A 108,038-nucleotide genomic window follows, 5' to 3' on the forward strand; every position below is an offset into this window, starting at 1 on the left:
ACTTTATGTATTCTATTGATATATAACCAAGAACTTGTGCTTTTAATATTTTCTTCATAATTATTTGTTTTGTCTTTTTTTCACTATGAATGTAATAAACTATTTCTATCCCTGTAGTTAGTTGGTTTCCTTTAAACATATATACACTGTCCTGAGTGAGTGAGCGAGTGAATGCATGATAGATTTAATTTAAGTAATTTTAGTGATATCATTTGTCATATTAACATCTATAATATATGTGTCATGTTTTAATATATGTGTTAAGGTAAATAACCTAGGTCATGAAGGACCGCTACTAACGGTTTAAATCGGCTCTAGGAGTGAAACGAAAATAGCAGGATGAGCCTAAATACGACATCTTTCTTCCAGGAAGTTGAAACTCTTATTGATACGATACATAAATTTATATTGAGTTTATGAGTTTGATTTTTTTTCCTTTCTTTCTTGGCTAATTCATATGCGTGGTCGATCCTAGAGAACAGAGTTCAGATGCTGGATGGTTATCAATTACCGGTTGGAATAACATTACAAAAAAATGATTTCGATTTTCTCGTTTCCTGGTCTAGATCTGGGCAACCCCACGATCGTGGTGCCTGGAGCTAGGTCTGGATGGTATGAGGGAACATGTGTCTATTCCGAAGCATTCCAAAATTGAGTAGTCGTTAATAACATTTAGAATGATTCGTCTTTCAACGACTTTCCCGACCTTTTACTATATTTCCGGAATTATCCAGTAATCTGGTTCTTATTAAAATACCCTATTTGTTTTCTATCTTTTTTCTCTTCCTTTTTCTACCTCCTTCTTTTACCCTTCTACTTTCTTTTCTATTTCTGAATGAAAGGAAACGTAGTAATGACTGAGAGTAGTCGCTATTGGCACGGTCAATAAGTTGTTTCGATGAGTTTTCTTCGGGAGTCCGATATGGGATAATTAACAATGAGATGACTATGCATTGAGGGACGAACAATAACAAGAAAGTTTATTGAAATTTACTTTATTGGAAAATAATCAGGATTTCAATTAGTAGGTGATGTTTCGTAATCACCCTCGTTAAAGAGAATTAATTTTAGCGACTCCTCTACCTTGCTCTTCTTCGTTTACTACTTTTTTTATTTTTACCGTTTTCTTACAACTGGCTAACCGTGACAAGATCTGTTGCCCTGGAAACGGCGGTTTCTATGGCAACGGACAACGTTTTTTCTTTCAATTGGCGACCGTTGACTTTGGACAGTTACCATGGAAACAATTGTTTTCCCTGGTAACAGATCTGAAATTATTTATTAAACACTGTTTAGGATCGAGCACATATTGACTTGGCCTCAAAAGGGTGAATAATTAAAAAAAAAGTCACAGTGAGATTAAATAATTATAGCCATTGGCTGTTCTGCTATCTTTGTCTCTCTCTGTAGAAAGGGGGAAATGAAGGAATTTGTCAAAGTGAATTCTAAAATTTGGAAATGCTGGAAGTTGACCCAAGGAGGGAATTAGATAGGAGTCCTTTAATTTATGAACAGTATCTGGATAGTAAGTTTTGTTAGTCTGTAAGTATATAATTGCATGTGTGTTTATATTGTGTCCTTTTTGTATGGAAGCTATGGCAACCAATAGAGAAGTTGTATCACACGAGAACGCGGAAGTCTCATGTACACAATGTACGTTAGAAAGTAATGAGAAAAAAGCTCGCGTCTCCCGTAGGCTAGTGAGGTGTCACGAGTGTGGGCTGAAATGGATTCATTTCAGTTGTACCAATTTAGAGGATACTGCTGAAAATGCAGAAAAGGTCCGGGCTGGTGAGATAATTAAATACTGTAAAGAATGTGAGGGGAAGCTGCACCAGTCGCGTGAACCCATGAGTCTATCCTCTGAGAAAGAAAATGAACATCCCGATTCAGACGGTGAGCGAGGGTATAGTACCCCGAAGAACCGAGGCCAAATATCTCCAGTGGAGATATCTGACCTCGATGATGATGAAAGAAATGGGGATTCAATTGGTGATAAAACCAAAGAAGAGCAAGGGAAGACTGTGTCATCTAATAATGACGCTCTCTTCCTTTCATTACAACAGATGTTACAAAAAATAGATCGGGATAATCAACAGATGAGGTATGAAATAAATGAGAATAGCCGGGAAATGAGACGCGAAATAAATGAAAAAATAGACACCTCGAACCGAGAAACCGAATCTCGATTTGAGGTACTAACCCAGAAAATCGACAACATATGTTCGGACTTTGCTTCCTCAATAACCACATTGAGGGAGCAAATGTCTACTGAAATTGACTTGGTCAGATGCGAGGCTCAGCAATCTATAAAGCAACTTCAACAGGAGACTGAGGGTAAATTTGATCATGTAAATTCCGAATTTGAACAAATAGATACCAAATTACATAAGGTCAACAAAAAACTAGAAACACAGCAGGCCGAAATTGATAATTTAAAGTCAACTTTGTCAGATTTATCACTGGAAACCAAACTGGAAGTAACTGACCAAAAAATTTTGAAAATTCAGGACGAAATAGTAAATATTCAAAAAGAAATAACGAAACCTAGTCGCGAAAAATCAGAGGTAACCTATCCTTTCCCCGGTAACGATTCCTCAGGAATATTACCTGCTATAACAACTACCTGTAGCGCAGGAAAAGAAAATTTAATGTCAGTTGATGCACGGGATATTGCGACGCACTACCCCATGCATCGGTCAGAACTAAAGTCGTGGTTTAATTCCAATAGTGTGCCGAATCAGTCGAGTGTTGTGACGACTACGGTCACTAGCGTGAGTGCTCCCTCCTTACATGGAGATATACAATCACATAGCGTTTTGCCGGGAAGAGGAGATGGGTACCATTCTGAGTCGTTGTTCACGGGTGCGGTTGGTCCGGGGATGGAGCCCAACATATTCAATACGACCAACAGAATCCCTTTCAATTACATGAGTAATTATAACACCGCTACGACGTCGTCGGTGGTAAATCCGGTGACTACTCCGATTGTGCAGGATAATATGTTAATTCCCACTAACTATTCCCCTGCTTATGTTAGTATGAGTTCCAAGGTTTCGCTGAGGGACATCGAACGCTTTCCCACGTTTGATGGGAATATTACCAATGGACAGCCTCGTGTTTTCCTGCGCAGATTGCAGCAGTACTTGGAAATGAATCGGCTGACTGATAGAGAACGTTTGCAAATAGTTGAGAACTTCTAATTGCAGCATCAGGCGCATGGTTTGCTTCTATTAAATACAGAATCCATACATTTGACGATTTTCTGATCCTTTTCAAGGAAGAGTACTGTAACGAGCATATAGAGAGGCTTCAGAAACGCAACCTCCAATCTTTAAGGTATGATCGAGCCAAGTATGGGTCCCTTTTGGACTATGCTTGGAAGATCATAGAATTGAACTACCAGATCGCTGAAAATCCATCGCAAGCCGAACTAGTAGACATTATAGTGAACGCTCTTCCACCAGATGAGTCGCGGGCTATTGCTTCCCATTTGTGCCAAACGGTGCGAGAAGTTACGTCACGCCTAGCTGCCCTGTGTGGGAAAGAAACTGGAGGCCCAGCAAAGAGGTATTTCGCCCGGCAAGCAAAAATTGTGAAACCCGTGAAAAGCAAGGCAACGGCTAGTTGCCAAACGGACTTTCTGAGTTACACCCAAGCTGGATCTCGTTATCCGAGTGGGTGTGGCTCAGAAAGCAATCAATATAATGGTCGACGTCTGTACCGTAACCGACCGATGTTTAACAATCGCCGGGGTTATCGCCCCTATGACTGCACAATGGGGGAATCGAACCCGAATAGGGACGATAATAGGAGGAACTTTAATGGGGCGTACCGGAGAAGAGAAAACGGTAACTGTCAACGCAGTAATGTTAATAATAATAGTGCAAATAGATCTCAGAATTCTGCCCCTTCGCAAATACAAACTAATGGCGGAAATGGAATTCTAGCGAATCGAGGGATTGATAGTCGCGAGACCGCTGTCAAATCGACAAACTAATTCCGCAACTACCTGGTGAAATGGGGGAGGATAGTTGCGGGAAAATATACCCCATTATTTTGAAAAATCAAAATGACCACGAATATAAATCTAATTTGTGGACACAAAATTCATCATTTCGGGACTCGTTAAAATTTGTTATAAAATTTGTCATAGATGAGGAACCCTTTGCTTCAAGTGAAGAACGCTATTTTTCTACCTCTCCCAGCCTAAGAGGAAGTATCGGCGGCGTTGAACTTGTCGCTACAATAGATAGTGGCTCGGAGCTCTGCCTAATGGACTGGGAGGTGTGGAGAAAATTAAAGCAACGGTTTCCATCCGCTAAGTTGAGACCATACACGGGCCTTACACTTGGCGCTTTCGCTGGGAAAGAGAGTTTTTCGGTTCAGGGCGTTCAAAATTTTAACTTAAACATACAGAATCATATATTCGAAATAGCCATTTTCGTCATAAAGTATTTGCGAACGGACCTAATACTGGGATGTCCGTTTCTAGACAAATTTCATTGCATCATTGACCGGGAAAAGAAAGAGATTAGAATGAAAGATAGTTTAGGAAACACTGTTGTCGTTCCTACAGATCGACCGAATATAATGCTAGTGAAATTACCAGTAGAAGAGATTGCAATCGGTGAATCAGGATGGCCGGTGGTGGATCAACCTATGCTTGACCCCAGTTTAAATTGTCAAGCTGCCTGTGCAGTGACACCTCTCCACAAGGGAGGGGTTAACAGGGGAGATCAGCTGGATCCACTCCTGGGCACCTAATGCAATGTCTCGGAACAAGATATTGATTTGTATATTGCTACTCGGGATGACTTACCATCACCGATTAAATCAGGTCTTCGGAAATTATTAATAAATTACCGTTCGCTTTTCTCTGAGTACCCACGCCGCGTTAACGCGCCTCCCTATAAAATACAATTGAAGGATGAAGAACCAGTTGTTGGACCATGTTATTCCGTTCCTCAGGCTGTACAGCCTGAGTTTGAAGCAGAGTTGAATAAATGGTTACGGTTGGGAATAGCAATAGAACAAATGTCTCCATATCGAAACCCTATTCATGTCGTCCGGAAGGCCTCTGGCGGTGTACGTCCAGTTTTGGATCTGAGGGCTACTAACTCAAAAATTATCTCTCCACAGGTGCAGGTAGAACCTATCAATGAGTTACTACACCGTGTTTCGCAGGCAATGTGGTTTTCGTCGTTTGACGCGTCAAGTGCATATTACGGGATCAGTTTACACAAAGACTCTTACCAATGCACCAGTTTTGTGTACAAGGGAAGACAATATTGCCTTACTGTTCTGCCACAGGGGCTGAAAAGTAGTCCTGCTGTATTCCAATCAGTAATGACAAAATTTTTTAATGATTCAACCCGTTCTTTCGTTGTTTTGTACTTAGACGATGTTCTAGTAAAATCAACTACTGAAGAAGAGCATTTGGTTCATTTAGAGAGAACTTTCGAAATCTTTAAACAAGCAAATTTTTCATTAAATTTCAAAAAGTGTAAGTTTTTCGCACGGGAAATCAAATTCTTAGGACATATAATTAGTGGCAGAACAATAAGGGTTGACCCTCGACTCAATGAGCCAATTCGTTGTTTTCCAGCACCGAAATCCAAGAAAGCATTACAGAAGTTTTTAGGGCTCATAGGATGGAGGCGAAAATTCATCCCTAACTTTTCTGGTCTTACTGCTAATCTATATCAACTCCTGAAAAAGGATCAGAAATTTGCACTGGATAACGAAGCCTTGGAAACTTTCAATAAACTGAGAACTCTCCTCAGCAATCCACCTGCATTAAGTCAGCCAAATTTCTCCTTGCCTTTTCACATTCATAGTGATGCGTGTATGGAGAATTTGGCTGGCCTACTCGCACAATATCCTTCAGATAAAGATAATCCAAACGTCATTGGATATGCCAGTCGACGGGTGAAACCCTATGAGTTGTCTCTTTCAATATCTCAGCTGGAACTCCTGTCCGTCCTGTTCCTTTGTGAACATTTTGAGCAGTATATCATGGGTCGTACTACTTATGTCCATACGGATAACGCGGCAGTCACACATGCATTCACCCAAAAGAACCTTGAGCCACGAACCACCCGCATTCTATTGAAATTGCAGAAATTTGATTTAATTTTCCAACACTGCCCGGGCAGAGACAATTTTGTAGCCGACACAATTAGCAGATACCCACCTGAGGTATTGCTTGAGCCCGAAACACATTATGTTCATTTTTTAACTAAAACGCAGGATGCTGATATTAATCTAGATTTTATTCGAGAAAATCAAATAACAGATGAGTTATGTAAGAACCTGTTAAAGCAATATGAAAACAATCGTAATCAGGATAGAGTAACAATGTACTGTGGGTTAATTTATATTAAACCTTTGCGTATTCAGAAGTGGCTCCTAGTGATACCGCAGAGTTGTATACCCCAAATTATCAGTGTTGTCCATTCTACCGGTCACTTTGGAGTTCAGATGTGTTATCGTTTTTGTCGAGCTATATTTTATTGGAAAAATAAAAAAACTACGATTAAAAATTTTATTCGAAATTGCATAGAATGTGTTGAAACAAAGTTTACAAACCGTGCTATAGCTAAGCAGGAATATCATATCCAAGCGACCGTACCCCATGAGACTCTGGGGTGGACCTCATTGGAAAATTGCCACCTAGTCAGGGATATTATTATATTTTATCTTTAAAAGATATCTATTCTCGTTTCGTTACTTTCCTCCCACTGAAAAAGGCTCATACCAAGGAAATAATCACAGTATTAGAGAGACGATACTTTCACCTATTGCCGTATCCACAGGAATTCTTATCCGATAAAGGACCACAGTTCCAATCCAAGTTATGGCAGGACTTTTGTAACAAATATAAAATCAAACATAAAAGAACGGCTAGTTATTCCCCTCAGGCTAACGGCGTTACAGAACGTAGCCATAAAGAACTCAATAGATTAGTCAGATTATGGTGTCATGAGGATCAAACCACTTGGCACAAATACTTAGTTAAAATTCAGGACCTTCTGAATAATTCATATTGTTCCAGTATTGGCTGTACGCCTGCGGAACGCTTTCTTAGTTACTCTGCCGTTGATAACTATAGGAAAGTGTTCCCATGGCCCAAAGAGTTAGGTTCTGTAGATAACCGTTTCCGATACGCTGAAGTAGAGGTAAAATTAAAAAGTCATACTAAACAGTCGTCAAACGCTACAAATCTGCAAGAAGGGAATTAGTGATGTTGAAACTGCATAACTTATCCTCACTTATAAAGCATGAGTCAGCAAAATGGATGAAAGTCTATACCGGCCCGTTTTTAGCAGTTAAATTATTGAAAAATTGCGCTGTATTACACAATCTAAAAGGTGAAAGTATCGGAACTCACAATTTCCAGAATCTTAAGCTTTTCAACTGTACCGAGGATAAAAAACGGGAACTTCTATCTCAATACCCAAAGTGAATGTTACACTGTCTCATTTGAGTGTATGAGAGTATGAGTGAGTAGTTAGTTTATTAGTATTAAAACATGTTAATTCTGTTCAACAAAATTTTGTTACTCAAACAAAATTTTTTTAACGACGCCGGGGAACTGTAATATGCCATTACAGTCTAATGTGATGATGTTTTTAATAGGAGGGTGCCCGAAATTTTTTGCACCGACTGTACTTGACGTTAACAAAAAATTTCTGGCTGTTCATATAATTCGTAATATTGCTTGTTATTCTATTTCAATTTAACATGGAAAACTAAAAAATTTATTAGGAATTATAGTTTTGTGAATCAATATCTTTATTTATATATTAAATTAGTTATAAGTCTTGTATATGGATATGTAAATGGATTATTACAATTCTTACGGTGTCAGTGCTATCTGAAAATATAGGTCCACCATTGGACGGAACTTTTCAGATCAAATAACCAATCTAAAATTCGACAGAATTTTCAGGACCACCCTTCACCTCTCTTTTAGATACCTAGGTCCTTCTGAAATCTAGTTTAATCCAGATTTTACCAAATTTTATTCGTTTCAAAGCCCCACCGCCAAAAATGCTTTGTTTTGATTGGAGGATTCACCCACGCTATGATATTAGAGCGCGATTATTCCCATTCCATGCCTGAAAATTTTGCTGACAACAGCCAGACTCGGATCTTCCAGCTCAGAAAAACAGAAATGAGCTAGAAAAGCTCCATTAACCAGGTAAATTTAGTTTGATAATTGAAGGGGCGTAAGCAGGAAGCTATGGAGCCATAATTTGCTAGATTTTCATAGTAAAAAACCGGACTGAAGAACTAAAATAGGAAGCATAACTCGGTGACGCCATGTTGTGCAGATATAGTTACTGATGGACAGGTTCTGCGAAGTGCATCAGTTTGCGAGTTGTTCTTAGGGATCCACAAACAGTTTCGGAGGAGTAGTGTTTTCTCCTTTAAAATATTCTTATCCTAAAAACTATTTCTTTTCGAGTTACGTAAGGCCTGCCTCACTGCCGTTTGTTTTCGTGTATGTAGTGAATGTGATTTCTTTTTGTATTTATTTATTAGTAACATGGCGGTATTTAATTTCTTTGTAGTTAGGATAGTAATCATAATGCACGTGTAAAGTTTCAAGAGGGCTCCTGTCTACTCCCAAATTGGGAGTACAGCTTCCAGCGGGATGAGTTGAACATGTAGTTTGTTCCGGGTTCCTGCCCCTTCAGGGCAGGGGTCCTATTGTTAGTCAACACTTTGATATGTCCCCTCGGGGGCATTGATTAAACAGGTTGAGTTAAGAATATGATTCAGTGAATACAAGGGCCAATTGGCCCTGTTCCTTTCTTTCCCTTTCCTTTCGTAACCGATAGAGCCGATTTAAAATGGTAAAATCTGAATGTTGTCTGTGTATATTTATTAGTATAACATGTATTAATGTAGTGTGTAGTATGGATGTGGCATGTATGTGTTCGTAATGTAGTAAACATTTTCTAGTAGTAGTAGTGGTGGTAGTTAAGTGATGAAAGAGTGTGTGAGATAATTAAATATAGACAGTGTAGTATTTACTATGCGATATTTTTTTTTATTATTCCGTCATTAAATGAACTTATAAACAATATTTGAAAGTGAACGTAATATAGTACAATAATTCCGTGTACAAGGTCACATTCAGTGGTTCAAGGGTTGATCATATCGTCGCTAGCCCCCTAGTGTCAAAAGTCAGTACTAACCGTCAATCTTATGTCGATGCTCTTAGTGATTTAGTTTCCATGGAATTGACCTTTCTTTTCGAAATAAAACCTAGAAGGTATAATTCCCAGCCCATATGGATGTACAGTTAGGTTAAGTGACCCAAAATTAATATTTCCTGAAGATTACAACATTCTGCTTAGTCTAGAAATCGAAATATTTAAGTAAATAAACAATACGTAATTTCTTAACAGAAGTCGGGCGATATGATGCTAGTTCTTCGCTTTGAAATTATATTGAATGTTCATTTCCTTTTTTGTGGCTGCAGAATAATTTCATTGTTGTCAGAATTTCATAAACATTAAATATTATCGCAGATAATTCTATTTTTCAGTGAACATACGTATGATTTTTTTTCCTTTCTTAATAAAGCTACCAGGTATTACATAGTATTGTGTGTGTGGTGAAAGAGTCTTGAGTTCGAGTGAGATTATCGTGCAGTGATCGGAATGGGAAATGTTTGTAGTGACTATAGATTTTAAAGTATTATGATGAAATGTGTATATAGGCTGGGCGTAGATAGAGGAGACAGGGTGTTTGTAGAATATAGCGTCGTAGTAAATGAAAAAGATGATGATATGAATATTATATGAATATTAATATTAATATGAATATGAAGTATATGAATATTGTAGTAGATGAATATAGAAGATAGGACACCCATATAGTTAAATATATAGTAGCCCAGTGAATACTTCGCTACGTGTTGATATATATATATATATATATATATATATATATATATATATATATATATATATTGAATAGATACGTATAGCTACAACCATCTCAGGTTCTGACCCCTGCACCGGAATATCACGCGGACCGGAGGGCGATATATAGTCGGACTATGGTAATACTTTGTAGTTTGATGTGTTATAGTAATGATCAACCATAGTAATACCATCTGATAGCATGGGTAGCATCATATAATCGCTGACTGGACATATTTAATAATCAATTATGCAAAAGAAAATAGTAGCTGTAGAACTTGAGACTATAGTGAATTATATTTTCTGGTCGGTTTTAAAATAGAATATCCTGCTCCGTGAGATTTTTTTTTCTTCACGTTACCTACTCGGGCTAGCTTACAATATTCATGAAGGCGACAGCTCTGACAGGGTTACAGAATCAAAATAATTAGTTATTAAAAATTTATTATACCGTACCCGGGCATCGACCCCTCCCCCCTTGAATATTTTCGTTTTCTTTTCTTAGTTTTCAAACTAGATAGTGATGGAAATTAATCGATGCCTCAGAATTTAGCGCATTCTGCGAAGGGGAGCTATCGGTGAAGTTTGGCAATAGAAATCACCGATCCAAAATTCAGTTTATTTAATTTTTTTTTTATTTTGGCAAATCACTAATTAGGGATATCTTAGCTATTACTTTTACTCTAGTTTCTTTACTGTCCTTGAACCTTCTTAGTTCTTCTGAGGGGTCGAATGTTTTTTTCTCTTACTTAGAGATTTCAAAATTGGGGACGCAGTTACCTGGTCCCTTCCCCTCTCTTTTTATCCTGCTGGTCTGGGCCGGATACGGGGATCGGATTTCAATCTTACAAGCAAATTCTTGTGGGATTGGGATCTGATGGACACAGAACTTGCATCCTTGGCAGCAGGACCTCCCTCCTAGTTTACGTATTTAAGTAAACCACCCTCTTTCGGCATATGTGAATATTTTTGGCTATGAGTTGTTATATATTTAAATTCGATCACTCTTCTGTGTAGTGAGTAGTACTTTAATCTTTCTTCTTTCGTTGGCGCCGCTTTCTCTCTCTTGTCTCTTCCTTCTTACTTCGAGATTTTTTTTTTAATTTCAACCTTCCCCCCCCCCCCAGATTTTGAACTTGTCGTTTACAATTTATTTAACGTACAACTCTGAACTGAAATTACCAGTTGAGACGTTGCAAGACACAATTCATGGATAAAGTAGATAATGATTGGGTCCTCCATCACATTTTGACCTATTGCCAAAATGAATAACGACTTCATATTTGACGACACTTCAATTACGTTCTTTCACCGTCGTCCCTTTAAGTTTTTTTAATCCATTGGTCACTTTCCTTTCTGTTTTGGTTTTCGTTTATCTTGTAGTTAACCTGGGCCCAGAAATTGTATTCTGGTTTATCTAGTTATATCTTTAGGAATGTTCTGTGTTACGTGCCTGCCTCACAAAGTTCTTTTTTTTAATTATTTAAGCACGAATTGATTATATAAAAGTTAAAATTTATAGACGCGCGGTATCAGGTAAAAAGATTAATTCTCTTTTTTTAATGTAACGTCGGAAGTCATTTGTTTTCTTGTACTTGCAACCTTTTCAAAAATTATTGTTGGGGTGATTAATTTAAATGTGTGCGCATTTATTATAAATATATATAGAGAGAGAAATGAATACGTCGAAATGTACATGTGCTTAGTATGTGAATATGATGTTAAAGTAAAGTATGATATTAAATGTATTATATGGATATATGTGAGAGCGCTCGTGTCTGTCCCCCCAAACGTGTATTGGTTGCTATAGTTTACCAGTAAGTTTTCCGACGAATATAAGAATATAGATTTTTGCCAAGAATACCGCCGTGCACTCAAATAATTTTCCTTTCCCTCTGAATAGATGTAAATGATAACCTATGTAATTATTTAATGGCATGTATTGAGAAGTAAAGGCAGGTCTAAACGTAACCCACATCATAATGAATATTATCCCTGAACTACCAACCTAAAACCATTGTGGAAAGTGTACCTTTAATCCTTCTCACCTGCATATGTATCCTGTGACTTGACCAGTTTTTTTATCCTCAATTTAAACCATCATACTCCGTACACCTGTGGAAGATCGTTTTGAATCCGAACCATGTATACATATATACAAAAGTGACCCTGGATAAAGGAAAGGTTTCATGACGTGTCCCAGTGTTAAACAAGTAACTTGAATTTTATCCAATTAATAAGTTTGGAAATGGACTGTCTAAGAGGAGAAACATCCTCTGGCGAAAGTGATTTTTCAAAATCCCTAGATGGGTATAAACGTCGCAATGTGCGAGTGCAGATATAAACTGCTAAGAGTTACAAACTAAATATAGTTGATGAATGGTTTTTATAAACCAATAGTTATATATATATATATATATATATATATATATATATATATATATATATATATATATAAACACAAACTAAGTTAAATGGAGCGAAATATTTTGGGCGCTACGAGTAGTGCGCGATTTGTGATTTGAACGCTCAAAATTATTAATATTTTATTGCTCAATGTGAAGTAGAGACTCGTGAGTTCTATTACACCTAAAAGTTTATTCTTGTCCTTTTTTGTCAATTTTTTTTGTAAAATAAGTGTCTTCTTTGCGTATGTCGCAAATCATAATTTTGCTCTAGCATGCCTAAGATATAATATATGTACTTATTTTTTTTCTTTCCATTTGTCAATATGATTGAACATATAAAGATTTACTAAAGTATAACTTTATGTATTCTATTGATATATAACCAAGAACTTGTGCTTTTAATATTTTCTTCATAATTATTTGTTTTGTCTTTTTTTTCACTATGAATGTAATAAACTATTTGTATCCCTGTAGTTAGTTGGTTTCCTTTAAACATATATACACTGTCCTGAGTGAGTGAGCGAGTGAATGCATGATAGATTTAATTTAAGTAATTTTAGTGATATCATTTGTCATATTAACATCTATAATATATGTGTCATGTTTTAATATATGTGTTAAGGTAAATAACCTAGGTCATGAAGGACCGCTACTAACGGTTTAAATCGGCTCTAGGATTGAAACGAAAATAGCAGCATGAGCCTAAATACGACATCTTTCTTCCAGGAAGTTGAAACTCTTATTGATACGATACATAAATTTATATTGAGTTTATGAGTTTGATTTTTTTTCCTTTCTTTCTTGGCTAATTCATATGCGTGGTCGATCCTAGAGAACAGAGTTCAGATGCTGGATGGTTATCAATTACCGGTTGGAATAACATTACAAAAAAAATGATTTCGATTTTCTCGTTTCCTGGTCTAGATCTGGGCAACCCCACGATCGTGGTGCCTGGAGCTAGGTCTGGATGGTATGAGGGAACATGTGTCTATTCCGAAGCATTCCAAAATTGAGTAGTCGTTAATAACATTTAGAATGATTCGTCTTTCAACGACTTTCCCGACCTTTTACTATATTTCCGGAATTATCCAGTAATCTGGTTCTTATTAAAATACCCTATTTGTTTTCTATCTTTTTTCTCTTCCTTTTTCTACCTCCTTCTTTTACCCTTCTACTTTCTTTTCTATTTCTGAATGAAAGAAAACGTAGTAATGACTGAGAGTAGTCGCTATTGGCACGGTCAATAAGTTGTTTCGATGAGTTTTCTTCGGGAGTCCGATATGGGATAATTAACAATGAGATGACTATGCATTGAGGGACGAACAATAACAAGAAAGTTTACTGAAATTTACTTTATTGGAAAATAATCAGGATTTCAATTAGTAGGTGATGTTTCGTAATCGCCCTCGTTAAAGAGAATTAATTTTAGCGACTCCTCTACCTTGCTCTTCTTCGTTTACTACTTTTTTTATTTTTACCGTTTTCTTACAACTGGCTAACCGTGACAAGATCTGTTGCCCTGGAAACGGCGGTTTCTATGGCAACGGACAACGTGTTTTCTTTCATATTGCCATGTGGAAATAAGTCATTTTTCGATGCGTCTTATGGGTCCACGGTGTCCAACGTTGGTCTCATCCCAATATCATCTCCGGTTCTCTCGATATAAATTATCAACATTTTGCCTTAAGAGGGCTCTGCCGAGGCCCTTTTCGTTCTTTTTGCATTGAAATCGCTTATTTCTCTTTGAGTCCTATGAGTGCATACTGTCCAATATTGCTCCCATCCCTTTACCATTTACCGTTCTCTCGATATAAATTATTAATATTTTGCCTGTAAAGGACATATGGCGTTTCAATCATTACGTTTAGTGAAGAATTGAGAAAGATATTGCGTAGCCACAAACAACACCTTTTCGTAATATATATATACGAATATATATATATAGTAATATAATTATTCATATTTTACTTACCACTAATGTTGCCTGCCACTATATTTGCACCGCAATGTTACTAAAACGCAAATCAAATAAAGCTCCTCGCCATTCACGCTCTCGAACTCGAAATACATGATTTACAGTTCTCTGTATTAGGGGAAAGCATATTTATTATTTTATTCTTTCAAATAAAACGTTTCAAAAGTTACTTCACTTTCAATGTGTAACTTATATCATCACTAACAATCGTCTTGTTCAGATAGGAAAATATCCCCAACCCCACAAAAAAAACTCACTGTAGCGAAAAGGCGTGAACCTTCTTTAGGTGATTAATCGAGTCCAATATTTCAATAAAAGAGGATACGTCCTTGCACACAAATATTTCAGTAAAAGAGGAAAAGTCACTCAAACATTGTGAGTACCCATTTATGAGCGAAATTTGGTTCCTATGGAACTTTTTAAGAGTTTGAAGGGCCACCATTTTGAACATTTTCACCTGATTATTCTGGCTAACGAACTCATTCAAGATATTTCAACAATTAATATTTGTGCCAAGTTTGGTCTCAATCCGCTGAAAGTTATGGTGGATATGACATTCACATAAAACGTTATATAAATATAGATCGAGAGATAGATACTGTTTACCCATTCGGCCGAGACCTCTAGTTGGCAGAGTGCCAAGAAGAGTCTATCTTAATGAAAGGAATGGACTGTAAAAGAAAAAGAAAAGGAAGGAAGGCGTTGGTTATTCATGTCGGCGGTAAAGGTATTGTTTGCAGTGTTACCAATCCGGCGCAGTAAATCTATACCTGATAAGATTTTATAAATAATAATATGAGAATGAAATCAAAGTGGGCCTACAGCACTGAAAGCACGATTACCGATTATTATTGTCCGTAGGGCATGACTGGGGATCTACGGTGCAAAATGAACAAAAAAAAAGAGGCGGGGATAAGCACAATACTTTGCTTTCACTGGTTGACGGTATTGGCTCCACCATAATAAAATAACGAAACGACGCGCGTACACACACACGCTCACGCAAGCATAACCACGAAACAGATAAGAAAAAGAACTAGAAAAATACAGTAAACTCCACTCGCACAAGCGTATGTGTACTGTACAGAAAGACAATAACTGAAGTTCTCCCGCGGGTTGTTGGCGCGATCCACCAAATGTCGAACCCCCTAAAACACAATGCTAGGCTGCATTTAAAATGCGCGCGCTCTGTTCACTGCGTGACATCCAAGACCTAACACCTAACAAGACCCAACACCTAACACCCAACACCTAACAAGAATGTATTGCTAACCTGGGACCAATTTGCGTAGGCTGGCAACTATGTTTAAACTTCCAACCTTCTTCCTCTCGCTCCCAGAAGAGAAAACGAACACATGTCCGTACATACACATACCCATTTTTCGTAATGGACTCTTCTACTTCTGTCATGCGCAGAAGTGTCGAGGGACCTAATGTCCGAGGGTCCGAGTAGACACACACAGAGAGAGAGAAACTTTCGAACTGAAGGTAGTTTTCGTCCCAGAGGGTGATGATCGGCAAAAGTGCCTAGAAATTTTGCGGCATTTCTGATATGATGGTCTCTGCAATAGGCACATTTCTGAAGAAATTTGCCTATTGTAGAAATTCACATGTTCGAAATTCGGGAAAATTTCGTTTTTCCGATCACCGCCCTCTGATACATGCCCCTGATTAGATATCGTTTTCATGGTTTCACTTCTCTAATAAATGTCACTGAAATTTTTATCTCGTTTGCACTTAACATATTAAACGGGTAATACGATATATTTAACCATCTCTCATGAGCTGTGTGCATTATTAACAAAAATAAAAGTTCTCCTTGGAGTGGATTCGAACTGACGTCCTTTGCATTTGTAATCCAGCATCTTAACCACTACACCAAGATCATTGCTTGGTATACGTTTAGTTGTCATCGTATTTGTTTGTATTTGTATTCTATGTTCCCACTTCGACAATTTTTACTCTTTTTTTTCTCCGTTTAGCAGCTGTTTTTGGCTTTCTATTCAATGTCGTCCTTTATTTACAAAATGCACTATTCGTGTTCACAGCTTGTGCCCCTCTGCAATGTCTTATTCAGGTTAGACTTTTCTTCTTGTCCCTTACTAAACATTTGATTGATTTAATTCTCATATTATTCATAGTTAGAGCCAGAGATGGGCATTTTTGCTAACCCTCACTTACCCTCACCCTCAATTGACTCCCTCACCCTCAGCCACCCTCACCCTCAGTTGGCTCCCTCAGTCACCCTCAGCCACCCTCACCCTCACTCACCCTCACTCTCAATCGACACTTTCAACCTCACCCTCAGCCACCCTCATCCTCAGTCGACTTCTTCATCCTCACCCTCATTCACCCTCACCCTCAATCGACACCTTCACCCTCATCCTCAGCCATCCTCACCCTCAATCGACTCCCTCAGATACCCTCACCCTCAATCGACTCCCTCACAGTAGTAATGGCGGTACTTCAGGAAACTTTTTGGCCCCTGGGTCCCTGCCTCAGGACCCATGGTCCCTGGCCGGGGTCAATGACCTAGGGGTACATAGGACCACCCCCTCTAAATTTTGGCAGGGGTACCATGGCCCACCCCCTAAATTTTGGCAGGGGTACATAGGACCACCCCCCTTAAATTTTGGAAATTGCCAAATCTAAAAATTGGGTGTGGTAGCCTAGGACCACAGTATGTACTTCTATCAGTATTGGGTGTCTATGTCGTTCCCTTTCATGGGTAAAAAATTGCCAAAAAGTCAAATTTCGGGGGTTTTTGACCTAATTTATCCCCTTTGATGAGGTGTTATTACCCTATATGGTTATATGTGCATATACAGGGATTCATTCCCTTTCATAAGACATGGGTATATTAATGCACCCCTTGAAAAATTTGGGAGGTGTACCTTGGCCCACCCCTTCAATTTTGGAAATTGCCAAATCTAAAAATTTGGTATGGTAGCCTAGGACCATAGTATGTACCTCTATCAGTATTGGGGGTCTATGTCGTTCCCTTTCATGGGTAAAAAATTGCCAAAAAGTCAAATTTCGGGGGGTTTTGACCTAATTTATCCCCTTGGATGAGGTGTTATTACCCTATATGGTTATATGGACGTATACAGGGGTCCATTCCCTTTCATAAGACATGCGTATATTAATGCACCCATTGAAAAATTTGGGAGGGGTACCTTGGCCCACCCCTTAAATTTTGGAAATTGCCCAATTTAAACATTTGGTATTATAGTATAGGACCCTAATACGTATTATGATAAATTTGGATGGTCCACCTCGTTCCCTTTTAGGGGTACCAAATTGCCAAAATATAAACGTAAGCAATACGTAGTACCACGTGTTTGGTTTTGACCTAATTTATCCCCTTGGATGAGGTGTTATTACCCTATATGGTTATATGGGCGTATACAGGGGTCCATTACCTTTCATAAGACATGGGTATATTAATGCACCCCTTTAAAAATTTGGGAGGGGTACCTTGGTCCACCCCTTCATTTTTAGAAATTGCCCAATTTAAACATTTGGTATTATAGTATAGGACGCTAATATGGATCACTATAAATTTGGGTGGTCCACCTCGTTCCCTTTTAGGGGTACAAAATTGCCAAATTTTAGTACAACCACGTGTTTGGTTTTTAACCTAATTTATCTCCTTGGATGAGGTCCTATTACCTTATATGGTTATATGGTCATGTATAGGTGTTCATTCCCTATCATAAGACATAGGTACATTGGTGCACCCCTTTAAATTTTTAGGAGGGGGTACCCTGGCCCACCCCTTCAATTTCAGAAATTCTCCAATTTAAGCATTTGGTATTATAGTACAGGACCTCATTATGTATCATGATAAATTTGGATGGTTCATCTCGTTCCCTTTCATGGGTACGAAATTGCCAAATTTAGGTACAACCACGTGTTTGGTTTTTGATTTAATTTATTCCCTTGGATGAGGTCCTATTACCTTATATGGTTATATGGTCATGTATAGGGGTCCATTTCCTATCATAAGACATAGGTACATTTTTGCACCCCCGGGAGGGGTACAATGGCCCACCCCTTTAATTTTGGAAATTGTTCAATTTAAACATTTGGTATTACAGTATAGGACCCTAATATGGATCACTATAAATTTGGATGGTCCACCTCGTTCCCTTTTTAGGGGTACAAAATTGCCAAAATATAAACGTAAGCAATACGTTGTACCACGTGTTTGGTTTTGACCTAATTTATCTCCTTGGATGAGGTCCTATTACCTTATATGGTTATATTGTAATGTATAGGTGTTCATTTCCTATCATAAGACATAGGTACATTGGTGCATCCCTTTCAATTTTAGGAGAGGTACGTACCTTGGCCCGCCCCTTAAATTTTGGAATTTTTTGATTTAAGCATTCGGTATTACAGTACAGGACCTTAATATGTATTATGATAAATTTGGATGGTCCACATCGTCCACTTTCATGGGTACGAAATTGCCAAAATATAAACGTAAGCAATACGTTGTACCACGTGTTTGACATTTTGACCCAATTTATCTCTTGGATGAGGTCCTATTACCTTATATGTTTACATGGTTATGTATAGGGGTCTATTCCCTATCATAAGACATAGGTACATTTGTGCACCCCTTTAAAATTTGTTAGGGGTACCTTGGCCCATCCCTTAAATTTTAGAAATTGCTCATTTTATATATTTGGTATTATAGTACTGGACCCTAACATGTATTATGATAAATTTGGGTGGTTTACCTCGTTTCTCTTTCATGGGTACATGTTATATGGGTATGTACAGAGGTTTATTACCTTTATATGTTTATGTTCCCTTTTAAATTTGGGGAATTATCAAATAACAAAATTCGGTAAACCTTTTTCTAGGACCCATTGGTGTTCCTCTTATGGCCAAATATTCAAAATATAAAGGTTATTGACCGGCTTTATTATTGAATAAGTACAGGATTTATTACTTTTTCATAACACACAGGTGTATTTGTGTACCAATCTTAAATTTTGGGAGGGGTACATTTCTTATTGTCATATCAATAATTGGTAATTGGATAGTATCTCATTCATTGGGTAAATCATTGTGAAATATGAGTATGATCACGTAATCAGTTATTGACCTATGATGGAATTAGGAGTCCAGGACATTGGAACATTGAAACTTTGTAGGATAATTTGAGAATTGCGTTATTGGTTTTGGTTATTCCCGCCAAATATAAACGTAAGCAAGACGTTGTACCACGTGATTGTCCTTGATGAGGTAGTGTACAGGGATTCATTTCCTTTGTTGTGGTACTTCTTAAGTTTGAGTACACACACACTTCTAGAAAACAGTTGGTTCTACTCAGGTAAACAATTGACGGACATTATTGACATTATTGAACATATAATGATATGATTAACTCTAAGACTTAGGTATATCAAGAGAAGTATTCTTTAAATTTGGAAATGGTGATAAACAGAATTTTAACATAAGGTGCGAAATTTGAAACAATACATTGAACTTTAGTCACAGCTCATAGTCTAAGATCATTGGTGGTGATTGATTTGAAATCTGATAGCTAACCTTATTGAATCTTATGACTCATAGACGAAAGGCAATACATGCTACAACACTGGCAAAGTTATTGTTAATGCAATTTGATTGGTTGATCACTATCTTTCCTGCAATCTGATTGGTTGATCACTATCTTTCGTGCAATCTGATTGGTTGATGATTTTCAAATCTTTGCTGTATTCAGTTTTAAGTTTTGTTTAACATTTAAAAATCTTGGTTTCGTTCAACATTTTGCACTCACTGATAAATATGATCAAAACCGTTTATTTGTTAATCGAATAGTTAAAAACCGGATAAAGTTTGACGGTTAACCGTGAAACGTAAAATTTTTTTAGTTTGAAATTTTTTTGCTTGAAATTTTTGGTTTCAAAATTTTTTCGTTTCCAAATTTTTTTGTTTCAAAATTTTTTCGTTTGAAATTTTTTGTTTGAAAATTTTTGTTCGAAAATTTTGTTTAAAATTTTTTGTTTAAAATTTTTTGTTTAAAATTTTTCGTTTCCAAATTTTTTGTTTCAAAATTTTGTTTGAAATTTTTTTCGCTTCAAAATTTTGTTTGAATTTTTTTTTTTGGGTTTGAAATTTTTTGTTTGAATTTTTTTTCGTTTCAAAATTTTGTTTCAAAGATTTTTGTTTGAAAATTTTGTTTCAAAGTTTGGTTTTGACATTTTTAAAAGTTTGTGCACTTATTAGTAAAGAACCGGAACTGTTTAGAACAAAAACCTCTGGCAACATTGTGGTGCAATAGTACACGTCAGAACATGATAATGCAACGTCATCAGTTTTTCATCATATATAAGTATCGTTCGAGTTAGTATTCATGATAACGTCATCATGGCTACTTGTCTGCAGTTTCTAAACACGCGTGATGTGATGAAATCATTTACCAAGATTACTGATTTACAACAGAATGTACCTTATAGAATCTTAGCTAGCCAAATGATCCCTACAAAGTTTGGATTAAGAATCGTAGTGAAGCTTGAAAATGATAAGAATATAATTTTACCAGCAAGATATTTACCCATGGAAGCATCAAAACAAGAAGAACTGCTGCGTTTCTTAAATTCTGGATCTGTATCTTTATGTTACAAAGGATTCTTGGGTCGAAGTCATCAACTTGAATTTAGTACACAGCCAGATTCGTCAGCAAAATCATGAATTCAAACGACAGCACATCAGACATAGTTGTATGAATTTGGTTGGTCGGCATGACGTCAGCAACTGTGATGAAATCATGAATTCAAACGTCAGCACATTTCTTTCCAATGACGTCAGCAATAACTATAAACCAGCAAATACAGTGTCATCCCACGAAATCATTTGAGCAAGTGCTTTTCAGGAGGAAAGATGTGTACTTCTAACGATAAAGAGTTCATCTTCGCAAGCTATTATCCAATAAATATATTTCAAACAAAACATGTGATGATTGGTATCAGTGCTAGAACATTTGAACCAGTAATTCGATTGGGCAAAGCAGAACAATTTGGTGTACAACTGACCTGTGAAGAATGGCAAATATTATGTTCACGAATCGACCAAATGAACGATTATTTTCATGATGAGCTAAATGTGACCATAGTCAAATCATTAGGCTCAAATCATGAAGTGGTGCTGCGTACAGTCCTCGAAGAGAAGATGGCGCTGTTACGTAAAAAGAGTACATTCCATGTCCCTCGCAATATGGTGTATCTAACACAAACGGAATGGAACAAATTCATCGGCGTATTTCAGTGTGTGAAACATGCAGTGGAAGTGTGCAACAAAACTAGTATATTCCTGAAAAAGTACTATTTTGAAAAATGTGTTATGCATATTGTACAACATGTATCTAGATATTGTGATGGTTGTCAACATCGTTCGTGGGTGCATACCTGTATTGATAAACAGTTTATTTGTGATCAAATGGACATTGAGTTTCCACCAATTGATATTGCATTAGACCTTAAAAGACTTCAACTGGAATTAAAATTATATGCTAAAGACAAACTAGTGCAAGAAGTTCAAAATACATTGTATCGACAATATCCAGAACCACTATCTGGTATGGATGTATGTGGAGTGTAATAAAATGATCCATTTCAATGAATTGTGTTTTTTCATTTCAAGTACAACCCCAGGTTCTGACGTGTACTATTGCACCACAATGTTGCCAGAGGTTTTTGTTCTAAACAGTTCCGGTTCTTTACTAATAAGTGCACAAACTTTTAAAAATGTCAAAACCAAACTTTGAAACAAAATTTTCAAACAAAAATCTTTGAAACAAAATTTTGAAACGAAAAAAAATTCAAACAAAAAATTTCAAACCCAAAAAAAAATTCAAACAAAATTTTGAAGCGAAAAAAATTTCAAACAAAATTATGAAACAAAAAATTTGGAAACGAAAAATTTTAAACAAAAAATTTTAAACAAAAAATTTTAAACAAAATTTTCGAACAAAAATTTTCAAACAAAAAATTTCAAACGAAAAAATTTTGAAACAAAAAAATTTGGAAACGAAAAAATTTTGAAACCAAAAATTTCAAGCAAAAAAATTTCAAACTAAAAAAATTTTACGTTTCACGGTTAACCGTCAAACTTTATCCGGTTTTTCACTATTCGATTAACAAATAAACGGTTTTGATCATATTTATCAGTGAGTGCAAAATGTTGAACGAAACCAAGATTTTTAAATGTTAAACAAAACTTAAAACTGAATACAGCAAAGATTTGAAAATCATCAACCAATCAGATTGCACGAAAGATAGTGATCAACCAATCAGATTGCAGGAAAGATAGTGATCAACCAATCAAATTGCATTAACAATAACTTTGCCAGTGTTGTAGCATGTATTGCCTTTCGTCTATGAGTCATAAGATTCAATAAGGTTAGCTATCAGATTTCAAATCAATCACCACCAATGATCTTAGACTATGAGCTGTGACTAAAGTTCAATGTATTGTTTCAAATTTCGCACCTTATGTTAAAATTCTGTTTATCACCATTCCCAAATTTAAAGAATACTTCTCTTGATATACCTAAGTCTTAGAGTTAATCATATCATTATATGTTCAATAATGTCAATAATGTCCGTCAATTGTTTACCTGAGTAGAACCAACTGTTTTCTAGAAGTGTGTGTGTACTCAAACTTAAGAAGTACCACAACAAAGGAAATGAATCCCTGTACACTACCTCATCAAGGACAATCACGTGGTACAACGTCTTGCTTACGTTTATATTTGGCGGGAATAACCAAAACCAATAACGCAATTCTCAAATTATCCTACAAAGTTTCAATGTTCCAATGTCCTGGACTCCTAATTCCATCATAGGTCAATAACTGATTACGTGATCATACTCATATTTCACAATGATTTACCCAATGAATGAGATACTATCCAATTACCAATTATTGATATGACAATAAGAAATGTACCCCTCCCAAAATTTAAGATTGGTACACAAATACACCTGTGTGTTATGAAAAAGTAATAAATCCTGTACTTATTCAATAATAAAGCCGGTCAATAACCTTTATATTTTGAATATTTGGCCATAAGAGGAACACCAATGGGTCCTAGAAAAAGGTTTACCGAATTTTGTTATTTGATAATTCCCCAAATTTAAAAGGGAACATAAACATATAAAGGTAATAAACCTCTGTACATACCCATATAACATGTACCCATGAAAGAGAAACGAGGTAAACCACCCAAATTTATCATAATACATGTTAGGGTCCAGTACTATAATACCAAATATATAAAATGAGCAATTTCTAAAATTTAAGGGATGGGCCAAGGTACCCCTAACAAATTTTAAAGGGGTGCACAAATGTACCTATGTCTTATGATAGGGAATAGACCCCTATACATAACCATATAAACATATAAGGTAATAGGACCTCATCCAAGAGATAAATTGGGTCAAAATGTCAAACACGTGGTACAACGTATTGCTTACGTTTATATTTTGGCAATTTCGTACCCATGAAAGTGGACGATGTGGACCATCCAAATTTATCATAATACATATTAAGGTCCTGTACTGTAATACCGAATGCTTAAATCAAAAAAATTCCAAAATTTAAGGGGCGGGCCAAGGTACGTACCTCTCCTAAAATTGAAAGGGATGCACCAATGTACCTATGTCTTATGATAGGAAATGAACACCTATACATTACAATATAACCATATAAGGTAATAGGACCTCATCCAAGGAGATAAATTAGGTCAAAACCAAACACGTGGTACAACGTATTGCTTACGTTTATATTTTGGCAATTTTGTACCCCTAAAAAGGGAACGAGGTGGGCCATCCAAATTTATAGTGATCCATATTAGGGTCCTATACTGTAATACCAAATGTTTAAATTGAACAATTTCCAAAATTAAAGGGGTGGGCCATTGTACCCCTCCCGGGGTGCAAAAATGTACCTATGTCTTATGATAGGAAATGGACCCCTATACATGACCATATAACCATATAAGGTAATAGGACCTCATCCAAGGGAATAAATTAAATCAAAAACCAAACACGTGGTTGTACCTAAATTTGGCAATTTCGTACCCATGAAAGGGAACGAGATGAACCATCCAAATTTATCATGATACATAATGAGGTCCTGTACTATAATACCAAATGCTTAAATTGGAGAATTTCTGAAATTGAAGGGGTGGGCCAGGGTACCCCCTCCTAAAAATTTAAAGGGGTGCACCAATGTACCTATGTCTTATGATAGGGAATGAACACCTATACATGACCATATAACCATATAAGGTAATAGGACCTCATCCAAGGAGATAAATTAGGTTAAAAACCAAACACGTGGTTGTACTAAAATTTGGCAATTTTGTACCCCTAAAAGGGAACGAGGTGGACCACCCAAATTTATAGTGATCCATATTAGCGTCCTATACTATAATACCAAATGTTTAAATTGGGCAATTTCTAAAAATGAAGGGGTGGACCAAGGTACCCCTCCCAAATTTTTAAAGGGGTGCATTAATATACCCATGTCTTATGAAAGGTAATGGACCCCTGTATACGCCCATATAACCATATAGGGTAATAACACCTCATCCAAGGGGATAAATTAGGTCAAAACCAAACACGTGGTACTACGTATTGCTTACGTTTATATTTTGGCAATTTGGTACCCCTAAAAGGGAACGAGGTGGACCATCCAAATTTATCATAATACGTATTAGGGTCCTATACTATAATACCAAATGTTTAAATTGGGCAATTTCCAAAATTTAAGGGGTGGGCCAAGGTACCCCTTCCAAATTTTTCAATGGGTGCATTAATATACCCATGTCTTATGAAAGGGAATGGACCCCTGTATACGTCCATATAACCATATAGGGTAATAACACCTCATCCAAGGGGATAAATTAGGTCAAAAACCCCCGAAATTTGACTTTTTGGCAATTTTTTACCCATGAAAGGGAACGTCATAGACCCCCAATACTGATAGAGGTACATACTATGGTCCTAGGCTACCATACCAAATTTTTAGATTTGGCAATTTCCAAAATTGAAGGGGTGGGCCAAGGTACACCTCCCAAATTTTTCAAGGGGTGCATTAATATACCCATGTCTTATGAAAGGGAATGAATCCCTGTATATGCACATATAACCATATAGGGTAATAACACCTCATCAAAGGGGATAAATTAGGTCAAAAACCCCCGAAATTTGACTTTTTGGCAATTTTTTACCCATGAAAGGGAACGACATAGACACCCAATACTGATAGAGGTACATACTGTGGTCCTAGGCTACCACACCCAATTTTTAGATTTGGCAATTTCCAAAATTTAAGGGGGGTGGTCCTATGTACCCCTGCCAAAATTTAGGGGGTGGGCCATGGTACCCCTGCCAAAATTTAGAGGGGGTGGTCCTATGTACCCCTAGGTCATTGACCCCGGCCAGGGACCATGGGTCCTGAGGCAGGGACCCAGGGGCCAAAAAGTTTCCTGAAGTACCGCCATTACTACTCTCACCCTCAATCGACTCCCTTACCCTCACCCTCAGACATCCTCGCCCTCAATCTACTCCCTCACCCTCAGCCACCCTCACCCTCAATCGACTTCCTCACTCTCAGCCACCCTCACCCTCAGCCCCCTCACCCTCAATTGATTCCCTCACCCTCAGCCACCCTCACCCTCCATCGACCTCTTCACCCTCAGCCACCCTCTATCAACTCCCTCACACTCACAGTTTCTTTCATGTACTAAATAAACAATAAGTAAGGGTTAATATGATTCTCATTCAAGTGATTGAAATTTATATTACGTTGATATGCATTATATCTACGGTATAATATTATTTATATTTCATATACTTGTATATATATATGTATATAATAGATGGCCATTTTGCACTGGGATCGCTCGCACTCGGGTTCACCAAGACAAGAAAGAATATCAAAGGGTCGCAGACATAAGCTCTCTGGACATAAGCTCACCGGCAATAAGCTCTCCGGGCATAAGCTCACCTTTGTTAATGCAAAAGCGGACAAAAGCTCCCCGGACATGAGCTCGCCACTAATAATATAATTATAAGATAATTAATGCAATAAAGAATCCAATAATGATAACTAAATACATTTATAGGTTGACTAATTTAATTGCAAAGAAAAATAAACCTGAATAAAATTTTAAAAAGCAACTGAAAAATGGCAAACAGAAAATGACAAAAATGAAAACCAGATTTTGAATGTTAACATGAAGTAGATTTTGAATATTAACATATAAATTGAAAACGGATTTGGACAAACAAAAGAGCACTACTTCCTTTTACTGACGAAAGTAATCAAACCCCCTCTCCTATGCTGAAACTCTCAGTGCAGGAAATTTTGGAGCACAGAAATATTGGTAAACGAAATTTTGGTGAAAGTGTGTCTCCTTGTTATGATTTTTTTTAACTATGGCTGAAATCAACTCAGAAATATTTCATTTTCCTTTAGAAAAAAATTAGAATTTCCTTTTAAATTTTACGTCCCACGATTATGCCGGTTAGGCTAAAGAAGACGGATGAATAACGAATGAAATGGTGGAATGAAGAAAGTGGGAGAACCCCGAGGATACCCACGCACAAGGTAGTTGTCCACCACAAGGTTTACTTGGCGGGGACTGGGATGGAACCCGGGACTCAAGACCAGAGGTGAAAGCTCTACCACTGAGCTACCGCTCTCCCCCTTTAGAAAAACGTATAATGGGTATGAAGAGGTATTAAAATCTAGACTTCGACTAGTAGTAGGCCTAATTCAGTAGAAAATAGAGCTACTAATGGTATATATCAGTTGTCAGATATCAGAATAAAATAATAAGGATGTTGCAGGGTTTAATGTGTTAAACGTGGGTTGACTTTGAGGAACTTGTAAAATGCTCCAGATATTTAAATCTGGGCTTTGACTACTAGTAGGCCTGCCTTCTCAATAGAAAATAGACTATATGACTAACGTCATATAGGAGTTATCAGACATCAGAATAAAATATTAAGAATGTTGCAGAGTTCAAGTCTTAAGGCTGTTATTATACTTGCAGACCAATGCTCATCAAATGAATCTCTTTCTTATTTTATTTATTAAGAAAAAAACAACTTATTAACCAAAAGAAAAACCTTTGTGTTAGTAAATAAGAAAGAGATTTCTTTGAGTGTTGGGCTGTAAACACGACGACAGCACTAAGAAGCAAGGCCTAGTACGAATTCGTAAAAAAAAAAAAAAAAAAAAAAAAAAAAAGTCACAAACCAGAATCACGAATCCCGTTAAGTAACCAAATTCTATTATGTAAGTATGCATGCCTAATCATGAAAATATTTTAATGCTGTAATGAATTGTCCGACCTATAAGAAAAATTTGGTTCCAAAATTTCCAGGGCAAAAATTACGCCTACTGTCGCCGATGCTTAACACATTAAACTTGCAACATCCCCATTTTATTCTGATATCTGATAACTGCTATACAACATTACCGGTAGTAGCTCTGCTTTCTCTCGAATTATTAGGCCTATTTGTAATCGTAGTCAATGTCTAGATTTTAATATCCAGGGCATTTTGTTACAAGTTCCTCAAGGTCTGTCCACGTTTAAGGTTAGTGTAAAGAGACAAGTTTTGCCGATAGATGTCACTACAATGTTCGTATCTCTCCCATGTATTTTTTACCTTTCACGAAAATTTACAATTTCTTTTACAAATTTCAACCTAGAGTGTTCAAATTTTTAGAGAACTTCATAACCTATCAAAGGGAACAATCCGTGCCGATTTTTTATTTAGAATTTTCTTTATTGTTGAAACAGTTCCATTGCTAAAGATTTAGATACCCATTTCAACAATCAAGCAATTTCAACAAACAAAATTCTAAATAAAAAATCGGCACGGATTATTGCTTTCGATAGATTATGAAGTTCCTTTTCTAAATTTTGAAGTCTCTTAAGTTAAAATATGTAAGAGAAACCGTGAATTTTCGTGAAAGGTAAAAAGTATATAGGAGAAATACGAAGACTGTAGTGGAAGACCCGGCAATGCAGGTGCCGGTGCTGGCATGCTTTGCACACGAGGCCGGCAATGTCGGTGGAAGTCACGGTAAAGCCGTTTCCGGCAATGCTTTACACACGTGGCTGGCAATGACGGCGCTCAGAGGTAGTATAGGACGTTGAAGTGAGAACTGGGAGGTAGTTAAGGACATGAAAGAGAGAACAAGAGATATCTTGTTATACTTACGTCATAGGAACAAGAGACATAGGGCACGGAAGATTTGGATTAATCCATTATTGGCTATGCGTATTGCAGAAGGTACTTTTTACACACTATAAAAGAAACTGCGTGAAGACGATGCGAAATTTTTAACTTACTATCGTATGTCTACACTAACTTTTTATGTTCTAATAGAAAGAATTGGAAACCTTATTCAGCGCCGGAATACCACCAACATGAATCATGTATTCCACCAACAGAAATGTTGGCAGTTGCAACAAGTTTATTATTATTATTATTATTTAATATATTATAAAGCTCTAATAAAGTTACTGACTGATCACTTCTAAATTCTAATCCACTTCCATTAGAGATAGGTGTCTTTTTTCTTTATTCGCTTCTCGTGGTAAGGTTTAATAACAAATGTTCAAATATCGAATTCTATATTTTTAAATTAGAGGCGCATTTGTTTCTCAATCGTCGTTCGTGGTCATTTTCAATCGCTCCTGAGGGTCCAATCGAAAAGGATTTGAATGAAGAGGGATGTATTCAAGTGAAGGGATATTTATTTATTTATTTATTTATTTTGCATTCGATCAGATTCTACTCCTGCTGACATTATGATTGCACTTCGAGACATTAATAATATAAAATCCTAAAGATGTCTTTTCTCTATATCTAAATACTTTGTATCTTATCTATTTGTTACTCACGAGTCGAGACGAGAAAATGTTTTCGTATCATATCGTATTTTTTGTAGAAGTCTCGTCTCGACTCCATTTCCCAAAAATATTTATCGTCTCATCTAGTATCTTCAATAAATGTATGTACAAAATTTATGGCCTGTTTTTTCTTAATTTCAACCAGAAGTGACTCTCGAGTCTCGAGAGATCCACGAAGGATGTGATAAAACATTTAAACCATATTTATTATTGGAGTGTATTGTATAATGACTTGTGGATCTTTAATCGTTGATAAATGAATGTTCTTCATTGTGTTAGTACAATCACTTCATCAACTTTATGTAATACTTGGGTGAACTAGTGTTGCCAACGAGACTCGTGAAATTTCTTTTCTTGCCTCTAAAACAAGACGAAGACTGTCATATTTGTAGACTCGAATTTAAAAAGGTACTTCTCGCTGCGACTTGCAGATAAGTCGAGACGAGACAAGCCTTGGAGCCTGTTTTATGTTCTACAGAAATTGAAGTGTGAATGCCTAACTGAATTGAGGGAGCCATATTTGATTTGAGAATTATCTTTGTCGCCAAGTCTACAAGTAAATTCAGATTTCAGGTATCGCAAATAATATTCTTCTGTGAAATGCATAACTACTTAAAACAGTCCCATTTTTAAAGTTTATTTTATTTTTCTTTTACATGCGTAGATCCACTGTTTAACAAGAAGAGAGCCTTTGGAAAACTGTGGTGCATAATGCCTGTACCTTTTGTTTTTCTATTATGATTGTTGCACTTGCTACAGTACAAGAAGACATTTAAAACATACACATGTAGTCAACCTTACCACACTATCTTGCAATATTGTTTTCGGAGCTTAAGATTTTACGAAATCACACATGTTGTACAGCCAAGCCCACGTAAAGAATATATGATCTTCCGAGGTATTAACTTTTTCTAAATCATTAAATGACATTCGTCCAAGTAGTCGAAAACATACGACAGGAAGATTTTCTCACAAAAATCTACTTTACATAGGAAAGCAACACAAATCGAACAAAGAAGTCCAAAGTAAATAAGGGGTTGTTTGTCTTATTAGTAATTCCTCACGTGAAAAGCGGACGACAAACTCAAGCGTCTCGGTGGTGACGTCACTATGAAGATAGCGTAAAAGTAAGTTAAAAGATAGATACTGCACATAAGTTAAGAGCCGCATCTGGTTAAGTGGGACAAGTAATATCTACTGTACATATTTATGGCAGTGGATAGGGATTCAGAACGCAGTTCGTAGATATATTACTGTATATAGACAACAATTATTTTAAAGCTAGTAGTCTTTCTCTCTAAAAACTTTATCCAAGGATGGGATACACAACAACCTACATTATTGGTCTCAACTTCCAATTTCCATAACATTCATTCAAAGACTGTAGAAACGCACAATGCTGTAATATAATAAAATTTAAATGCATTAGTACGTTAGAATAAGATATAATCAAAGAGAGAGAGAGAACAAAAATAAAAAAAAGAGTAGAAAATAATCAACGAAAATTGGATATCCAAATTTCGTATATTGTATTTGATTATAGCTATTTAGGCCTAATGCGATATCTTCCAGATTTCGCAGATTTTCTTTGGCGAAAATTAATTTTAAAAAATCGGCACTCTCCAGGTTTCCCACGTGTTATATTTTATTTAAGAAAGGCAATTATCTATTCCATCTGAAGTGGTTTGTAGGTCGAGACAATAATAATAATAATATACAATTGTAATAAAAAAAAAATAGAAACAACAAAACTCCAAAACACAAGAAACGAAACAAGAATACATAGCGCTTTGTCACTCACTCACTTTATCTATATTGTAGAAATGTATCAGGTAGCCAGGCGACATTGCCGGCCGTGTGTGCAACCACCCAAAAGGAAGCATTGCCTCCGACAAAGCCGGTTTCGGTGATAACGCCGGCATTATCGTCGGCTGCTCCGGCTGCATTGAAAAACAATCCTGTGGAGGATCAGCGAGTAGAGTTGTCTTCATCTTCAACATTGGGAGGCGGGCAGATTTAAGGCTTATTCTGGGGGGACATCAATTTCATCTCACTTTCCTTTATGACAATCGACACAATTTAGTCTTATTTTAGGGGCAATTTTACAAGTTTTAATATAATTTAGCCTGAAATTGTGTTTGTGCCCTCCCCCGAGAAGCTCTGGAACCATTCCGAAATAAATTCCTGCGTGCGTCCCTGTTCATAAATATTAAAATTACATCATACAGTAGTAACATATTGCGTAGTATACATTTAAAGATCTCAAGAAGAAATCAGTAAAATTAACTTGCTAAAATTTTCGTTTATTTCAAAGAATAAATAGAATGTTTCCTCATACAAGTTAATGGGCTGAGAAACCATGATGCTGTCGACATTCAACACACTTAAGTGCTACTCTTGTTTGTTGGGATTTATAAAACCTACAATTAAATTAATACCTATTTCGCTAGATATTTTTATGAACGCACGGGTTCATTAGTTGTTAGTATATAAATTTCCTACCTTGGAAACTCAACCGGTTTCCGTACTGTATGATGTTTATGTTTTTAAAAAAAAAAAAATGCCATGGAATTTGTTTCCAAAACAACAAATACAAATGCCAGCCTCAAACACTACTCATGAAAATCTATGAAAAAGACATTTCTATTTCCAAAACCAGCCTCAAATGTCTCACACTCTTCTAGTGAATAAATTTCACACATTACAAATAGTACATCGCTCTCGCCCGACTTCCTCACCCTCAATCGAACACCCTCAGCCACTCTCACCGTCAATCGACTCCCTCATACAGTTACCTTCATGTATTTAATAAACAATAAGTAAGGTTAAATATGATTCTCATTCAAGTGATTGAAATTTATATATTAGAATATACATAGGAATACATTATATCTTCGGTATATTATTATTAATATTATATATAATATTAGATAGTCATTTTATATTGGGCTCGCTCGCACTCATTTCGGCTTGCTCTGACTTATTTTATTAGGATTCGGGCTCGCTCTTAATTATTGAGCCCGTGCTCAGTTGAGCGCGAGTGACTTGCTCGAAAGTTTGGACACCTATGTGCTAAGCCCAATTCGTATTAAAAAAAAAAAAAAAAAAAAAAAGGTAGTCTTGGATATCATATGACCCGTTGCTGTTGACAAGTTTTAAAAAAAGGAGACTAGATGCCAATAAATACCATACGTGCTGTTCTTGCCTTCATTAATTAGTATGGTAATGCAGTTGGAATTTTTATTTTCTTCTGGGAACAATTTTTTTAACAGTGTGACTTCCCTCAAGAGCAGCCTCTACTTTTAATTATGTGCTTGAGAACATATTGTCCCACTAGAATACGTTAAATATAAACAATTCATTATTCAATCCGAATATAAAAATAGAAAATTTGAAAGGGCGAGATGATTATATTTTTATTTTTTTATTTTATTTATTTAACAATCTAACTCCAACAGGAACGATTATTCCCAATTATAGGAGCTTTTACTACAGTTGATTTACAATTTTATAGCCTGTATTTTGCTAAAAGAACAAAAATTAAAGTTAATGAAAGCTCAAGTAAGATGTTTGTGAGTATGAAATTTACGTCATAACACCACATTGAGTCTAGAAGTTATGTGTAATACATTTGAGAATGATAAGCATAATCGGGTTCTACTTTTCGATTCATCTATACATTACTTTAAGTATATAAAAGTACACTATATAAATTGAGTTAATATAAAGGACTCCGTTAAAAGAGAAGCTATCGTGAAATTTAGGATGTTTCGTGTTCATTTGGAGCTAAATATTTTTTCAGCAGCGAGATTGTATGAGACATATCTCGTCCCGAAGGCGAGAACACTCACCACTTTTTGCAAGGGATCAATACGAATATAAGTTCCCGGCAACATTTAGATGTTTCGTCAGATATGTGCTAATCTTTACTGGAATAGGAACTGATATATCCTGAATGAAAATATTGTGACAAACTACACCAAAATCGAGTTGTGAGAAACGACACATCGTTGTTTCAGAGTAGCTTTCGAAAAAAGACTTTATATAAATTTCCTACTTTGTAAATTCAAGAGGTTTTCCTACTCTATGATGTTTATGTTTTTTTTAAAAAAAGATGCCATGGAATTTGTTACTTAGACAACAAATAGAAATGCCAGCCTCAAACACCACTCATGAAAATCTATGGAAAAAACATTTCTATTTCCAAAACCAGCCTCAAATGTCACACACTCTTCAAGCGGATAATTATAACACATCACAAATAGTACATCGAGTCTCTCGCCCGACTTCCGACTCACTTGACTCCCTCACTCTCAGCCACGCTCATGCACCATCCCTTACCCTCAAGAAGTATTGGTAAGCCAAGCTCCTTAAATACGAAATTAGAATGGTTAGTTTAACGTTCCACGGCTATGCCCTTTATTCTAAAGGAGACGGGCGACTAATGCAAATGAATAAAGGTAAAATTAAGTCCTTGTGTTCGCTCACCGAGAATTGAACCCGTGACCCTGTGCATCACTGGCGCACACGCTAACCACTAGACTAGCGATGAGGAAGGTTAGAAAGCAAGTAATAGTAGTTTAAATTTGTATTAGTTAAAGTTGAACTAACCACTAATCATGTTTCTATATGGGAGTGGCAAAACATGATGTGTACTGTACATTTAAGCAGGCAACCAAATCTTAAACTTATCAATTAAATTTAAAATACTTTAAGTTCAGTGGTGAAAACGATATATATATATATATACTGCTAACCAGGCATGTAGAAGCTAATATGTCATTCTATTAAATTATATATCATCCGTTACAACGAATGTTACGAGAACTTGTAACACCGACACGTCTTACAAGGAATGCTTTTCCAAGAATTACAGAATTTTCGTGACCTTTCCACTCCTCTCGAGCCTGTATAGTTTGCTTCTGACAAAAAGAATGTGTTTTCCGCATGAGTAAGTAACTATTCCAAGAAACAAAGTATGTGATTCGAACGACTGCAAAAATGTTTATAACCTGTTTAAATAAATGCTATGTTTTTGTTTGGTTATATAAAATATGTTCTCTTTTCTAGCTATATGACCACTCGAAAAAAAATACTAGGAAGAGGAAAAAATGAAAATGTTCTTCAGAGAGGGAATTAAATTTTTGTCACACGGAATATCCCTTTCACCATTCCCATTAATTCGTACACTGGACCTAATTACGTTACTCTGTGCCAACCAGGTTGCTACTCTACTTGAAAAATGAAATGAAATCTTTGAGTTTTACGTCCCACGGTTATGCCGGTTAGGCTAAAGGAGACGGTGATGATGAGTGATGAATGAAATGGTGGAATGAAGAAAGTGGGAGGAAACGGGAGAACCCGAGAAAACCCACGCACACGGTGATTGTCCACCACAAAGTTCACTTGGCGGGGGATGGGATCGAACCCGGGACGCCAAGCACCAGAGGTGAACGCTCTACCACTGAGCCACCGCGGCCCTACTCTATTTGAAGTTCGCAGGAAAGTGCTATTTCAACCATTTTCCAAACAAATAACTTTCAATCAAACATCCTTCAGGAATTCATTCTGGTGATGGGCATTTTCGCTTACCCTCCCTCACCCTCACCCTCAATTACCTCACCATTACCCTCATTCACCCTCAATCGACTTCCCCACCGTCACACTCAACCACCTTCACCCTCAGTTGACTCCCTCACTCACACCCTCAGCCACCCTCACCCTCAGTTGATTCCCTCATACTCGCCCTCAACCACCCTCACCCTCAGTCGACTCCTTCACTCTCACCCTCAATCGACACCTTCACCACACCCTCAGCCACCCTCACCCTCAACCGACTCTCTCACCCTCAGACACCCTCACCCTCAGTCGACCCCCTCATCCTCAATAGACTATCACACACCCTCACCCTCATCTACCGAAATGAGGGTGAGTGAGGGTGAGGGCGGCCCTCTTGAGGGTAAAAATGAGTGAGGGTGTCCATCTCTGGTTAGAGCGCAGGAATGCCAGACTCAAAAAACAGATGTACATCTACTTTCCTGACAGACGGTACATATTACCTATTGGTCACATTACACAATTGCTATTTTATCTTAATGCTACAAGAATCGTATTATATAACGCATTATTATTATTATTATTTACAATATTTCTACAAGAGAAATGCTTTCGCGGTCACCGTGGTGGTTTGGAGCTGAAAAAAGCTATACCGAATAGAGTCAAACTATTGGTTGGCTATCGAAAAAGCATCATGAACAAAAGAAGTGCTCGAAAATTTTTCTTCTGACCTAGGTGCCAGGTCTCAAAACTAGGTACGATAATAATACAATTTGATACATGGCCCTAAATAATTTTATTTTGTTTTTTTGTTTTTAAATTATCTAGGTGGTAGACTCGTATTTCCAATCACCATGCTATACGAGCTTAAAGAAGAGAAACATTGACAGAAATTCATTATGTATTTGGTCTAGGAATTAATTCGTGCGGTTGGTACGCACACATTGAAGCTGTAGTACAAACACAAAATACATAAATACCTTAAGAAAAATACTGTCCATCGCTAGCCACCACTTTCGCCCATCTGTCAGGCAATGTACGGATTCCGTGGCGAAAGAAGTCCTCATCCTTGGAAGCGATCCAGTCAGAGACCCATGTTTCGATATCTTCTGAAGAAGTAAACCGCTGTCCAATCAAATCGCTGTTCATGCAATCGAACAAGTAGTAGTCCGAAGGAGCAACGTCTGGTGAATACGGCGGGTGGGGTAAAACTTCCCATCCGACATTTTCTAAATAGGTTTTGACCGGTTTTGCGACATGTGGGCGAGCGTTATCATGTTGAACAATAAGGTTATCATGTCTGTTCTCCCATTCTGGTCGTGTTCTGGCCAGAGCTTGCTTCAAACGCATTAATTGTCGTCGATAACGTTCTCCATTCATAGTTTCACCCGGTTGCAGCAGCTCATAGTACACCACACCTTTCATATCCCACCATATGCACAGCATAACCTTTGCACAGTGAATATCTCGTTTTGGTTGTGATGGACCTGGTTCACCTGGTTTCACCCAGGCCTTTTTTCGTTTAGGGTTCTCGTAATGGATCCACTTCTCATCACCCGTAATAATTCGATGCAGAAACCCCTTTCTGCTCTGTCGTTGAAGCAGCAATTCGCAAATGGTTTTTCGTCTTTCAACGTCTCTGTCTTTCAATTCATGTGGAACCCAATGTGACATCTTTTGAATCATTCCCATGGCTTTCAAGCGTTTGGAGACTGTTGTTTGATCAACGCCTAATGCTGCTGCAAGTTGTTCCTGCGTTTGACACGAATCCTGCTCGAGCAATGCTGTCAATTCTTCGTCTTGAAATTTTTTTGGCTGTCCAGTTCGCTCTTGGTCTGCCAAGCCGAAATCACCACTTCTAAACCGTGCAAACCACTTCTGACACGTTCGCTCAGCTAGAGCATGGTCACCATACACTTCCACCAAAATACGATGACTTTCAGTCGCACTTTTCTGCATGTTAAAGTAATGCAGCAGGACACCCCGCAAAAACACTTTATCAGGCACAAATTGCGCCATGTTCACTTAACTACAAACTGGTGTTGTTGACGCTTTAATCCACTGCCCTATACTACGAACGATACGCGATGACAGGGGTTTGCAACACATGTGTGGATACACGGAACTGTGGGACGCTCCGTTCGTTGCGCCATCTCTTGTCCACCCGCACGAATTAATTCCTAGACCAAATATTACATGTGTTGTTACTTTCAAACTTCAACTTTTTCCTTCAATAACCTCATGCGAAATAGTGTTCTAAGCATATTTATATTCTTTCTCTCGTCAGCTCTGAGCGTGAGTAATGTTGGGTATATGGTGGCAGTATTGGGTAAATTACTTGTAAAAATGTAGCGCGTTACAAGTTACTTTGCTTTCCTTTAAAATGTAACGCGCTACTTGCCCCTAAAAAAGTAACTGTTATCCTACTTTGAGGACTACTACTACCACTATTATTATTATTAGTATTAGTATTAGTATTATTATTATTATTGTTGTTGCACGTTCTGAATCGCTTGATGTAGATGCAAGAATAAATTCTTACTTGATAGCTATATGAATATTTCAATATAACACTGACCAATATGCCATATTGCGTTACTCGTAGGGATGGGTACGAGCGAGATCGAACGAGGTTTCTTTGAAACTCGACTTGACTCGAAACAGACATCCTTGAACTCGACTTGAGAACTCTGCTCGAAAAATTTATTCCAAATCGAATCGAATTTAGGTCGTTTCGAGTTGAGTCGTGCAAAAACGAGTCAAATATTGTGTGTAGTTTCAAGTATCCTACATAGACAATATGGTTAATATTAATGATACAACTACAACTTATTACTTTATTATTATATTATTATTATTACTATAACAACACACTGTATAAACATGAAAGATAGGTGGTTTGTATCTGTATACTAAAGAACTATTTGATTGCTAACCTAGGTAGTCGTGAAGTCTAGTAGTCAAGGACATTGTTCACGAGCTTCTGAATTTGGGTTGAGTATTCGGGCTTGAGCCAAACTTATTAAAAGTTATAGGGTGCTGGCCAAATATGTACAAAACTGCTCGGCCCGGGTTTAGAATTGTCAACGACTCGAGCAGCTCGGCTCACAGCTCACCCAACCGTGCTGGCAGAGCCCTCGCTCAGTTGAGCCGAACCGAGCAGATGGCTCATCCCAACCAAGCCGGCTCGAGCCAATGATTCACCCCAAGCGAGCCGGCTCGAGCTCCTTATAAAAATCTCTTGTGGTCTCATTATCAAGAGAAGACGAGATACGAGCAGTGTTTCCTTTCGTGAGCAACACTAAAAGTATTCCATATTACTGCTTACATTTCTCTTGGCTTTCGCTTTCCAGTGTAATCGGGACATGATTTCAAAACTAGTTAAAACGAGCGAGCCATTTATCAAACTCAACTCGACGTCAAACTAATTATATAATAGTAACAAATTAAAAATACAGAATATAAAGAATCATTACACTACAACTACAAAATGGGAACACATGAACTGGGGGTGAATCAAAACTTGCCAGTAACTCTCAAATCGATACATGCTTTTTAAAGATAGTTGTTCCAAACACTATAATCAAGGGACTCTAGGATACACAAACTTATCTGAAAGAATTCCAATATTATATACTATCAACAAACTATTTTCTAGTAATAAAGTAGGACTTCTCATCAGAACACAGTTTATTCATATTAATCCCTTACTATATATATCATTAATTATAGCACCCTAGTTGCTGATAAATATTTCCCTCCGGGGCACCTCAGACACTTTACTTTTAATTCTGTCCCCATCATCATCCTCGGCTTTTAAGAAAAAGTATTCTTTCCAATTTTCGAACGGTAAAATATTTTCGTTCTCCATCTTTATAAAAACAACACCAATCAAAGTAAAATACACTTCCGGTACCATTGCACTCGTAGTTCACTCACTGAGTGTATTGATCTGGAGCTGTCAAAATCTATGACAAAATCTGCCAGGTGCTTGCAATCAGTACACGTGATATCCCTGTGGCTGTCCTCATCTTCCAAAAACAGCAAGTGGCACTATCATATTATCTGTTTCTTTCTGTGTCCGTGACTGTCGGTCACTGACATACGCAGTTCATGCTTCATTAATCCATTCTGAAAAATTCACTTACAGGAAAGGAACATTTATTTCCGAAAATATATATATATACATACGTATATTGTAGTTACTCATCCATATGTAACGCGAAAAAAGTAACGCAAACTAGGTACGTAACTTAAAAATTTGTAACGCGTTACCGTTACAGTTATTTTGGAAAAAATGTAACGCGTTACCACCAAACGTTACTTAAAAAGTAACGCGTTATTTCCGTTACGTTACTTCCCACGACTGTATGGTAGTACACTTGCAGAAGATATGTCTTAAAAGTAGTGCGTTTTGTACGCTTTCAGATGTTCACAGGAGGAAAAAATCATAAAAGAAAACGTTTGAAGAGTTCAACACTTCGTTAAGTTTCGTTAATCTGAGTCGGTTTTCCGTATATTGCTTCACTCACTCGAACAAAATAGTGTATATATTACTTGTCATGACATATCACAAATGTTCATAATCAGGGGAGACGGTGAATGAGTGGTGGAATGCTCACTTTTGGTGCAAGAGATCCCTGATTCGATCCCAGGCTATTGAGTTCGTGGTGGACAACATCGTGATTGTGTGTTTTTAGCAGTTGTGGCGTTTCTTCATACATGACCACCACCAGTTCTTTTATAATCATTCACTTTCCTTAATCCTCCGGCTCTCTCAGCCTACAGGGCATAAATGTGTGAAACCAGAAATTTCATTCAGTAATCAGCCAATTGGAAGTAATTTGTTGTCATTACTTTGCTGTCATATTTGATTATTTGTTAGTTTAAATGTTAACTAATTGTGTTCAAAATACTTCAGTCGATCTGTAAATGTTCATCTGGACTAGTATAAACAATTTATGAGTATGTTCCATGGGCTCAGGAAAACGAGGGCAAGCGTGAAGATATTACGGTGAAATAATATTGTTAATGTGTAAAATAGTTCGATAACAACACTGGAATTTTTTTAGAAAACTCATGGACATGATTATCATCTTACGTTTGTGCGTTTTAGTGTTGAATTCAGTAAAGAATTTAGATTACTTTTACTTGGAAAAATGATTTTTCATGGCTAAATTTCCTCTTACTACTCCCTGAATGCATCGAATTCAAAATGAATTGGCATATCAGAAAATCACTGTGTTTTCGCTTGTTGGCTGCCAACAATCTGTGGGATACCCACTTGTTTAACATGTATGACTTCCTTATCCCATGCATGTGCAGTCTGACTGTTTCAGGAGAAACATTGAACTTTCTGCAAGTTCAACACACGTTAGACCGCTATCCTCTTCGATGGCTGCCTTCAGGGGCTCGTCATCCAATACATGTACTCGTCCGCTGCGAGGTTCATCCGAAAGGCTCATATCCCCCGAACGGAATTACTGGAACCAATGCCCGGCGGTATGTTCATTCATGGCTATCTCTCCAAGTGCCTGGCATATGCGACAGTCGACAGGCCCAATTTAAAGTCATACAACAAACACATGCGGACGAGCTGTTTCGATACCTCCATTTTCCTTCGACGAGCTATGACTGCTGCATGTGCCCAACGTACCTGTATTACTGAAGGTCATGATCAGACTACCTCCTGAAAGGTTGGCACACACGTGCGTCATTTCGTTTCCTTTCTGTGAGCGCATCATTAATAGGACGTCAAAACCGGCAAAAAACTTTTTTGGTTACCTTTGGTTTTTTGGGTACATCAGTCTAAGACACACAAATGAAGGTAGCTGTTAAACATGAAAGAAATTGTGATTTTTGTTTAATATTAGTCTACCTTAGAAAAGCAAAAGAAACGAGAAACTCCGAGAACGCCCACGCTCGGAGTTCACCACAAAGTCCAGGGACCTCACGCACCAGAGATAGAAGTAACAAATAAATCATTAAATGTTTTGTAGAGATTCATGATTTTAAAGATTCTTATTACTTGCTGAAGGACTTTACACAAAATAAATTACAGAAGTCTTTATGTGTTTTCCGGAGAAAAAATATCGTTTTAAGAGCTCAGGTTAAAAAAGAAAAGTAACTCGTTTTACGTGCAGCAAAATATATTCAGGTTTTGGTTTATTTTCTACAGGTTGTAATAATGACATTGCAGGTAAATGTGATTTTACTAGTTTCCTGACATATACTTCCCACTCAACCTTCTATGCAAAAGACGGGTCGGATGAATCACATGTTACACCAGAAAATAACAATGTTTTTCAAATATTCTTGTTTTCAATTATTTTTTCATAAATTACTCCTTAGTTTTGGTTCCAAGAAAGGTACCTGGATAAAAATATATTTTAGGGACACCGAATTGGCAGTGAAACAAATAGCAAATCACGTGAAGCAGATGGTTAATCATTGCAGTCTGTTTGTAGTTACGATATTTTCCCTACTTTCATCACTTATTTAATCGTAGATTAAAAATATAAATAGTGTATCACATTTGCCACTTATAATTACCGTAGTTTTCTGTACTGTAATTATTTTGTTTGCTGACAATTAAATTACAAACGCATACTGCGATATTATTGTTCAATACCACCCCTAACTGTAGCAAAACTGCAGGAGAAAAAGAGCCAGACCTAAAAGGAATTCACACGGATGTAGGGTCATTTTTCCAGACTTAGTCTCTGGAAGACAGTTCCATTTTTTGTGACCAGAACTCTATTAATCTCTGTTATAAACAAACAGAATTCAACACGTTAACAAGAAATTTTTATAATTCTTGCTTATGAAAGGTACAGGAAGACATTTATATAGAAGACAAATTTATTCCTACCTTGTGTCCTAGAAGTAAGTCTCAAGACCAACTATTTCAGAGCATCACTGGCCTCTTTATCAATGCATCTATCATTACGCTACCAACTAAAACGTGAAGATAGGTACTCATTCATTATTTAAAAACTTAAGTAGAAAACACTTTTACCTAAAAGAGGTAAGTAAGTGTCAGTGCTTCCATTCATAAAAAGTCATACTTAAAAAGAAAACGCTTTTACCTAAAAGAGGTAAGTAAATATCAGTGCCAAGTTTTCATTAAAATTACAAATTAAATGGAATATATTTCATTATCAAACACTGTTAGTGAAAATATGCTCTACTTTTGTGTCATTTCACAATTAACGGCATTTCGAAAGAATACTTTCTTAACATCAACTATGAAATATCTTACTGCCTTTTAAGGCTTTCCATGTGATGCAGTTTCTAAATCTTTTAATTAACATGTATGAAATTGAACTTAATATATTTTCTCCTTGCAAAGATTTTTCTATTTAAGTTTGGGTTTTTATAGATGGACAGCACCTATTACCTTGTTCTGGCTGATAGCGTAGCGAAAGAAGATACATTGATAAAGAGGCCACCAATCCCTTAAAAACTGTTTTGCTATTTATTTCCAGGATGCAAGGTAAGAATAGTTCTTCTCTATTTCAATTATTATTATTATTATTAGCTGTTTCAAGACTATATATGCTTAAAAATGAAATTGATCATTGACATTGTACGCAATTGAAATAACACGCAGTCAAGCATTTTTTCACTATAACTACTATCTCAAATCTTAATAATTACTCTACTGTACAATGAAAGGCCGAATACACTTAGTAAATTTTAATGGCTTAACAAAACCCATACAACCTTTTATAATCTATACAAATTTCACAATTAATTACAATGTTGTCAGTAATGTAAGCTTTTCGTTCAACTGCAGTTGTGTTTTGGTTAACTGGGAGAGGCATATAACCATCAATAAATCCTGAAAAGAAACGAAAGGAAGAGAAAATAAATAAATGAAGTACTAAGGAAACCTCACACACTTCATATTAGTAAAATCACGGTAGAAATAACGATGACTGAATATCAGATTTCGGCTACAAAAGGCGAAAGAATTAATATACCTGGGTTGCTAAAGCTTGGAATTAATGGAAAAATGACAAATTCTATATATCTTAAAATTGTCGCCAATATTTTCAGGAAGAGTGCAATATCGAAATTTAAAAGCTATTTGCTATTTCTCTCTCTCTCTCTTCCCGCACTACACTTTACTAATACGCGAAAAACAGCATGCCAAACAAGACTTGGGTGGTTTTTAACTCTAGAATGATCAGTGACCACAACGTCTGATAATAAACAGTCCTTCACAGTGAATTGCGTTTGAAATGTGGCAAATTCAGAATAAAATTGGTACTTTTCAGTTCTATGAATTTTGATTAACGAAAAATGAAGATGTGGTTAGGTACTAGTCATTGCGAGTTTCTGCAGTGAATAATATGTAGTTTCTGTTTGTGGATTTGAGTATACCAAAATGTTTGAAGCTGACCGTTCTACAAAAAAGTTTGGCTGTAGTATTTTCAACGGACGTTGAAATATATAGATCTTAATTGAGGGAACATTTGATGTTCCATCCCGTTCCGTTGCTAATGTTTGTTGGATGGTATAAGTACGAACTTGACTGCATCTCGAAGTTCTCGAAAAAGCAAAAAAAGCAAATGGTACTGCAATTACACAGCATGTTACAAAATTCCTAACTGCTCCGAAGCCAGGAAGTTTCAAACTTGAAAGGTTCTTTTTTTTTCACAGATGGAGAATCATATATGAAAAGCGCAGCCCAAGGATGTAAATCTCTTTCCAAATGTACTGTGGGTCACCTGTCTTATCACATGTGCTACATAAAATTGTAGAGAAAGTGCACTCTCATATTCCCGACGCAGAAGTGAGAAAACGTATTTCTGAAAGTCTCCTCACGAACTTGTGTCTTTCGTAAATTGGCCTCTGAGCTTCCGCTCCCACCCAAGCCTGTCTTAACGAGATGGAGTACATGGATTAGAGCTGCTCGCTGCTATGTTAAGAATCTGAATCAGTAAAAAGAATCATTGATACTTTTGATGAAAACGATGCATCTTCAATGACCTAGCTTTCATTACTAACACTTTGGAAAAATTGCCAGATGTTATTACCAACCTGAGAAAAAGAACGAAACTGACGAATTATCTTAAAAACTTTAACGATGCTGTCTATGATCTGAATGTTGTACCTGGTAACAAGGGTGCGCACATTCGCCGAAAGTATGATCATGTAAGTATTAATCCAGATTTGGAAACAAAAACAGAAGAAAATGATTATGAATTAATTGATGGAATGATAATGTGGCAAGGAATGACGAAGTCCTGAAAAAAAATCCCACAGATATAAGTTATTCATACAAACTTACACATCCTGAAAACACATTACATCCCTACCGTTTGTGAAAATTCCAACATCCAGAAAGAATAGGCCGAATAACACCAAACTCGGAGGATGTACAGAACAGTATACCAGAAATAAATAATAAAGTTTGCTGAGAAATGGCTGACCCGTAAGACCACTCTTGTGTTAGCGTTGCACTCTCGCTTCTATTAGTGTTACGTCACGCGCAGCCAGTGAAGAGGAAATAAGAAAGCAAATACTAGTATAGCTCGTCGACGTTAAAGGGTACAATATCACCACCTAGGACTTCGAATCAAGCAGAATGATTGATCTCCGGAAAATGGGTATGTCAAACCGTGAGATTTCGGTTCGTAAAGGATATGCTGCTATGACGATGTGCGAGTGGAAACATGGACAGAAGAGGGTCGTTCACAGCGACGAGCGAGTACTGGATCACGCAATACGACCACAGCACGAGATAACTACCTTCGTTCACAGTGTTAAGTCTTGACGCCTGCTGTGAGGTGGACTGGTGGCACGCATGCCATTGATGAGCAACCACAACAAAAGCATTAAACTGTAATGGGCACGTGAATGCTCCCTAGCGTACTAAGTGACTAAAAGTAGTGTTTTCGGACAAGTTCCGCTTCAACCTATAGTACACTGATGGCCACATACGCATTAGATGCTACCATGATAAGTGCAATTTGCAATTTTGCATTGTTGAGCGGTATCGCGGACAAATACATGTGAAGGTTTAGGGCACCATTACGCCCATTCTGAATAGAAACCGCAACATAAGGAAGGTTTTTTGAATCCGGGGTACTGCCCCTTCTTCATGCAACTCTTCACGCCATATTTCACTAGAACATGCGTGGCTACATGTGGCGAGAAATATTCAAGCCTTCCTCGAAGAATGACTGGTACCACTGCCGTTCGCCTGACAATGTATGGGAATGGGTAGTCGGCAACTCGATCGGCACGGTCCTCCACAAATCACTAATTATCCTTGTAGACTCGTGTACCGCGCGTAGGGAAATACTTCACGAACGTATCCAGGAGCTTTTTCAGGGTGCGACAAACTTATGGGAAAGAATTCCCTGACTTCTCCCGGTTTGGGGAAACATTTGAAATTTTTCCTGATTTTGCATCACACTTTTTTTTTTAAAATACCACATTCAATAAAGTACTGTAAAGAAATGGACTGAGAGGAGCGTCAGTCTGAAATTCAGTATGGAAAGGTTCTCTTTCTGAAGCAAGTACTTTAAAAATGTAACTCTGAGTCAGGTATGTTGGAAGAAGATAAAATGCTTATTCTTAAACTGACAGCTTGAATAGTTGGGAACTTTCTATCTTTCCTAATACCTTGAATATAGAACAGAAGATAGGAATAAATGTCAATGCTCGATGACCAACACCACTATTTTCAAGCCAACATTGAACAAAACTTCAACGGAAATTTTTTGAGCCTCTATACGTGTGCTAAAGCATCCTTAAATAAGTTCTGCACATCTCTAAGGAATTCAACGATTCTTTAATTCGTTGCATCAACTGCAGCCTTGTATATGCTCCATGCAAAGTAACTAACCCACAGATTCCTATATGCAGTGTTACAGGGTGATTTGGCAACGTCTTGATATCTGACTTGACGGTATGTAGACACTGAAGTTAACACTGGGTCCATTTACTGAGATCTGAATTATATTGTTTAAGTTCAATAGTGAATGCATCTCTCTGAAATCGATTAAAAGATCAGAAAATATAGAACTCCCTAAAATCACCGCTGCTATATAACGCACGAACACTTGCCTTTCACAGTACTCTACAATCGCACATTTATGTCTCCAACAATTGAAGCAGTTCGCTTCTAAAGTATGGTGATAATATTCCATAACCGGAAGTATATCTATTTTGTCACGTTGAAGCTGCACTTTCCTGGCAATGTCGCTGCTTAAGAACACAGGTCTAAGTACTTTAACATTTTTAGGAGCAGTGAGCATTGATGTATGTCATTACACCTTGAATACACCTAGTAATTCTGCTTTTGTAATACAAATTTTTTAATTAAAAATCCCTGTTAACTACGCTCCCGAACTCGTACCTACTTGCATGGTAGAACCCACATTTGAGCACGCAGCGTTCCCAGAAACCCTTGAATTCTGTACAGATGAGATACATATAAAATGACACTCCAAGACAGAAGGTACTGGGTTGTTTTCTTGATTCACTAATGCACTGACTGTTCCTAATATTGAAATGGATGCGACCATCTGTATATACTTTTTACTTTTCATGTGACTTGCTATCGCTTGCCATCCGATATTACTAAGCGGAAAGACGTCCCGGCAAATGTTCCAGCGAGCAGAAAATTTGTCGCCTGGTACTTCCCGAATCCATGATAAAGAATTATCTAACAACCAGGAAGAACTAAACGTGGTCTTGTAATACTTGGAAACTGATATACTTGTTCCTACGTCGAAACACTGGACACAATAAATACCCAACATCACAAGTACACCACACTTTCGATCCTGCTGCTGTAATTTGAACCATCAACGCTAAACCAGTAGAAAGCTGTTACTACATCCCCCTTCCCAACTCGTTTCTATACAGCAATATGCTGTCATAAATAAAAGCCTCTTGTTGACTGTATACAATATATCTCTTTTTTCCCACGTACGCTGCCTCGATCCACTACATCAAATGAACTTGCATTTGCTGCTTCTTTCCCTTTTTGAAACACAGACAGTTTTTGTGTTTAGTCTATACATTTAAGCACTGTTAAGTTCCTAACATACGAAATTAAAATGATGAACTAAAACATGTAAGAAATGAAACACGATCGAGCTCTTAATATACGATAATAAACCGTATACAATCATACTCAGGAGCTATTTATTCATTTGGAATTTCTTTTGATAATGTACTATTTTGTATTAACAGTTAGCTTCGCACATTTGGGTATTTACCAAATTCTGCTTTCCAGTAACGAATACTATTCCGAACGTAATCTAAATTTCCACCCCAGAAAGAAAGCAAAGAAGAATTTATCCCCAGAAAAATAAAATCTTACCTCGTAATATTGTTTACACGGGTGAAAGAAGTCAATTACGGCAAATTCGTAATTTCACAATTCCAAAATGCGCCTTACGGTTACTGACGAAAACTCGTTGCTTAACTTTGGTACTTCACATTAAACATCATTTTAAAGTCGCACAAACGAGTTAGTAATTACTGAGTTGATGATGTAAGACGAAAGGAACGTGTGGACCCACGCAGCGTAGTCACTAACGCTCTCGCCTTTGGTGCGAGCGGTCCCACGTTCAATTCGCGATAGGGACACTCGGTCGAAGAAGTGTAAAATCCTTCTCAGGCCATCCATCCTGAGAAAGGTTTTTCTCATTCACACCGGGCAAATGCCTGGATGATACTTTACATACACACTGGTCCCAGACAGCTTCTTTTCTCCCTATTTCCTTCTTTCAATTCCCCGAGCAATGTGATCCCCGAGGGACGACATCATCCCTTATGCATGTTTACAGATGCCGAAAGCCCAGAAAACTAATTCCTAATTCTAATGAAAGGAATGCGAATATGGGAGGAAACGAGCGAACCCCGATAACCTCCGCCTCACTCGGTGATTACCACAAAACCAATATCGCGCACTAATGGTTTGAATGCAATGCAGGAACTTTGGCCCTAAAAGTGAACGCTCTATCGACTACGCCATTGAATTTGATACAAAACAGATCAAACTCGCATACCATCTGGAACATGCTCAATCCCTTGCATCAGTTTCCTTCACTTAATGTAACACGTGATAATGAACCGTCAGCAAGAAGAAACCTGTTTGTTTCCCTAGTTCCAAAACCGAAGGATTCTGGCGAAAAACATGATGCAAAACAGCAACATATAAACATGATTCAGATCACATTTACATTACTTTCCCTATAGTAAAGGTATGAAGATGTCAACATTAAAACAAGAATTGCAAATCACGAATTGCATGGAACTCCATTACTTCCACGTGTACTGGAAACAAATTATTACTATTCTACAATAATTTGAATAGCAAATTTTAACCGTCTCCTTTTCTTACATTTCACTGTAAATTGCTTAATGAAGAAATCCAGTTTCTGTTAGGTACTTTTGGAGTGGGATTCCAGCAGAGATGTCTCCATGGGACACACCCTCCAACATCCAAAATATCTTTGTGCTCCTTCTTAAAAGCTTCATTCCAGTTATAAAATATTTTTACAAGTCTTGTTTGAATCTTTCTTTACATTACTTCGAACATTTCTTATTGGCATTGAAAAATACCAAAATTTGGCTCAAAGGATGATTAAAGAGACAAAGTGAATTTTATTTGAATTCATGTACCATAAGTAATGTTTGCACATTGTTGCGTCATTTTTAATGTCAGGATAATTTTAAAATGAGAGTAAACAATACTTTTTTAAACTTATGAGACGCATCATCATTAATATATCATTACAAATGTATAGCTATTGATGGAAAGTGATTGAACTATAAATGTAACAATTAATAAATATTGAATTATAAGCATAAGCAGAAAGTACTCTTTGGTATCCACAGACGTATCCCATACTTAAAGATCAAGAGTCCGAGAAATTAGTCCGGCTATCCACTGACATGTGAGAATTGACTGAATGTATACGCTGATGTGCAATTGTATCAGCAGTTTTCCTAAAATCGTAAACACTTTCGAAACAAACCTCGTTATGAATTCAAATATAGTACAATCACAACACAGAAGCTAAAATACGAGATGATATATTCCAAAATCCTTCCATTTTTGTGATTAGATACCTTCACTTAATGGAACTAGTGGAACGAGAAAGAAAAAAGGCTGGAATTGTGCGTGCATTGAAAATGGGGTCTAACATTGGATCGTTGATTCAACTGCATTTTGTGGACGATTTACCAATATGATATCCAACTGCACCAACGAAAGCAAAAGATAATGCGCACCACAAATACATCATTTGTAGAAAATACAGATAACTTTATAAGATTGAAGTGGGCAAATAGAAAATAAACATCAAAACACATCTGAAATCATCACTGAATTTTAATTTTAAATATTTATGAAATCTCATTTTTCGAAATTCCTTGATTCTTAACAGAATTCAATGACTTTTACCAGTCTTCTCAAATTCCTTTACTTTTCCCAGTTTGTCGCCACCCTGTCTTCGATTCTATGTCACGACGAGTAGAGAATCTGATTGCAACACGTGGGAGCTTCACACCATACTGAATTCTCAAGGTCAGAGAGCATGTACAAAGGGCGTTCAGTGAATTTTGCAGAGATGGTTATAATATTGTTGCCATATGGTTATGAAATTTTAAGTAAACATACTTTGATTCTTTGGCTACACGATAATGTCACTCAAAGTAGCTTCCATCTGCTGTGACGCATCTCGTCTAGCCTCCGTCTACCTCATAAAATTTACGTGGCTGACTTCCACACCATTGTTTCACACAAGAAATGAGGACCTTGTCAGTGTCGAATTCTTTTCCTAGCAGGTGGGCCTTCAAAGACCAAAGAGGAGGAAACTGAGTCTTCAGAGACCAAACAGGAGAGAAATCAGTCCGAATTACAGGGAGGCTAAGAGACGCTTCCCATCCCATTTTCATGATATACTGTGTCATCATGGCTGGTGCGGTTTGGCATTGTCACGATGGAGTCTAATGGTCTTATTTTGCAGCTCCGGTATCTTGGTTCGGAGAGCACGTCGTACATTATTCAGTAATAAACATTAATACTCCTTGTTGTTTAATGGCAATAAAAATATTCTATTCTATCTTTCTAAAAAGTAAATTTCCCGACTATATGTTTGTAAAATACACTTAAGTTTATTTTATCATATCATTTCATTGGTTCGTTCATGATACTCTACATTTAATTAAATTACTGTTTATTATTTTCCTACTAAGTTAAACTTTGGTGTTGCATCCATTTTTTTATTATTATTATTATTATTATTATAACTGACGTTTCAAAGGCAACTGCCTGCTTTAATCATTCACGTTGTACTAATTTAAAGATCATAAGCAGCAGTACAATTCAGAAAGGACTTCGAAAAAAGAAAAACCAAAAGTTAGCAGTGTTATCCTTTATTCACAATACCTCTAATAAGTGTCGTTTATTGAATAAATATAGAATAACAATTCACATGCCACATTTAACGATCAGACAAATACTACGCTCCGTGAAACATCAAGAAGGATTAGATGCAACAGGTATTTATTCAATCCCATATGAATGTGGTCTAACCAACATCGGAAAACGGAACAAACAATTAAGACCAAATGGAGAATACAATATATATATATATGCATAAATACGATTAAATCAATCAGAAAAACCAGCATTAGCACAATACGCAGTACATGAAAAACAAAATTTTGTTTCAAAATTAGTAATTAGCTGTATGCAGATCCACTTATGGACATTGAAGGTCACTAAGAGAAACAATTGAAATAAAATTATGTGATGGTACCTTGAATAGAAAGTGAAGTTTGAAATTAAGTGAAATTTGGAACATTTTATTAAATACATATGTAAGGAAAAAGAAAGGGAAAAGAAGAAAAAGATTAATATTATAAATTTGAAATATAAAAATGTAATAATGCAACAGTTAAAATTAACTACAAGATTTACAACATGGGTAGATGGGTGGACTAGAGTTTAAACAAAGATGATGTGCAAGAATGTGGCAACTTCAAGGGAATAAAACTTATGAGCCATGCAGTGAAACTCTGGGAGAGAGTGATAGATCCAAGATTGAGGGAAGAGACAGAAATAACAGAGGTCCAAATTTTCTTTCATGCCAGGACGGTAGACAACAGATGCAATTTTGCACTTAGGATGCTAACAGAAAAGTACAGAGACTATCAGAAGGACCACCATATGGCATTCATCAAGCTAGGAAAAGTGTATAGCAGATTCCATAGGATCTTATTTGGTGGGCACTAAAGGCAAAATGTGTTTCGAACACATGTATGATGGATGTGGAACAAGAGTGAGAAGCGCACATGTAATAATAGAAGACTTCATAGTTAAAGTAGGCCTTCATCAGGTACCTAGCCTTAGCTCATACCTTTTTGCAGTTGTGATGAATAATGTGCGGACTTGTGTGTAATTACATATTTTTTTCATATGTAGGTTCGTCAAATCCTTAAATGTTTGTGATTCACATCTGTAGGGTGCTTCAACTCAAGTTTCATATTACATATTTTGACCAATATTACATGGCAATATTATAGCAGGTAACCTAAGCTTTCAAAGAACTTTGCTTGTTCAACTGAATGACAGGAGGACAGTACTCTAGTATTGCAGTTGCAAAACGCACGTGTTTTGTATTGACCGTCGAAGTTAGAAATGGCTCCGGTTGCTTCAACTTTACCCGCGAAATTGCGGTCGTGGGTAACTACCGATGATGCGTTTACTACGGACGGTAAAGTGATGTTGTGCCAAGTGTGTGATTAAAAAAAAAAAAAAAAAAAAAAAAAAAAATGTTCAATAAAATCTCAGGTAGAACAACATGTACGAAGTGCACTCCATGCAAGAAATAAAATTTTGCAAACTGCAAAAAAAAAAACAAGTACTCTTGACACAAATGCATCAAGATACTTCAGTGAGTGAGTTTTTCAAAGACTTGTGCCAAGCAATGATAGCAGCAAACATTCCTTGGAACAAAGTTCAAGTGCCAAAATACCGTGCTTTTCTGGAGAAGTACTGCGGGCGTCGAATTCCTGACGAATCCACTCTTCGAAAGAGTTATCTCGAAGTTTGTTATAGGGAAGCTACAGATACCATTAGGGCAGAAATAGGTAGTTCATATATTTGGATTTCTGTGGACGAAACAACAGACGTTTTGGGACGTTATGTAGCAAATTTAGTGATTGGAAAGTTAAGTGAAGATGCTCCATCTAAATCCTATCTTATTGCGAGTAAATTGCTGGAACGCACGAATCATTCCAGGATTGCTCACTTTGTAAACGATTGTCTTAAAGTGTTGTGGCCGGGAGGAGTTCAGGAAGAAAAAGTCCTTGTTCTCTATACAGACAATGCTGCGTACATGTTAAAAGCGGCTAGAGCACTTACAGTTTTTTACCCTTACTTAATTCATTTCACCTGTATGGCCCATGCTCTTCAGCGTGTTGCTGAAGAAGTGAGAGACAACTTTTGCGAAGTAAATAAACTAGTTTCTTCCACGAAGAAAGAAAGAAAAAAAATTGTTAAGGCGCCACATGTTAAGTTTACAGAAATCAACTGCCAGACTTGCTACTTCCTTCGGAGCCTGTGCTAACGCGATGGGGCACTTGGATATAGGCAGTACATTTCTACAATGAACATTTTCAAAAAATTAAGCATGTTGTTCATTCATTTCCATCGGAATCTACTGTGTCAGTAGGCATTGCTCAGAAACTGTTTAATGACTCAAAAGTAGCGTGTGATATCGCATACATAGACAGCAATTTTGGTTGGCTACCTACAAGCATTAAAAAGCTAGAGATTGTTGGGTGGCCACTTCCGGAATCCATGGAAATCATAGAGGATGCAAAGAGACTGCTGCAAGGTGTGTGTGGAGATGTAGGAGAAAAACTTCGAAAGAAACTAAATGCAGTGCTGGAAAGAACCCCGAGTTACGACAGCCTATTGGCAGTGTGAGATTCTCAGTGGTGAAACAAGAAACCCCCTGAAGATATTTCCCCCAACTACATCCCCCTGTTACTTCATGCGATGTGGAGAGATCATTCTCTGCATACAAGAATATTTTATCCGATCGCCGACAAATTTTACTTCTGATCATTTGGAAATGTACCTTGTAACCCATTGTGCAACAACACACAGTTGAACTGTAGGCACATCTTTTGTAACTACTTTATTTCAAATTAAAAATGTTCATAGTGGAAATATTCTTCAATCTTAGTTCAGCTGGTATTGTTTAAAAGATATGGGACTGCTTTTCCCCGCAAGAAATAAATATATATAAAACAATACATTTTGTCTTAAGTTGCTTTTAGTATTTAAATTTGTATATTGCGTATAATTCATTTCAAGATTGGGCCGTGGTGACGAATGCGCATTTAGTGTAAAAGGTTCTAGATTTGAAATGGGACCACACCACACCACATGAGATTTCTGACGTATAAATGCCGTATGCATTGCTTTTCTCTCTAGCCGATTCGCATCTTCCTTCATTCGCGTCTGATTTTTATTAACCTGCAATCAGTCACGTCAGTGACGTATGGCTGTCTCAGCTGTTCAAGCATTTCACTTCATTGGGGGACTTGCATTAAGCAGGATAAAGTGTAGTAGATTTTCCTATTTATTTTCATAATTCGTTTAAATATTGTATACTCATACGCGTGTTAATATTACGTTTTCATAAATATGTAACATATGTAATATTACATATTCTTATATAATATTACACATTTCTTACATTTTAATCGGTTTTTGTTACATATTTATGTACATATTTAGGGGGTTGATATTACATAAAAATCCGGACTCTAGTAATGAATGAGTTTACCAAGAATACTCAAGAATTATCACTTTGGAATATGCTATTTGTAGACGACGTCGAGCCGTTGAGCGAGACCAAGCAAGCACTGTAAGAAAAATTAGTACCTGGAGAGGAGCACTGGACAGCAAAAGCCTTAGAATTAGTAAAATTAGGACAGGATATTTCCACTGCCCATTTAGCAAAAATATAATCGAAAATACAACAATACGGCGGACGAAGAAGAGATGATAATGACGAAGAAATGCTTAGGATCCATTATACATAAATAGAAGATGTAAACAGTAGAATTAGCAGCGGTTGGATAAAATCTAGAGAAGTGGCAGTAGTATTGTATGACTGTAAGGCACCAATTCGCCTTAAACGAAAAGTTTACAAAAAGAGTATTGTCATATTATACGGAGCGGAATGTTGGACAACGAAGAGAAGGGAACAGAAGTTGCACCTTGCGGAGATGATGCAATTAGTATGTGAAGTGACATGAAAGGACAGAATTAAGAATGAAATGATCAGAGGAACAGTAAGGGTGGGACTAGTGGTAAAAAAACTGCAAGAAAGTAGACTTCGATGGTTTGGAATGTAAGAAAAAAACCTTCGAAATACGTAGTTCACCACGTGGATGCTAAACAACTGAATAGGAAACGAGTGGGGAGATTGGGAAACATAAAAAAGCGAGGACGAGTGGAGAGAAACATAAAAGAAGTGGGGAGATTGTATGAAGAACAATATGGTGCAGTGTGGTATCTCAGAGGGAAAGACACAAGATGCAAACAAGGTAGAGGACAGTGATCCGTAAAGCCAATCCAGCTAACTAGAAAAAATGTAGAAGAAAAAGGATGGATTGGGGTTTAATGTCCCTTTCAGCATCGAAGCTACATGAGACGTGCACCTACAACTTACCGTGAGATCGGAATCACATGAGCTCCCGCTGGGAATGGAAGGCACGCACGTTAGCCATATAGCCACGAGGGAGCTCAGTGATTTACAATTCTCTAAAGTAGTTCAAACTCTGATAATAAAGGCAGTTAGTTGCCACTGAAACATCAGTTTAAATATAACACGAATGGAACACAGAAAATTATCACCAGAAAAACTATGTGAAATATGTATACTCTAAATTTGTTGTGAGCAGTGTGTTTAAAAGTATGTTTTCTGTTGATACATCGTTACTGTATGGTTTCCACAACAAATGAAATACAAAGAAAAAAAAAGGTACAAATTTCACCTACCTTAATATTAGAGTTAAACATAGTTTCAAATTCTTCCGGTGTCATCTTCGGAACAGAATTCACCATATCCAATATGGCCCTACCAACTGAATTATCAGGTGCTACTCGTCCTGATAAAACATCATCTACGTATGTCAGAACCTGATCTAATAAAGTTGTAAGTTTATGAGAAGCTTCCGCAACCTGTGTTAAATCAAGCATTGGTTCCACTTGCATCTTCTTCGAATGCTGTGTTTTCTGGCACAACTGAACTGTAACGCAACGAACAAAAATATGTTATGCATACATAAAAAAGCGAGGACGAAATACCAGTTGACAAACTCTTTACAAATAGTTTTGTCATCTGAATATTACACGAACATAATTTCAACATAAATGTAATGTGCGTAAGAAACCACAGAATAACTAAAAAATAAGTAAATAATCCCTTTTATGTAAAAGGAAACTAATTAACTATATATAATGAATTTACTACAATAACTACAATGTAATAAGTGTTGCCATATCTATATAAATAATAAAAAATGTAACATGTCTGCTTGCTAATGCTTCCTTGACCACTCCACCAATTTTGATTATTTTTGTTTCATGAGTGTACTCTAGACTAACTTATGTTTTACTAGACTAGCGCATTTTCGGCAAGGGGATTGAAGGGATAAGGGAGCTGACATGTAAAAATAATTGAAAACTACCGATAATAGTGTCCAATTTATAGTTTTTGAGGTCACTGAGATGAACAGAGACACTCTCGATGTCGTTTAAATTCATTCCCCATAGGTATGGCAGGAGGGGTGAAGTGGAAGGGGATTAACAAGAAAAAATAATCAAAAACGATCTATATTAGAGTGCCCAATCAATATTTTTCGGAGTCGCTGAAATGAATAGTGATCCTCCCGATGCTGTTTAAATTAATCCACTATGCGTATCACAAGGAAGGAAGAGGGGAAGGAATTTAAATATTCCATACACCTACTCTCCCCGTGCAACTAGTAACACTCGAACTTAGATGCCAATACATATCGATCAGTAAATTGGCCACCTGCTTATGTTGATCTCATTTTCAATTCAATCAGTGAGTGGAAAAAGGAGAACATTCCCCAACACGTTAATTTTGAAAAACGAAAAGTAAAACTGCTTGCCAGAAATACCATTGTTTATATAAAAATATTTGTATGGGAGATTTGTAGCGTGTGTTAAAACCTTTCATTTCCCAAAATTCCCAAAACGTAATGGGATTGGATATTTAGTTATAGAGAAATTGTTATCGTGGAATGTTATCCTTTATTTTTGGAATGATGTTCTTTTTCCACTCACCGATTCTATTGAAAAGATTCCCATAACACATGTATTAATTGTTACTCTTGAGTTGACAACCTGTCTGCCTAGGAACGTGGCTGCATTGACGCAATGTTTGCCCGATAATATTAATGATAAATTTACCTGCGCATCTTGGATACGAGGCAGACGTGCTGTATTTGTGAAACTCTGAAACACGCACTTCCACGATTTGTTCTACGATCAGAATACCACCCTGATTGAACAACAGGTAAAGAAGGAAGAAGTCATTAAAAAACATCACGTACAGAAATTAATTAGTGGTCGTATTCTTTACCCTATCTGTTTTAGGAAAGGCAATGGACGTATCGGCTTCACTGACCGGGTGAGAGTTTCAGTAATTCCGGAAAATTCTGAAGGTTAAAGCTAAATATCTCAATTGATGGAACCTAATGGGTTATCAATAGCTTGTCAACAAATTGCGGAGCTTTTGAGCTACGGATTCTCCTCAAAGCATTTTTTGCTTCGGAATAAACACTAAAAACAAGTGGTTAAGTTCAAAATTAGAAATGAGCATATGTGGTAAAACGAATAAAAGAGATGCATACACAATGAAGCATCATGAATAAAACTGTTTTTTATAGCTTGCACACAAACTAACTTTTTTTTCCCAGAAAGATCAAGATTTAAAGTCAATATTATTCGAGGTAAAGGTTGGGTCGACCATGTTTCTGTGTTCTTGTGAGATAAAAAAAAAATGGGTAACTCTTTATAGTGGAGGCATAAACAGATACCCATTTCAGTCCGCATGTGACTAATGCCTTTCTGACAGTTTTACCACTGATAAGTTCATATAGTTTATAATCCCATTGTAACAACTGATTTGTTGCGAAACAGTGAATGTCATCCAAAATGAATGAAAAAAAAAGGGGGGGGTTGTTTTGCGATAGAAAATAACATTTACAAATAAACAAAACAATCAACTGTCAAAACTTCATATACAATGTTCTAATTATGATCTTCATGCTTTGTTTGTTTTTAATCAGAATAATTAGTCACTATACCAATTTCTATGAACTGTGTACATATGTTTCTATTTTATTGACTGTGTGCTTGTTTTCTTATGCTGGACTGGTATTCAGGAAGAAGTAAAGTATAAACATACGATAAAATATACCGATTATAATAATTTTCTTAGTACTGTATGTTGTTACAATTTACTTTATATTTAGTATTTAAAAGTAGCTGTCGCGTTATTGCTTATTAAAACTTTACTATCAGTGTGATATTACAGGTTCTGGTCTACAACAGGTCTATCACACCGTAAACTGTCCACCTGTGTAAGTTGATCTTCTTATGGCGCCGATGGTAACGAACATGGACAGGTTTCACAGCAGAATACCACAAACTAGAATATCCTGTACGGGCATGCAATGGAATCTTATTCTCAAACTCAGTTTCCTTCCTCTATATAATTATTTACTGTAGCATATCTCACACAAAAATTCTCCAGGATACCTTGTTTTATAGAAAAACTTGGATCATAATTCGCAACTAAAATATGCTCTTACATGAATTATTTTTTCAATTACGGAACTTTTCCACAAAGTTTACCTTCAAAAATAATAATGAATAAGTCTACAGTTAGAAGGAAATGGAATAAGCAGTTTTCCAAAATCAATGCTTTTATGTAAATCTCAGTCCGCAGTTTCGTAAATAACTTAAGAGACCTAATGAGAAATGAACTGGAGAAAAAGTATACGACTGGACAGAGAATCAAATTCTACGGTTTATCATGCCAGTGCAGTAACAAATATTTGCCTTTACATCTCAGAGTCAGTTCAGTTCAGTTCAGTTTACGTTTTGGAGGTAAACATTCACAGCAAATTAAGTTGATAAAGAATTGAGAATAAAATTCAACTGTTGTACGTGAACATGGGGGGAATAACTTTAAACTAAATTTAAATTACAATTAAGAGACCATAAAATCATCACAGATTTCCAAAAATTTCACACAATTCATACAAAGAAGAAGAAAACAGTATTGGTAAACTCCCCCATGATTTGTAAGGGACAATTGATGAATTCCCCTAAAATATTGTGAGTCCAAAATATATTTTTCTTCACAAAGTTTGTCTAAAAAGTATTGAGCCTTCGGAGGTCAAAATTGAGAATACTTTATTATTATTATTATTATTATTATTATTATTATTATTATTATTATTATTATTATTATTATTATTATTATTATTATTATTATTATTTTTATTATTATTAAAGTTATGAAACCACATATGCACCATTTTGTTCGATGACCTGTCATTTTTCCGTCAACACTATAATCCCGTCCTATAGAACTTATATAGTTTATAGTTTAAAAAAAAATAAGAAAATAAAAACGCACGTGGTTCTCACTGACCTCTTCAGATGATGGTTTGACGGTGGCCTAGTCCAGCTCAAACGGTGCATGTATTAAAACTTCCCAGCCAAGTTCTCTCAATTTCTGACTAGTCGTTAAAGATGTATGCGGTCTTCGCTGTTAATGTGGTATGCGACATCCTTCCTGTTGACCAGTTCCGGTCGTTTCTTTTGCCTTACTAGGTGAATTCGCGCTAATTGTGACAGCACAATTGGAGTCTATCGTTCTGACCGGCGGAGCAGCTGACACACGATGTTTTTCCAATCCCATCAAACACACGGCGTAACATTCCTTGCAACAAACTATGGAGCTTCTGCTCGCTTGGACAACGTTCTTTCTCGCACACTGTTATCGTAAGTTATCCAATTTTCATTACTCGTTATCAACCGCTTCAGAAATTGGATCTAGTTTGTTACGTTTCAGTAGAGTCGCAGATAGAAAGTCTGTCGAGTAAAATGTTTTTGTGTCAGACCGTGTAACACCCAAAGGTCGAACTTGCTTTTGTAGCCAGCCTTTTTCAAATAGCTTAACACCGTTTGGTGATGAATGTTGAAGTCATTGTAAATGTCATGACTGCTTACATGCCGGTCTTGCTTGACTTTTACTAGACTATTACACACTTTTGCTGTGATTGTTCGCCCACTGCGAGGAGCATTTTGGAGATCGAAATTCCCAGAACGAAAGCGACTGAACTATCTCTTGGTTGTTGCTTTTGATAATGTATCTTGTCTATGAACAGTAGAAATTTCTGCATGTTCTTGCGCAACATTAGCGCCTTTAGCGAAATAAAGTTGTGAAATGTAGCGCAGTTTCGCGGAAAATTCACTCATCTTCACGGCTAAATATCATAGGTCTGATTAAAAGAATTCAAGCATTTTTTGCACATCTACTAGCTTCAACTAACAAATGGTTTAGGCCTGACCCGCTGCGATTCATATACCCTGAGATTTGGGATACTAACGCCATCTTGTGTTCAATACTTTTAGACTAGTTGATATTTCAGCTATTTGAAATATTTATCAAATCAATTAATATCAGTACAAAAAATTGGTATGCGGAGAACATTTCGCGACCGAAACCTCGTTGCTTAAAATCCCGAGCCCATAATTTCGCGAGGCCAAACACTTGTTGCCCAAAACGTCACGCTTATAATTTTGTGAGGCCAAAATCTCGCCGCCCAAAATTTCACGCTCATATATTCGCAAGGCTTAAATCTTGCTGCAATATCGAAACCTCGCAGGAGAAAATCTTGCCATAACGATTTACCCAACGAGTTTCTGGGGTAATAATAATAATAATAATAATAATAATAATAATAATAATAATAATAATAATAATAATAATAATAATAATAATAATAATAATAATAATAGGTCTGATTAAATAATAGGGAGGAAAAACTTAAATAACATGGGGCCTAGAAATGCCTGCTTTACACCCTAAAAGTATATAAAAAATTGACAGGTTCAAACTGAATGGATATATAATCCTAAAATAATCCCAATGAAGAGAAATCTTATCCATCGAATCTAGTTTTCTCCTTCATATGCTCTCTCCTGAGAAATTAAGGATACTATATATTGTACAAGTTGAACCGAACTCATCCGATCAGGATCAAAGTTAATATGAGGGTAAATTTTGATCTGCTACGTAAGAGTATGAACTATTATGTTGTGGAGACTTAAGGTTTCCGAGTTGTAGGCGGTCAAATTTTGCATAATTTTTTCCCTAACAAACCGAACTCATCCGATCGGATCAAACTTAGCATGGGAGAATTTGATCTGTTTGTTAACGGGTGAAATATCACGCAGTGCAGGCTTTCAGTTCCTGAGTTATGTACAACGAATTTCTAAATCAATGGACATAACAAAAACTAAATACTGTTTAAATAGCAATCAAAGGTCTGTCTTGAGCAGGCAAAATACAAATCTATGCGTATTTCACTGGTAATATAATTACCTGTGCGTTACCTTTTAAGTTTATAAATAATATCGATATATAAAACATTCTACACTGAAGGAGTAGTTGTACCAAGGTCCTGTACTGACAAGACTTTCCTAGGTGAGACTACGTCCCGTGAGGTTCTGTCCAAGCGAGATTCTGACCGCGAGGTTTTACTCAGGCGAGATTTTGTATCTAAACATTAAAAGATTTAGGTATTCTTAAACTGAATAATAGGATATACTATATTTCTTTACAGAACAAGTCCTTCCTCCAGTAATAGCACTAGAATATTTCTTTATCCCCCATCTAATCCATGAAAGAACGTATGACCGTAATTCTACAATGTACAAGAATGTGCAGAAAAAAAATTAATGAATAAATTATATGCAAATCTCAAGATAAGAATGGTGATTTTTCAACCGAAATATTGAAGAAATCTTAGTTATTAGCATACACAGGATAGAGTAGGTAACAGTTTTCAATTGTCATATTATAATTACCTTTCCTAATCGAACACAAAGGAAAACGCATTCTTCAGTTTTTTTAATTGTTTCTCATTCAATGTTCATATATGAGGCAACATAAATTTAACCCCACATGTACACTAGTGACACCAGATATCAAAACTAGACACACAGGAGGTGCCTAAGGTTAAAAGAACAAATTATGTTGGATTTTTTCTTCTTTCGTAGTAACAATGGATAAGCAAAACATCCACACGTAGGGAGCTGAAACAAAACAGTCTTTGAGACATAGTACAGTGTGTCGTATGATGTTAATCCTGTTTCTTTATACCACTTTATTGACATTGAAAATCCTAAAATAATACATAAAATAAACCGTAAAGAAAGTCTTTCCTAATTCAAGTATTTCATTATCCTTTAAGTAGAGTCAAGTTTTTAAAGGTAGCAGAAAGATGATCTTTCCTCACGAATGCAGTTACGAGCTCCCTCGTGGCTAAGCGGTTAGCGTACGCGCCTTCGGCGTGGGAGACCCGGGTTCGATTCCCGGCAGAAGTTCATGTGGTTCGGATTCCACGTTAATCAGTAGGTCCACGTCTCAGATAGCCTCTCTGCTGAACGGGACGCTAACCTAAAATCAACTCAACTCAACGAATGCAGTTACCAGAGATAACGGGAGCATAGAGGGACCAGTTCCCGAAAGAAAAACAACATGGAAAGGAAGTTACTTACAACACCCGTTATTATTTTATTCTTCTTAGTAAAATAGCTTATTGTTAGTTAATAAAAAAATTACAGTAACCAAGTTAATCATAATGGTTACTTACGTCCAACAATTTCTGGTTCGTAACACGTAATCTCTACTGACACAGGAGTAAACATGCAACCTGCTTTTCCACCAGGAACACCAATTGGAACACTGTAAGAAAATAAATAAATAAATAAATAAAATTAAAACTCAACACATCAGAAATACAAATTGTGCTATCTAAACTTAAACAAAAATAAAATCATAGAAGCTCAAGTCGAGCACGAAAAAAAAATTGATTAAAACTGTCATGAATTTATGATCATAATGGTGATGTAATTCAACATCGATAGATTTTTACGTAAGTCATGTAATGTGTCGTGTGAATTCCTCTGCGCATCTATGACAAGAAGTTCTAATTTTGTTCTTAACTGTATACTAGTTCTTTTCCTAAGCAATTGAAAAAAAATTTTTTGTCTGATGGTTACTATGGTCAGTATAGTTACAAACCCGTGCTCTTGAGTACATAGTTTAGAACTCAAAATTCGATCTTGCACCCTAACTTTCGTTCGTGACTAAGCCATCATTCCACACAATATTTCAGTTCTCTCTGGAACCATTTTCAATCACTGATGTGACTAAAGCCGGAATCTATGTATGACTACACCTCTTCACTCAAAAACCGAGCATTCTGAAGTACATTCAATTATATTATCACTTCTGAGTTTTTATGCAAACAAACCTGCTGGCTTAACTTCCTTAACTATATCCTTATCTTCAATCGCAGTTAGTTGATTAGACCTGTTTTATGGAGTTCTGCAAAATTGTAAAATAAATATCACTAACCCTTTGTGCACTCAGAGCACTGTCAATTTACTCATTCTGTATTCTGAAAACTCCTATGTGTAACATCAGGGTTTGAAAAAACCCGGGTTTTTTTGAAAAAGCCCAACCCACCTGGGCCCATGTGGGTTTTTTTGGGTTTAATCGGGTTTTTTCGAAATATTTCAATGTCTTTGGGGTAAAAGTGTTAAAATGTGATTTATATTTCAAGATTATTATTGTCACAGCTTGTAACAATTTTCTATTCACTGCCGTTTTGAAAAAATAGCCGCCATTTCGAAATTTTACGTTAGATCGCCGCCAAAATATATACAGCTAATTTAGAGTGCCTCGTGCAAATTTCAACTTAAAAGACCAAAAATTGCACTTTGTAGCGTGGATACCCGCTATTTTTTTTTAAAGCCACCATTTTGAATTTGTACGTTGGTATGCCGCCAAAATCTATACTGGAAATCTAGTGTGTCTCGTGCTTGTAAACTGAAAATTTAAACTTAAAAGATCGAAGGTGGTACCCTGTAGTATGTGTAGTACAGGCAGACGAACGAACAAATGTAGATCGAATCATCCCAGAAGCCTCAGTGACGTTTGCCAAATATGAACGCCAAATATATTAATTTAACAGCGTAAAATAAATGGTTTTATTTGAAGATCACTTTCAATATTTTGTGCGTTCAATTAGGTGAAATTTCCGAGCATTTGTTGCAAGACGTTTCTTTCCAGAAAATTAATTTAAAACAATTAACAAAGATATAATTCATATTTTATAAAGTAAATGTTTCAAAATGTCTTAAATGAAATTAAATATCTTCCAGCGTAAAATAAGTAGTTTTATTGTTGAAGTATTCAGTTCCGATGCTTTGTGCGTTCAATTGCGGGAATTTCCCGAGCATTTCTTTCGCGACTTTTTTTTCCCTCGAAAATGCAGCTTTCTTTACTGTACATCTAAACTTCCACTAGTACGGAAGTTTGAATTCAGCACTTGAAGTAGTAAGTGTTACGTAGTTTTCGGAACTCTGAGCATTGTTGGTGTTGATTCTAGAGAATGCTTATTTGAAGAGTACCAACAAATAACTGAACTAAACTGTTATTGTTGGAAAACTAAATTTTACTGAAGAATACTTGTGCTACCATCAAAGGTAAGAAATAATACTAATAGTTTTACTAATGCACTATATTTACTGGTAGTACCTACACATATGGCTTTAAACTCGTCAAACGTAGGGGAGACCGGGGCACATTGTCACGGTAGCAATTCTGAAAAAGCGAAAACATTAACGCGCCGGTGCTGTTTTCGTGTTTACTTATTAGATGTCACTACTATCTACTCGTTTGGAGACGCGCGGGAACAACGGTGCTGCATCAGTTGAACTTTGCCTGTTTTCAGTACCGGAATGTAAATTTTCCGAGTCCTGAAATTGCTGTTTTGTGTGTTCGTGAAAACGGTACAAGCAAATATTTTTTTGTGTGTGTTATGTAGGTTACAAATAGAGCTTCATAATGTGCTACTTTGAATGCGCCTAATCTTGTCGTTTGGTATAGATATTTTGTAAAAAGAGTAATGGCGACGCGTGGTGCAAGTTGTCACAAATAAGACGGGGCATGTTGTCACTGTGACAATGTGCTCCACTGTGTGTTATGAATAATACAAACGATAGGGTTATCTCTGTTTCGCAGACAATGAGAATATGCAAAAGAAAGACAGAGAGAAAGCACCACCAATGAAAGATCTACTGGTTGCAGCAAGAACTATGAAAAGAAATAACCCCATATGAATACGTAGGCCTAAAGCTGCTAAAGAATTTCATGTCCACTACAGAACATTGGCAAGATTTTGTGCACGTGTTACAGATGGCAAACTACAGTTCGGTCAATGCTCATTTACATTAGGTTACTCTTCGTAATACTAGGAAGAATTACTAGTATCATATCAAAACAAGCTTCGCACATACTGTATTATTTGGACTCACTACAAAAGAGGTTCGCGATTTGGCTTACAACTATGCAAAAGCGCTAGGATTGAAATGGCCATAGTCGTGGAATGAAAAGGCCATTGCTGGCCCAGACAGGTATCCGGTATTTCTGAAAAGACATGGTGATCTTGCTATAAGAACTCCCCAAGGCAAATAGTTTTGCACCTATAAACAATGTCAACGAAGGTCCAAAGAAGATCACGATTCTTCTTCAGAGGACGACGATACATTGTGTTTAGTTTATGGCGATCCATACAGTGCGAGTACATGTAGCAAGAAGTGGGTTCAGTGCATTCGATGTACGGAATCGGCCTACGAAAACTGAGGGAAGCAGAACTTGTTTTACGTGTGTATTAACTGTGACTCTGACGATGACCTCCAGGTATGGTACTTTGTAGAAGCAAAAGGATAACATTTTCAAACTAGTTTGCGGTGCGTACTAATAAAACGCAACTAAACTTCGTAATAATATTTACTCCTCTTCTAGCTATACAGTCCTATCAGAGGAATTCTTTGCAATTCATAAACTACAATCAGAAACAACTTAAATGCAATTGGCTAATTTTGTGTAGGCCTATTGGAGATGTAGACTATGATTTGATAATTTCGTCATTTTGTTATGACCTTTCAGTTTGTAGTTTTGATTCCTTAGCTATGAGTTAGTTCTGTTTTCATGGTAGTTTTGGTTTTCCTACAAAGCTTGATGTAACAATAAATATTTTAGGTTGAGAAAATATAAGCTACAGGTCCTCCTACTTTCTTTCCTATTTAACAAATATAGTTTCCCCTTTCATTTAATTATGTTTTGATTCTCTTTCAGACGCTAAGTATTTAATGTTGGTAACATTTACAGTCTTTTTGCATTAATAATATCTATCAATTTCTGGAAAGTGCCACAAGAACAACATGTGACAATTTTCCCCATATATTATGACAAGTTACCCCGCATATGGGGTACATTGTCACAACTGTACTGATCATAAAACATAGTACATAAGTCCAGTTCAGAGCGAGTTACATTGGACAAAGAAATATATGTTATGCACAAGATAACAAAGTATGTGTATACTAAAAATTATAATTTTCGACCTTACACGAGCATCACAAGAAAATAAAACGTGAAAATTGTGACAATGTGCCCCGGTCTTTCCTATGAGGGATAACGTCCCTCGGCATAGCCGAGTCGGCGAGCACACTATTTACGGAAAGTATTTTCTAAAATATAAAATTGCATTTTTTTCAAATAGGCTATGAGCATAATCAATACATTAATTCTTATATAATTATCTCAAGCTAAGTTTTTTTTTTTTTTTTCATTTATTCAGTGCATTCAGAACTTTATAAAGGTCTTATGTAGAATGTTGTTGTATACCTTAACGTGAAAGCATTTAATTCGCCCGAAGAAAGTCCAAAATTTGATAAAAATCACTTTCAATGTTATCAACTTAGTTGTAGCAATAATATATTAACAAAAAGTTCAAAAACCCAGGCGGGTCTTAAGGTGGGTTTTTTCAGGTGGGTCCTACCCGAACGGGTTTTTTCGGGCTGGGCCCACTTGGGCAAACCCTGGGTAACATCCGTAATTTAGCACTTATACCTTTATTTCCTGTAATTAAACAGTCTTACCTCAGTTGATTTTAACTTTAACACGCTTGTTTTATGTTTTAATTTTGTAGTTTGTTTTATACTGGTAGCACTAATTGTAATCTTCTTTTCTTTTATTCCAGAAAATATCTTTCCAAACTATGGCTTGCATACTGGTTGTGAAGATCAATATTGCTAAATCAGTACTGTTTGGCCTGTTCAAATATTCTGTGTACAGTATTCACACTTGAAAAAAATGAAATGTATTTACTTTTAGTTAACTATTTATTACGTTATCCCACCGATGATCGAGGTTCCCACTACACAATTCAGTTCTGGTCTTTTTGTTCTGATGTAGAAAGATTAAAAAATATTTCTATGTTGGCTGAGCAGGAGTAAAAGACCAACTCTGTCTACTTCACGACCTGTCACTTGTAGATGTCTGGATAATCCTAATGTGGGAGGCTCTTCACATTTCGCATCAATTATGTATCCCCTAACCCTCGTCCTAATATTGGTTTCGGTCATCTCTATGTAGTATTTATCGTAATTGCAATCGGTTGCGAGAATTCCTGCGAAAGACAACAGATCTGTATAACAACTTTTGTAAGCGGAAGACAAATTTTCAAAACTGATTCCAGATTTGACCGAAAACTCGATATCAAAATTATTGCCTATTTTCCTCATCCTTTCAGAAATTTCTTGTCAGAGATAAGAAGACCACTTACAATACCCCATGTTCAAAAGATGCTTTTTCTCATTTACTGAGAAAGTAATTATAGAATCCGTTTGGAACATGTCGATTATTTGTGTACAAAAAATTCGGATGGTCTTTCTTATGCATAGAAGTGCAGAATTTCTTGTTAAGACGTTGAAGTGAATGTCTAGAACTATGTACTATATTACATATCACTATGACAAACAGTCGGTATTTCAATTATACGAGCATACAACTCCTTGATTCACAAGATAAAAATTGCCCACACTTCCATGACGGACAGTATGATTACGTACACAATTATAGTAACAAGTATCTCCTACGAAAACAAAAATAATTTAATGATATAGTCCTGAAATACAACGATTTTTAAGAAATCAAAAGGAAGAAAAGAAAAAGAGGAAGAAATAGACGAGAAAGAGAGAAATTAGAGCAATGTCAGAAGCAACACCCATTGCCAGGAAGACACTACGAAAGAGCAAAGACTGAGGAATATGAAAGGCTAACTTCCCAGATCAAATAGTTTCTTAATCAACCGCAAAAATACAGCTAGATAAACTCTAAAACTACCTCCACCTCAGAATCAGACCCACGTTTGCACACAGCAGGGCAGGCATATACGATCACCCAAAAATCCTAGTACTTCGCAAATGAAATAGTATGCATACACACTATAGGTTATATTATACATAACCTGCGTACAAGATCCTATACCAAGAGAGATAATGTACAGGGAATGTGAAAAGACCTTGTCAATACAGTTTGTTCCGTATGTTCACCTGATAGCTAGCTGATCAAATATGTCATCGAAGATGCAGACTGGGCCAATGTTGTCCCGTCCAATCAGGTCCCAAATGTTTAATGGTGTATAGACCTAGTGATCTTCCAGGCCAGCGAATGTGACGCAGGCCTTAGAAAGTGTGTTGGGTAGTACAAGCGTTGTGTGACTCGGCACTGTCGTGTTGAAAAAGCTTGATTCCCTGCCGATGTAGTAACAGCAGCAGAACGACTTAGATCAGTCATGTGCAACAGCCGCCTCCGGGCCAGTCTCGGTGCACTGAACCCTTTCATCTGGCACGTCTGATCCCTTATTGAAAATATACTACTTACATAATCTTCAGCTGAATTGAAAATATTTCCTGGATAACTGATGTCCATCTTGGAAAATATCATCTACGTTGGAACATCCAGTGTACCACGAAATATTGAGAGATTAATTCAGAAAGAAACAACTTCCCCATTAAAATGATAAATATTTTTGCTTTCCTTTAGTAAATAAATATTTTGGTAATTGTTGTAACAGTTTTTGTAGTCCTGTGATGTTAGTATTCGTTGAATGAGTTTCTTCATTAAATATCTGCTTTGGGTAATGATACAAATTTAGTTAATGGTAGAGAAAAGTTAAGTTTGATGATCAGAAAAAGTTTCTAAGAAATATATAGCATTATATTTTATATTATATTCAAAGAAGATTGTGCAGTAGCATTACATTTTATATTATATTCAAAGAAGATTGTACAGTATTGTACTTTTAAATCAAATATTAAGGTAACTATTACATATGTTTCACATTTACTTACCATATATAAGCCTTAATACCCATCCGAGATCCTTGTAAGGTAGTATCCACAGTAAGATGGACAGGATTGTTACATTCCCGCGCATAATACTCGTGGATAACAGAGGAATGACTTGTTACTTCGTTTCCTGTCGCCCACCATCCAACAATAATCTCCTGAGTGTTCACTCGCCTGTTTAAATCATACAAATCCATCGCAAAATTTAACTCGGCTTCCACCTACAAATAAAAAAAAAAAAAATAAAATAAAATAAATAAAATCTAATAGAACAGCAGAAATTCACTTAAAAACATCACAACATTTACTCTTCATGTCTACCGACGAGTCAAGTAATCTCTACTTCCTGTGTCAACCGAGTCACCGATTCTAAAATTTGTATTTACAGCTACAAAAAAACACGTCTTTTAAGCAACAAAAGCATTAGCCAACGCACATTTCCCATTTACTTCCATGCAAGTTTGTTTTCATATATTCTTTATAGTTGATCCATTTAAAGTTTCTTCTTCCACATGAAAATAATAATAATTTTTAAAACCCACAGAAAACAAACGATGACGGAATTATATCAGAAGTACAGCCATGCCCAAAATAAATGGCGCGAATACTGTAACTTACATTTTTCCGCAACAACTTTTTTTTTTTTTTTGTGTGTGTGTGTGTGTGTGTGTTCATGGGAGAAAGAGGTTAGTAACTAACATTTCTTTAAAACTGTATGCAAAAATAGTGAGCAATAAAGATGATATAAAGCAAAAAATAGAAATCAATAGCAACGGCTCCTACCAACATTTGGTGAACAAAGAAACGATAGCACAGATATTTGGAATCAAGGTAGACGTGAAGTATGAAACTGAGATTTCACTATATTTCTGCTATCATTTTAATGCACATAGTACTGCAAAGTCCTTAAATGCTAATTAAGTTAGGAGCTTACATCGAAATTAAGTTGCAACATAATAATTTTCGTTAGAAAACCCGAATCGGGCAATGTGAATTTAAGATTAGCCTATACTGTAGATAGCATGAAAAAAATGTAAACAGTATAATCTAAGTGTGTGGCCGAGTGAGTTGTAAGGCGAGTAAATTACGTGTCTTCTACGCGACACGTCGAGTCTACCACGTTTTCAATCTTTTTCTTAAAAAAAAAAATAAAATAAAATAAAAAATTGTATTATGAAATACATTATCTCACACTACATAAATGAAATTTATATTATGAGCTTTAATAGAAAAAGTGCCGATACTCATTTACAATATTACTAGTAAGTTATAGATTCAGTGCTTGATCGTGCCATCTCTTAATGTTATGAAACATGAAATGGTTTCCACATTATGAGTTTACAACGATCAACGCTGTACTCATGGGAAATACAAGGCGTCAGAATCCCTCCCTCGAAATTCTCAAGTTTATAAAATGTCATTTCACACCATTTTCAAGTACCTCCAACAGAAATTCTTGCGTTTTTAGACACAACCATCCACTTTTTATGGGTACTGCCTTCACGATGCTTTCGTAACATTGTAAAATAAAATTTTACACCATAGAGCGAGTTAGATGTTCGACGACACATATTAGACGCTCTATATATATGTATATGTCACTAAGTTTGCAGTCAGGGACGAAAGTTTGGGTGCAAAGTTTTAAAATTCTATAAATAGCTATACTCAGACATTATAGGTAAGAGAAGTATAGGGAACCAAAGAAAAGTTAATGGAGACTTGCTCCCCATGCCCCGTTAGCTGTGGGCCTGTATGCCAATGATCTTAATTTAGTTAACCTCAATAAGCGAAACTACCACTATTAATCACATTTATACTTGAAATACACACTTGTTAACGTTATCAAATTTCTTGTATGGGATAAATTTGACAATAAACAGTTTTTTTCTGAAAGTTGAATTACGAATTATAATACCACATATGTCAATTTAATGTATCACAATGATTAACGATATATTTCCACTGTACATTGACTGTGGCAAAGGGTGTAATGTTGGATGCAAAATCTGATGATTAACTTATATACGTCCACAGGGTGTCTACTAAATGTTCATTTTCAAATTCCAGGCTTTATCAAGGTTTTCAAGGTTTATTTTTCCTTTTTTTCCAGGTCTATTCAGTAGAGTGACATTTATTGTAACACGTATAAGTTAATGCAATTTTATATAGTTCTTAACAAAAACTGGTTATAATTAGAGAATGTATATGGCAAGTGATATTTTCTTTAAGTGACAAGATGAAAAGAAAAAAACTGACTAAAAGGTAGATTCTCAAAACATTTTACACAAGAAAATGTTTAATTAAAATATCCCCTACCAGAAGGCCGGTTGAGAAAAATGTGCAGTAGCTTTAAATATCCTAATGTAGGAATACTATACAGGAGTGAACCTTAATTAAACCGACAAACGTCGGGAAATGATTCTGGGCACCCAAACAAGAAAAAAAAATCCTCTTTAACTCTTCTCCAGGGCGCATAGTTTCAGAGCTAAAAGGTGCCGAAAGTGTGGAAAAATGAACTTCCGACGCCTATATTTCAAAAATTATCCAAAGTAGAGACTGCTGCTTAAAATCTCTCAAAGGAAATCATATGTTCAGAACAGATAAGACTTCCTTAAAGAGATATTAAGCTGCACTCTCTACGTTGGATAGGTTTGGAAATATAGGCCTCGGAACTTCATTTTTCCGCACTTTCGGCACCTTGTAGCTACAAAACTATGTACCGTGGAGAAAAGTTAGACGAATTTTTTTCTTGTTTCGAGCTCGGGAATCACTTCCCGAAGTTTATCGGTTTAGTTAAGGTTCACCATGTATAATAGTAAATTTCCATCAAAAACATTACTTCAAATAAACTAATATTATAGTAGTAGCACGTGAGTGTTGATGAACAATGACAAAAATGATAGGAAAATAGCTTACTCACCGCTAAGTTATGGGATAAAATACCACAAGAGTATTTTACTACAAGCACTCCCCTTTAAAGTACTCTTGTGGTATTTTATGCTAAGTACTGGTACGACTTAGCGGTGAGTAAGCTATTTTCCCGCCATTTTTGTCAAACTAGTATTAGTTTAGAAGTAAAAAGAAAATGATCATATATAATACAAATTCTTAATGCAAAGTAGTCCATGTTGTTAAACGTTACTGCACATTCTTCTTGGATGGGGACTGGCCATCAGTTATATTTTATTTGAAAATGTATTGTAACATGAAAGTTTAAAAAATTGAAAATGTTATGGAACCACGGACATTATATGAACAAATATAGAAAACTTTCACAGTGAACAGTTTTTGACATTCAACTTCTAGAGTTCAACATCCCTTTTAACTTTTTCGCCTGTTCTTCCAACGCATCTACTTCTGCTTCGGCGTCAGTTAGTATTCTTTTCTTCTTTATTTCCAACTCTTTTATTTCCTTCTTAATATCTTTCTTTTCTCGAGCTGCTCTGTCTTCTTTTTCACCGCGGTCTTTCAGATATTCATTTCTTCTGCTTGATGCATTCCTCACACACTGGATCATACTATTTGTGATATTCATATTACGTATGTCACCAGCAACACGCACAGCATCCAACACACTTCTCTGGGCAATCAAGCACTCCTCTTGGAGAGTTTCAACAATGCACTCTTTGTTAATGGAGAAACTCCTTTCCACTGCTGCGTTGCTATGGAAAAGTACACATATCTTATGCATGAATATTTTAAACGCATTGGAGACACCTTCTTTACCTAACAGATCATGGAGAAAAACGTCTAATCTGTCATTTTTGTAACTGAAATTTGACAATTTTCGTGCTGTGTCTTGGTCTGAACAAAATTTTAAATATTCCCGTTTCACCATATCAGCATTTACAGGTGTTATTTGCTCCTTTTCGACAAATGTCTCCAGGGCGAGTGTGATACGTGATTCACGAAGGGTATCGTTGGTCATAGTTTCTGGAGACAAGCAATTTGCGGCTCTTGTTACATTGTATTTTAAATGACATTTTAGCATAAGTTTTTTACACAGTTCTTGCAAGAATCTTTTGCATTCTTTCTTAAAAGTTCAATATATCAACATCCTTCACTCCTTTAAGTGATGTAACCGTAGAAAATCCAACATCAGCTAGATTAAGTTGTTTGAAGATGTCCTTATCAAAAACATCTATTGAGGTCAGTTTTTTTTTTTTTTTTTTTTTAAGTTTTAGCTACTTTTAAGACATCATCTTTCACGAAGCGGCTTAACAAACTACGAATCAACGTCTTTAGGTCATTCCATAGAAACGGTAGTAATGGACTGTCTGTCTGGTACTTAGTGAGGAATTCTTCTAGTTCTATAGATACGGACTGAAGGAACCCTAATCTAGCAGGCAACAGTACATCAGAGATGTGGACTTTTACTTTAGACAAGTTTGATGTTTCAGGAGGTTTTGTTTTCACTGCATCAACACAAACTTTTAAGGCAGGAATCATAGTTATGGCACGGTTGATAACTTTAGAATTCTCCACCCACCTAATAGAACAAAATTTAAGAGGAAAAACTGCTGTTCCAGAGGCTGCCATGAAATCTGCTCCTCTTTGAATAAATAGTACAACGCTCTCAAAAACTCTGTCACATTCCAACCAGCTTTGGTATGCACAGTCTTAAAAGCCCCATTAACAATATGTAAAGAGCATGTTCCTGTCTCCAAAAGCTGTGGACCTTCACCATTTTCTTCACTCAGATAGGCCTTCAAATCACTCAGAAATTTCAAATTAACGTTGGGGCCATCAAGAGAAACCTGAAGTAACTTACAAAAATCGAGACCCTTGTCCTTGAAAGTATTTATAAATGCACTTAACAAACCCTAGGCAGTTGCATGTCCGAGGAATACTGATGTTAAATAATGTGTTAAAACTTTATTTTTGTCACTGTGCCAGAAACGAACTACTAAGTCCATTTGATTTTTCTGTGAGATAGTGTAAGACACAAACATAATAGATCATGAAATTTAACTTTTTCAATTTCCATACTCTCATCATCGGGGACTAATTTAGCTCTTTTTGTAGTCACTGTTATTCACAACGACCATGACAAACAAATAAAATCTTATTCAGTCTCTTCTTGTACCCTCAAAATACTTTCCAAAAACATTCACCGCCTGCACTCTGCTCACGTCTGTCTGTTTTTCTCAACTACGTCTCCACTGAATAAGTTATTATTGGTTTTTAACTTATGTTGTAGTATATAACTTTCTTGCATTTTACAAAATATACTTATTCCATACCAATCCAAAAAACAATATTTTAAAAACAATCTTAAAACTTCCAGGTTCCTCGTCCAATTCCAGGCTATTTCCAGGTTTTCCAGGTCCAAAAGTAAATTCCAGGCTAATTCCAGGTTTTCAAGGTTTTCCAGGTCAGTAGACACCCTGGTCCATTACATCTAATTCCAATCGAAAGTTTTGTGATCGAGACTTCTTGTAAAAGCAGTAGTTTTTACACGAACAAGAAGTGCTTCTTTATAACGGTGAAAATTGCTACACTGTAATTTTCTGTTCTAAATATAACCTTCGGTTTTGTTGGATATTCATTAATTTCATTGGAAATATGTTTGATCGCTGACAAGTAATTAAACAGAGCTTTCAAAATTGGCACATACTTAAACATTTTGTTAACATACATAACATATTCTGTAAGAAATTTACAATGTAACTGTTTGCAATTTGTGTTCATGTAACCGACAGATTATAAAGAATGGCCTACCATTCAAATGTAACCCATGTCTCCATGTGCGTTTGATATGAAGTCTAATTTTAAGAGAGTGAGGAGTAAAACGATGTTTCAAAGGATTATGTTGTTTCATGCAAATAATACTAATGAAAAGTGTTATAATTATTATTAGTAGTAGTAGTAGGAGGAGGAGGAGGAAGAGGAGAAGGAGGAGGAGGGGAGGCGATGTGATTTTACCAAAATTAAGACGAATTACTCACAAAGCGCAAAGAGCGATGCACAATGCGTTCTTAAAAGTAACCCATGCCAGAATTCGAACCAACGACTTTTGGATTTACAATCCCATACATTACCAATTGCAACGCGCAATGTCACACAGGTACTGCTGTAATTTGTTAATTTCTAGTACTTACTTTAAAGTCTGGAATAAATCTACATGTTGAAAATGAATTGAAAATAGTAAGGACAAAAACATTATAATATTACCTAAATTGTACAATATTGTATTGAATAATGACAGTAAAATAAAACATAGTGCACCTTTTTATGTTTATTATTGATTTGAGGAAGAAGGTAAAAAAGTTGACAGTGCACTAAACTAAAACGGAAGTTGTTTTTCGTATTGTCCGCTTTTACATGACTGTACACTTTCGTTCAAGAATCCTACTTTCAAGCTATTCCAATGTGTTCTTCCTAGACTTAAGCAAGTAGAATATACTTCTGTCCAGTGAATCTTAATGGAGGTGCCATTGAGTAGGGGAAAGGTGCTGAGCTTCAAATCAAATTGTCCTGAGTTCTAATTTCCTCTATAGTTGAGTTTTTTTTTTTTTTTTTTTTTTTTTTTTTTTTTTTTTTTTTTTTTTAATGATTTCTTCTATATAGTGATTGAAACCTTTGCATTCAAATCAAGTTAGAAATTTTCTGGAATATATTTGTTAGCCCTGAAAAGGGCTGTTTTTATTATCCGATAAATAGGAGGTCCAATATTCCTCTGTATTAATAACCGCCTGGATCCTTCTCGATATCCCTTCAATGTCAGTCCGAAGGTAACGCTCGCTCTCAGCAACTTTTTCCCCAGGCATCATAAATTAAATTCCACAATTTTCGGTTTTCGAGGTGGGTAACGGATTAGGCCAGTGTTCCTGCTTAAGTCCTTTAACATCCGCCCACACATTCTCGATCGGGTTCATGTCGGCACCATGCGGGGCTCAATCTAGTACATCTACATCAGCCTGCTGCGCCAGCCAATTCTGAACTACTCGAGACATATGGACGGGTGATCCGTCGTGCTACAAATGGATTACTCCATCAGGATAAAGCTCTCGAACTGATGGCAGCATGAAATTCCGAAGGATGTGCACATACTGTTCACCTTGATACGTACTTTCATATTTAATGGAGCAAAATTTTCATTATTGAAGAAAAATTAAACTTTTCATTACCATAGAAATGAATCTTAAGTTGGGTCTCCGTTTTGTATTGCTATCAAACTACGAAACAAGTTAAAGCAATAAATAAATAAAAAAAAAAATCCGGCTATTTCTTATATCAGGTCTCTATCCATCACAGCCAATACCTAAATTTTGAGATCTAAAATGAAATTAATTTGACATAGCCTTAAAATTTACCGATAATGAATTGGCACTCAGAAATATCCAAGTTCTTACTGAAGCAATATCCCAGTATTGATATCTACGCAATACAATCACTGTTCAATATTTCATGAATTCAAAAAAAAATCTATTACCTATTTGATGGATTATATACTTCAATGACAATAAGCCAAACCCAATTGGATTTTTCAAAATATAATCTGTAAAGGTCCGAGATAAGTTTTTGGGAAACTGCTTTCAACTCAAAACTTCCTCAGGTTAGTTACTGTTACTTTATATTTTATAGACAGTTGTTTAAAAATTAGCGTCAGTACCTATTGTGTTAAAATCTTATTTGTTGAAGGTATGTTTGCTCCAAATACGGCTATTAGTGGAAAACAAGTGTCAGAATTTTTCTTTTTTTAACAGTGAACCCACCATCATCCCATATTTATACTTTGCCATTTGATTTACAACAGTACCAAGTGTTTATGGAAATATTTTGAAAATTTTCAATTATGTACTTTTTGGAAAAAACTTAAATCAAAATTTTAATTCGTATTTTGAAAAAAAAAAATTATTAGAACCTATATTGTGTTGTATATCACTGGAAAGAGCATACGAAATGCTGCAAACGACACCTTTTCCAGCTCTCTAGCTCAACTATTGCAGTTCCTAGAGTGATTTAAAGAAAGTCTGTTCACGTTTTTTGGCTAGTATTTGCAAATTTTACATCCTCATATTTCAGAAACTGTTTGAGATAATAAAAAAATTGAAATTTGGTATTTTCCTTAGTCTCAGCACCCACTATAACTATACCAAATTTTAACAAAATCCACAAGATTTGACATGGAATGGCTCAATACCGAAGTCTATCAATGATTAAAGGAATGAAAAGGTTACCTGGTTGCTGCTGATAAAAATAAAAATACAAAAAAAAAAAAAAAAAAAAATTAAACCTGGACTCTCATTTACGTTGAATCAGGTTTTTAGTTCCTCATGGAGCAAACACTGGCTTCATCGAAAATGCGTTTCGCAGGTTTCGCTACTTTGCCCTTTCAGCCATCATGGTGGAAAAGAGCTCGAAAAAGGCACAAAAGGTTTCTCCAAAAATGGTTGATAGTAATTTAGACGGAATGCCTATAATTTACAAAATATTCAATGTTAGTCCCACATACACAATTTTTTATAATGTTTTGTCCCAAACACTGCGGTATTTCTCGCTAATCTGAATTTCAAATTCCAGGAGTTCTGTTTCCTGCCACTAAAGTGGTTGTTTTCTTTTCTTTTCTTTTTTTTTTTTTTTTTCACTATATTTTGCGTACTTTCGGCTTGCACAATCAAAATACATAATTACGCACACTATAAACAAATTTAAATTCTTGGTAATATTCAACGAATATAAATGTTATTATTTTAGAAAATTCCCTCTTTAATAAATAAACAAAAATATATACTTTACAAACAAGTTCAGATTCTAAAACTCATCTTTAAATGGAAAGTCTCATTCCCATGAACTTCCGTTTCGTAAACAAACAGCGTATGAAAAATGTTTCAATAGCAAACAAAACGAAAAACGAAAGTAACGCAATAACGAACAAATGACGGTTGAGACTGATTTGATGTTAACGGATTATTGAGGTTATATGTGGTTTCCAGAAATTGGTGCAACTGTATAGGTCGAGGGAAGCTATATTTATAAATTGGAAACACAATAGAAATTAGGTGGATTCTTACATAATGCGTTATGGAGTTATTAATGAACCTACCTATTTCCTCTGTAAAATCTGGTATTGTCTCTGTTCACGTGAAAACATCTATTAAGAGCTACTAAGTAAACTACCTGTTTTGGACGTTCACTATATATTCAGTATTGATTATCAACACACATGTAAGTAATGAAACTATGAAATAATTATTACCTTATCTTCATATTCCTTGTGAGGCACACAGAAACAGTTCGTTACTTCAACACTCCCCTTATCCACGGTTCCTGAAAATAAAAAAGTAATACTTGTGTTATTTAGAAACCATTTATTAATAAACTACATGTCGCTGACAGAGAAAAATAATATGTTAAGGTACACAATTCAACGCGTACACATTTATAACAAATTTGCACCACCCACCAGGGTTTGCCCAAATGGGCCCAGCCCGAAAAAACCCGATTTTTTTTTCGGGTTGGACCCACCTAGGTTCTTAAGTTTTTTGTTAGTATATTATTGCTACAACTAAGGTGGTCACACTGAAAGTGATTTTTATCAGATTTTGGATTTTCCTTGGGCGAATTAGATTCTTTACGTAACGGTATACAACATAGGACCTTTATGAAGTTCTGAATGCATTGAATGAATAAAAAAAAACTTAGCTTGAGATAATTATAGGTCAAATTAATGTATGAATTATGCTTATAGCCTATTTGAAGTAAAATATGCAATTTTATATTTAAAAAAATACTTTCCGTGAATAGTGTAGTCGCCAACTGGGCGACGTCGAGGGACGTTATCCCTTACACGTTTGGCGGGTTTAAGGTCATAGATGCTGGTCCTACCAGTAAATATGTAAATACATTAGTAAAATTATTAGTATTATTCAGGGTGGATTGATTTAAATCAGTCTGAATTAAATCACGATTTTAATCAAGATTTAAATCACTTGATTTTTTTAATAAAAATCGTTGATTTAAATCAAATTCCGAAATGAATTAATTTAAAGTGAAAGTAAGTAAAATCCCGTTTCTCTTCTGTTATTTCGATTACGGAAGTTAATAATCATAATACGATGAGACTCAAATGTATGTAAGCACAGTATGAAAACTAGTATCATGTAGGGAACGATCAGGGAAAATCCCGTTTGAACGGGTTACGGGTGAACCCTGCTTTCTTCTCTTTGTAACACAAGGTTTTAAAATTTCTATTCCAACGGGGAAATCACCATGGACATTTAAGATGAAAACTCTTTTGTGTACACGTCTATTTGTTTGTTTCTAGATAATAGGGGCGTATTTAGAGGGGTCCGATCCCCTCTCCAAAACAAGAAAAAAAAAAATTAGATTTTAAAATTTTGGGCGAAATTTATGTACTAAACGCAAAGAAGTTCCTCGGGATCGTAATACGACAAATTTTGGATGCGTTAAAATATCGAATAATACTTTTGATAAAGTGGATACTTGACCCCATTGCAGAACATGCCGCGATCTGCGATGTGATCGCAAAAAACTTGCCGTGCCTGTGCAGGAAAAATTGTCAGAGGAAATAAAATAGCCAACAGAAAAGTATAAAAACGTGCCTGCTATGTGTAGATGTCTTAAATGCACTGATAACTCGCATTTGAACTGTTTTTCACGTCACATAAAGCATGTTTTTAACAATCATAAGTGTTTCTTCTTCTGGAACTGATCATCTTGATTTTTTTATTTTGGAATTCCTGCAGAAAATTCCTACAGGGAATTCGTGTTATGATTCAGTTCAAAATCTCTTATCGTCGCGAATTGTGTCGAGGAATTTGAAGCTTTAAAATATATAAAACGATAATTATGCCTGTTGTGCTGTATGGTTGTGAAACATGGTCGCTTACGCTGAGGGAAGAACGCAGACAAAGTAATTGAGAATAAAATCCTGAAGCGAATATTCGGAACCAAAAGGAACGGAAATGAGGAATGGCGAAAACTTCATGATGAGGAACTGCATAATTTATACCATTTACCAAACATTGTTAGGGGTCATCAAATCTTGGAGGCCCAGGTGGGCAGGACATGTAGCGAGAATGGAAGAAAGTAGGAACGCTTTCAAAGTTTTAACTGGAAGTCCAATCCGAAAACGACCATTAGGAAGCCTAGGCGCAGATGGGAGGACAATATTAAGTTGCATCTCGCAGAAATAGGAATACAAAGTAAAAACTGGATCCAGTTGACTAAGGATAGAAGTCAGTGGAGAGATTTTGTGAACATGGCACTGAACCTCCGGGTTCCATAGGTCATAGAGTGAGTTCGTTAATTTTAGGCGAAATTTATGTACTTTATATGGATTTCGTGCCGCTAGCTAGTTCCCATTGTTTAAAAATATGCCCCTGCCAAATAGCAGTAACTTTCGTGAAAAGAAAAGTGTCATATTGATATACATTGCTGTACTTTTTCCTTAATGCTTAAGAAACATTTTTTGGGATTGAAATAGGTTAATGATTGGGAATTAATTCAAAATTTAAACCCAATACTTTCACGTAAACGACATAATTAACATTTAATACTAATTCCTAATGTTTTTTTCTTCAGTTCGCGACTTGTATTATACGAAGAAAAAGATTTGATTTAAATCAAAAAAATCGATTTAAATCAAAAAAATCAACAAAAATGATTTTTTTGAAAAAAATCATGATTTTTTTCCACCCTGGTATTATTTCTTACCTTTCATGGTAACAAGTATACTTCGTTAAAATCTGGTCTTCCAACAACAACAGTTTAATTCATTCATTTGTTGCTGCACTTCAAATAAGCATTCTGTAGAATCAACACCAGCAACAGCGTGAAACTTCTTGTCAAATTTAAAACTTAATGCTCAGAGTTCCGAAGACTACGTAACGCTTACTATTTCAAGTGCTGAATTCAAACTTCAGTACTAGTTGAAGTTTCAGTGTACAGTTCAGAAAGCTGCATTTTCAGGGAAAACCCGTCGTGAAAAAATTGTTTGGGAAATTCCCGCAATTGAACGCACAAAGCATTGGAAGGGAATACTTCAACAACAAAAGTATTTATTTTAAGCTAGAAGATATTTAATTTCATTTAAAACATTTTAAAACATTTACTTTATGAAATATGAATTATATCTTTGTTAATTATTTTAAATTAATTTTTGGGAAAGAACCGTCTTGCAGGAAGTGCTTGTGAGAATTCCCGTAATTGAACGCACAAAGTATCGAAAGTGAAACAAGCCATTGTACGATAATGGTAATGAACTGATACGTTACAGAAGTTACGTTACCGAAACTTTTAACAAAAATTATCAGTGAAATAGTCTGTAGTTGAAGCCAAATGCCTCCCACCCACAAGTGATGCAGCTGCGTTCCATTCGATATGTGTGTATATGCAAGCACAACAATGGATTGAATCAGATAAGCAGTTGGATGGAAACAGGTTGAAGATAGGTTTCTTCTGATTGCAATGTCCATGCCTGCAGCTCCAAATATTCTAAAGGCCATCAGATGTAAATCTCGACGGAATTGTGATTCTAAACAATGTACTTGCAGAAAACAGCAAGTGGCTTCACTCTCCTAAATCTTGTTTTGAGGGCGAGTATCCAGACTAGTTCTCAACTCCCACTTTTTACTTCTTTGCGCTGAGGTGATGCTAGAATACAACATTCAGTTGCCGTAAATTGAGAATAATAATCATATGTGATTGTGTGTGTGTGTGTATAGTGAATATGTGAAAAGAATTATTCTCCGTTATTTTATAACCTGTATTGAGCATAATAATAATAATTTGATTGTGTGTGTATATATAGTGGCTAAGTAAAAATATTTATTCCCCGTAACTTTATATTTTATAAGCAATCTGTTTTACCAAGTACTTTTCAGTTATTGTTAATAACCAATGTAAAAGAACATTTACCAATAGTTAATTTTCCGTAACTTTGGAAGTATTAGCCCGATTTTAATGAACTAGGTATCAAAATAATGGTTAGAGAAAGACGAAGAAAAAATAAGGAGAGAACTTTCACTATAAAGTTATTGGGTTTGACAAAATAAATCGAAAAAGTAACATATGTAATTTATTTGAAAGTGTACTGGCCGCCATATTGAAAGTGGCCATTATGGGGGTGTTCCCCTACTTAGATTCTTCTATACTTTTTGTATGTTCAATAAGAACATAAAATAAAACAATTGGCATTGGTTTCGTTTCTTTTGCAATTAGTCCTAGGTTAAGCCCTATTTTTCACTAGTTTTACTGGACTATAAACTACAAAAAGAAGGAAAATTATTTCATATTTGCTTTTCTTCTGGAACGTAGGTAAAAGATAAGTCTGTTTGCTTCTAAAATTTACAAAACACGATTTTAAAGGTAACCTTCAGGTCACTAAAAATATACTGAATCCTGACAAAATACAAAAGTTACTACACAGATAAAAAGTAAATTCTGGTATTTACAGGATTGTATGTAATTGTGACCAAATCATTACAGGAATGACGAAGAAACAAATCGATAGTAGAATCAAGGAATATATTAGGTACTTGAAGAACAAGTGGCAGTATTATATGTTTACCAAATGAAGGAGTTTAGTTTGTATGGTGTGATATTTTCTCAATTAAGATTTTAACCAGAAGTTTTAGTTGTAACAACCCGTTTACCGGTTGTTTACATTTATGTTGAAGTTGGCCCCCGTATGGTACTACTGTACCTGTTTTGTTATTAGTGTTATGTGTAGGTTTATATTCGTTCTAATGTTAATTCGTTCTCGTTGTTAGTAAATGAAATGGCACAGAAGAAATAAATGTACTCAATTTTGATATGAGATACGCACGCAAACACACACCAAGAAATTTAACCTGAAAATTCGAACATTTCTTTAAAACCAGTTATTATAGATTTATTTCAAGTCACACCAATAGCTTCATTCCTATTACATACGTTGTTCTTAAAAACGAGCTTAATATAAATAATACTAAATTTGGTCTAAAGTTGTTATTACCTGATATACCACAATTGACGCCGCTTAGGTGTACTGTGCTGTTTGCGTTGCTCTTCTGTTAGTGGCATGGCGATCATTCTGGCTATTACCGCAAGAGGGCATTTGAATCGCTATGCATAAAGCTGATTTTGTAATATGGCGCCTAGCTAACTGTTGGAAGTGCTAGGTTGCCAGAGTGACAGTTCAACAAGGACATGGCCTGTGTAGGTGAGTTTAAAATTTCCATTATATATAAATTTTCCGTGATTAGAAATTTATAATTTATATATGAAATTACGGTTCATGAGGCTAGGTTCTTGTATTGCTATATAATTGTGATAAAATTGTTTTAATTATAGTCGAGTATATAATATTAAAAACGCGTTTATTAAGGTCTGGTTTCGTGAGAGGAATGACGCAGTGTATCACCAAGTATAATTGTAGATAGACAGTGGCCGGGTCAGTGCTCCTATAATTTTGAAAACTTCATAACAAAAGTGTTAATTTGAATTCAATCTTGTCAAAATCAGCGTTTAGGTCAACCTAGTTTATTATTTTGGCATAGTGAACTGAGGAGCCTGACTAAAAATTTATAATTAACCCTTTTCGAAAACAAGGCCACTGAGTATCACCTCCGCCATTACTAGGAATATAAAGTGATGGGGCAGGAGGTGTAATAGTCGAAATCTATTTCTTTCACCCACAAGAACTGCTTTCTAAACCTTGGATAGAGTGTGGAACTGGTGATTGGAAGAAGTATACTTCGATGTGTGAAGTTGCAGGTGGGAAGTTCATAGCCTCTTCCTGCAGAAATACGGATGGTAGGAGCCCGTCTGTGTAGAAGTACCGGAGAACTGGTAATACCAAATTTTTTTCTTTTTCAACTCTCCCGCTGATTTTGACAAGATTGAATCCAAATTAACACTTTTGTTATGAAGTTTTCAAAATTATAGGAGCACTGACCCGGCCACTGTCTATCTACAATTATACTTGGTGATACACTGCGTCATTCCTCTCACGAAACCAGACCTTAATAAACGCGTTAATATTATATACTCGACTATAATTAAAACAATTTTATCACAATTATATAGCAATACAAGAACCTAGCCTCATAAACCGTAATTTCATATATAAATTATAAATTTCTAATCACGGAAAATTTATATATAATGGAAATTTTAAACTCACCTACACAGGCCATGTCCTTGTTGAACTGTCACTCTGGCAACCTAGCACTTCCAACAGTTAGCTGAAGTCTTCGTGATTAACATGGGCAACTAAGTAAGAATGCGTTACGCGTCCCTATAACTCATCATGTTTTATCCACTCATAAAATATGTCATAAGTACATGTGATTAAATTATTAAATTTGGTGTTTGATACGTGAACTTGAAACTTGTCTGTGAATGTTATGGTGAAATTTTACTTTGAGTGTGCCTCTACGTATCAATGTGCCTTTTAATATTACTTCGTAATATATATTTTGTCTATGTAGGTGACTTGTGTAGGTTAGGGAAAATTGTACTTTGAACGTGCCTTGAAATATTTTGTCGTGTGCCTTTTCATATTGCCTCATAATATAGGTTAGGGAAAATTGTACTATGAACGTGCCTTTTAATATTTTTGTCTATGTGAGTAACTCGTATTTTGAACATATGCCTTTTCATATTGTCTCGTAATACATTTTGTTTGTGTAGGTTAGGGAAAATTTTCATTTTTAAACGTGTCTTTAAATCTTAATGTGCCTTTTCATATTGCCTTGTGACATATATTTCGTCTTTGTAGGTTAGGGAAATTTTAAGTTAATGTGCCTTTTGCTATTGATATTGCCTCGTGATATGTATATATTCGGTTTGTGCAGATTCGGTAAAACTTTACGTTGGACGTACCTCTGGATTTCAATATTATTGTTTCTAAAAATATTACTTCGTGCTATGTTTTGTCTTTGTAGGTTGGGTAAAGGTTTAATTTAAACGTGCCATTAGTACGGTATGAAATTAGCTGTTCGACACTACGTACTAAGTGCATATTTGCCTCGTCGGAAGTGAATATAGTTGAAATGTCACTCAACTTGCCGTTCTTGAATAAAATGTAATTTGTTATATGTATCCATCGCTCTCAAAAATCAACAAATTGTGAATTTAAAAATGATAGTAATTTCGATAATGACGTTCTAGTTTTTTTTATGATATGTAAACCCTGTCGTAGAGAGGTAGACGTATAGTTTTTTTTTTTCTTCCATAGTAGATGTATTATGTGCCGATGCATAAGCTAAAATAATGTAATATATGCTACTTACTTACCTTTAAGTTGGAATAAAAATGTAGTAGCAATAATACAAGCTTATGTCGTTGCTTTATTGAATGACAGGGGTTATAAGTAACGAACGTCCAAAATAATAATCATAATTTATAAATGAATGAGTAGAGAGGATGGACCACTAGTTCTTGAGTGATCGTGAATTAAATATGTATTAATTAAGATATTGAAATTTGAGAATCTAGATAATGTTTTATGCTAGATTAATGCAATAACAGAATTCCATAAAATGTCTTTGACATACTGCGATGTAGGCAAATAATATTTAACAACAATATTATTTTTTTTCTGATACCTGTTATGATGTAATTGTTTAATGATTGGCACGAATAAATAGTCACGATAACTTGACTTTATAATTTCAAATACTGTTCATAAACTTAAGCTTATACAATTCTAACTATTCGTTTTTTTTAAGCAATGTATAATTTAAGTCTAACAACGCTGTCTTCTTTCACTCTTGTTTGGCCGCTAAACAAGAACTTGAAATCTTCCGATATCTTCCGTTGCGCGTGTGAATTAAAATTCTGTTGGGTTAGATTAGCCCTAGTAAATAATAACATTTTTTTTCCTCCTCTTTCTAAATATAAACGTATTATATTTTATACGTTAGAAACAGTTAAGAAATCTAAAGCTAATATAACCTGATTTTATATATATATATATATATATATATATATATATATATATATATATATATATATATATATATATATACATATATATATACAATACCCTGACATTGTGTTGTGATATAGTAGGAAGATTGGAGTGGAGATGGAATATATTCTTGGGACCCTTAACTGACTGCTGAAAACCGCTTCTCGATATCTTTTTCTATTACGATCAACGTAAAAACTAGAAATTATTGATTCTTACCACTTCAGGTTTGAATATCGCCTCCATTAACGAACTTGATTCCTAAATTTGACCTACACACAGACCAAATTTGTAGTGATCCATCAAGTAGTTCTTGAGATCCCCCCACCTCTTTTTGTCAGACGGAGACACGGAGAAGATTAATATAGAGAGGAGCTTTGGTAAACCAAACTCTTTAAAAATCAGCGGACTCAAGCCTGCCGGAACATTAAGTAAATCCCCAAGCATAAAATGAAAACAAACAAACTTACTAACCTGTAGAAAGTCAAGTTTATGAATCAAGAACCCCAATTATATACGGATCAGGGTAGCAAAGACAAGCAAGGGGCTATATTAATCTTCAGGCTTGAAAAACCCACTCGCCTGCTCGCCAGTGGCGTGTACTTTCTTTTTTTAAGATTTGGCGAGTAAAGTCTGTGTGAACATTGAGTACAAAATGGTCTGGCTAGTACTTCCAGACAAGATTTTTCAAACCCTCTTAATCTTCTATATTACAGTATATAAAAGAGTAAATACACTAACACTCACTGATTCACTCATCAACATATCTCCGAAACTATTAAGTGTACAACCTTAAAATACTGTACAAACGTTCCCCCTTAGCTCCTAGGTTGAAATACAGACGGAATTTTGCCAAATGCCTTAAGAGAGGATAACGGGGCTTGAATGATATTTTGCTGTTCGCCAGATCTCCGAAACTACTATGCGTGCTATCTTGAAATTTAGTATAAATTTTCTCCTTACGGTTTAAGCCATAGAAACGACAGAATACATTGAAATGTAGGTCCTAAAGGGGGGTAACGGGCTGGAATGATTAATTGTCATTCATCACATCTCCGAAACTACCAGGCGTACAACCTTGAAATTTGGCATAAATGTTCTTCTTACACTCTAGACTGTACATAAGATGAGATTTATCAAACTCAGACCCTAAATGGAGATAAGCGATAACCGCACTTCAATCATAATCTGCCGTTAGCCAGTTCTCAGAAAATGTTATGTGTAGAATCTCAATCTTGTACAAATGTTCCTCTCGGTTCCTACGCTGTAAATAAGATAAAATCTTACGAAATGTGGCCCCTACGAGGGGATAACGACAGAGTTTGAAAAAACCCGATATTTTTGAAAAAAACCAACCCACGTGGGCCCATATGGGTTTTTCGGGTTTAATTAGATTGTCAGTGTCGCGACTTGCAACAATTTTCTGTTCACTACTGTTTTGAAAAAATGGCCGACATTTTGAAATTTTAGATTGGATCATCGAGAAAATCTATACAGCAAATGTAGAATGTCTCTTGCTTCTACCTGAAAAATTTCAACTTAATAGTCCGAAAATTGCACCCTGTACCGTGGATACCCGGTAGTTGAAAAATGGCCGCCATTTTGAAATTTTACGTTGGATCGCCGCCAATATATATATATAGCTAATTTAGAGTGTCTCGTGCTTCTACTCTGAAAATTTCTATTTAAAAACCGAAAATTGCACTTTGTAGCGCTGATATCCGCTATTTAAAAAGATGGCCGCCATTTTGAAATTTTACGTTGGTACGCCCCCAAAATCTATACAGGAAATTTAGTGCGTCTCGTGCTTGTACCCTGAAAATTTAAACTTAAAAGACCGAAAGATGTGTGTGTGGTAGAGGCAGACAAACGAACAAAGGGTAGATTGAGTCATCTCAGGAACCTTAGTAACGTTCGCCAAATATGAATACCAAATATATTAATTTAAAACAAAGATATAATTCATGTGTATATAAAAGTTATAGTTACTGTCTTGGAGGGAATGTTATTTTTTTGTGTATCGAAGTTTTCGTCATTTCGGGGCTCAAACAAGCCAAAGGCTGAAATAACGGCGGGAATGGGTGCACAAATGAGCCAAAACCTAAATAAGAACTTTTAGCCTAATCTCAATATTATTCACTCATATTTAGATTAGGCATGGTTTGACTCACAAAAGCTTTTATAATAAATTCTATTTTGTATTATATCAGGACAGTCTGAATTAAATCACTCATACTGATAAACAAAATGCAGTGTTTCACAATCACAGTTGAATGCAGTTTAGACTAGAGACAATTTTTAAATCAATATTCCACACTTGTCCCTGCATAAAGGTAATGTGATTAACATTATATTATAAGTAGCTCCTGTTTAATAGCTTTACTGGAGAATCTTAGATGGCGCAAACAATTTAAACTTTGGATTGAAATGTACGCGTATTGCGAAGCACAAAGAATTCATATTTTTGCATCACACTAACTATCTAAACATAACTTAATTCTTTCAAATTCCCTCCGTAACCCTATTTTATTTCATGTCGATGTCTATAATTCCTCAGAGAAAGTGTGTGTCATTACAAATAAATAAAAATAAAATAACAAAAAGTGGTAGTGTTTCTTGTAGCCATCTTTTCAAGATAGTATGAAAAAGTCTGTTATTCGCCGGCAAAAAAGAACCAAATGCTCGAACCAAAGATCCATAAGTGATTTGGGGACGAAAGACCTGCTAAGCCCGATCTACATGAGGCTGCTGAGGCCAACTGAAACAAAGTTCGGTAAAAAAGAGCGCAGTTTCCAAAGTCAGTGGTATCGCACAAAACCTTGATTACAATATTCCGTTTTAATAGACTAAGCATTCCGATATTCTTGTTGGAAGTTTTTAAGAACAATCTACAGGATCATACTTTTACTGTGACAGAATTTTATAATTGGAGTCAGCATTGGAGCTGGGCAAGGGAATTCATAAGCATGCTTCCTCTAAAAGTCACACAGAAGGAATTCAAATTTGGGAAAACTTAAATTAAAATTTTGCAGAAGAAAGATGTCAATATAATTCTAGATGCGGAAAACACAATAAGAAACCGGAATCGTCAAGTGTGTAGCTGAGATTGTACAGTTTCTTGTAGTAAATAAGCTACCATATCACGTGGACTCGAAGATCTGCAATAATTAAATCCTTTACAGCACTGTTCAAGAAAACAACAGAAAAAGATTCGAAACTGAAGTCCATAGTTATGCACACTCCTCCGAGCACTCAATATACGTTACCTGAAGTTCAGAACGAAATAGTAGATCGTGTTGGCAAAAATGGACTGGACAAAACAGGAACACAAATATCATGAAAGTAAATCACATTTCTTTCCTTGAAAGTATATGAAACATGAGATTCCTCTGATGTGGAAAATTTGTCAGTGGTTCTCAGATTTGTGAAGAAAGGAAAGATGCATAAACACTCTTTTTTTTTTTTTTTTTTTCAATTACAGAATTTATTTACTAAAAGCATCCTTGAAAAATACATTTGAAGATTTTTTTAAAGCAGGATTCCGAAAAGAAATAATTTGTCTGTATTATGAGGGTGCTAGTGTGAAGGCAGGGTGCAAGGTAAGTATTCAAGAACTATTGCAAGAACCGCTTCAAAAATCAGTCCCTTACATTCATTGCTATAATTGTCTATTTCATATTGTAATAATTCATGTTTGTTCAGTGATCCCTAATGTAAAAGAATATTTTCAATTAGACAAGTAGCTGTACAGGTTTTTCAGAACATTTTAGTGTCACGGATGTACAAAGGCCAGAAGCTCAAGAGGTTGACGGATCAAGATGGGCTCAACACTTGGAAATACTGAAAACTATTCAAGAGAATTTTGATGATATAAGGACGTGTAAGTTTAAGACCTTGATACAATATAAACTCTTTCATGTTAAATTGTAGGCAATATGGCAGGGTTTGCTGGTTTAAACCAAACAACGAAAAATGTTCGTAAAATCTTGATGAACACACATTTGTGGGTTATAAAGTTTCACTCTCGTATATTATTCGTATTATATTCAGATTAAATTCCCCATTCATTATTCATATTATATTACAAAAGCAACGTTTGTTTTTGTATAAGTTTATGAATGTTTCTTTTGCGATTTTTTTTTATAGTTTATCATTATTGTTATGCAATTGCAATCAAAGAAATTCTAAATATTGTTTCGCTTCAATGTTTACTATTGATGAACCACATCGAAATGCCGTACTTTGGGGGAAGGGGGGGGCAGGTCATACAAACACAACGAGAAGCATTTATTGAAATCAGAATTATTATTTTTTTTTATCTATTTATGTATAAATGTCACAGAGTCAAGTTGGATTCAAATAATTCGTATCTTTATTCACTTTTCTTACTGATATGCAAATTAAGTCGTTGTATTTCTTTAACTTGGACTAATAAAAGTAGTAGTGAACTAACTTGAACTAAATTAGTTCTTCTGTACTCTGCAGTATTTTGAAATTGTTCATATGCAATTCTGTATAATGGTTTCACTTGTGCAACTGTTTTATCTTTCTTCCTTCTGAAATGACTCTTGACAATTATATTGACAAATATGTAAAGATTAGTACAACGTATTTTTATCAGGAGTCCTTCGCGAGTGAGTCGGCAGACATATCGCATTTATGGCCAATTAGTCCCGGTTTCGAATTCAAATGGAGGACAATTTCTCTCGGATGTAAGCCGAGAAGCGGTTTGGATTCCGCTTTAAGCTTATATGACCCCTTCCAGCATAATTCGGTTGTTGCATAACAACATCAAGGCGAAATAAACTTGTTTCTGTCCATATGTGACATAAATACATAGAGCAAATTATCTAAAAAAAAAACATGGTTTAAAAAAAAAATTTTTTTTTTTACTTTTTCAATAAAAACCATGGTTTTTGCCAAGCCTGCAATATGGACATCCAAGGACAATGCCCGTTTTTTCTTCTTTCTTTTTTTATTTCTCGTGTCAAAGGGACTTAGGTCCTGTAAATACTGAATTAGGTATCTATTGAAGCTACGGAACTTTCAAGAAAGTGTTGCACATTAGAATCTGTTTCACTACCGCTCTAATGATACAAATGATATCCACATTTGAGTCAACTAACAGTGCATTACAAGATAGAGAAATGCATCTCGAAAAAGCAGATCCAGTTGTAAGGTCTTATCTGTCAGTTTTGGAGCAGAAAAGACAGTATGGATTTAACAACATGCTTACTACAGCCAAAGATAAATTACAGAAGATCTGCACTAAAATATCAGATCCTGAGTTCCTTCCATTGAAGGAAATTCGAAAGATCCAGCTGTCTTTAAAGATTTTGTTGCTGAAGAATTTCTAAACACGACTGAAGATCAAGCAATTCCCTAAAGCAAATTTTTAGTTTATCCAACAAGAGCAACAATAATATTTTAAAGATCTTAGATATGCTGCATTCGTATAAAATTGTTTTTCTCAATGTGTATACATCATATGCAGGAGCTGTAACAATTAGTGCTTCCACAGTAAAATATGAGAACACATTTTCTTGCTTTAGAAGGGTTCTTACACCACAAATAAAATCAGGCTTCACAATTGAAAATCTAACCTTGTTCTGTTCACTCGAAAAACAATACTCGCACACTTTAGATATGGAACTCTTTGTCGACAAATTCCAACAGCTCTCGACGAGTACAACTATAAGGTTTGTGCCCTAAGAAAAATAGTACGGCTTATTCGATTTACAACTTCCGAAAAATGGAAGAAATGTAGGCAGCATTTGGCTACAATATGAGTGAGGAAATTAACAGTTGTGCGAACTAAGTTATTGTGTACATTTTTAAAATTCTTTTTATGGTTTAAATCCTTTTTGAAGTGCGGCTAGGCTGACGAAGACTATGTTCTTCGAAAGTACTTCCTAGAGATAAGGTGTGTTTCTTGCGGTAACTATTAGACTTTTACTTACATTATTTCTAATCATTATCACCGCTCGCAATATAATAAATTATTGTTTTTGCTATAAAAATGAAGGGCTACATAATGCCGACGATGTTTCCTTGTGATATTACGGATTCAATAATAATAATAATAATAATAATAATAAAAATTCCGTATGAATACATTCTAAATCAGCTACCATCTTAGGCAATCTGTAGAATGACTATATTAATGTGTACCGCAATGTGTAATGAAACAAAATATTTAACCGAATTGGAAAATGTGAATAAAATAGGCAATGTATAAAGTGAAGGCAGTTTGAATATTCTTTAGGATTCATAATCAATGGAAAATTGAGAGTGCCTTGACTTCTACAATGCAAATGATCGGCTATGACTTCTAGAACTAGAAAGACGTATAAATGTTGACATGACGGAAAAATCATATAAAAACTACCGGATTCTCTTCCGGGTATTGGAAGTTCTATTTTGACGTCGAGACTCTGAGTCAGAGCATTCATAATGTTTTTTTTTTTTTTTTTTTTTTTTTTCCGTCATTCTGTCCATTAGAGGTTCTATTTGAAAGGGAGTATGAAAATTTTGAGAGATGAATCCTGACATCAAATCCAGTAGAAAAGTTCCTATAAACATGAGTCGAATTCCGCTTAGTTTTCGAGTTACAGGGTTTCCAACTCGGGAATAAAATCGGCTTGCGACAATGGAAAATAAAATATAAATTTCATGTTAAATCAGAAACTATGTGCTAAAGTTATGACGAAGTTCAGAAAGTTGATTTGTATCAATATGATAATTTTTACGTGCGTTGCAATTCGGTTGGCAGTGTTGCCAACTTGCTAGAACTTTTATTTGTGACACTACTCCAAATGACATTACGTGTTTTTTATTTGATATTTGGTTTTCTTTAATGATTGCAAACATCACATGAAGCACAACTTTTCCTCCCACATCACCACAGTTTTCGAAAACTTACATGTATTTCATTAAAAGGTTTATCTCGTGCGTTATTGATAGTTTGCATCATTACGTGTGAATTTCACTTGATGTTTGCCATCACTAGTAAAACCAAAATGTCGAATAAAAACTACGTCTATGTAAGTTGTAATAATAATAAGAAGAAGAAGAAGAAGAAATATTTTTTATTATTGCAAAACCTCTCGCAACTCCACGCATCAAGTTCGAACTTAATCAAGAAGTTCTGCTGCAACCACGAAACAGTTTATTACGAGATTCGGTGTCGTGAACATCGTCCTAGTGTTCTCTGGAACCATGAAAATTGTTTTCACTAGTAACATGACATTTTAGTGCACTAATTACAATGTTTGTGTGAATAACAATGGGGAAGTCCTACACAGAGAAAATCCGTTCTCCGTACAGCGGTATATTGTATAAATATACGGTATCCTCTTGCTTACTATAGAAATCACTACGGAGCATACGTTATCCGTATGCTACATAGGCACTGCCCTTAGATGTTACATCATCCAGTTGCAGGATGTCTGACATCTAACAGTTTTCCGTATATCACATGCATATACTTATGTTACCTTCGTCAGCTATATGTTATATACACGTCCATTTGTATGTGAGATCCTGACCGCCTACATTGTTTCATACAGAAAGTACGTACAGATGGAACACTTGTACAGAAAGCATTATAAAACATGCATTTTCAGTTATACGTCTGTTGTACATTGTCCAAAAATTACAGGAATTACGCATGTAATTTATCTTTTTTAAGTGCGCCACCTACATTTTTTTCTCAGTGTATTACAGTAAAGACCGTATTAAATGTGTTGATGATTCTAAAAGGCATAAGATAATTGTGTACAGAAAGAATTCTTGACAAACATTTTATCTTGCGGTAAAATATAGTATTGCGTACAGCGCGTCTGCCAAAACGTAGTATTAGGATAGGATGATTATTCGTGTATTGAGTATTTACCGTGAACAATGTGAATGTGCGTGATACATTGGTGACCACGAAAGAAGATGTAAATATGAAATTATGCACCAGCAAGATAAAGAATTTGTTCCTCTGAATGTAGATTTGGAAACCATTAACTTGACAGTTAACATGCTAAACATGAATGTGCCCCCATTAAAACGGCCGTCATCGGTGAAATCTAGACTACAGTTAAGGATTCACATCTCAAAATTTTCCATACTGCCTTTCAAATCGCCTTGTGTACAGGACACAAATAATCATCCTCCCCTAATAATACGTTTGGGCTGACACGCTGTAAGCAATCCATATATTTTACCGCAAGATATTTTTTTTTTTTTTTTTGTCTAGAGTTCTTTCTGTGCACAATCATCTTACGGCTTTTAGCATAATCAACACATTTAATACGGTACTTACTGTAATAGGACTTCCCTATTGTTATTCACACAAACTCTTAACTAGTGCGCTACAATGTCATGCTACTAGTGTAAACAATTTTCATGCTTCCAGAGAACACTAGGACGATGTTCACGACACCGAATCACACAAACTATCAATAACGCACGAGATAAAACCTTTTAATGAAATACATGTAAGTTTTCGAAAACTGTGGTGATGTGAGGGAAAATTGTGCTTCGTGTGATGTTTGCAACCATTAATGATACCAAATATCAAATAAAAACCACGTAGTGCCATTTGGAAACAAATAAAAGTTCTACCAAGTTGGCAACACTGCCAACCGAATTGCAACGCACGTAAAAATCATCATATTGATACAAATCAACTTTCTGAACTTTATCAAAGCTTTAACACACAGTTTCTGATTTAACGCGAAATGTATATTTTATTTTCTATTGTCCCGAATCGATTTTGGGTCCCGAGTTGGAAACCCTGTAACTCGAAAACGATGCGGAATTCAACTCATGTTTATAGGAACTTTTCTACTAGATTTGATGTCAGGATTCATCTCTCAAAATTTTCATACTCCCTTTCAAATCACCTTGTGTATAGGACCTAAGTGCCCATAGGAAATATTTACATTGCAAGTACAAAACTCGAAATTTCAATAAGTAATTGCGAATGTTAGGGGCTGCAGCCCCATAAACGGTTAACGGATATTAAATACTTAGGTACTTCTCCAATACATGTAAAAAATTCCGATTTTTAAAAGGTGGTTTTTTTGAGAAAACGGCGTCTTCCAAACATGGCGTCTTAATGAAATTTTTAGCTTTTCATCGTGCTATAACGTGGGATGTAATAATCAGAAACGTAAGTCCTTTACATTTTCAAGAGACCTTATGGAGTAGATTTCGATGCTAGAAGCAGATGGTTGACATTGCTCGTGAGGACAAAAAAAAATGTTTGAAGTTAGCAAAAATTTCATCAAAGTTGGCCACATTGCGAGTAAATTGCGCGATTCCTATTGGACCAATGGACGAATTTTGGCCCTCCACCGAAACATACAACTTTATACTGTTCCTGCTATTGCGATTATGTTACTAAGTACACTCGTTTCTCTACAATAAAAGTTTTAATTGGGACTGACTTCATCGAGGGAGTCGAGGGACTCGGGGGAGTCGAGGGAGTAAAAATAATTACTAGAGGGAGTCGAGGGAGTAAAAATATTCACTCGAGGGAGTAAAAATATTCACTCAAGGGAGTAAAAATATTCACTCGAGGGAGCCGAGGGTGTAAAAATATTCACTCGAGGGAGTCGAGGGAGTAAAAATATTGACTCTAGGGAGTCGAGGGAGTAAAAATATTCACTCGAGAGAGTCGAGGGAGTAAAAATATTCACTCGAGGGAGTCGAGGGAGTAAAAATATTCACTCGAGGGAGTCAAGGGAGTAAAAATATTCACTCGAACGAGCCGAGGGTGTAAAAATATTCACTCGAGGGAGTCGAGGGAGTAAAAATATTCACTCGAGGGAGTCGAGGGAGTAAAAATATTCACTCGAGGGAGTCGAGGGAGTAAAAATATTCACTCGAGGGAGTCGAGGGAGTAAAAATATTCACTCGAGGGAGTCGAGGGAGTAAAATATTCACTCGAGGGAGCCGAGGGAGTAAAAATATTCACTCGAGGGAGTCGAGGGAGTAAAAATATTCACTCGAGGGAGTCGAGGGAGTAAAAATTTTCACTCGAGAGGGTTAAAATATTCACTTGAGGGAGCCGAGGGAGTAAAAATATTCACTCGAGGGAGTCGAGGGAATAAAAATATTCACTCGAGGGAGTCAAGGGAGTAAAAATATTCACTCGAGGGAGTCGAGGGAGTAAAAATATTCACTCGAGGGAGTAAAAATATTCACTCGAGGGAGTCAAGGGAGTAAAAATATTCACTCGAGGGAGCCGAGGGTGTAAAAATATTCACTCGAGGGAGTCGAGGGAGTAAAAATATTCACTCGAGGGAGTCGAGGGAGTAAAAACATTCACTCGAGGGAGTAAAAATATTCACTCGAAGGAGTCGAAGGAGTAAAAATTTTCACTCGAGGGAGTAAAAATATTCACTCGAGGGAGTCGAGGGAGTAAAAAAATTCACTCGAAAGAGTAAAAATATTCACTCTAAGGATTCGAGGGAGTAAAAATTTTCACTCGAGGGAGTAAAAATATTCACTCGATGGAGTCGTGCAAGTAAAAATATTCACTCGAGGGAGTAGAGGGAGTAAAAATATTCAATCGAGGGAGTCGAGGGAGTAAAAATATTCACTCGAGGGAGCTGAGGGAGTAAAAATTTTCACTCGAGAGGGTTAAAATATTCACTCGAGGGAGCCGAGGGAGTAAAAATATTCACTCGAGGGATTAAAAATATTCACTCGAGGGAGTCAAGGGAGTAAAAATATTCACTCGAGGGAGTCGAGGGAGTAAAAATATTCACTCGAGGGAGTCGAGGGAGTAAAAATATTCACTCGGGGGAGTCGACGGAGTAAAAATATTCACTCGAGGGAGGCGAGGGAGTAAAAATTTTCACTCGAGGGAGTAAAAATATTCACTCAAGGGAGCCGAGGGAGTAAAAATATTCACTCGGGGGAATTGAGGAAGTAAAAATATACACTCGAGGGAGTAAAAATATTCACTCGAAGGAGTCGAGGGAGTAAAAATATTCACTCGAGGGAGTCGAGGAAGTAAAAATATACACTCGAAAGAGTCGAGGCAGTAAAAATATTCACTCGAGGGAGCCGAGGGAGTAAAAATATTCACTCTAGGAATTCGAGGCAGTAAAAATATACACTCGAACGAGTCGAGGGAGTAAAAATATTCACTCGAGGGAGTCGAGGGAGTAAATATATTCACTCGAGGGAGTAAAAATATTCACTCGAAAGAGTAAAAATATTCACTCTAGGGATTCGAGGGAGTAAAAATTTGAACTCGAGGGAGAAAAATATTCACTTTAGGGAGTCGAGGGAGTAAAAATATTCACTCGTGGGAGGCGAGGCAGTAAAAATATTAACTTCAGGGAGTCCCTGGAGTGAATATTTTTACTCCCTCGACTCCCTCGAGTGAATATTTTTACTCCCTCGACTCCCTCGAGTGAATATTTTTACTCCCTCGACTCCCTCGAGTGAATAATTTTACTCCCTCGACTCCCTCAGTGAATATTTTTACTCCCTCGGCTCCCTTGAGTGAATATTTTTACTCCCTCGAGTGAAAATTTTTACTCCCTTGACTCAATCGAGTGAATATTTTTACTCCCTCTACTCCCTAGAGTCAATATTTTTACTCCCTTGACTCCTTCGAGTGAATATTTTTACTTCCTCGACTCCTTCGAGTGAATATTTTTACTCCCTCGACTCCCTCGAGTGAATATTTTTACTCCCTCGAGTGAATATTTTTACTCCCTCTACTCGTTCGAGTGTTTATTTTTACTGCCTCGACTCGTTCGAGTGTATATTTTTACTGCCTCGACTCGTTCGAGTGTAAATATTTACTGCATCGCCTCTTCGAGTGAATATTTTTACTTCCTCGACTCCCTCGAGTGAATATTTTTACTCCCTCGACTCCTTCGAGTGAATATTTTTACTCCCTCGACTCCCTCGAGTGTATATTTTTACTTCCTCAACTCCCTCGAGTGAATATTTTTACTCCCTCGGCTCCCTTGAGTGAATATTTTTACTCCCTCGAGTGAAAATTTTTACTCCCTCGACTCCCTCGAGTGAATATTTTACTCCCTCGGCTCCCTCGACTCCCTCGAGTGAATATTTTTACTCCCTCGAATTCCTAGAGTGAATATATTTACTCTTTCGAGTGAATATTTTTACTCCCTCGAATCCCTAGAGTGAATATTTTTACTCTTTCGAGTGAATATTTTTACTCTTTCGAGTGAATATTTTTACTCTTTCGAGTGAATATTTTTACTCCCTCGACTACCTCGAGTGAGTATTTTTACTCCCTCGACTCCCTCGAGTGTATATTTTTACTCCCTCGACTCCCTCGAGTGAATATTTTTACTCCCTCGAATCCCTAGAGTGAATATTTTTACTCTTTCGAGTGAATATATTTACTCCCTCGAATCCCTCGAGTGAATATTTTTACTCCCTCGACTCCCTCGAGTGAATATTTTTACTCCCTCGACTGAATATTTTTACTCCCTCGACTCCGTCAAGTGTATATTTTTACTCCCTCGACTCCCTCGAGTGAATATTTTTACTCCTTCGACTCCCTCGAGTGAATATTTTTACTCCCTCGACTCTCTCGAGTGTATATTTTGACTCTCTCGAGTGAATATTTTTACTCTCTAGACTCCCTCGAGTGAAAATTTTTACTCCCTCGAGTGAAAATTTTTACTCCCTCGACTCCCTAGAGTGAATATTTTTACTCCCTGGACTCCCTATAGTGAATATTTTTACTCCCTCGACTCCCTCGAGTGTATATTTTGTTTCCCTCGAGTGAATATTTTTACTCCCTGGACTCTCTCGAGTGAATATTTTTACTCCCTCGACTCCCTCGAGTGAATATTTTTACTCCCTCGACTCCCTCGAGTGTATATTTTTACTCCCTCGACTCCCTCGAGTGAATATTTTTACTCCTTCGACTGCCTCGAGTGAATATTTTTACTCCCTCGACTCCCTCGAGTGAATATTTTTACTCGCTCGACTCTCTCGAGTGAATATTTTTACTCCCTAGAGTGAATATTTTTACTCCCTCGACTCTCTCGAGTGAATATTTTTACTCCCTCGAGTCCCTCGAGTGAATATTTTTACTGCTTCGACTGCCTCAAGTGAATATTTTTACTCCCTCGACTCCCTCGAGTGAATATTTTTACTCGCTCGACTCTCTCGAGTGAATATTTTTACTCCCTAGAGTGAATATTTTTACTCCCTCGAGTGAATATTTTTACTCCCTCGCGTGAAAATTTTTTCTCCCTCGACTCCCTCGAGTGAATATTTTTACTCCCTCGGCTCCCTCGAGTGAATATTTTTACTGCCTCGACTCTTTCGAGTGTATATTTTTACTCCCTCGACTCCCTCGAGTGAATATTTTTACTCCCTCGACTCCCTCTAGTAATTATTTTTACTCCCTCGAGTCCCTCGACTCGCTCGAGTCCCTCGACTCCCTCGATGAAGTCAGTCCCGTTTTAATTTGACATGTTTTTCAGTTTTTCGAGCAATCCTAGAGGAGGGTGGCCATTTTGGAAGGCTGTATATCGAAGAAAAAATTTTTTCAGCAAAAAGAAAAAATATGGGTCTAATAATTTTGTATGTAAATTCTTATTTTAAAAAATAAGCTAAATCTGAGACAGTCGTGTGGACCACCCTGGACGATTTGAAATGGAATCACTCTTTACTAAACAAACAAAAAGTAGTTTGAAACTATCCATTCTTTCGTCTTATCGGTTGGCAAGCTTCCAGAGTAAGATTTTGAAAAAAAAAAAATATTCAAGAGGGGCATGTTTTGGCAATAATATCTCGAATATCGGCGGGAACTGTCTTTTACTATTTTAACTACTAGTTATTTTATACTTCAATTGGCAGCGCAGAACTGCTCATTGTTGGAACTTTAATCAACAATGGCGATACTGTTCTCAGTCGCTACATGTTAACCGTATTTAAACTGTCTATTTCGTTCTGTCTGCCATCTTCTGAGGCACAATCTTACAATCAAACAATTAATCCGGTGTATACATACCTTTGCAAGTGAAGTGAAATGAACTGAATTTCTTTCTCAGTACAGAGTGAAGTCAAATTTTCAGTACTTTTCAAGTTAAAATTCCGTTACAACTTATCTAGCACAGGAAGTCGCAGTTTAATTTTGATACTGATTTTTTTCTGCCAAACTTTTGCAGAGCCTGCGTATATCTTTTAAGAGGTTTACTTTTTTGTTTATCGTTCTGAATTTACCATAAATGTATTTTTTTCTTGCTAAATTTGTATTTCTTTTAGCATAGTGTTTCTGACTCACGCGATGACGCAACAGAGAAAAAATATCTCTTCAATCATAAATGGGAGGATGTGTCGTAATTGGCCCAATATTTAGGACATGTTAAACACAAATAATCGGAAATTGGGATAAGGGATGCCAAGCAACTCTTCTTATGTTACATTTTCAACTTCTTTATATATCCCTTGTGGGGCTTGTGTTAATATGTTTATTCAAAAATCGACCGTCGTTGACGCGCCTGCTCCCTGCGGACATACCCCCTAGCTAACGCGCGGGCCCTCCGTGCTGCGCTCCTGCCCTGACTCGGTTAGATAGCATTCGTGCACTTTAGTTGCCACCACAAGTTGGCTTGTGTGTTTTATGCACCATAGCTTTTGTACTAATGTTCACACTGTATTTATACTTACGAGTACATCATAGTTATAAATAACCAAATGGTAATCACTACCAAGTGAGCCAGAGTCACTACTAAAGTGATTTGGGGAATAAACTAAACAATATACCGTTTTACGTCCCACAATTATGCCGGTTATACTAAAGAAGAGGGTGATGAGAAATGAATGCAATAGTGGAACGGATTAAGTGGGAGGGAACGGGAGAACCCCGAAAAAAACCAGTAACACGGCGTTTGTCCACCACAACGCTCAACTGGCGCGAGCAGGGATCGAACAAGGGACCGCGCATCAGAGGTGAAAGCTTTACCACTGAGTCACTGCGGCCTTTATGTATGTATAAAGGAAATTATTACCTAAGTTATATTTTACCGTAATAATCCCGGTTACGAGCGTATTCTGGAGGACAGTTGGGAAAGAACGATGCCACTAGGGGCAGCCTACCCATGCCTACCATCGTTACAATTGAGGGGTAAATTTGGATACGGGCGTGAGAATAGAAAAACAAACGCCCTTATCCAACCAACGTATTGTCACAGTTTTTGGAGACAGGCGTTCGCTACAGAGCAGAAATATTAATTTAACACCATCTAGACAGATACGGACATACTCAAACTTGCAGAAAATATGTATAACTCATTTAACCAGAAATAGGTCGATACACCCTTATCCAAATTACCCCTTCACTATTACTATTATTGCCTATGAATGTCACTGGTAAACACGTTGACAGAAGCACTAAACATATGGTAATTTAATATGCTGAACTGAATTATTATTTTATTTCCGCAGCTTATGCTTACCTAATAGTGTACCAATAACACGATGTGCATCAGCATTTCTTCGTTCGTATGCATCTACAACTTGAAAAAGGACAACTGGATGCACTTTCACAACCAAACTCAACGCCATCTTTAACTTAGACGAAGGAACAGAGGATATGGAACATTACGTAGATGTTTCCGGTTGCGTTGCTATGTTGCCATGTCTTCAGAAACTACCTAAAGAAAAACTGAAAATTTTACTTCCTTTACCTTTCAATCCTTAAAATTCGATTTTGGGACTTTCTGTTACGGTTCGCGTCAAAGCAACGCAAAATCTGTGTTTTAGTTTGTTATCATAGTAACAAGCAGGCCCGTATTTATAATAATTTACCGCCCCTATCCGCACAGACATGTCTGAAACGAGGAAACAAGCCGTGATTTTGCACACATACCATCTCTTGTTGAGTAGCAATTTAAGTATTACAAATTACAACATAAATTTAAAATGCATAATTTTCTCAATAATGATTATGATGTGTTCTGCCCGAGGGAAGGTGTTTGACCCATAGGTCCATGGGCAAGGTGAACCCATGGTAGTTTGCCATTGCCTTTCATGGGATGATGAGGTACTAAGGACAGGACCAACAGCTTAACTTGTGATCCGAACCCAGAAACCCTTCATTACAAGGCAATGAGCTTAACCATGCATCCATTGAGAAAAAATAATTGTTTACATTATTCCCGTCAGTAATGATTTAATAGCATCTATATTAATAATACAATAAGCTGTCTGTTTGTAGTGCTTTTCAACTCAAGGACCATAATAAATAGAAACATGAAATTTTATTATGTTTTTAAAGCTCTCAGAGAAATGATCCAAATGACCTGTTCCAGGTATCTAGGACACCCTGAGCTGAGATATGGGGGTGAAAAGTTCCCATAAGAATAAGATTAGGGCATTTTAAAAATAATCGAAAATGACTAATATTAGAATTCAATTCATTGTTTTTGTGGTCGCTGAGATAAATAGTAACAGTTTTAATCCAATTCAACTTCAAGTTCATGTTCCACTTCCCAGGGAGGGGACGAAATTTTGAAAGTAATCGAAAACAACAGATATTAGTGTTGAATTCATAGTTTTCGAGGTCATTGAGTTTAACAGTATCAGCTTTCATAATGTTCAAGTTCATTCTGACCCCTTGGAATTGGGGTGGGTGAGGATGATTTTGAAAAATAATCAGATAAGCTAGCTAATTAATAACTACTGTAATTAGAGCAAATTAAACACATTAACATTTTCTCGCGTTTGCGCAGAACTCTGCGAATTGCTAGTTTTAAGTATTACTTTATTTTGAATCTTTCAAAAAAATCCAAAATGTTGCCGCCTCTGCTCGAGCACAGAATAGCACTTACCTAAATACGGGAATGGTAACAAGAGTTATAATAACTTAGATTTGAGTGTTTACGTTGCTTTACGCTTTGAATTTTTGTGTTGTCTGATGCGGAATGAAATCTATTGCGAAATGAATGAATGAGAATTACATAACTAATGTTCTAAGTTAGTAAATCATACTTGTATTACATACATAAGTAAATCAAGCCAGCATCATCAATTGGAAATTTCTCGAAACCTCTTATCAAATATTACGCAATAATTGCATGCAAACTCCAATAATATTATCCAATGTTTTTCTGGGATCACATTCCGTAACTAATTACGCAAAATTTGCTGATAGCAATTCAACACAAATAAATAAAACAAGCGATTATAACCGCTATGCCGATTATCGCAAACAAAAATGCAAATAGCTACAGACTGAAGTTTACAATTTAGCTCATTTTTCAGTGTTGAGTTGAGTTAAGGTCAGATTTAAGACGGACTACTCAGGGGACGGTAAAATATTCTCTCTCTCTCTCTCTCTCTCTCTCTCTGTCTTTTTTTCTTAAATCTCATATTGGGCTTTTGCATCACTGGAGCGTGAACTACTGGGGTTTAACGACCCTTAGCTTCCCTGGATTCACTTATGTGTCTGGGAAGTGTCTTCTTTATGTCCATATAATCTGCAATTTAACATGAAAAAATTCACAGTGTATCAAAGTTTTAAAATTGAACGTCCCTATTTAACATTAAGGCTGTATGAGATACTAAATTACATTTTGGCAAGAGATCTGAATTACATATACAGCACCTATCAGGAATTGTATTCTGAGGTTTCTCACGCTAAATGTAAAACATTAGCAGAAGGAGCTCTGAAATAGAGAGAACGTGGATACATAGGACCAACTTAAATGTTCATAAAGACATATTGTACCCTTTGATCATGGCTATTACATTATTTCATTTTAACGTACTACTAGGAGTTATGCATACTTACAAAACATTTGGTTAAGTGTTAATGCCTACGATAATCATGTACAATTTAGACCTCTTCATCTAATACACCTTGAATTTTGTCTTATTTCACTATACAATAAAATTTCGTTTAAATTATTTAATACGGAATATTTAAAGCACTTTCTACCTTTCTAGGTTATCGAATATTGCTTTCCATATGGTCGATGAAATATTAAGTTTGGAAGGAGTATAAGCAGTGATGGTTTCACAAAATTTCCCCATGGAGGGTGAATATTAACACACCGGAGGGAGATAGTATTGTGAAAATATTGAGAATTCACATTCATCACGATAGAAATATTGCTCCGGGAGGATCTTCGTAACTCCAAAAAGTAAATTCTGCCCGGGAAACTCCCTGATATAATTACTGATTATAAGAAAATTTAAAGACCTAGCGAATTAAAACCTCAGTGAAAGTGTTTCTATTCATACAATTTATGGTGTTGATTATTGTTTAAAATTTTGTTGTACGTAAGAAGTATCCCATATACCGTCGTAGCATGATCACGATGCTTAATGCTACTATCTGTTCACATATTCTGGCTTGGCTCTTCCTTGCGCTAACCTGCCTCACAAAATAGCCATTTAAAGCTTTAAACGCCTTCTCTTACATACCATGTAATCACACTTTTAATGTGACTGAAGAAACATGTTTTATATCTATCTCCTATTGGTGAGAGGGAGAAGAAAGGAATAAGGTGGAACCTCTCAACTCGATGTTGATGCAATCCACACGATGTAAGTATGAAGGATTTTCTGCTTCTCGCAGAAGAAAAACTGACACATTGTTTGAAGGACAAGACGGACTCCGCACTAGATCTTCATGCTTTGCGACACTCACATAAAATTATTATGAAGGAATAAATAAAATACTTTCTCAATGAGCTTTACAATTTCGGGATTTAATTTCGCCTTATATGTGTTTATAGTGATGAGCACAAGAGTCTTGGTCTATGTAGAATCCAGATTTCTATGTCTCCACAAATCAAACCAGCATTCTGCCTGAGAAATGAAATTTTCTATCTTGTACGTTCGGCTTACTTCTTCCATCTTCTGCAAGAATTGAGACTTAGAAAGATTTCTCATCTCGGATGGATGTAATGCAAACAGAGAGAAACCTGGACTATTATCCTCAGAAAATCTGTTATTTAGTGACGTAAAAGAGAATCGATGTATGGGACAAAAATTGCTCTGCGATAATATTCTTCTGTGCAAGTAGAAGATGGATTAGCACGATGAACTTGTCGAGACGAAGTTCTTGGAACTATTAAGTGAATATCAATGTTCTTTCTCTACACTATTGCACTTTTGGAAAATCGTTTGAAAAGTTTCTTCTGCGTTTACTCTGTGATTTCTAAATATATCAATCAACTCATTGATATAAGACTTTACTGCCATTAAGTTCAATTGGATTCCTTGTAAAATTTGCGTCACTGACTCAATATAGGAAGAGTAATTACTGATAATTACCAAAGAAACTATGAAATTACAGGTAGATCCTGTACAGAAAAGGCGATTAGCATTCCTTCTTATATGTGAAACAGGAGAATTTATAGATAAATCTTCTAATGCACGTATTATTTGAACGAAATGTCCAGAAAATATTCTTATCCTATTGTATTTAGAAGTCCATCTAGTATCTGAAAGGAGTGAGATGCTAGGAATAAGTTTCCTTTTCAATGGGCTTTCACGAACGAAAGTAATGTTTTCTTTAACAGTGTCGACGGTGTTGCGTATGTCGGAAACGGAATACAATTTGTTAATAACAAGATTTAGCTTATGTGAAGCGCAGTGGTAAAAAAAAAAAATGCTTTTGGACATTTTTTCCTAATAATACTTTGCACTCCATTACTACACCCAGCCATCAAAGCTTGTCCAACAAATTCACATTCAGATAAACCGGTCTCCTCTAAAACCTTTAGAATTGTCTTAAAAATGTGTTCGGCATTGAGCTCATCTAATGGAATGAATCCAATGAAGTCTTCGCGTACCTTATTTTCACTGGGGTCATAAAATCGAATTCCTATCGATAATTGTTCTGTACCCGCAATATCGGTTGCCTCGTCTGCCAGCACGCTGTAGTACTTGGAAGACATAATCTTAGTTTTTATATTATTTCGGAATAAAACATTACCGGCAATTGATATAAGCTCATTCTGAATACGTACTGACACATACTTGGCGTTTTCAGCGGCAGTCTCGAAGTGCTGTTTTAATAAACCATCGCCAGAATCTACTCTAAATTGGAGAAGATCATAGAAATTACCGGAATTCAAATCCTTCCTTCTCAAAGATAAGTCATGTGTTGGACAAAATACAATTGACTCAATAATATATGATAGCTTTTTCCTGTTTTCCTCAACTTGTTTCAAAGCTGTTTCGTTTACTTTCTGTTCAACAAGTAGTTTTGTTAGTCATAACGTTTGAAAAAGCTTGAACACGTTCTGTGGAAGCGATGCCATTCAGATTTTTCGTGTGAACGAGCACAGGCAAAAAAGTCATTGTACTTTTGGAATGGAGTTATAATAAAAGACCCCTGAAATCCCCTTTTATAGGTGGCCGAAATAAAACACAATGCCTACATAGCCATCCCTGTAGGTTTCTAGAGTATGAAAGCCAAGAAAACTGACTAAACCATTTGTATAGAAAAGGACAATTTCCAGTCACAGCATCTTGTTTAAAATTATACGTTTGGCTAGGCTGCCATGGAGATACTAGGAGATTATACCTGTCAGTGTCCGACAAACATGCCTGGGAATTTAAATCAATATAATTCCCAATATCTTTGGGATCATAGCTAATCATGTCACTTAAAACACTGTCAGAAAACGTGGAACCAAATTTGGGACATTTGGAGGAAAATACACTTACTTCGATGTCATTTGATAACTCCACTTCTCCACTATCACTTAACTCCACTTTTGCACCAACACTTATTGCAGAAGAAATCTCTTTAGAAAAGGTAGTTTCTTTTAAGAATATATCAATCTTTGTTTTTTAAGTTCTCCTGTCCATTGTCGGAGCAGAGAAAAAGGCTACTATTAGTTTAATTACACGCACAAATTAAAATAAATTGGAAACAATAGTTAAGAATTCAACTGAACTAACTTGACCTCTTTTACTTGAAACATTGACTAGCTACCACAAATAGAAATTTATAATGCCTAACTGGCATCAGATGGTGTATTTTATTAGCATCACTTCTTTATCAGCTGAAAATAACATTCCATACAAAGGAAGTTTGGTAGGCAGCTCATTAACCCAACCTTGATATATGGATTAGCGAGTAGTCATTATTGGTGACAAGTAGCAGGTCATAGCTTTACCGGCCTTGCTTTTGAATACGGGTAAGGGGGAGGAGAGAGGGAGGCAATAAATACCGTCTCTTTCCTTGTTTCAACAAAGAAAAACAGAGCGATCCAGCGAACTCATGTCCCCTCTTTATTTTTAAAGATGTTCGGTTTTGCGTGCTTGTCCTTGCTGTCCTGGGAAGACAAACAACGCCTTTATTCGATTTACAGAGGAAACCGCCCGTTGAATTCAAATATTTATTTTCAATTGTGCACTTGACCCAACTCAAGTCACGTATTTGTAGGGATTTCATATAAGCAACGCAGAGATTGAGAGCAATGCATATTTTTAACGATGAGTGTGTCTCCTCCACTTTCTTCGAAGAAGTTTTGGTCACTTGGGTAGACGGAGTAATGCTACCTTGTTTTCATGACATTTGACTTGGAAGACCCACCAAGAGGTCTAGCAGGTCAAAGTAATCTGTTCTTGAGTGTCAAGAAAACAATTTCAAGATATTGTCATATTAAGCATTTTATATCTGTGCATCAGCTCGACATATATATATAAAACTAGCACACAATGGAAATGCGTAGATAAGATGTTTTATGTGTTTAAACAATATGAAGCTCCAGTTTTATAAACATCCTTCTTTCTTTTTTTAAATACATTTTTATTTGAAACAATTACTTCTTATTTTAGAGATATTAGCCTGTACTCACTAGATTCTAGGGGAATCGGTCGACTCATTCGATCCCCCCTGTGGACGTCCATGGGAGAACAATAGAAAGAAATGCAGATCTTATTAAACGCTTGCAGGGACATAAGTTTAGAAGTAAATGCAGAGAAAACGAAATATACGGAAGTTCGCCAGGATACGTCAAATTATGGATGCGTCAAAATATCAAATAATACTTTCGACAAAGTAAACACTTTCAAATATTTAGGATCGATGTTAATAGACCAAAACCATAGCCATGAGGAGATTAAATGTCGACTGAAAACAGTAAATTCGTGTTATTATTCAGTTCAAAATGGTTTGTCCTCGCAAATTCTGTTAATGAATTTGAAGCTTAAAATATATAAAACGATAATCATGCCTGTTGTGCTGTATGGTTGAGAAACATGGTCACGTACTCTGAGGGAAGAATGCAGACTGAAAGTATTTGAGAATAAGATCCTGAGACGAATATTCAGACTCAAAAGGAACGGGAATGGGGAGTGGCGGAAACTTCATAACAAGGAACTGCATAATTTATACCGTGTACTAAACATTATTAGGATCACCAAGTCTAGGAGCCTCAGGTTTTTAGGTCATGTAGCCAAAATGAAAAAAATGTAGAAATGATTTCGAAGTTTTAACTGGAAATCCAATCGGAAAACTTCCATTAGGAAGACTAGGCGCAGATAGGAGGACAATATTAAGATCTCACAAAGGAAAACAAAGTAGAAATTGGAACCAGTTGGCTAAGGACAGAAGTCAATGGTGAGCTTTTGTGAACGCGGCATTGAACCTGTAGCAGTAAGGCTCGCCTGTACTCTCCTATTTTGCCACGCTCACCCAGTGTCTACGAT

At 36.2% G+C, this 108,038-nt stretch overlaps 1 protein-coding gene across 1 annotated transcript; it reads right to left on the reverse strand.

Annotated features, from left to right (window-relative positions):
* Nucleotides 1–42,519: 42,519 nt before the first annotated feature.
* Nucleotides 42,520–100,977, reverse strand: eIF3f1 (eukaryotic translation initiation factor 3 subunit f1). Its single transcript, XM_081771893.1, has 6 exons — nucleotides 100,820–100,977; nucleotides 77,637–77,707; nucleotides 68,438–68,655; nucleotides 61,822–61,913; nucleotides 54,896–55,146; nucleotides 42,520–42,679 (listed from the first exon to the last, which is right to left on the reverse strand). The coding sequence occupies exons 1-6, from the start codon at nucleotides 100,926–100,928 to the stop codon at nucleotides 42,593–42,595; spliced, it is 828 nt and encodes a 275-aa protein (XP_081628019.1). The 5' UTR covers nucleotides 100,929–100,977; the 3' UTR covers nucleotides 42,520–42,592.
* Between the last annotated feature and the right edge of the window lie 7,061 nt (nucleotides 100,978–108,038).

The sequence above is a fragment of the Thermobia domestica genome, chromosome 9 (assembly GCF_964235325.1).
Source record: "Thermobia domestica chromosome 9, izTheDome1.hap1.1, whole genome shotgun sequence".
NCBI classification, from domain to species: domain Eukaryota; kingdom Metazoa; phylum Arthropoda; class Insecta; order Zygentoma; family Lepismatidae; genus Thermobia; species Thermobia domestica.

Excerpts from the sequence above, each read along its gene's own strand:
- eIF3f1 (XM_081771893.1), bottom strand. The coding sequence starts at position 100,928 with ATGGCGTTGAGTTTGGTTGTGAAAGTGCATCCAGTTGTCCTTTTTCAA. Across the intron at positions 68,656-77,636 it reads ACAAGGAATATGAAGATAAG|GTGGAAGCCGAGTTAAATTT; the intron begins GTAATAATTATT and ends TTTTATTTGTAG. Across the intron at positions 42,680-54,895 it reads TGTTTAACTCTAATATTAAG|GATTTATTGATGGTTATATG; the intron begins GTAGGTGAAATT and ends GTTTCTTTTCAG.